The sequence below is a fragment of the Vicugna pacos genome, chromosome 23, assembly GCF_048564905.1.
Source record: "Vicugna pacos chromosome 23, VicPac4, whole genome shotgun sequence".
In the NCBI taxonomy this organism is placed as follows: Eukaryota; Metazoa; Chordata; class Mammalia; order Artiodactyla; family Camelidae; genus Vicugna; species Vicugna pacos.
The window spans coordinates 12,957,077-13,073,329 of record NC_133009.1 but is presented as its reverse complement, the minus strand read 5'-3'; the positions used below and the strand labels follow the sequence as shown (position 1 = coordinate 13,073,329).

The 116,253-nt window shown below is 40.6% G+C and overlaps 3 protein-coding genes and 1 pseudogene across 9 annotated transcripts; 1 reads left to right on the top strand and 3 right to left on the bottom strand.

Moving 5' to 3' along the window:
* Positions 1 to 5,022: 5,022 nt before the first annotated feature.
* On the bottom strand, positions 5,023 to 14,325 carry NENF (neudesin neurotrophic factor). Its single transcript, XM_072948505.1, has 4 exons — positions 13,942 to 14,325; positions 7,326 to 7,386; positions 6,520 to 6,623; positions 5,023 to 5,573 (listed from the first exon to the last, which is right to left on the bottom strand). Exons 1-4 carry the CDS (start codon positions 14,107 to 14,109, stop codon positions 5,397 to 5,399), a joined length of 510 nt encoding a protein of 169 aa, XP_072804606.1. The 5' UTR covers positions 14,110 to 14,325; the 3' UTR covers positions 5,023 to 5,396.
* An 819-nt stretch (positions 14,326 to 15,144) lies between these two features.
* On the top strand, positions 15,145 to 53,862 carry PACC1 (proton activated chloride channel 1). Of its 5 annotated transcripts, none has more exons than XM_015234745.3 (8): positions 15,145 to 15,188; positions 24,458 to 24,554; positions 42,553 to 42,762; positions 44,196 to 44,347; positions 48,573 to 48,715; positions 49,984 to 50,128; positions 52,205 to 52,312; positions 52,920 to 53,862. In XM_015234745.3, exons 3-8 carry the CDS (start codon positions 42,651 to 42,653, stop codon positions 53,079 to 53,081), a joined length of 822 nt encoding a protein of 273 aa, XP_015090231.1. In that variant the 5' UTR covers positions 15,145 to 15,188; positions 24,458 to 24,554; positions 42,553 to 42,650; the 3' UTR covers positions 53,082 to 53,862. The 5 variants fall into 5 exon arrangements, with proteins under 5 accessions (XP_015090231.1, XP_006198814.1, XP_072804603.1 ...); XM_006198752.3 differs by lacking the exon at positions 15,145 to 15,188 and adding an exon at positions 20,547 to 20,720; XM_072948502.1 differs by lacking the exon at positions 15,145 to 15,188 and adding an exon at positions 20,565 to 20,720 and having other exon boundaries at positions 48,594 to 48,715.
* Positions 53,863 to 55,575: 1,713 nt separating this feature from the next.
* Positions 55,576 to 115,519, bottom strand: PPP2R5A (protein phosphatase 2 regulatory subunit B'alpha). 3 transcript variants are annotated; one of them, XM_006198751.2, is made up of 13 exons: positions 114,211 to 115,519; positions 84,318 to 84,514; positions 81,588 to 81,689; positions 71,829 to 71,921; positions 68,210 to 68,340; positions 67,036 to 67,095; positions 66,025 to 66,133; positions 65,167 to 65,220; positions 59,771 to 59,821; positions 59,344 to 59,463; positions 59,135 to 59,262; positions 58,299 to 58,400; positions 55,576 to 56,783 (listed from the first exon to the last, which is right to left on the bottom strand). In XM_006198751.2, the coding sequence occupies exons 1-13, from the start codon at positions 114,389 to 114,391 to the stop codon at positions 56,651 to 56,653; spliced, it is 1,461 nt and encodes a 486-aa protein (XP_006198813.1). In that variant the 5' UTR covers positions 114,392 to 115,519; the 3' UTR covers positions 55,576 to 56,650. The 3 variants fall into 3 exon arrangements, with proteins under 3 accessions (XP_006198813.1, XP_072804602.1, XP_072804601.1); XM_072948501.1 differs by lacking the exon at positions 114,211 to 115,519 and adding an exon at positions 108,865 to 108,885; XM_072948500.1 differs by lacking the exon at positions 114,211 to 115,519 and adding an exon at positions 101,384 to 101,606.
* Positions 108,562 to 108,660, bottom strand: LOC116285271 (U6 spliceosomal RNA; annotated as a pseudogene).
* Positions 115,520 to 116,253: the final 734 nt, after the last annotated feature.

The window sequence follows — 116,253 nt, the reverse complement described above, 5'->3', positions numbered from 1 at the left end:
GACCTACATCCCTGAGTATAGGGTGGGTGGGGGCTGCCAAGAAGAGGGGTGCCCTGCGTGTCAGAGCACCAATCCATCATCATTCATTCATTTCATCAAATACAGAGGGCACTGGGCACTGTGTGAGGTGGTGGAGAGACAGCTGGGAACAGGCAAGTGCAGCTTAGTGGAGAGACAGATAAATTAAGACACAGTTGCTTCTACAGAGCTATGCTGGATATTATCTTGGCAGGGAGGGATCCAGGTAAACTTCCTTGATGAGATGGTGCATAAGCCAGGATAAGATTTTGCAGGTGATGTGATTGGGGGAAGAGCATTCCAAGTAGAGGGAACAGCATGGGCAAGGGGCCAGGGGAGATGGTGAGTGAGGCACCTTCTAGAATGAAGTCACTTAACTTCTGGAATGTGGGGTAGGGTCCAGCCCCAGCGGCAGTGAAAGCTGGGCAGGGACCCCAACTATCAGGTAGGGTTGGGGGTGGGACAAGCTGCCCACAGAGGGTACCCCCAAGGACACCTGATGTTAGACACCTGATGGCAGCAGTCCAGGCAATGCCCTAGGGGAGGAGGGGCAGGGTTCTCCACCGCTCCTGGGACAATCTCCAGAGTTTCTGGGGAACCAGACAGTCTGAGCTTGTAGTTCTGGGCTGAGCAGCTGAGTCCAATGAGGGGGAAGAGAGAGAAAGCGCTGTAGCCAGTCACCCTGACTTCTTCAACCCTAGCCTGTGGCTGAGACCCTGGACACACAACTAAAGGTGGTGTCTTACCTCAGTCCATGAAGTCCTGCTAGGAAGTTTAAGAAGCCACCAGACCTTGAGTTGGGGTGGAATGGAATGGAAGAGGGAAATGAGAAGCTGACACAGCCCGGTGCCGGGAGGCTGATCGCACTTCACGTTCGCATGACATGCACATCACACACACAACCGAGCGTAGCCCTCGTGCCAGCCTTGAGGAAGGGGTATTTTGGCTCCCATTTTAAAGGTTAGGAAACTGAGGCTCAGAGAAGCTAAATAACATCTCGAGGATCGTACAGTAGAAAGTCATGAAACCAGGATTCAAATCAGGTCAGTCTGACTCAAAACCCTGTCCGTCTCCACAAGACAAATGGGATTTATTGCACACCTGCTACGTGCCAGGCACTGAGCTAAGCCCTGCAAACCCAAAGACATGATGCTGTCTCTTCTGGGAGAATCAAATGAGATCATGTGGGAGGAGCTGTGGCAGATTGTTTTTCCCCAAAATGGGCCCTGCCCCTTGACGCTGGGCGGACTCTGGGCAAGTAGAAGTGAGGCTGTCTGATCCCGGAGGCTGGGTCATAAGAAGAGGCACAGCCTGGCCACTGTGCTGTGAGGAATTCCACTTGGAGAGGACTGGAGCTCCTGCCACCGGCCCGTCACCCTTGGGACATGTGGGCGAGCCTCCCTCATTCCGGCTGGGGCCCCGCACATCAGGGACCGACAGGCATTCCCACTGCGCCCTCCCAGAGTCACTGACACGCACAATCTCTGAGCACGAAGAGTCGCTGTTTCGGGCCACTAAGTTCTGGGGGTGGTCTGTGAGCCAGAGTCACTGGAAGGAGAGCTTTGTAAACTGTAAAGTGCTATACATGTGTGAGGTGTTGTTAGTAAGCCTGAGTTTGGCATAAGGGATTGTGTTAGCGTCTTAGGAAGTAAACTTTGTCTTAACCTGAGTTCTCCCCCAAAGCAGAGACTGAGTAGGGGCCTTTGTGCAAGGACCCACGTTTGGCAAGTGATCCATGGGGCTGGCCAGTTCAAGGGTGTGTTACTGAGCTGATTCCTACTGTGCACAGCTGGGGCCCTGTCAGGAATCTGCAGAATGGGCCCCAGGGTGTGGGACTGATCTGCTCGCTCCAGCCCTGTTGGCGGAGGATTGCTCCCAGGATGTTAAGTTCCTTGCCCTTGACGGCTGGGAACACCCCAGGATGGCCCAGGGCAGCTAGCTTGGCAGGGGAGCCCCGGGAAGAAAGCTGAGTCTGGCACTGAGAGGTGACACCATGTGGACTGGGCTGACAGACTGTGAAATGGAGCATTGAACATGAGCGACACATCATGGTATCAAGGCAAGGATTACATTTGATGTCCTGGACAGAGGCCTGCAGGGCCAACCTCTGCCTGGTCAACTTCCCCACCGGCTGGGAGCAGCCTGCCCGCCTCTCCGGAGAAGCCCGTGCAGTTCCAGGCCCGCTTGAGCGAGGCCCTTGTGCCCCAGAAACATCCCAGGAGCTGACCCCGCTGGCAACGCTTACGGGAGCCTGGGGCTTTGAGAAGTGCCTTTTGAAGGAAGCCAGTTTAGAGGGTGAGGTTGCTTTATTCAGACCCTTAGTTTGTCTCCTGGAAGCTAATGATGTGAGCAGATCCCGCCGGAGCAGATGCCTGAACGAAGTGAGATATCTGAGTCTGGAGGTCATCTGTCCAGGATCAGGCTGGGATCTGGGCAGGATGCCCTCTGCCTCACCTCTAGGAGCTGGCTTGCTGGTCAGGCCCCTCTGCCTACTCTTCTGCAGGCCAGTCCACTCCATTGCTCTCCCTCTGGGGACATCAGTACTTAAGGGTCTTATCTTCCAAGTGGAGAATGAGGCTCCCTGCTCCAGAGCCTTATGTCCTGCCTTTAACCCTAAGCCTCTTCATCCTTATTGTGGCCAGGGAGCCGGTTCCCTGCCACCTGCGGGGGATGCCCTGGGCAGTGCCTCCAGCAGCACAGAGAGGGCAGGACGAGCACTCCAGGAACAGGAAACATGAAGCAGGAGTTGGCTGTGCTTCCCCCAGGAGACGATGGAGGGGCTGCACCTCACAGGAAGAACTTAGATTTGGGGAAGGATTTCACGAATTACACCAATGTCAACAACACTTCAATGCACTGGGCACCTGCTGTATACGAGAAATTGAGCGTACCCTCTGGGAAGTTGGACTCGAAACTGTGTGGTTAAGAACCCAGCCCCACTCCACTCTCCCATCGCCTTTCCTTCAGCCTTTGCTTCTCCTAGGTGAAGAATCATGTCTCCTTTCTTCCTTCTTCATTCCAAAGTGGCACACGGCCTCCCTGCCATGCCTGGGGCCTTCGGCTAGGAGGAGGCCTTGCCTCAGCGGCTGGTGTGGCTGGCACGGCTTGGTCCCTCGGGGCTGCCCAGGACCGAGGGGTTTCCTGGGGTGCAGGGCTTTCAGTATAAAACCCAGAAAGCCCAAAAAAGTTGGCCACCCTAGATGAATGTCTGTGCTGGGCCCTCACGGCTCTCCTGTTTTGGGGAGACAAGCGCATTAATGGGTAATTACAACAAAGCAGGTGAGTGCTAAGCTATGGGGACCCCAGAAGGGAAGGCTTCCAGGCAGAGGTGTGTCCAGGCTGAATCTTGTAAGGAGGATTAAATCTTTAAGGCAAAGAAGACATGACAAGCAAATGTGGGAGAAGGGCTAATCAGGGCAGCAGGCTTTGGGGTCCAGGGATCTGTGTGTTTCTTTCTTTGGGTCCTGCAGGCACCAATGATACAAACCCCAGGCCAGCCTGCGTCCCCCACCCCTGAGCTGCACCCACCCTGAGTGGAGCCTGTTTGGAGTGCCCAGACTTTTGTGTGCTCTGTCCTGGCAAAGGCTGACCTGGAATCTCTAAATGAGAGACATTTTTATTCAGAGAAGACCCTTGCTGGGTGTAGGAGTTGGCCCTGAAAGTGCAGGACAGGGAGCTAGGCTGCACTGCCCCAGGAGGGAGGGAGGAGCCTGAGGTCCTGAGGGAAAACTATACTGTGATGGGGGCCTGAGTCTGGAGGACTTGCCCACCCTGCAGAGATGGGGCTCTAAGGGTGGAATCCTAGCCCTTCCATTGCTTGGTGGCGTGGGACGTGGGGGGTGAGGTGGGGCATAAAAGTAAAAGAAATCATCCCTTGGGGGTTCCCAAGGACTCATAACCATTAGTATTCATTCACACATCATCTGTTTTGGGGCAAAATGTCCTAGTACAGACTACCTTGGCCACATGAACAACTTCTGAATTCTAGGCCAAAGAGTCCTGTCTGATAAGTTCTAGACTCTTCGAAGGCCAGCAAGCTCCCCTCTTCTTGAGGGGTACCCAGAAGTTCACTATTAGTCTGGACACACCAAAGAGTAAAGCAACGGTCAAACCTCATCCTCAGAGAGGATCTGGATGAATCCTTCCTGAAGTGACTGCTAAGGCACAGGTGGTGGTTCTCAAAGTGTATCTGGGCCCAAGTGTATCACAGTCTCCTGGGGTGCTCATTACAAATGCAGTTCCTGGGCCTCATTCTAGAAATACTAAATCATAAGCCCTGGGTGGGGCACAGGAATTGGCATTTTGAACAGTCACCCTAGGAGATTCTTCTGCTTAACGCACACATTCTCTCTTGAGGGTAATTGTATTCATTTTAATAAAAGACAAAGTTTTGTCAAAGAAATTCATCTCGATGGTAAAATTTCCAGGATGAATCTAAAGCAGAATTTCTCAACTTTGGCATAACAGACATTTTGGATCAGACAGTTCTGTGTTGTGGGGCTGTCCTGTGCATTGTAGGGTATTTAACAACTCCTGGATACTGGATGCCAGTAGCATCCTACAGTTGTGACAAATCAAAACTTTAAAAATAGCTGCAGACATTGCCAAATGTCCTTGAGAGAAAAAAATCCCGCCCTCAAAAGGGATTTCCTTATGAAATCCGACCTGAGTCCAGCGTGCTGCATGGGCCTCACCATCCTTCGAACGACCTCCAGGCCAGGCTCTGCCCACACTGGACCCGGGGCCTCCTTACCACTTCCCAGCTGCAGATGGGGCTGAAGCCGGTTCACACCATCACTCTCCCGGCTGTGGGGTAAAGCCAGCCCTTTAATAGCTCCCTTTCCCGTTGTCCACCCCCCACCTAATCCACCCATTTCTGCCACATCTTTCAGATGCCCCTGCTGCCCAGCCCCCTTATAGGGCAGCAGAGGGGCAGCACGGGGCTGTCCCTGACGAATGGTGCTGATGAGGCTACAAGGAGAGGGCGTGTGTGAAGAATTCACCTTTTGTGAAAATAGGAAGTTTATTTTGGTGCTTATTCTAGAGTAAACATGGTCACAGTAGAAATCTTGCCAAGTACAGAACAATATAAAGAAGAACTAAAGGTCACTCGTAATTCCACTGCCCACACAGCCCACGCTGACACCCAGGAGGCGCCCCCTCGGCTACTGTTACCACCCTGGCTGGTGCGGGCAGGATACCTGGGTGGGACAGAGCACCTGTCCACGGGCAACAAAGGGCATCCCGCATTCCAGGTAAATGCCTGCTTTATTCAGAGCCGGTGACCAGAGGCCCAGGCAGCCTGTTTTGCGGGAGATTCCACCCCTGAGTGTCTCCCTGCCTCACCCTCTCAGCAATGAGCTCCTCCAGGTGGGATGTCAGAACTCGTCTTTTATGTCAAAATGGGGCTGGTCTTCAGGCTTGAAGTCCAGGTTGGGGCTACCGTCCTCGTTGAGAATTCTTCGGGCCGTGTAGCCGACGATGGGGTATTTGGCTTTGTACACTCTGGTGAAGACATCATCCAGGGATTCCAGCTCCTCGGCCGTCAGGCCGGTCTTGGGGAGAAAAGCCCGAGAAATACAGGGATGGGAATGAGTGGCTGGTGCCTGGCACTGGCTCCACCATCCCCTCCCCTGCTGCCTTACTCTCCCCGCGCCCCTAATGCAAGAGAAAAAATATCTCAAAAACCAAATCATGGACAAGTGACTTTTTATGAGACAACCCTGTGTGCGTATGTGTGTGTTAGGGGGGTGATGTTGTGGGGAGCAATGGCTTCATCATGTTTTGTGGTTTGACTGATGTAGGAATTAATGATTCCAGAGAACAGGGGCCAGCACGGGGTGCACTGTGTGTGTCTGCAGCCATCCCCTCTGCCCAATTAATCCCTCTGCTCTCTACCATCCTCTCTTTATAGATTTACACACCCTTCCCCTCCTTCATTCCTTAATTTGTTTCTGTAACTTTGCGGCTTGACAGTTTGACTCATCTGAGCACAATTGGGGTGAATGCCAGCCTTTCTGTTGGGATTATTCAGACCCTGGAATGGTTTTTGTTAATGCTATTTTCTCCTTCACAGAAATACAAGCGTGGGGGGAGACTCTGCTTCTCAGACCTGTCCCTCCTCTGAGCTACCAAAGGTGGCCTGGAAAGTGGGTCTCGGAGATTAATAGCAAATGTCTAAGAGACTGGGGGTGGCGGGTGCAGACTGTAAGGGGGATGGGGCTGCCAGGGCAGGTTGGAGGCAAACTGTGAAGAGCACTGAGCTTGATCCCAGGTTCATACGAGTTTGAACTTGACTCTGTAGGCCATGGGGAGCTACGGAAAGTTTCTGGGTGGGAGTGGCACTGTAAGATATCTATTTCAAGAAAACAATTGGCTGCCACACTGAGTGGACAGGAACATAAACGGGCTAGTCAGGAAGCTTTGCTACAGCCCAGAGGAGGAAAAAAGCCATGGCCAAGGAGGTGGGCCATTTTGACAGAGGCTCAGAATCTGGCTCACAGTGTCATGGGTGAGGTCTGCAGGATCCAGGGACATCTTGGCCACACCTCTGGTGGAGTCCTTCCCAGTCAGGGCATTGTAGGGGGCTCCTCGGCCATAAAACTCTGTAGTGGGGAGGAAGGAAGAGGCTGTGAGTGGAAGCTGTACACAGTAGGGGCTTCCAGACCTAACCCAGTCCTGGAAAGGCTCTGGCCCAAGGAAAGGGGCAGCAGTGAGGACCGAAGTCCAATAAGCTGCCCTCAGCCATCCATTTGGATTCTGCTAATTCAGAATATGCTGGGCTGAGATGTGACCTTTTAAAAACACAGAATGAAAATAATCTCTTAAAAATATTTAAAATGTAAAGAAGAAAAATGTTCTTTCTTCTTAAATGTTCATGGAAGCCAAGTCTATTTCCACACATCTTTTGTTTGGTATCAAATAAACAATGAACTATCACAAAACCACTTCCATGATATCAGTTGTAGTTTCCGTCAGGGAAACCATGAAATGGCATTAGAGTGTTTTATAATGTTCTATGATCTCAATGCTTTGCTAAGTGATACTTTTCCTCTCACTGCTTTAACTAAGGCAAGCCATCCAGTTTGACTCTGATTCTATAGGCAGCAGGGAGCCATGGAAGACTTTTGAGCAGGAGCATGATATTATTAGGAAAAAACTGTTGAAGTGTAACACTGATAAACACTGCTAACTCCATCCAGAGAAAAGGACTTGCTCAGCGTTCCCTCCCTTTCCTCCCACCTCCAGCACCCACTCTGGCTGCCATGCTCCCCAGACGTAAGGATTCATAAAGCCAAGCCACTTACCCTTTCCAGAAGTGACATCAAACACCACCCCCTTCACTGCCATGTAGATGGGCTGATCTTCCTAGAAAGCAGAAGAAAAGTCGTGAGGAGGAGGCAAAGAGCCCAGCTCTTCCAGCTCAAGGGCTGTGCAGAGGACGGTGGGTGAAGTTACAAAGCAGCCTTCTGCAAGCCTCCTCTCGGCCAGCCGGCCCTACCTGCGCTCACACAAACTTGGAAGAGTTACAAATTATCATGACAAGCCCAAGGCAATACATTTCTCTCTAAAAAAAGAATCAGGAACTGAAGAAACTCTACACAGATTAAAAAATCAAAAGAAAATTAAATGATGAATTACCTAAATCAGCCCAAATTTCCTTTCATCTTCATCTACATAAATGGATGTAATCAGTGTAAATGATCTATTTTATATTTTGCTCCTTATAGGTAAATTTTAGTTCATACAAGCATTTTCATGCATTGATATAACCAAAACGGCTGTCACTTAAACAGCTCTATCTTATATTAGTGATGCTGGGCACTGTTTAGCTATCCTTCTATTTTGGGCACTTGGATTGTTTCCAATTCCTTAGAACTATAAATGGCAACTTTACGAATGTCTTTCTATAAGTTACTTTATAATTTACTGAGTTATTTCCTTGAGGCCTATTTCAGTACATGGAGTTCCCGGGCCAAAGTAGATGAACAAAGTAATCACTTTTTATATTTTACTGGTTTGTCCTTCAAAAAACCATTTACAGTGCTAGAAATATACAAGCAATGCTGTTTCTTTGCAGTTCTAACAATGAGTTTTACACTTTATTGTTTGCTATATTCATGAGTACACTAAAGGAAGGACAGGAAAAAATGCAATTCCCAAGGGACAGGTAAGAACTCTGGAGGAATTTTTAGTTAAAACTAGAAGGGGCTTTGAAGGCAATCTAACACTTTCATTTGACAGATGTGACGATCCAGGCCTGGGGAGATTATGAGACTTGCCTGGAGTCACAGAGCGTATTAGAGGGAAAGCGGGGTCTGGAACCTGGAGCCGTGGAATCCCAGGCTCGGTCCCCTCTCTGGCCTGCCCCACCGGAAAGCACACAGCACAAGGACCCTGCACTTGCCTGGGACCAGGAGATGGTGAGTGTGTCCTGGGAGATTCATCCAAAAGACTCAAGACCTCAAGGCAAGACACAGGTCAGAGGTACCCAGAGGTTCGGGAACCAGGGAGCCACCTGCATGAACCAGGCTGGGCCTTTATCTTTCATCTGGCCTTCCTCCCCGCCCGCGGCCAAGCAGGGCCTGGAGAGAGTGCCTGCTGTGGGTGCGAGCTACCATGACCAGGGGCTACCCAAGCTGTGGGGTGGGGGAGGGGGGCCGGCTGTGGGCTGGAGGCTCCTGAGCCTCCAAGGCCCTCAGACCCTGCACCAGAGGCCGGGGGCGGGGCAGAAGTTCCTCACCGGGGACTCTTCTTGAGAAAGAGAGAAACTGCTACCGACGTTCTCTCCTGCAGAAGCACCCGGGGCCTCCACTAATAGTCTATAAGGCCGTGTTTTCCTAACTGCAGTTGGCATTGATAACATATTAGTGGTCAACAGAATCAATTTAGTGATTTATCAATAGAGTTTTTTAAAAAAATGAAATAGGAACAAAAAGTTCAAAGAAGAACATAAACTAGAAAACATTAGAGTGCATCACATATAGTAAGAAAGACTGTTTAGAAAACATTAGAGTGCATCACATATAGTAAGAAAGACTGTTTCATGGCACTTTTGTTTCAGGTGTGTGTGTGTGTGTGTGTGTGCACTTTTGTTTCAGGTGTGTGTGTGTGTGTGTGTGTGTACGTACGTACGTACGTACGTACGTACTGGGGTAGGATGCAAAATACATTCCTTAACACAGCCAAATGGCTACAAGCCATCGTTCTATTGTGTAATTAGAGAGGGTGGTTTCACATCTTTACTCACCCGCCTCTATCCAACAGCCTTCACTGTCTAGAAATGCTTTGCTGTCTGTCCAAACTGACTCTTCCACAGAAAGCACAGCGCTGCTTTTCACTACTGTTAAGTTTTAGAAAAGCAGAAAATACCTGTAGCCCCCCTCCCTGCTTAGTGCAGATTCCAAGGAGAGCTGGTGACTGAGCACAGACATATTTTATTTACAAAGAATAACCCTAATGGCCGGAAGGGCCCTGGGCAAGTTCAGGGTCCAGGGTTGTTCTACATAAACTCCAAAGCTAAACCACATTTCTGGTCATGTTTGCCCTCTCTCTTCTTAGACCGAATTAATATATCCCAGAACAGGTTGCTGCCTGAAAGGGAGGCTCTTGGTGGCTCATTTAATTTGCACAAGCCGGAGAAAGCACAGCCTGGTCCACTTCTATTACTCACTAGCTGTGTAACCTTGGGCAAGTTACTTAACCTCCCTGTGCCTCCTTCCTCACCTGAAAAATGAGATGATAATAGCACTTTCCTCAGGGGGCTGTGGTCATCATTAAATGAGTCAATGAGTCAATGACAGTGCCTGGCAGAGTTGGCTCTTTAATAACAAACACTTAATATGTGTTTGTTAAATTCAAACATCTGGTCCCAGGCCCAGATGTTGTGCTGAGCGCGCGCGGGGGTGGGGGGGGGGGCAGGCGGGGAAGAGGGGGCGGCCCTCCCTGCTCTTGGTCTCCTACTACAATGCAATTAAGGCAGAAATGTCTTCTGAGGATGGCAAAAATCAGTGTTGCACTTGGAGGGTTAAGGATGACGCTTCCTCTGGATCAAAGAGAATCCTCGAAGTCACTCCAGCCTCCCTGCCCCAACTAACTGCTTCATGACATCTGTTTCCCTTAATAAACCAAGCCTTCCCCCACCGTTTCCCTCCATTGCCGCGATGGAGGAAAATATACTTCTTGGGCCACTGACGCGTCTCCGTCAGGGAAAATTCTTAAGACTCCAGTGTCTGACATACAGGGTGGAACACCAGCAGCAAAGACAGTACACCCCCCTCACCCCTAGTCCCGGCACACGTTCATCTCCCAAGGAAGAACGAACACCAAACTCACGAAAGGCTTGTGATTTATGCTGTTATTTAATTCTAAAAGTGCAATGTGAGGGTAAGTCATGCAAGAATATACTTTGATCACATTGCCTGGGCTGGGCCCTCAGCCATGCATGCTGGCTACTAGAGGCCTGCAATTCAGGACAATTAATATATTTCAGGTGTAATCAAAGGAAGAGCAGGGAAATTCGCATTTACTGAGAATCTGTTGTGCTAAGCGCTCTCCATATGTTACACACGTTTATTTACGTATGTCACTTAGGTCAATTTTTATATTGACCTTAGAGGGAGGTATTACTATGCCTGTTTTGTAGATGAAGAAACTGAGGCTTCGAGTTTAAATAACTTGCCAGCCATTTTTCAGCTGGAAAATGAATGAACAGCCAGAATTCAGACTCAGACCTGTTCGACTCTAAAGCCCTGGCCCTTCCCATGGCATCCTTCCTTGCTGAAAACTTGAACGCCAGTCTTTGACCTGTAACTTGTAAACAGTGGAACCCGGCTATGAGAACAGCTGCTGTGACATGGAAAAATTGCTGGTGAAAGTGTGCGATCAATGCGTCTGCGTATAAGGGCAGCGGAAGAACTCAAGGAGCACTGGAAGGCCCTCTGGAAACATGTGACCTTCCTTGACATTCATTTTTGCTCAACATGCTTACTCCATGACCTATGTGTTATCTACAGGACAGGTCCTTAAAAATGGCCTCCTTGATGCAAGCCTTACTAGAATTACTGGGAAAATGGCCTTCGAAGAGGCATCAAGGAGGCCGGATTTCGGCAGGTATTCTGAGAGGACTAATTCATGCTGGAAGCACGCATGTAGCTGTCTTCATCCTCCCACATGTGAATGATTCAGGGAGCCTTGCTGTGCATCACTCTGAGAACGTAACCTGCCCCAAAGGAGTAAAGAAGCATAGGGCCTCATGCAGTATGTCTAGAACGCTGTAGGTTCTGTGAAAGACACCAGCAGCCAGGACCCCTGTCTTTTGTGATTTCCAATCTCTCTCCTCTTTTTTAATGGAGGTATTGGGGACTGAACCTCACGCATGCTAAATACACACACGTCCACTGAGCTATACCCACCACCCCCACCTCGTGATTTCCAATCTAAAGCATCCACTGAAGATCCTATGCAGCTCCCTGCACGGTGCCCAAACTTTGACCACAAACCACCAACAGGTGGGTCTGCCTTGACTCTCATTCAAATGATTATAGGAGAAATGAGACATTCACAGCTAGATGTTTCGGAAAGATTTCTTACACAAGGCCCACAATCCCCTAGCAGAAACTCTTGGGGGTCAGATGAGTTTTTGAATTCAGAATTTGTCAGATTGTAGAAAGGTGTTACGGGGTGCACGCTGCAACACCTACAGGGGGTCTGAGGCAGCACCCCATAACCAACCATATTACTGGTTCCACAGTAAAGCATAAACGTGAATACTCACACTAAGTAGGGTAAATAAAGACTATAAATAGTCCCGTGGAGCTCCAACAAGGTTCCATCACCGAAGGAGGTCAGATCAGGTCGGGTTGTGCTGTCAAATGACTTTTAAAAAAAAACCTTCTGGTTTTCAGAGCTTATTTGATTTCTGAATTGCCTAAGAGGATTATGGGCTTGTTATACTGCCTCTTGTTTGTATCTGTAATGATAAGCTAATAAAAACAATAGCAGCTAAGATTGATTAAGGCTCACTATGCTGAGACCACGCCAGGCCTATGCTCAGCAGTTTGTATATCACCGTCTCATTTCATCCTCACAGACTCCTGTGTAGAGTAGGGATTCTTACTACATGTCAGTTTGGATAGGTTACAGTACCAAGTTATTCAATACTTATCTAGATATCGCTGTGAAGGTATTTTGTAGAGTGATTAACATCTACATCAGTTGACTCTTTGTAAAGGAGATTATCCTGGATAATCTAGGTGAGCCTGATCACGTCACTTGAAAGGCTTTAAGAACAGAATTGAGGTTTCCCTGGGGAAGAAGAAATTCCACCAGTGGGCTGCAGCATCTACTTCTGCCCAAGGGTTTCTAGCCTGCCCTTCCTGACAGCCTGCTCTACAGACCTTAGGCTTGCCTAGCCAGTCTGCATGCCCACATAAACCAATTCTTGCAATTAAAAAAAAATATTTTTTTATTGGTTCTGTTTCTAGTGGATCTGACGAGTACCACAGATTAAAAAAAAAAAATGGAGACTCCAAGAGGTTTAGCTATTTGCCCAAAGGGACTCAACCCAGATATGATTCAAAGGTATAATGCTCTAACTAGGGTCACCATATAATGTATTGCACAAATAGTAACATGAGAGTGAAAGGCGGTACTATTAATAACTATCTCAGGACAAGAGGCATAAACCAGAACCATCCAGGGCAAACCTCTAACTAACTGCTCTCAACTGCCCCCTCCCCTCTTACTCTCTCTGCCTGCAGACATCCTCTGGGCTCCACACCAAAAACAATTCTTCCTGTAACCTGTTTCCATCTCAAGCTTCCCTCTCTCTTTCCCTCAGCTGAGTATCAATCATAATAGTATCAGCATAAAAAACTAAGGGTCTTTTCTCAGTCCTCATCCTGCAGCATGGGCATGGTGGCTGCAAGAAATCCCCACTTAGAGCTCTCTCTTCCTTTGGGATCTGTGTTGGGGGTGGGGGCCAAGATTACCCCCACCTTGGAGATTCACTAGAGGGACTCACAGAACTCAGAGGTAGGATTTATTACAGCGATGCAGTTAGGACACAGAACTGGATCATAAGGGGAGAAGACACAGGTGGAGTCTAGAGGAATCCACCTGTGCACTTATGCTCTCTCCTTCCCATGAGGGTCACACGGAGCACATTCTTTCCTTGGCAACCAAATGCAGCAACACATGTGCAATGATTCTGCCCAGGAAAGCCCATGAGAGACTCAGAACCCAAGGATTTTCCTGGGGGCTGGCCGTGCAGGCCCTCTCTGCCCAGCAGTGTTCAACATAAACACAGTTTGTACAAAGAGCCCAAACTGAGCCACTCTTAAGTGCGGAACACCTTGGAAATCCAGACACCAGCCCAGAGCCACTCTTGCAAGCAGGCCTTTCTAAGGAGAGCAGGCCTGCTCTGTTAACTCTTTCCTGCACAGAATCCCTGATCCTGTAGCATCTAGTTCCCTAGGCCAGGGAGCAGGCCTTGCTTCACACTCCCCCTCCTCCCCGCCACTCCTCCAAGGAGCAGGAAGAAGTGTCTGCCGCCAGCTGATACCTATACTGAAAACAAAAAGTTCTGAGGTTCCCGTACAGACCGCCAAAATGCGCCTCAGGGAAACAACTCGCGGGAAGAGAGGGAATGTTCAGGAAGGGTGCTCCGGCTAGGAGAGGGGGAAGCAGGGCGCCCCGACTGCTGGGGACTCCCCCGTGACCCCCGGCGTTGATCGGGCCTGGAGGGAGGAGCCCGGCAGGCCTCGCGCCCGGCTCCGAGCCGGGGCTCCGGGAGGGGGCGCCTGCGACGGCCCGCGCCTTCCCCCGGGCCTCGCCTCGGCGCCACGGCCTCCCGGGGTCCCCGCCTCCCTCTCCGCGAGGCCCTACCTGGCCCGGCCCCTGAGCCCGCGCTCGCCCGCTCACCTCTTCCCCGCCGTAGCGGGCCAGCTCCTCCTCCGTGAAGAGCCGCACCGGGGGCCCCCGCTCGGCGGGGCGTGCCGCCTGCCCGGTCCCGGTTGCGGGTAGCCCCGCGGCCAGCGCCAGGACCAGGGCCAGCTCGGCCAGCCGCCGCCGGGGCGCGGGGCCCGCCATGGTGAGCGCGCCGAGCCGGGCCTGGGGCGGCCTGAGCGCTGGAGCCCGAGCGCGTCCGCCCCGCGGCCCCGGAACCCCGCCCCGCGCGCGCCCGCCCCTCGGCCGGGTGAGGGTGGCCGCGAGCCGGACTCTGCGCCGTCCGCGCGCACCGGGGCGCTCGGCCGCCGGGACCCGAAGCCGCAAGCCTGGAGCTTGGACCTTAACCCCAGGCTCCCGACTCCAAACTGCGGAAAGTTGCGCCAGAGAGCGGCGTGTGTTACAGCAGTTCCTTGATTAGGTATAGAGTTGGCCTAGCCAACATTCCAACATCTAGGAAAGTATATTTATAAACTGGGCCCCCAACTTTATTAATTCACTTTTCCTTTTGGCCAATTTTTCTTCTTCCCAGTTGTGTTTAAATTTTGGGTCCCCAAAGGATTTTTGCGAAGGGTAGGGCACGTCAAAGATGCGCACTGAAATAATAATAGGTCACATTTCTTCAAGGATTTCTTCATTGATTTATTCAGCAGATGCTTTTTGAGGGCCTCCATGTACCAGGTCACTGGAACATTGCTGCACAAGACAGATCCACGCCCGCGTGGAGCTTACATTCTATGGCTGAAATAGCTAAGAGGTAAGATACACGAGAAGTATGTTAGATAGTGGTGAATGCTAGGGAGAAAAATAAAAACACGAAAAGGGAGAGGGAACACTGAGAGTTACAATTTTAAACAGGCTGACCACGAAGGCCCCACTGAGAAGGTGCTGCCGGTATAAATATCTACAGGCGGTGAGGAAGGTAGCCTGGGGCAGTCCCCGCAAAGGGAAAGACTGATCCATACATAAATACTGAGGAAGTAAAGTGCCCAGCTAGTTGGAGGAACAGCAGGTAGGGAAGGGGGTGGGAAGCGAGGCCAGTGAGGTAAGGCGGTGAGGAGGATGGAAGAGGGGGGAGATCTTGTGGGGCCTCACAGCTTATTTTTGAAAGATCTTGGCTTTTAGGCTGAGTGACTGGAACAGAGGAGTTAAAATGTTAACGGAATGACTCTGGCTGCTGTGTTGAGAAGAGACTGAAGCAGGGAGCTACTGCAATAATCCAGGTGAGACAGTGGTGGTTTGGACCAGGATGGTAGCAAGGGACGTGGTGAGAAGTGGGTGGATGGTGCATATATCTTGAAGGTGTGGCTGACGGGATTTGCTAACAGATGAGCCATGGGATCTGAGAGACAGAGAGGAGTCAAAGATGACCCTGCAGGCTGGGCAACTGGAAGGATGGAGTTGCCACTTACTGAGATAAGGAGAGATGGTAGGAGGAGCAGGTTTGGGGGAAGATCAAAATCAGGCTTGGTCAGTTTGAGAACACTTAGATAGCTAAGTGGACATATCAAGCTGACAGTTGGCTGTATGAGTCTGGACTTGGAGGAAGAGTTCCAGGCTAGAGACATAAATTTTAGAATCCTTGGCATATAGGTTGTACTTAAAGCCGCAGGATGGATGAGATCGTCAAGGAAGTGCATGCGGATAGGAAGGAGGGAGGTCCAAGGACTGAGTTCCCGGTGCTCGCCAACATTCTGTGGTTGGGAGAACCGGCCACCAAAGATGGGCTTGCTGTGTCCCAAGCACTGGTTCAGCACTTTTATGTGTATTAACTCATTTAATCCTCACTGTAACTCAATTATTGCCCATTTTACAGATGATAAAACTGAGTACCTTGCTCAAGGTCATATAGGTGGTGGCACAGCCGAAACCCTGTGTCCTGGAGTCTGCCCTTGAGGTAGGTCTGCCACTGAGAGGAGGTATATGGCCCTGACCACAGGGCTATACCTCCCCTCAGTGACTGCACCAAGTTCTCATCCACGTTCTTCAACAGAATGGGCTCCTAGTGCAGAGCAACCTAAACAAGATCTGTCCACAAATTGTCTGAATCTCAATTTCTACTTTAGTAACATACCAGCCTAACTGATCGATAGGATTGTGTTGAAACTAAAAATGACATGGACATGAAAAGCCGTGTAAGCTGTGTATATCCACGTTACACTGTCACAGCATCTCCAGGTTAGAAGAGGCCCTTCTAAACCCTCAGAATATCACCCCCGCCCTGATGCATCATGTTCCTTGGCATACAGGGTGCTGCTTCTCTGCTTGAGCCCTTTCTCTCCCTACAGTTCTATTTGTTAGGAACTGCTTTGAGCAAAAAGAAACTCCCTATAATTTATTTTTTTAACATTTTTTATTGATTTATAATCATTTTACAATGTTGTGTCAAATTCCAGTGTCCAGCACAATTTTTCAGTCCTTCATGGACATATACACACTCATTAACACATTTTTTTCTCTGTGAGTCATCATAACATTTTGTGTATATTTCCCTGTGCTATACAGTGTAATCTTGTTTATCTATTCTACAATTTTGAAATCCCAGTCTATCCCTTCCCACCCTCCACCCCCCTGGCAACCACAAGTCTGTATTCTCTGTCTATGAGTCTATTTCTGTCCTGTATTTATGCTTTGTTTTTGTTTGTTTGTTTTTGTTTTTGTTTTTTAGATTCCACATATGAGCGATCTCATATGGTATTTTTCTTTCTCTTTCTGGCTTACTTCACTTAGAATGACATTCTCCAGGAGCAACCATGTTGCTGCAAATGGCATTATGTTGTCGGTTTTTACGGCTGAGTAGTATTCCATTGTATAAATATACCACATCTTCTTTATCCAGTCACCTGTTGATGGACATTTAGGCTGAGAAACTCCCTATAATTTCTGCTGATCAGATCTAGCTTCCCCGCCCCTGAGATGCTGTGTGTAAGCCTGTGATTTAATAGCATGCTTATATGCCCTTGGATTTCTCCAGGCATCCTAGTGGCTGCCCTTCTCTACCTGATACCAGATTATTTTTCCAAATGAATCAGTCACCTGCAAGGAAAACAAATGACTCTTTAAAGAAATTTTTTTTTCTGGTCTTTTTTTAAAACATATATTTATTTTTATTTTTTTTTCTTTCTTTCTTTCCCTCTTCCTTCCTTTCTTTTTCCCTTTAATGGAGGCACTGGGGATTGAACCCAGGATCTAGGACCTTGTGACATGCCAAGCACGCACTCTACCCCTGAGCTATACCCCCAACTGCCCGAAGCAATTTTAAGTAAAACAAAATGGCTGTAATGCTGGAAGTTGGTTACACAGGTGATGGAAGAGGCTGAAAAGCAACCCTGAGGGAACCCAGAGATTAGTAACAGCAGAATGATTAGGAATATCCTGGTGTTTTTAGAGTTTAGGGCCTAGGTCACCTGGCTAAAGCTAGGACCACAGAAAAACCTTTGCATCAGGGGCTGGACCTATGGAAGGAAAGCTGCTGGGGGCAGAGAGTGAGGGAAAGAAAAACCCTGGCTTCTCCCTTGCCCTGATCCCCTCCAGTCTCCCAGCAGTGCTTCCTCTTGACTGAACCCAGTGGAAACTCAGCCCTTAGGGCCAGTCCTTATAACCCAGAGCTGAGGAGAGGCGAGGACAGGATCTGAGAGCAAATGAGCCAGGATTAGCCCACCCCACCTCCACGATCTGGCCTCTGCCTGCCCCTCTGTCTTCTAAGTGCTCCTTCATTGGTCCTCTCCAGCCACACTGCCTTCTGCTTGGGTCCCAGCCAGGACCTCTTTCTGGGGTGCAGGTCGTCATGACCTTCTTATCACTCAGGTCTCAACTCACAAGTAACTACCATCTTGAGGCCTCTCTTGACTCCCTGCGATCAGCACCTCCGCCCACAGCTGCCCTAGCACTTGCTATCACATATCCTCGTTTCCCTTCTTTGGAGTCCTTGTCAGTAGGTGAAACTGTTTTGTTTGTTTATTTATTCAGTGACTCTTTGAGTACCAGTAACTGCTGGGTGCTGTTGGAGGCACTGGGATAGAGCAATGAACAAAACACAGAAGAACCCTGCCTTCATGGATCTTACATTCTAGTGCAATAAATGAAAGTCAGAAGGTGGTACACGCAAGGGAGAAAAATAAAGCAGCGTATGGGGATGTGCTAGCAATGAGGTTTCCTGGCTTAACAAGGTGCTCAGAGGAGGCAGCGCTGATAAGGTGATATAGGGAGGTGGTGAGGAAGTGAGTCATAGAGATACCCAGGTTAAGAGCAGTCCCAGAACAGGGAACGGGCAATGCAAAGGTTCTTAGGCTCAGCATGTTAAAGCTGAGAGAGCAAGGGGAGGAGTAACAGGAAAGGTAGGGGCTGCAGGACAGATCCCATAGCACCTTCTAAGTCATTAGGAGGACTTTGGCTTTGGAGGGATCAGAGCAGAGGGCTGACATGATCTGACTTCGTTTAGCAGGCTCTCCCTGGCTGCTGTGTTGGAAGTTGACCACAGTTGTGGCAAGGGTGGAAGGAAAGAGGACCAGCTAGAAGGCAGCTGAAAATAATCCATGAGAAATGCTGGTGGTTTGTACCAGGGTGCTGATGATGGAGTTTATGAAAAGTGGTTAGATTCTGAATAAAGTAGAGCCAGCAGGATTTGCTGATTTAGATGTGGGGCATAAGAGGAAGGGAGGAACTGAGGATGACTCCAGAGTTTTTGGCTAGAGCAAATGGGAGGATGGAGTTTATTACAGTGAGAAAGCCTGGGCTGGGAGCAGATTTGGGATAGGAAGATCAATAGTTCCATTTTGCAATAATCACTAATACTTTTATACTACACCCTCACAATATGCCGGACTTTGTGTATCCTAGTACTTTACATTTGAGGACTCAGTTAATCTTCTCAGAACTCTTCTTATTGTACATGTAAGGTAACTGACACACAGAGAAATTAAAGAAAGTTCCTAGAATCATAAAGCTGGTAAGTGGCAACTAAGAGGTCATTTGTAACCTTGACAAACATCCTTTCAATGGAGTGGAGAACATAAAGGCTGACTGGTGTGTGCTCATGAGGAAATGGGACTTGGAGACAGCAAGTACAGAAAATTCTTCTTACATGTTCCTGGTCTGTCTCTCAACTCTAGCATGGAAGAGCCACAGAGCAAAGACCTCAAAGTACCCCATTCATGTCTATATCCCAGTGCCCAGCACATTGTATTTGTTAAACCACATCAAATATTGTATTATTATCTCCTTCAAACGTGGAGCCCACAATTTTCCAGCTTGGTCATACCGACAAAAAGTAGAAAGGAATGATAGGGCTGGACTAGATTTCTCTGGTTCCTTCCAGCTCTAAACTTCTATGATTGTGTGACTTGTCCTATCAGCCCCCTTGTATTCATGCAGTAAGTTGTTCATTTTGACAAGCAACTGTCAAATGAAATGGCTGGAGTAAGTGTTTCATTCATAAAATTAAAACACATTTGTTGATGTTAGGTGCTATATATATATTGTCCCATTTAATAGATGTGAGAGCAGAGGGCCTGGGCTGGGCTAGGGTGGACAGAAGAGGTGGTGAAGGCCTCCCACTACTGACAGTCTGGAGGTCCAGGGTGCTCTGATGTGCTTGGTGCTACTGTGGTTGCCACCGAGAAAGGAAGAGGCCCTGAGTGGCCTGAGTGCAGGGATTTGCAGAGCTGCAGCTGCCGGGGACACAGAGCAGCATTCACCAAGGCATAAGCAACCTCTATCTGCTTCACTACTCAGCAGCCCAGGGCGGCTACACAGAACAGCTGTTTCAGGCAGTGGGAGGAGGGGGAGATGTGGTCCTCAGGCCCACCCTGCCACAGGGCAAACACCTAATTTTCCACCATATTCAGGGCAGGGGTTCTCTGCTGCCATGAACAGCACCTTTGGGTTTTGCTGCATGACCTATTTTGGCTCTGGTGAGGACCTGCGAAGCAGGGCAGGGTTTAGTGGTTGCATTCTAAGGCCAACAGAGGAGGGCTGAGTATTACAAGATCTGTGGGAGAGGGGCAGGGCCAGGATAAAAACCTAGAGGTCCTGACTCCTAGAGTCTGCTCCAGGAATAATGGAAAGAACTTGGATTCTGTCATCTGTTCCTGAATTAAATAATCTTCACTTGGTCACAGCCCCCATGCTTTCTGAAACAAAGTACCTCAGTTTCCTCATCTGTAAAGCAGTGGGAAAATGCCCTTCGTACAGGGTTCCTTGCCGGATCAAGGGCATAAAGCGCGTGAAAGTGCTTTGTAACATACAGAGTGCTCTCCAGACATTTATTACGGTTATAAATCACCAGGGCAAGCTTCCTCTCACAATTACAGATTAGGATCTCCTACCGGCCTGACCTGGCTCCCTTGTTCCATTTTCCATTCACTTTTTCCGTCCTTCTCCACCAATAAAGAGAGGAAGTAATATATGTGAAGAGCACGTGCATCTAACGCGCGGGTTAAGCCCGGCAATAGGGAACGCGCGGGCTTCGCTGCCCCAGGGAAGCCGAGAGGCGCCCACCTGCGCAGAACTACATTTCCCAGCAACCCTTTCGCGGTTCCTGCGGCGTCGGGAGCGAGGCGCATGCGCCAAGTGCGGCCCCGCCTAGTCTTGAAGCCGCTCCTCCGAACCGGTTTTGCCCCGGGGAGCGGGCAGGTCTCGGCGCTGCAACTGCTGTGCTCGCTTCGCTGTTCCCCGCGGACCGCAGCGGGCTCAGGTGTGCGTTAGCTCGGGTCAGTGCCATGATCCGCCAGGAGCTCTCCACATCCTACCAGGAGGTATAAGGCAGTAGGGGGGTCGGAAGCAAAGTTTCCCGTGAGGCGGAGCGGGTCCCGAGGGTCCGGGCGGCTGGGCTACTGGGGGTGTCCGGGCGGGCTGAGCGCGCTTCCGAGGAGCGGTGAGTGTGTCGGGGGAGGGGTCCCCGCGTGCTGAGCAGCAGCGGAGCAGGAAGGAAGCGGGGCGCGGAGCCGCCTCCGGATGCACCCGTCGCTTGGCCAAAGGATGGAGCCGGGGCCCCGAAGCCGCGACCCGTAAACAGCAGGTGAATGATTAAAGCTTCGTCGGACCCAGGCAGCAGGGCAGCAGGCCCGGCAGGATCCCGGGTCGCCCCGAAGACTCCAGCGTTCTTTGCAACAAGTGGAAGCACCCGCGCTTTCCTTCCAGCTGGCGCGGAGTCGCGCTGGGGCATCAGCCCCCTCCACGCCCAAGGCCTCGTGGCTCTTGCAGCTGTTAACGAGAGGGATAATTACAATTTGTTTTGATGGGTAACTAACGTTGAAAATGTGCTTTCACAGGCAGAGCTGCTTCTCGCTCCGCTTCGTTTCTCTCTTGAGTCTCACCTCTTCCCACAACTTTGAACTATCACTTTGCAGTTCTTTGTCTTTTTCTTGTCTGTCCTGAGCCATGGGCTGCGCTTCTAGCTTTTCCCTCAGACCAGCTCCTCCTCCTGACTCTTGCTGACAGCATTGAACTGCTCTCCTCCTCCTTCTCTACAGCCCCAAACCTTGGTCATCTCTGGTTACCTCCCCGGTGCCCCTCACCGTGCCCCCCTTCCTTGGCAAGTTCAGGCAGTTCCACATCCTCAGTCCTCAGGTTAGTGTGTGTTCTAACCAGCTCTCCCTTGGGTGTCTCCCGTGCTCTGCAGATTTGTTTGGGGGCCCTACCTTGATCTCAGGGCATTCCTTTTTAGATACATTTTATGCTGCCATTGGTCTCCTCAGAACAGCTCGAACTTCTTAGGAAGCTTTCCCAGTTCTGCAGCCATCGCTTCTATCTCACCCACCTAGGTTCTGGCCACACTGGAAACTCACCTTTTAAAAATGTGCTCCTGCTAAGCCTATACTCGCACTATTCCTTCTTTAACCTCTTTCAAGCTCCGTTGGTTGAAATTCCTCCCATTATTCAAGGAGAGATCTCAAATCCCACATGCACCGTAAAGACTGACTTCCCAGACGAGTCTAACATTCTTCCAGTCCTCATATGAACTGCTGCTGTCTTGATCGGCACTGATACTGTGTGGAGTATATAAAGCAGGTGGCTTAGCCACATAGTAGAAGGGGAAGCTAAGCTGAAGACAGATGAGATTTGCAGAGGCTTGCCATTTTCTAGTGTAGGACCTGGGCTGGAATCTGACTTTGGGAGATTTCTATATTTCTTTTATCATTTCCTTTATCCAAGAGGAGCCTTATGGGTTTTATCCAGTTCTGTGGATTCTGTGACCCCTAGATCCTTAACCCTAGGCAGTAGAGGAATCCTGGGGAATGAGCTGTGTCTTTCCCTGACTGAAAATTTTCAGGTTTATAAGGAACAAAGCATAGTGGGTAAATACGGGACTTTGAAGTCCAAAAGCCCACGTTCCTATCCTGGCTCTGCTTCTTGCCGTTTGTGTGACTTTTGTCAAGTCGCAGCTCCTCTGAGCCTCAAGTTGATTCATCTGCACAATGAAGGTAATGATAGTCCACATCTCACAGGGCTGAGGATTAGAGGAGCTGGAATGTGGAAGGTGCTTAGCTCAGTGCCTGGCAGTAGTGACCCCTCTGAATGCTGGCTCGTGTTGACAGGGTGTGGGCAGCTTTTGCTCCTAGGGAGCTTGGGGTCCTGGTTCACAGGACCAGCCTCTCATCATCTACCTGTAACCTACAGTACTCCTTACCTAGCAGGGCTCCTAAAATGTTTAGTAAAATATAAGCAGTTTTCCTGTTTGCAGAAGCAAGGCCAGGGCTAGAGCCAGTTTCTGTTTGGGGGCACCCCCAGGGGGAAGCACTGGAAGGAGCCTGCCCCTGGCCTTCTTCAGTGCCCCTTTCTGAAGTCTACATCTCTCACCTTCAGAAGAAGGAGGCCTCCTGAATCTCTCTTATGTGGAACTTTCTGAGAGTAGATTTAGATGTGAGTTCAGCTTTACTGAGGGAGATTTTGACTCTGCGGGATGGGGCATTTGAGAACTTGGCCAGGGTCAGACAAGGAGATGGCCTCGTTATGGCTTTTGGTAGGCAGGAGGGGAACTGGGTTAAGAGCATGTTGGAGTGAGGCTGAATCTGTGTGAGGCTTTGATCAGAGAACTTTGGGCCTTCTCAGGACTGATATCCTCCTTTCCCTTTGGCCAGCGAGAGCCTGGGACGTCTTGATCTGTGTTCCCGCGGGAGGCCTGGATCTCATGGGGCCTTGTCCAGCCTCCCAGCCCTCTCCACTCGTTGACTTTTCTTTTGGGCTTGGAGGGCTTTGAAGGTTTTACCTGATTGTAAGGGGCAGAAGCGGAGGCATGGAGAGGGAGGTGGAAGCGTCTTAGATACAGAAGAGATTTATTTAACTCAAGTTTCTTAGAAGTAAATTTTTTTTGTTTTTTGTTTTAGCGGGAGGTAATTAGGTTTATTTGTTTATTATTTTAATGGAGGTACTGGGGATTGAACGCAGGACTTTGCACATGCTAAGCACGCACTTTACCGCTGAGATATACCCTCCCCACTCAGAGATGAATTCTTAATGGAAGTGTCTTGAGAGCTTAGGCGTTAACACTGTGAGCCTGAGAAAATACTTGGGAAATCTGTCCTCTCCCCTACTCTCCTAATCCAGTGAAACGTCCTCCTCGAAACTCTGGTCTTGATCTCTCTTGCTCTCCTTAACACTAAGGAGCCTGGTTATCATTGTATCATTGCCCCCATTCCACAGGTGAGAACACTGATGAAGTGGAGGTTGCTGCCAGGCTACTTATTAGCACCTGTCCCTGGGTGGGTTGCCCTCCCCACTTTGTCTGCCGTTTGCAGCCTGAGTCCAGGGACTTTAGCTCTGACACCAACTTCACTGTTCCCTCTTCTCTCTCAGCCATGTTTCTCCCTTCTTTGGGAAGTGGTTAAGACGGTGGCCTTTGGAACTAGACCAACTTGGATGTGACTCCTGGCCCTGTGGCCGTGGAAAATGTTGTGGGTTGAATTGTGTTTCCCAAAAAGATATGTTGAAGTCCTAACCCCCAGTACATCAGAAAGCGACCTTATTTGGCAGTAGGGTCTGTTTAGTTAAGATGAGGACGTACTGGAGTAGGATGGGCCCTAATCCAGTATGAATTGTGTCCTTATGAGACGATGACCACGTGGAGACAGAGACTCCAGGTGAAGATGGAGGCAGAGATTGGAGATTAGATGCATCTGCAAACCAAAGATTGCTGGCCATTACCTGGAGCTAGAAGAGGGGCATGGAAAGGATTCTCCCTCACAGTCCCCAGAAGTAACCCTGACAATACCTTGATTTCAGATTTCTAGCCTCCATTACTGAGGGAATAAATTTCTGTTGTTTTAAGCCACCTGGCTTGTGGTGCTTTGTTATGGCAGCCCTAGGAAGTTGCTTGTTTTCTGAGCTTCAGTGGGCTCATCCGTAGAATTGGTGTAACTTACTCTACATCATGTGATTTGTGTGTGTGTGTGTGTGACCATTAAGTGAGAAGCAGCTTCTGCTTTCTAATTCTAGTCTAGAAAAGCAAAGCTGATGTTGCTGACTTCTCTGCTCTCTGTGTTTCTCCCTGTAGCTGAGTGAGGAGTTGGATCAGGTGGTTGAGAACTCAGAGCAGGCGGACGAGCGGGAAAAGGAGACAGTCAAAGTCCAGGGTCCGGGGATCTTACCAGGTAAGTGGGTTCAGCTCGGGGAGGTGGAACTGCTGGAAAACGGGGTGTGCCGTTGCTGCAACTGGAGGCCCCAGTCCAGGCACCTCGCCAGCTGGGTACCGTGTCAGAGGAGCTACCATCTTGCCTGGTGTCGAATCCCAAGTATTGCCCTCGTTTTAAAGCTATACATATTTAACCTGCCTTAGGACAGAGGTTGGGTCCGAGCTGGCGTCTGCTCTTTTTTGTCCTCTGGTTTGAGCCGGCGGCCAGGCCATTAGATACGATGGCAGGGGCTTTAGGTTTCCACTCTTATGTTCCCTCTTCTCTAGGAAGCTGTGAGCAATTGAGCCTCTAATATCTGGGTCACTTCCCAGGGCCCCCTGGGAGATTATCTGGTAGACCTCACCCCTGGACATTAGGTTTCTCCAGTTCCGTTGCCCAGCCAGGTGACCAGGGTCTCAGCAGTGAGGTGGCGTCTGTAGAGCCTTGTGGGAATTTTTGATGCTGTCGACCATGTCTTCCTCCTGGATACACTCTGCCCCCTCAGCTACCATTATGACGCTCAACTTCTCAGACCACTTCTTCCAGCCTCCTTTGCCATCACCTCCAGCTCTTGGGTGTCACGTGTTTGTCAGAGGCCCCCTTCTCTCAGTCTCTGGTGGGTGACCTCACCCAGGCCCCCTCCCCTTCAGTCACTACTTGCTTACACATGACTGCCATGGTTATATCTCTGGCCCTAACCTTCAGATTTACATATCCTGTGGATCCAAATTCTTGAGTAGTGGCTCTGCTTGGATGTCCCAGAGGTCCCCTAAATTCCACACGTCCAAAATTGACCTCATGGTCTCCCCATCGCCAGCTTGGCCTCTTCCAATGTTTCCTGTTTCCAGGAATGGTACCATCCCTATCCAGGTGAACTTGAGAGTCATTCTTTTTTGTTTCTTTCCCTAATTCCCCCTTTTCCATGCTGGCCTTCTTTTACTTTGGGCCTCACTCCCTCCCACCATCAGGCCTTTTTGTTGTTTTTTTCCTCTGCCTGGGCTTCTCTTCTTCCCTCTATCACCTAGTTAATGTGTAATCCATCTTCAGCTCACTCAGTTTTCCCCTGCAGCACCGTCTCTGGCTTCCTTGCCTGATCACCCCCACCCTCCAGCGCTGTCACTTGTAGCCTAGGCACCTCTCCCTGGCAGCTGTCGCTGATGGATGGTGTATGCATTTGTCTGTTTGATCAATGTCTGTTCTACTAAACTGTAAACTCCACCAAGTTAGAGACCAGTGTGTTTTGCTCCCCACCTCAGCCCTGGCCATGCGATAAGGATTTGTTGAATGAATACATAAGTGAATGGTGCCCCAGCCTGACTCCATCTTCTTGGGTGGATTGAGGGAGGTGGGATTCTGTTCCACTTGATTCCCGTATTCGTGGAGGAGAGAACGGGATAGGAAATTCTGTGATTGTGCTTAATCCTTAGAGAAGACTTTGTAAAAGGAAGGAAGCTGGAAGGGCAGCTAATGCTTCCTGACTGCTTCCTCTGGGCCAGGCTCTGTCATACCCATTGCCCATTGAATTCTCATAACAACCCTGTGAGGTGGTCATCCTCTTGTTTATAGATGAGGCCCTGAGGCTCAGGGAGGCTAAATGAAGTGCGGCAAGGTTACATAGCTGGCCAACAGACAGACTGGATCAGGCTCTCTGACCCCAGACTCTTTTTACTGCACTTGTGATTTTTTAAAAATATTTTAAGCATCCTTCTATTAAAGCCCATGTCTGCCCCAACTCTGACTCTAGGCGTTGCCTCCAAAGCCCTGAGTTCCCAGGGAAAGCTGTTTAAAAGCCCTGTATATTAGTTTCTATTGTTTCTTTAGCAAGTTACCGCAAACTTAGTGACTTAGAACAGTTCAGATTTATTATCTGACAGTCCTGGAGGTCAGAAGTCCAAAACGGGTCTCCGTGGGCTAAAATTAAGGTGTTGGCAAACTTTCTTTCTGGAGGCTCCAGGGAAAAGTCCATTTTATTACCTTTTCCAGCTTCTCGAAGCTGCCTGCATTCCTTGGCTTATGGCCCTTCTTCCATCTTCAACTCTTTCTCACACCTCATTCTGACTCTGACTTATGCCTCCCTCTTCCATGTTTAAAGGGCCCTTGTGATTACACTGGGCCCACCCGCATAATCCAGGGTAGTCTCCCTATTTTAAGGTCAGATGATTAGCAACTTTAATCCCATCTGCTGCCTTAATTTCTCTTTCCCATGTATGTAATTTGGCATATTTACAGGTTCCAAGATTTGGGATGTGGACATCTTTGGTGGGCCATTATTTTGCCTACCGTACCCTGCACTGCCCTCTGGCCCCCAGTCAGAAGAGGATAGAGGGAGGAAAGAGGAAGGCCAGACTTGAAAAGATGAAGCTTCCTCTTGTGTTTCCTTGTATATGTAAGTGCCAGGCATGTTAGAAAGTGGCCATGATGACCTTTGACCTTATCCTCTCTTTTGCCTCAGATTTTTGGGGCCTCAAAGCCTGGGATAAGTCAGAGCAGGAAGCCAGACTCAGGCAGAGCAGATTTGGGGTAGTTCCACTGGCTGGCAAGAGCCACCTTGCTTTTGGGGAAACTCCCCTGGGCTCATGTCCTGTTTAGACTATAGACAGTCTGGTGCTCAGAAGGCCATGTGGCTGATCTCAGTAGTGACTTGGCCTAAATTTGATGACCTGGTATACAATTTTCAGAGCTCATTTCCTGTCTTTGAATCTTCTAACAATAATAAAAATGATGACTGATGACAGCAGCCACCATTGAGTAGGTGAGTAGGTGCTTCCCTGTACTAGGCCTGAGGGCTTTTTATGTGTACTTGATCGCATAACCTTCCTGGTCACGCTGTGAGGGAGGCGGTTAGCCTGGTTTATAGACGAGGAAGCTGAGGCACAGAGAGGCTGAGTACTGTGCTCAGTTAATGAGTGGCAGGGCTCAAACTGAGCCCAGGCCTGTCTTTGATGGTGTTCTGACTCTGGCCCAGTTGTTCCTAGATGAGATGCTTTCTTGTTCCAAAATCCTCCCCTTCCTGCACCAGAGTCACTCATGGACTTCTTCACCTATTGTGCCAAATGCTAAAACCACAGAGAGGGTGAGTGGAGCGTGGCCTGCTTCCAGGAACTCAGGCCATGTGGGGAGAGAAGGCAGGTTCCCGAAGAAGAACTTACCCTTCGACAGAGCCTGTCCTGAATAACCTAATGGGGTCCTTTTCTCCCAGTTACCTGCTTTCCTCGCTTTCAGTACTTTCCCTTTGTAGCATTTGGCACAGCTGAGAGGTCACATTTATTGACTATAATTCTTCAGTTGATTGTTGTCAGCCCCTTGGCCCTGCTCCTGAGTTCTTTGAGACACAAAGTTTGCGCCTCTTCCAACCGTTGTAACTCCAGTGCCTTTACAGTGCCTGGTCCGCTGTGGGTGCTCAGCGTATACTTGTACCCTAGGAGAGGGAGGTGTGGGGATTTGGAGCATGCATGCATCTCACCTGAGCCAATTTGAATGAAGAAATGAGGGCCAAAGAGAGGCTAGAGATAGATGCCTGAGGAATGAACGAAGGAGGGCTTGTTGATGAAGGAAGTGGGATTAATCCGAAGGAAGGGTGATACAGAAGTGCGAAGGAAGGGCTGGCCAGGGAGGAGGGGTGGTGCGCACAGACACGTGGAAGTGGGAATAGAAACGGGATGCTTCAGAATCAGCGGGTGGCACGGTGTGTTTGGAGCAGAGGGTTGGTAAGAGAAGCAGAAGGAGATGAGGTAGGAAAGCTAGGCTGGGTCAGATTGTGGAGGGTTTCAAGTGTCGGGGTTTGGACTTTATCTAAAGCAGGGAGTTTTTAAAGGGGTTAGAGCAGAGCGTCAGAGGGGTGAAGTGGGCATTTCAGGAAGATCTGTATGACAGGGCGTGGGGCTGGATTAGGGGGAAGCAGGGCAGCTGGGCCACGTCAAAGCCTGAAGGCTGATGTGATAGGCTGCTTTGGTGTGGGGGAGGGGAGAAGGAAGAATCAAAGAGTCTGAGGTTTGAAGCCGGGTGAGTGGGAGAATAGTAACATACAGAGAGAGAGTCCAGAGGGGCAGGTGCTGGAAGAGGAGATGCTTGTCTGCTGTGGACACACCAGGCTTCAGCTGACAGGGCAGGTCTGGGTGGAGATGCCCAAAGGCAGTGAGAGGTGTAGGGGAGACAGGAGAGAGGTGAGGACTGGAGTTGTGAAAGTGGGAGAGGTCCCAGAGCGGGAGGGTTAGGAGCCTGGAAGAAAGCCAGGGACACAATGTGCAAGGAGCAGGAGAGGGCCATGAAGACTGAGTCCCAGATGATGCCCACATCTGGGGACCAGGAGAGGAGGTGGAGCTGGAGTTGAACGGGAGGGCCTGGAGGTGGGAGAGCAAGACAGGAGGACAGTACGAGCAGGCTGAGCACTTAGCAGCTGAGGTTCAGGTTAAACACCCAGCATTCAGGGTTATATTCCCAACTTCACTCTGAGATAAATAATTCCATACCATAATGTGGGAAAAGCCTCAGTACATTCATGTCCTCTCTACCAAGGGAAGCACAACCACCTATTCTTTCCGAAGGGAAGAGTGAGACCAGGCGTGCTAATTGAATAAGCTGTTTACGACATCAGAGATGTAATCAAATTGAGGAAAACACTTGGTTACTGAGTCATTACAGTCAGTTCTCCATGGAAACAACTGTATATTAATAGAATAGAAAAAGATAAGCAACCAAGAAAAAAATTAGGTAAATTGGACTTCATCAAAATGAAAAACTTTTGTGCATGAAAGGATACTGTCAAAAAAGTGAAAAGATAGTCCACAGGATGGGAGAAATTTTCATATCATATATTTGATAATGGACTTGTATTTAAAAAGTGTGAAGAACTCTTACAACTTAATAATAAAAAGACACATAACCCAGTTTAAAAATGGGCAAAGAATGTGAATAACGTTTCTCCAAAGAAGTTATAAAAATGATAAGCACATGAAAAGATGCTCAGTATTATTATTCACCAGGGAAATGCAAATCTAAACCACAATGAGATGCCACTTCACACCTGCAAGGAGAGCTGCAGTCATTAAGATGATTATAAGCAAGTTTTGGTGAGGATATAGAGAAATTACACATTGCTGATGGGGATGTAAAATGGTGCAGCTACTGCGGAAAATAGTCTGGCAGTTCCTCAAAAGGTCAAATATAGAGTTATCATATGACCCAGTAATGCCACTTCTAGATATACACCCAAGAGAAATGAAAACATATTCACACACTAACTTAGTAATGAACGTTCATAGCAGCTTATTCAGACAACAAGCAGAAACAACCACATGTATATCAACTGATGAATGGATAAATAAAATGGTGTATCCACACAGTGGAATATTATTTTGCAGTAAAAAGGAATGAAGAAAACATGCTACAACATGGATGAATCTTGAAAACATTAAGTGAAAGAAGTCAGACATAAAAGATCATGCATTGTATGATTCCATTCGTGTGACTTGTCTGGAATAGGTAAATCCATAGAAACAGAAAGTAGATTATTGGTTCCCAGGGACTAGGAGGTAAGAGGAGTGACTGCTAATGGATGTGGAATTTCTTTTGGGGTAATGACAGTGTTCTGTAATTAAATAGTGGTGATGGTTATATACTATGTGAATGTAAAAAACTACCAAATATATTCACTTTAGGAGGGTTAATTTTATGGTATGTAAATTATATCTCAAAATAGAACAAAACAAAAACAGCAAGCCCACTACATCACTAAAAAGAAAAAAAGGATAAACAAAAAACTCATTTTATTCTTCACATTCAGAATGCATCTTAGCCCAGTGCTCTCTGCAAGGTAGAGTTTTGCAGGGTTATGTAGTCAACTAGTTTCCCTTCCTGTGAATGTAGTTTCCATGATGTTTTCAGAAATTGAATTGCTCATCACATACCCTCTTAATGGCCTGACTTACATTCTAGGGCAAGTTTGGGTTTTTGAAGCAATTCCGTCGTCAGTTTTACAAAACTCATGAATTAAATCCTTCCCAGGGAAATCTTATGCATTATTTCTTTCTGCTACCATGAGTTTACAAATATATAAAGGAGGTATACTTTTAAAACATTCATCCAGCTTGCCACATAAAGAGCCAGTGTTTGCTTTTTCTGACTCCAGAGGACATGGGACATTATGTCAAATATTCAGCATCTTTTTTTTTTTTCCAGTGGTAAAATGTAACGGTGTCTAGTTTCAGAATCGAAGTGTCACTTAACCAGCACATGTGAATGATAATTATACGGTTTTTTGTTTACATTATATGCCAGCTTGTGGATCAAGAAAAGGCTTGTGAAGAAGCTAAGCTTGGCGTCTGAGTGAAACAACACTCTCTGGGCCAGTGTTCCCACTAGAAAGATTTGTCCAGTTACCTCTACCAAACAAATCCAGGTGGTGCAATTGTCGTGTGACCTTTTTGTCCTTTAAATTTAAGTTCTTTCAGAATTTTCAGTAACGTGTAGGGAGTCTTCTCTTTCCTAAACCAAAGGCATCACGAAGGCAGAACCTTTCAAATCATGTTGATCTGGCTGTGATAGAGTAGGTGCCTGCCCACAGGTGCCCATCATTCTTCATCTTCACTACGTGGTGCAGCCTAGGTGTAATATGCAGGTTACCTTAAAAAGGTCCTGAACTTCTGCTTGTTTTGAAGTTAAATTTTTTCAGTAAGATCATCTTTTGTCATCATTAGTGTCTGGAATCTTCAGTACTAACATCCACTTTTGTGGAGGGAAAGATCGTGGACCGAGAGTCAGGACACTAGGACTCCGTGGGACCAGTTATTGACTGTGGGACCAGGATCACTGCACAAGAAATGGGGTTGGGCCAGATGGCCTTTTAGGTCCCTACTGAGTCTTAAAAATCCTATTCAGATGTTATGCACCAAATCAGTCATTCAGAGTTCCTTTATTTTTTTACCTTGTGGTCTTCCCACACCGCTTGAGAATGTAGCAACCTTGTACCTGTTGCCAGTGCAGTTGTCAGCAGCTCATGACAGTGAATGTGCTTTTTGCCTGCCCTGTTTTGTTTCTTTTTTTTAACACCTTTATTGTGGTATGGTTCCTGTACAGTAAACTATACATATTACAAGTGTACAATTTGATGAAGTTTGGTACATGTATACACCAATGAAACCACTACCACAAATCAAGATAGCTAACATTTCTATATTCCCCAAGAGGTGCAATTTTTGAATTCTCAATTTATCCCTTCCCACCCCCTTTACCTCCTGGTAACCTTAAGTTTGTTTTCTATGTCTGTGAGTCAGTTTCTGTTTTGTAAATAAGTTCACTTGTGTCCTTTTTAAAAAGATACCAATATATAAGCAGTATATGGCATTTTTCTTTTTCTGGCTTACTTCATTTAGAATGACAATCTCCAGGTCCATCCATGTTGATTTTTTATGGATGAGTAGTATTCCATTTTATACACACACGCACACACACACACACACACACACACACACACACAGATCTTCTTTATCCAGTCATCTGTTGATGGACATTTGGGTTGTTTCCATGTCTTGGCTGTTGTAAATAGTGCTGCTGTGCACATTGGAGTGCATGTATCTTTTTGAATTGTATTTTTCTCTGGGTATATGCCCAGGAGTGGGATTGCTGGATCATATATGGTATGTCTATTTTCAGTTTTTTTAGGAACTTCTGTACTGTCCTCCATAGTGGCTGCACCAATTTACATTCCCACCAACAGTGTAGGAGTGTTCCTTTTTATCCACATCCTCTCCAGCGTTTATCATTTGTAGACTTTTTAATGATGGCCATTTTGACTGGCATGAGGTGATACCTGATTGTAGTTTTGATTTGCATTTCTCTAAAATTAGTAATGTTGAGCATCTTTTCATGTGCTTGTTGGCCATTTATGTGGCTTTGGAGAGATGTCTGTTTAGGTCTTCTGCCCATTTTTGGATTGGGTTGTTTGTTCTTTTGGTATTAAGGTGTATGAGCTGTTTGTATATGTTGGAAATTAGTCCCTTGTTGTCTTTTCATTTTGTTGATGGTATCCTTAGCTGTGCAAAAGCTTTTAAGTTTAATTAGATCCCATTTGTTTATTTTTGCTTTTATTTTCATTATTCCAGAAGCTGGTTCAAAAATGTATTGCTGTGATTTATGTCTGCGAGTGTTCTGCCTATGTTTTGCTCTGGAGATTTATAGTATCTGGTCTTATATTTAAGTCTTTAATCCATTTTGAGTTTATTTTTGTATACGGTGTTAGAGAATGTTCTCATTTCAGTCTTCTACAGGTAGCTGTCCAGTTTTCCCAGCACCACTTACTGAAGAGACTGTCTTTTCCCTATTATATATTCTTGCCTCCTTTGTCATAGACTAATTGACCACAAGTGTGTGGGTTTATTTCTGGACTTCTATCTTGTTTCATTGATCTGTGTGTCTGTTTTTGTGCCAGTACCATACTGTTTTGATTACTGTAGCTTGTAGTATAGTCTGAAGCCAGGGAGCATAATTCCCCCAGCTTTTTTCTTCTTTCTCAAGATTGTTTTGGCTATTTGGGGTCTTTTGTGTTTCCATACAAACTTTAACATTTTTTGTTCCAGCTCTGTGAAAAATGTCATTGGTAATTTGATAGGGATTGCACTGAATCTGTAGATTGCCTTGGGTAGTATGGCCATTTTAACCATATTGATTCTTCCAATCTAAGAACATGGTATATCTTTTCATTTGTTATGTCATCTTCAGTTTCTTTCATCAGTGTCTTATAGTTTTTGGAGCACAAGTCTTTTGCCTCCATGGGTTGGTTTATTCCTAGGTATTGTATTCTTTTGGTGTGATAGTAAATGGTATTGTTTCCTTAATTTCTTTTTCTGCTATTTCATTGTTAGCATATAGAAATGCAACTGATTTCTATACATTAATTTTGTATCCTGCAAGTTTACCAAATTTATTGATGAGATCTAGTAGTTTTCTGGTCACTTCTTTCGGGATTTCTATGTATAGTGTCATGTCATCTGCAAACAGTGACAGTTTTACTTCTTTGTTTCCAATTTGGATTCCTTTTATTTCTTTCTCTTCTCTGATTGCTATGGCTAGGACTTCTAAAACTATGTTGAGTAAAAGTGGCTAGAGTGGGTATCATTGTCTTGTTCCTAATCTTAGAGGACATGCTTTCAGTTTTTTACTGTTGAGTATGATGTTAGCTGTGGGTTTGTCATATACGGCCTTTATTATGTTGAGGTATACCTATATGCCTGTCTATGCCCACTTTCTGGAGAGTTTTTTTTTTAATCATAAATGGATGTTGAATTTTATCAAAAGCTTTTTCTACATCTATTGAGATGATCATATGGTTTTTATTCTTCAGTTTGTTAATGTGGTATGTCAATCAATCATTGATTGATTTGCAAATATTGAAACATCCTTGCATCCCTGGATAAATCCCACTTGATTATGGTGTATGGTCCTTTTAATGCATTTTTGGAGTTAATTTGCTAGTATTTTGTTGAGGATTTTTCATCTATATTCATAAGTGATGTTGGCTTGTAATTTTCTTTTTTTTTGTGATGTCTTTATCTGGTTTTGGTATAGGGGTGATGATGGCCTCATGGAATGAGTTTGGAAGTGGTCCTTCCTCTGCAGTTTTTTGGAGTAGTTTCAGAAGGATAGGTGTTAACTGTTTTCTAAATGTTTGGTAGAATTTATCTGTGAAGCTGTCTGGTCCTGGACTTCTGTTTGTTGAGAATTTTTAAATTACCGATTCAATTTCCGTACAGGTAGTTGGTCTATTCATATTGTCTGTTCTTCCTGTTTCAGTCTTGGCAAATTGTACCTTTCCAAGAAATTGTCCATTTCTTCTACATTGTTGTTTTTTGGGGCATATAGTTGCTCATAGTAGCCTCTTAATGATCCCTTGTATTTCTGTGGTGTCTGTTGTAACTTTTCCTTTTTCCTTTTTGATTTTATCAATTTGTCCCTTTTTTCTTGAGTCTGACTAAAGGTTTATCAATTTTGTTTATCTTTTTGGAGAACCAGCTTTTAGTTTCATTGATTTTTTTTCTTTGTTGAGTCTCTTTTATTTATTTCTGCTCTAATCTTTATGATTTCTTTTCTTCTACTCTGGGTTTTGTTTGTTCTTTCTCTAGCTGCTTTAGGTGTAGGGTTAGGTTGTTTACTTGAGATTTTTTTCTTGTTTCCTGAGGTAGGCTTGTATCACTATCAACCTCCCTCTTAGAACTACTTTTGCAGCATCCCAGAGGTTTTGGATTGTTGTGTTTTCATTTGTCTCAAGGTATTTTTTGATTTCCTCTTTGACTTCTTCAGTGACCATTGGTTGTTTAGTAGCATATTGTTTAGCCTCCATGTGTTTGCAGTTTTTGCAGTTTTTTCCTTGTAGTTGATTTCCAGCCTTTTGGCATTGTGGTCAGAAAGATGCTTGGTACGATTTCAGTTTTCTTAAATTTACTGAGGCTAGCTTTGTGGGCCAGCATGTGGTCGATTCTGGAGGATGTTCCATGTGTGCTTGAGAAGAATGTGTATTCTGTTGCTTTTGGATGAAATGCTTCATAGATATCAATTAAGTCCATCTGGTCTAGTGTGTTATTTAGGGCCTGTATTTCCTTTTTAATTTTCTGTCTGGATGATCTGTTCATTGATGTAAGTGGGGTATTAAGGCCCCCCACTATTACTGTGTTATTGTCGATAATTCCTTTTATGTCTGTTAACATTTGCCTTATATATTGAGGTGCTCCTATGTTGGTTGCATATGTATTTACAATTGTTATATCCTTTTCTTGGATTGATCTCTTGAGCATTATGTAGTGTCCTTCTTTGCTTCTTATAACAGTCTTTATTTTAAAATCTATTTTGTCTAAAATAAGTATTGCTGCTCCAGCTTTCTTTTGGATTTCATTTGCATGGAGTATATTTTTCCATCTCCTTACTTACAGCCTGCATGTGTCTCTAGCTCTGAAGTAGGTCTCTTGGAGACAGCATATATTTGGATCTAGTTTTTGTATACATTCAGCCAGTCTGTGTCTTTTGGTTGGAGCATTTAATCCATTTACATTGAAGGTAATTATTGATATGTATGTTCTTATTGTCATTTTGTTAATTGTATTGGGTTTGTTTTTTTGGTAGGTCTCTTTTTTCTCTTTTCTTGTGGTTTAATGACTAAAGAAGTTCCTTTAACATTTGTTGTAAAACTGGTTTGGTGGTGCTTGATTCTTTTAGCTTTTGTTTATCTGTGAAGCTTTTGATTTCTCCATCAAATCTGAACAAGAGCCTTGTTGGGTAGAGTATTCCTGTATATATATTTATTTATTGAAGTATAGTCAGTTTACAATGTTGTGTCAATTTCTGGTGTGCAGTGTAGTGCTTCAGTCCTACATGAACATACATATATTTATTTTCACCATAGGTTACCACAAGGTATTGAGTATAGCTCCCTGTGCTATGCAGTATGAACTTGTTGTTTATCTAATTTATTTATATTAGTTAGTATCTGCAAATCACGAACTCCTAATTTATCCCTTCCCACCCCTTCCCTGTAACCATAAATTTGTTTTCTATGTCTGTGTGTCTGTTTCTGTTTTGTAAATAAGTCTGTTTGTCTTTTTTTTTCTTTAAATTTCACATATTAATGGTATCATACGGTATTTTTCTTTCTCTTTCTGGCTTACCTCACTTAGAATGACAATCTCTAGGTCCATCCATGTTGCTGCAAATGGCATTGTTTTATTTATGGCTGAGTAGTATTCCATTGTATAAACATACCACAACTTCTTCATCCAGTCATCTGTTGATGGACAGTTAGGTTGTTTCCATGCCTGAACTATTGTATATGGTGCTGTTGTGAACATTGGGGTGCAGGTATCTTTTTGAATTAAAGTTCCCTCCAGATATATGCCCAGGAGTGGGGTTGCTGGATCATATGGTAAGTCTATTTTTAGTCTTTTGAGGAATCTCCATACTATTTTCCATAACACCTGCACCAAACTACATTCCCACCAGCAGTGTAGGAGGGTTCCGTTTTCTCCACATCCTCTCCAACATTTGTTGTTTGTGGACATTTTAATAACGGCCATTCTGACTGGTGTGAGGTGATATCTCATTGAAGTTTTGATTTGCATTTCTCTGATAATTACTGATATTGAGCATTTTTTCATGTGTTTATTGGCCATTTGTATATCTTCATTGGAGAATTGCTTGTTTAGGTTCTGCCCAATTTTTGATTGGGTTGTTTTTTTTCTTATTAAGTTGTATGAGCTGTTTTTTTTCTTATTAAGTTGTGTGAGCTGTTTATATATTCTGGAGGTTAAACCTTTGTCAGTCACATCATTTGCAAGTATTTTCTCCTATTCTGTAAGTTGTCTTTTGGTTTCCTTTGCTGTGCAAAAGCTTATAAGTTTAATTAGATCCCATTTGTTTATTTTTGCTTTTATTTCTGTTGCCTGAGTAGACTGCCCTAGAAGAACATTGCTAAGATTTATGTCAGATAATGTTTTGCCTATATTTTATTCTAAAGAGGTTTATAGTGTCTTATGTTTAAGTCTTTAAGCCGTTTTGAGTTTATTTTTGTGTGTGGTGTGAGGGAGTATTCTAACTTCATTGATTTACATGCAGCTATCCAGTTACCCCAATACCATTTTCTGAAGAGACTGCCTTTACTGCACTGTATGTCCTTGCCTGCTTTGTCAAAGATTAATTGACCAAAATTTTGGGGGTTTATTTCCTGGCTCTGTATTCTGTTCCATTGACCCATATTTCTGTTTTTGTACCAATAGCATACTGTTTTGATTACTGTAGCTCTGTAGTATTGTCTGAAGTCTAGGAGGGGTATTCCTTCAGCTTCATTCTTTTTCTTCAGTAATGCTTTGGCAGTTCTGGGTCTTTTGTGATTCCATATACATTTTAGAATTGTTTGTTTAAGTTCTGTGAAAAATGTCCTGGGTAGTTTGATAGGGATCACATTAACTCTGTAGATTGCTTTGGGTAGTATGGCCATTTTAACAATATTGATTCTTCTAATCCAAGAACATGGGATATCTATCCATTTCTTTAAGTCATCTTTAATTTTCTTAGTTAATGTTTTCTAATTCTCTGTATATAATTTCTTTCACTTCTTTGGTCAGATTTATTCCTAAGTTTTGGGGTTTTTTTGGATGCAATTTTGAAAGGGATTGTTTCTTTACTTTCCTTTTCTGATATTTCATTGTTAGCGTAAGGAAATGGAACTGATTTCTGTATGTTAATCTTGTATCCTGCTACCTTGCAGAATACTTTTATCAGGTCTAGTAGTTTTTGTGTAGAGCTTTTAGGGTTTTCTATACGTAGTATCATGTCATCCACATATAATGACAGTTTTTCCTCTTCTCTTCCAATTTGGATCCCTTTTATTTCTTTTTCTTGTCTAATTGCTATGGCTAGGATTTCCAATACTATATTGAATAGAAGTGGTGAGAGTGGGTATCCTTGTCTTGTTCCAGATTTTAGTAGGAACGCTTTCAACTATTCACTGTTGAATATTATTCTGGCTTGTGGTGTGCCTGACAGGGCACCCTGTATAGGACACTCTCTGGGAGAGGATCTTAGTGCAGGACTCACAGAGAGGGACTTAGTAAAGCAGAGCAGGGTAATGAGAGAAACACAGAGGGAGGGCAAATGGCAAAGCTGTGAGGGAGTGGACATTGACACAGCCCCTAATAACAGTAAGAAGCAGCAAAAGGAGAATCAAGGACAAAGGAAGTTGACAGGTGAATTGCTTTAATTCCTTTTGGAGAACTAGAGCTGCTTTGTACCTTGGCTTCACTTGCAGCTGCTCAGGGGATTTCCTTTGGGCTTCCTGGTTCCTCACTTTTTGTAGCTGTAGAGTAAATGTCCATTGTCTCGGAACCTGTTCTTCATGGCCTGAGGGAACCCCCCAGACACTTCTCGGAATTGGTATTCCCATGTAAAGTAAGAATTTTCTAAAGTATTTTGCCAAAAATAATAAGGTGCACCAGTTGGCTTATAGTTTTATATGCCTGAAACACACTAGTATTTTCTGACAAATTGAGAGAAGATAGTTAACAGCAAGACTTAGTTCACCTGTTCTTTAGGTTATTCATTCATTTAACAGAGATGGAAACATTGTGCCTACCATGTGAAAGACATTGTATTCTGCCCCACCTCCATTTTTATCTTTAGCATATATATTTTTTCTAATTCATTATTGCGAGATTGTAGTTCCATAATCTTCATCTTTGCTATATCTTCATCACTGAGGGCTTCATTTTTGGAGGGGTAGAGCCTACATTCATTTTTTCCAATAACAGTCATTCATTGAGCAGGCCCTCTGCATTGCATTCTGCAACAATCTCTCATTTACTTCTCTCAGAAATCCTGGAAAACTGAAATGATTATTTTTCACATGAAGAATGTGAGCCTTAAGAGCATTAAGTTTCTAGTTGTATAGTAGTTCGTAGTAGAGCTGGGGCTGGAACCCAGATCTTTCTGGGTCTAAAGCTCCTACTCTTTACCCCTGGGCTAGATATCTGATCTTTCAGTTCACAAAACAAGTGAGTAATGAACACTGAATTATTTTTTTCCTTAAAATCCTCCTGGTGCTTTAGGCACAGGGCTGATGTGACCTCCTCCACAAAGCCTTTGGTAATCTCAGTCCTTATCCCTGCACTCTTCATTAATCATGCTGAACAAAGGAAATCTCATATTTTACATCCTCACATCATTCTGAATTCTGTAGCACTTGTAGCACAAACCAGTTCTCTCTTGCTATCGCCCCGAAGCACCCAGCAGAGAGTGTTGCACATGGAGTTGATGCCAGATGCACGTTTGTAGAAGTAAAGAATGAATGGTTTCCTTCTATCAACCTAGGACACTTTGGTATTTCTCTGCTGCTCTTGTTTTTGTGCTTTTAGAAAAAAGAAATTGAAATAATTTTGAGCAAATGCTCTTGTGTCTTTGCATTTAAAGTGCATCTTTTATAGATAGCATTTGGTTGGGTCTTGTTAATCCACGCTGACAGTCTCTGCTTTAATTGGAGTGTTTAGTCCATTTGCATTTAATTTAATTATTGATATGGTTGCATTGGTTCTGCCATTTTACTGTTTTCTATTTGTCTCATGTCTGTTGTTTCTGTTCCCTCTTTTCTGAAAGTTATAAACTTTACAATATTGTTGATAATTTTTGCTTAAGATCACCTTAAATTTTAAAAATATATAAATAGCTTTTTACATTTACCCAGCTATTTAATATTTCCAGTGATCTTTATTCCTTTTTATACATCTGAGAATTACCATTTAGAATGCAGAATTTTCTTTAGCATATGTTATAGTGCAGGTCTGTTGGTGATGAATTCTCTCAGCTTTTGTGTTTGAAAATATCTTTATTTTCCCTTCATTTTTGATGGTTAGTTTTGTTGGAATTTTACAATTCGGGGTTGTTAGAAAATTTTTTCAGTACTTTAAAGATGTTCCATTGTCATTTGACCTTCATTATTTCTGATCAAAAGTTAACCTATTGTTAAATACGATTTCCTGTATGTGATAGGATTTTTTTTTTTTCTGACTGCTTTCAAGATTTTTCTCTTATCTTTGCATTGGCAATTTGTGATTTGCCTGGATTAGTTTTCTTATTTATCCTGCTTGGTGTATATTAAGCTTGTTGGATCTATAAATTGTTTTATCCTCCAGTTTTGGGAAGTTTGGGCCATTATTTTTTCATATTTTTTTTGTCATCCATTTTCTCTTTCTGGTTACATGTTAGAGTTCTACATACTGTCCCACAGTTACCCAGGCTCTGTTAGTTTTTCTTTGCAATTTTTTTTTCAGATTGAATAATTTCTGTTTAACTTCTGTGACACTGACATTTTTTTCATTCCATCTTTCGCTGTTAAGACTATGCAGTGAATTTTTAGTTTTATTTATTTTTCTTTTCAGCTCTAGAATTCTCATTGGTTCTTTTTTTGTAGTTTTAATTTCTCTATTTCCCCTCAGTTCATCCCCTATCCATACAGTTTCTTTTTTATCCTTTAAGTGATGTAAAATTCTTTTCTGCTAGTTACAACATTGGGGTAATTTTTGGTGTTAGTGTCTATACTGCTTTTTCCCTTGAGTATGGGTGGCATTTTCTAGTATTTTTGAATGCCTAGTTTTTTGGTTTTTTTTTTTTACTGAACACTAGACATTACCAATGACACATTATGGAGGTTCTGGATTCTCCTGTGATCCCATGAAGAATTTTTGTCTTGGCAGGTAGTTAAAATGGCAAGACTCAGGTTCTGAACTGCTGTGTCCCCTGCATTAGCATCTGAAATCTTTGCTCAGTTCTTTCAGTTTCCAGATGCTACTGTTCTGCTGGAGCTCCCTGGGGTCTCCAGCCAAGTATTTGAGCTTATTTTATTTGCATATTTGAAGGTTTATTCCCCTGTGTGGCTCCCTCCCTTTCAGGGTTTTCCCTCTGACTTTCTGCCAGCCCTGCCAGCCCTGAGCTCTGGCCACTGTCACCTGCACTATGCCTTTTAGAGACTGTTGAGTGCCCTCAGGCAAAAAGTGGCAGATTGGCAAATCTCACCAAATGTAGTTATTTTCTTTCAAGGGTAAACTCTCTTCAGTTTCTGCCTGCTTTGGATCATTTCCGAGTGCCTTCAAATAATGTTTTGTCCAAATTTTATCATTACCTGTAAAAGGGCAGCGTGACCAAGCAGCTTCATCACTGTTGGAAGCCAGAGGCCAAGCTAATTCGTTTCTGGGCTTACATTCATAGCCCTCCTCACCCTCAGCCTGTGCTCAGCTGCCGTGGAGGAGCCTGGGCTTTTCCGCAGGAAGCTGCAGTTCCAGCTGAGCAGCAGAGATGGTCCAGGAGCGCTGTGAGAGTGTCTCTGTTAGCTCGGACTATCGCAACGAAGAACCGCAGGCTGGGTGGCTTAAGCAACAGAAATGTTTTTCTCGTTTCTGGAGGCTGGAAGTCTCAGGTCAAAGTGTTGGCAAGTTTGAGAGTCTCTTGAGGCCCCTCTCCTGGGCCTGCAGATGGTCACCTTCTCCGTATGTCCTTATGGGGCTTTTTCTGTGTGTGTGCGTGTGTGCACCCCTGGGGTCTCCCCTGCTTCGGGTAAGGACACTAGTCTATTGGAGTAGGGCCCCACCCTTATGACCTCGTTTAACCTAAATTACCTCCTTAAATGCCTTTTCTCCAGGTATGGTCACATTGGATGGAGGTTGGGGCTTCAGCATATGGCTTTTGGGGAGGGGAGACACAATTCAGTCCTTAACAGAGAGGAATGGAGGCTGGGGATGGTTTGAGAGCAGGCAGGACACAGTCATTCATTGTGTGAATGCAGAGTGCCTGCTCTGTTCCAGCACAGCGTGAAGGGCCAGAGACTCAGGATGGACAAGACCTGCCCTGTCCCTGCCCTCAGGGAGCTCACACCTAGGGGGATAAAAAGACCTGTAGACAGTGACATTGCAGAGTGATGCCAGGGACACAGGGTGCCCTGGGAGCACTGAGGGGGGAATGCCCACATCAAGTTACGGGGTCAGGGAAGGCTTCCTCGAGAAAGTGCCTTTCGAAAGTGAAACCTGAGGGATGAGTTAGGAGTCAGCTGTGGAAGAAAAGTGTTTCAGGCCAGGCTTGGGGAATGGCAGGTGTGAGGGGCCCCAGAGCTGAGCAGGGCACGCTAGGGGACAGTCCTTTAGTACGTCTGGAGCTGGGGAGCTTGGGGGAGTGAATGATCGGGAGGTAAGGCCGGGAGGCTGGCTGGGGGCACCCCCTTGCTGGAATGTAACTATCTGTCCCTCTAGAGAGGAGTCGTCTTCAGCTCGGGATCTCTTTCCCAGCAGAGCACATGCATGGGGATGTTGACAGGTGCTGTGTGTGATGATTTGGGGCTGGGGACTGAGGCGGGGAGGCTGGGCGTGCAGGTGACCTCACCTCCTTGGTGAAGCAGGTAGGGGACCTGGAAGTTGCCCACCTCTGCTGGGTCACATGTGTGTCACTCACTGTTGTTCAGCCCTGGACAGCGAGTCCGCCTCGAGCAGCATCCGCTTCAGCAAGGCCTGCCTGAAAAACGTCTTCTCAGTCCTGCTCATCTTCATTTATCTGCTCCTCATGGCCGTGGCCGTCTTCCTAGTCTACCAGACCATCACAGACTTCCGTGAGAAACTCAAGCACCCAGTCATGTCGGTGTCATACAAGGAGGTGGACCGCTACGACGCCCCAGGTAGAGCCTTCCCTGGATGGGCACCTGGCCCAGGTCTGGGGCATCAGCTTGCAAATACTCCGAGCCACTGTTGTGCTCCTGGTGCCATGCCGGGCACCACGGGCAGGGTGAGGAGTCCCAGCGCAGTCCAGGTGTAGGTTACACATCCCAAGAGCTGCCTTCAGTGCCCAGCCCAGTGTTGTGTGCTGAAGAGGGAGGCGGGCTGAGTCTGTAGTGGTTGCTGCAGAAGTTGGGTGGGCAAGGAGCACTGCACACAGGCAGGATCTGAGCTGGGCTTTGGTAGGTAGGAAGAGAATTTCTCCGGAAGGAGGATCCACAGAAGCAAAGGTGGGTGTGGGGAGGTGGAGGCCTCTTTGGAGAGGATGAGTCTAGCCTGGCTGGAGCCAGAGGCCAGGGATGAGGAGAAGTGGGAGTTAAGGGTGGCAGGGAGGCCAGGCCATCCAGAAGTAGGTGGGGCCCTGCCTGGAGAGGGGCTCCTCGGCCACATGCCTCTCCTGTCCCTGCGGGGAGTCCAGTCCCCGAATGAGGAGTCCTCTCTGCTGTAGAGTAGACTGTCTGCTCCGGGGCAGTGGCGCTGGCACTGAACTCTGTGTGGAGTGAACAGGGAGGCATGAACTCTGTGGGCTCAGGCTCTGCCCACCCAGCTTGTGTCACCTGCTCTGCCTGCAGGATGACCCCGAGGGACCCTCTGGACAGCTGCTCACAGGGCAGAGCTGGAGTCTCGAGTCCACTCTGCCTGGGGCTTCTTGATAACTGCTGGTCCTGGGGCCTCGCCCATCTGTCTGTCTAGTGATTGTCTCCTTTCTCTGTGTGTCTGCTTCAGTCTCTTTGTCTAGGGGTTTTACTCTCTATTTCTGGTCTCTTGGTCTCTCTGACTCTGCCTGTGTCCGGAGCCACATGCTGTTCTCCGTGTTTTCACCACTGAGGTTAGAACAGCTACCATCTGTAAAGCCTTGAACGAGGTGCTTTGATCTGGGGAGAGGGAGGGACTTTGGGGATGCACATTGTGCACTTGGAGCTCGCAGCTGGAGCGGGAGGTGAGAGGCGGACTGAGACCCGGGGACACGCACAGCCGAGGGCGCCTGGTGAGCACAGGTGGTGGTGGTGCCGGGGAGCTGGCACTGCCAGGCTCAGTCTGGGAGGCCCCCTCGGAGGGTGTGGAGCAGGGTTCTGAAGTGGGGCGGGTTTTGGGGCGGGTGCTGGGGAGGCCGCGTCCCAGCCGGGAGAGGGCTTACTGAGGAGGCAGTTGCCTCCTCCCTCAGCGCAGGGCTTTCGCAGGCAGGGTGTGTGGCTCGCCCTCTCTGTAACCCTGTTCTTCTTGCTCCTCTGTAGTTAGGTGGTTGTTGGGTGTGAAAAAACCTATATAATGTGATTTTCGGGGGGTGGTCAGGGACTGTGACTCCTGAATTCACTTTTCCTGGTTTGCCCTCCAGGCATTGCCCTATACCCCGGTCAGGCCCAGCTGCTCAGCTGTAAGCACCATTACGAGGTCATTCCACCTCTGAGGAGCCCCGGCCAGCCAGGAGACTTGAACTGCACCACCCAGAGGATCAACTACACGGACCCTTTCTCCAATCAGACTCTGGTAACTCTTGTCAGCCCGGGCTGGGGCTGGGCTGTGTGCTCTGTCAGCCCCCAGCACATATGGGGCGGGCTGTGGCGGGCTCGCTTGCATTCAGGGAGGGCATAGGGGTCCTCAGCCTTCTCTGAGTGACCATCAGGGATTCCCAACATTGTGATAAAATCCCTTTCTTTGATGGAAGGATGAAGTGCTCCAGGGTGGGGCTGGCGTGACCTAGTAAAGTGGGTCCCACACCTGACTGCTGGACCAAGTTGCCAGGATTCTTTTTGAAAATACAGATTTCAGGCAGGTTCCCCATGGGGCCAGCTGGATCATCATTCCTGGGGATGGGGCCCAGGAATCCATATTTTGAAATAACTGCCAGCATAAAGAAGGAGTGCTGTGCTGGGGACGAGGACCCCAGCCCTGCTGTCCCCCAGGGCTCAGCTCAGCGGGGAGTGGACGGTGAGGGAGCGGCACCTGCACAGAGTTCCAAAGGCAGGGAAGGAATTTTTTATTTATTTACATCTTCTCCGTTTCATCCCATATCCTTGTTTCCAGAAGGATTGAACAGGGCTGAGTAAGCTTTCCAACTCAAAGAGAGGAAGGAAAGGTTTCTAGGCAGAGGAACTCTGCACCTGGACATAAAGGGGGGAAACAGCATGTTTGTGCCATAGCAGAATTCCAGCGGTGGGTGTTTCTGGAGGCTCAGGTGTCCCTGATGAGCAGTGGGAGGCAGAGCTGTGGACAGAAGTAACGGTCAGTGAGGAAAGCACACATGTCGTGCTGGGGAGCCGGGCCTGCCCCTCCGGCTGATAGGGAGCTACTGGTGGGTCTGAAGATGAGAGAATCATACAGGACTTTTTGTTTATTCTAAGCTTCCTCCTAAAATCCTGCTCCTTCCCACTCCTTCAAAAAGAGAGTAAGATAAAATATCAGTCTTAGTCCTGTAAACCAAAAAAGGGTACCATAGGTAGACCAGAAATTTTGAGGAACTGGTCCAAAACATGAATAGCAAATTGGGTCAGATTGGTGGAGCAAGATCAGAGAAAAGGAGAGGACTGCTGTTGAAGTGAAAGCTTTCCTTCCAGCCCCCAGCTCTGCGTCAGCACGTTCAAAGAGCAGGGTAATAATTACAGGATCTCGTGCTGGCTGTGCCGTTCACCCTCCCAGGGCACACAGAGCTGGGGGGACCGTGTTTGCTCTGGGGAAAAGGCCCCCAGGCCGTTCTCTGCATAAGCGAAAGGGAGAGTCCCTGCTTGGGCTTTGGGCCAGCAGAGAAAAACAGCAGAACTTGAGACTGGACCTCCACCACGGCGGGAGGAGAGAACCACCAGGAAGGAATGAGCAGTGCAGGGGGTGCCCGGCCTGCTGGCATCCGCCTGCTGCCTCGGAGCCCGGGACGAGGGTGAGCCTGGCAGAGGACCAATTATGAAGAAACCCGCACTGCAGACCCGTACTAGTCCGTCTAGCCCTTCACTCAGAAATAAGAATGGAGAATTAAGGGCCACTAGACATTTACATGAAACCAATGACGTAAAAGAAAAGGACGGAGGGGAACACACAGAATGGACTCCAGGGAAGTGGAAGCTAACTTAAATGAAAAGGAAAATAACTTCTAAACATTTTAATGAAGAGCTGGAAAATACAGTAGAACGCTATCTCCCTGGATTCCCGGGTCTGTCCGTCCCCTCTGTACTGACCGGATGCGCGGGCACAGGCTCTCTGGCCGCCCCTCCTCTTGGCTCCCAGTTGAGTAGTACCCGTCCTAGGAGTCCTTGTGTTTATTCCCAGCCCTGCTCATGCCAGCTGTACTTGCTGTCAGAGTTATGTAATGTAGCTAAGTATTAGAGAAACCCATGAAGGAAGGGCACAGGAGGAGATTTGTTTCCATGAAAACTTAAGTTGAAAGAGGTTACTCCTCCAACCCGGGGTGACGGTCAGTGTTCCCTGCCATGGTGGCCCCTTGCAGTCCACGGCTGTAAACTAAGAAGTGTCCTGCTCCCTGGGCACCAGGTCCCCTCCCTGAACCAGTGCAGAGCAGAGGAGCGCAGTGAACTCCATATGGGAAAGAGAAGAGCGGGAAGCACACTGCCCCAGGCTGTGATGAACCCTGCGGGTGGGACCTGCAAGGTGTCCTGCCTTGGCCCCAGGTTGGTGGCGGGTGGAGTGGGGTTGGGACTGCACCTTGGTAGAGACTCTGTGTCCTCAGTTCCCCCCGGCCTCGGCTGGGAGAGCCTGACTTGGCGGGGATCCTCCGGGGTCGAATCTGCAATGGCCACTAGAAAACCCTCCCCGGGCCGTGTGGCTGTCGGCTGTATAGACTGGGGGGCTGAACAGCCCGCATCCCCCCATCCCCAGTCCCTTCATTTGCAGTGAGATGTCTTCAGAAACGTGGGCTTCTGTTGAGTCCAGGGGAAAGGGAGGGTCTCATCTGGTCCTCCTTTGTCCATCTTCAGATTCTCATTTATCTTCTAGTTTCTCTAGTGCCATCGACTCAACCTTGTTAACTTTTACCAAATGCTCTGTTTGCTCTGGCGCAGTTAGGGTCACTGCCTTTCCAGCCTGCAGGACCCGCGTCTGTTCCCTCACTGCCTGCCATATTCCCAGCGTCCACATGTTAGGCCGATGCCTCATGTTTCAGTGGTGGGTGCTACGGCACTCCAGTTCTGGAGAACAGCTTATGTTGGTCAGAGTGCAGGCTAAGCTAGTGGACACACACTCTGGACAAAGACAGTGGCTGAGATACAGAAGAAGTCTGTTTCTTTCTCTGGGGACGGCCGGGTGTGCTGGCAGTGCCGCTGCCTTGTAGGATGGTCAGCCTGCTGTCCCCGGGCGTTGTCTTGGTCCTTGTGGTCAGCGCTGGCCTGCCAGCATGCACACTGCCTGCACCCGGAAAGGTGAGGGGTGGAGGGCAAGCAGTCCCCCTCTAAGGGCCTGGCACGGAGCTGCGTGAGTCAACCTCTGTGCCCGTTCCGGGAACTTCATCCCGTGGCCACATCTGAGGCCAGAAATGAGGTTCCAGCAGGCAACTATATTCTGCGAAAATCTGGGATTAGGGAAATGGTGCTAGTTCTGTGGAAGGAAGTGGATGATGGAAACTGGGGACAGTTAGCCTTCTCTCCTGCCACTTAACCTGTCATGGAAAGATTGAGAAATAAAGAGACGAAGATCTCTTGGGAAAATGCACTAATAACTAGGAGTGGAGTGGCAGTGTTAGAGCAGTTAAAATGAAATCCCAGGTACAGGGAGTTCAAGGAGGGGTGTCTATATTGATAAGAGGGTCAAACTCCACTTCTGTCCACTAAGATTTAACAGGCATAAATCTTCATGTGCAAAACAGCACGTCCTTTGTATACCTGAGGCAAAACCTGTTAGAAGTAAATACCAGCACCTTAGAGTGTGACTAACACCTCTCTCCAGAAATTCGCAGATCAAACGGACAAAGTATAGTAAGGATAAGAGTGGAGAGTTGAATTGCGCAGTTAATAAATTGAGTCAGTTCATGTTGTAAGACAGTGCAAACTCTTTTTGAATATCTGTGGAGCACTTGTAAAAGTAAAGGTATTTTTCCCCAGTTAATCTATAAATTCAGTATCATCACAGTTAAAAGTCCCAGTTGATTTTTTCACGAAACTTAAGCTAGTTTTAAAGTACATTTAGAAGAGCATGTGCACAAAATAACCCTGCCAGGCTTGGGGATGGGAGGCACTGACTGCTCAGTCAAGAACAAGTAAACGTTTGCTCAGGGGTCAACCCTCCATCTGCTGTGGGAGTTAGATCGCTGTTTCACACCATGTGTACAAACCTGAAAGGCAGACATACTGTGTATCTAAATGTAAACAGGTTAAAAAAAGTTCTATGAAGAAATACAGGAAAATATTGATGTAATTTTGGAATTGCTTAGCAAGCAAAACCTAGAAACCTAAAGAAGATCTGCAAATTTTAGTACATCACATTTCGAGCTTCATAGAACAAATGACATTAGAAACAGTTAACAGAAAAGTGACAGACTGGGGAGAAAAACACTTGTTTTTGTCCTTTCTAAATAAAGAGCTTCGGCGGCACAGCCAGTCAGTGAGGCAAGCTGATGAGGATGGTTGCGCCCAGCCCTGGTCCAGGCGCTGCTCCCAGGGGGCTGAGGAGGATGGGCTTCCCAGTCAGTGCGCAGACTCTGAAGTCTCTGTGCGCCTGGGGCTCAGAGTCTCCACACAGCCCTCCAGGCTGGCTGTGGCCTTTGCCTCTGCAGAAATCTGCCCTGATTGTGCAGGGGCCCCGGGAAGTGAAGAAGCGGGAGCTGGTCTTCCTCCAGTTTCGCCTGAACCAGAGCCGCGAGGACTTCAGTGCCATCGATTACCTCCTCTTCTCGTCCTTCCAGGAGTTCCTGCAAAGGTGGCCTTTCAGAGCTCAGGGCGGGCTTGCTAGACACTTATCTTACTCCAGCTGTGCATGTCCCTGGGCTGGGGTGAGGGTTGGGGAGGCGAGACTGCAGATGACCCACTGGCCCCGAAAAAGACCAGCCAGGAGGGCCTCTTCACAAAGTCAGGCCTGGTGTGGGGTGTTCTGACTGCACACGCCCAGTTAGCTGTTTCCTGGAGGGAGGCTTGGTCTGGGCCACTGCTCCCTACTGGGGCTGCTGAAGACAGGAGGAGGCCGCCTGGGTTTTGTGAGCCCCTTGAGAGCAGTTCTTTCCCAGGCCATGTCCCCCGCGGTGGCAGGGAACTGGGTCCAGCCCTGAGTGAAGGCTCAGTGCAAGTTTGCCACATGTTTCTAAAAGGAGGATGACAGTTCCTGTCCCGGTGGTGCCATCCCGGGGGCCCAGGGTGCTTGTGGGGGGTAGGAGCATTTTCTGCACATGCTGAGCTGAGGGTGACTCACTCAGTCCTTCCAGGTCCCGTAAGGCCCTGGGGCTCCATTTCAAGGAAGTAGGCCGGCAGCCCCAGCGGAGGGGAGGCTGTTCCCCCAGCTGACAAGGCCATGAGCTGTCTCCACTGTTTACACCCCACTGCCCCATCCTTCCCATTCTGGAGCTCGGGGCCTCTGCCTTGGTATCTTCTGGCTTTTTTGCCACTTGGAACTCACTGTCCCGTCCCTGCATGGAGCTGGCCGTGTGGCCTCCCTGCCGAGCCCTGTCTGGGCCGCTCTCCTGAGCTGCTTCAGCACCACGCTGCCGTTTCCACCTACCCTTGTGCACTCTGCTCTTGCTGCATCTGCACCATCCTGGGCAGATGCTGTGGGTGTCCTGTCTGGCTGAGAGCTCCTCGAGGAATGCTCTTCCCCTCCCCGGGCCTTCCAGAGGGCAGTGAGGGCACCTTGGGCCACTGAAGGCTGGAGTTCTCTGAGGATTTGGGGTGGGGTGGGGCACCGTACTGTGGGCACATCTGCAGACCTGAGTGCCGGCTTCTCTGGGAGCAGGGGGTGGGGAGGACAGGGTGGGAGGGAGGAGGGCTTCTCCCCATGCTCCTGCCTTAAGTGACAGCTTCCTCTCCAGCAGCTCCCTCTCCATTTGGAAGCCAAAAGGCAGAACTGAGGACGTGGGGAGTGGGCAGCATCCTGGTGGTACCAGCAGAGAAACTGGCTTGAAGTAGGGGCTGGAGTTTGAGTCTGGCATGTTCAAATCTTGCCTGATTATTTTGGACCTTTCTTCTCTGTCCTCCAAGCCCAGACAGGGTAGGCTTCATGCAGGCCTGCGAGAGTGCCTATTCCAGCTGGAAGTTCTCGGGGGGCTTTCGCACCTGGGTCAAGATGTCCCTGGTGAAGACCAAGGAGGAGGATGGGCGGGAGGCGGTGGAGTTCCGGCAGGAGGTAGGTGGTGCTGGGCTCCCTTCCCTCTGCCACTGACTCCACCCTGAGTCCAGCTGCAGGGAAGCTCACAGAGGGGGTGACCTTGCACAGGGTCTTCAGGGCGGGTCGACCTTCACCAAGATGAAAGGGGAATCCCTGCCACGGAGTCAAGGGTTCTTCTCTGGGCAGTGCCCTTTGCCTCCATCACAGCAGCCCTCACAGAGCACACAGGTGGAGCGTTTCATAGAGTGGGTACCTTGACCTGCTGTGTCTGACACCAGAGCCTGGGTTCTTACCTCTGCACCCCTGGTGCCCTGAGAGGCTGGTGGCTACATAGAAATTTGATTATTTACAGGGAAGAGACTAGATACAGTAGCCTGTAAGTGCTGGGTGTGTGGTGATCCATTGGGATGTAAGAAGAAAATAGTTTTCTTTTGATCAATTTTTTAAATTTCATTCTTTTACTATTTTTAAAATGCATGTAACATTAGAACAGTAATAGTAAGTTGCATCACTTGCAAGACAGTTACGTGTTGGGCGCATGCTCAAAATTTTTTATTGGTGGGGAAGTGCGATTAGAAAGCTTTCAGCCCAGTGGTCTGGAGCTAGGAGACACGCTGGGAGTTTCTAGCTGTGATCCCGGCAAGAGATGGACGAGACCTTGCGAAAAGGCATGGCGGTGGGGATGGAGGGATAGGACATTTTGTGGCCTCAGCAGGGCTCACGGTCATTCACCACCAAAAGCCAGGCCGCACCCCTGCCTGTGGGGCAGTGGCTCTGCCTTCTTGCCCGCATCCACACCCAGAGCCAGACCATCCCTGTGGGTTGGTGGCTGGGAGCCTGCAGAGGTGGCGAGGACACAGCTCTGTTCTTGCAGCCTCTGCTCCTCCTTCGAGGTGTTCCGTTTGGGCTGGACTCTGAGAGGCAGTATTAGGAAGGGACTGAGTAGAAGGATTCACTCCATCCGGCGGTGCCATCGTCTGCCGGAAGCCATGCTCTCTTCCAGGTGTACCCCTTCCCGCACCATGGCTCCTGACCATTCCAGATTGGAGGCCTTCGGGAAAGGCTTGAAGCCACTCTTCTTCAAGGAGGCAGACTCTTTTCTTGCATTAGGCAGTGACAATCCCCCGGCAATAGATTCTTAAAATATTCCTATTTTGTAAAATAACTGTCTTCTCCTGGATTTTTACTCCACACTCTTCTCCGAAAACTCCCAGGTTCTTTCTCATCTGGTCCCCAGATCAGCTGAGGAAGGAGACTCGATGCGTGCACCATACAGGCAGGTCTCCCCAGTACCCCCAGGCTTTCCTGGTCACTCCAGCCGTGATCTGAGACCGGGGGGCCACACCTCCAGGAGCCTGTATCCTGCAGAATGTTCTGTGTGCCTTTCATCACTGTCCACATTGGGAGTCTTTTGGTGGGGGATGTGAAAATTTCTGAACAAAATTTTAAATGCTTCTATATTGTGTTTTATTTGAAGTTTAAAATTCTTTCCTATGTGTTGTTTCATTGGAGCTTCACAGCAGCTCAGTGAGGTGGGCGTTTTGTCCCGTTTTATGAGTGCAAAGTGGAGGCTCAGACCAGGTGACGGCCCAGCCCCGCCTCTGGAACCCGTCTACTCGCAGCCTCTGTAGTAACCAGTAACAGGTCTCACCAAGCACGCCTGCTGTTTACAGGGAGTGCTGCGCTGGGCAGATCTGTGAGGCTGTGCTTTGTCCTTGCAGACTGGAAGGGCTGACATACTCAGTAATTCAGGTCAAGAATTTTCAAATTTGGGGTTTTTATGGCTTTTATCTGTGAGTCGTACACAGTACTCTGAAATGGTTTAATCATGGCAGATTTCGGTGACAATCCAAAACACCTGTAGTACACACCAGGTCACATCCATTTCCTCAAAGAGCCATGGAAACCATGGTAAGGCCTTGGCCCTGGGACCAGTCTCAGGATGTTCTGTAGAGATTTTTGGCTCTCTTCCTCCAAAAAGTGGTGTGAGGAGAGCCAGGGTCTCAGATCCCCTAACTGCCCCCTCTTTCCCCATGGCCCAGGTCAGGGAAGGACCCAGAAGTGGTAACACTGCTTTCTCTCCTCTGTGCCTAGACCAGCGTGGTTAACTACATTGACCAGAGGCCAGCAGCTGAAAAAAGTGCTCAGTTGTTCTTTGTGGTCTTTGAATGGAAAGACCCTTTTATCCAGAAGGTTCAAGACGTGAGTATCACCTAAGACTCCGAGGAACTGCCAAAGGAGTTTGTAGGATAAATCTCTGCTGAAGTCGAGAGGGTTTTGGCTTAGTGGTCAGAGAAAGGTGAGGGGCCTAGACGGGTTGGGAACTCTAGGTGGGAGGAAAGTGTCACAGGCAGTGGAAATCAGAGGGGCTAGCCTGGAGGCGGGAGTCCACGAGGTGAGTCACTGGGCCAGATGGGAGGGAGGTATGAGTAACTGAGATGGGAAGAAAACAGGAGGAACAGACCATGTGGACTGGGTGTATAGTTGGGGGGAAATTTGTCTCAAAGCAAGGTCATCTTGTGGATGAGGCCAAAAATTTAAAGCTCACTACTGAATATCTTGTTTGTGCAGAGCTTTTTGGAAAAAATAATTTTCTTCTTTCAGGATCACTTTATTCTAGGGAGGGATTAGATTTTTCTCCTCAAACTGAGCTATGGACAAAGTATAGAGTTATGGCTGTTTTAGTACCCAGTTGTTTTTCTTGTCACCCGCAATAATATTTTTGTGTGTCGGGGGAGGGCTCTGATAATAACGCTAGGAATCAAAATTGAAGCCAACTGGTAAAGTTGTGTTTGTTTCTGTTTTACAGATCATCACCGCCAATCCTTGGAACACAATCGCTCTTCTCTGTGGAGCTTTCTTGGCGTTATTTAAAGCCGCAGAGTTTGCCAAACTGAGTGTGAAATGGATGATCAAGATTAGGAAGAGATACCTTAAAAAAAGAGGTCAGGCAACAAACCACATAAGCTGAAGTCGGCTGTGTTGTTCATCAAACTGTCTGAATTAATGGAAGTTCTCATCGCTTCCATTTTGGTAAACCCGGCTGCCAGCAATCCTGTCCTCTACTTGAAGAAATGGGCCTTGCTGGGAGACTGGCCTGTGACATTGCAGCTTCTAACCTGGCCCCAAAAGAGACTGTTGGAACAGATCCAATGGATAACCTAAACGTTATTTAAGTATTTAAATTATTAATGAACGTTTTAAGACATATGACATGAATAGGGTTTGTGGAAGATGGAATTAGATATACATCAAGTCTTCTGAAGGTTTGTGGAAGATGCCTTTCTTCTTCCTTGGTTTGGTGTATAGTTAAGGTCTAACAGGATAATTAAGACCCTCACCTTAGGTTTTTCTCTTGAGGTTTTTAAAATGGACAGAAGAGAATGTGATTTTCACCCCCTGCCCTGCCCCGTGCTGACGCTCCAGACGTGGAGGTAACGCTGTGAAACGGGTGCACTGTGCACAAGGAAGGCAAGCCCCTCGTGTCTCCGGTGCCATCTGCTAGCCTCTGACATGCTCTTTTGTTCATTAAATATGAAATGGGACTTTTTTTTTAAACCTAGTTAATTAGGTTTCTCGTAGACTGACTAGCCGCCTGCATGTCTGGCTAGAATATGTGTTGATACAGGTATGAGTGTGGGGTGATTAGCATGCAAAAGCCCTAGGATGTATGTACATAGTAGGTGCCTACTCAGTGTATTTTGACTATTTCATTTAACAGGTAAATAAAAGTTAGATTCATACAAAAGGAATCAGTGTGCATATCTGCTCAGTAGGCACCAGTATGCTTTCACTCTGGAACCTCCAAATAAAAGGGAGTGTGAGCCTGGACACCCAAGATGGACGGGCCTGGACTCCTGAGGTATGTCATGACTACGTTCCAGGGAGGGCAGGGTGGGCAGGCGATGGGTGGCAGGTGGTCAGGAAGCGACGATGAAGCCCCAAGAATGAGCTTTGTTGTCCTGCCAACCCATCCATCTGAGAAAGGGGCACCCAGTAAGACCTTGAGAGCTTCCAGCCTAGCCTATGGCCCAGATGAGTACCATCTGGGTATTTTTCACATGGTAGCCACTGGCTGATTTAAGGTTATGAAAATTATTTCCAGAGTTTTAAATTATTTATTTGCCCTTTGCATCCAAAGAGGACTTGGTAGCATTTCTTGAATTTTGGAACCTGACTTTAGATAATTCAGAGAGAAAAACTCAAATGGTATGAGTGGGGCATTTTTACTCTCATGTCTAATTTAGCAACAAGAAACTATTTTTTTCAGTTGAATTACTAAAAGTGAACTTGTGTAAGGAGCTATTCCCTGCTATTTTCTATGCCACAGAAGCATGCAGATTCAAACTTAAGCCTAAGTCTTATCTCTGTAAAATCTTCTTGTAAGGCAAATGCGAAGCCAGGCATAAAAGTTTACATTAACAGTATTGAGAAACAAGTATGTGTGTTTTTAAAGCATCTCGAAAGATGACATACCACTTTAATATTAAATATCTAATAAAATTTACTCCAGTGAACATACTAAAACTACTTCCTGTACTGTAGAAAGTTGAAAGACCTCTTGAATGTGCTTTAGCGTAAGTAGCTAATTAGGAAGTGAGCATTTCTAGTTCTTCAGAGAAAACATCTTTCACAACTGTTAGCTTCAGCCTGCCCAGATGCACTCTGGCTGCTCTTCAATGAAATAAATATATGCCTAAAACTTCCACAAAATAGACATTTAGACCCAACCTTCACTGCTGGGGAGGCCAGGGCTTGCCTTTTCTGTGTTTGGATCGCCCTTGTCGTCTACGTGCGCTGCCCCCAGCTGTCAGTAATCCCAGCCGGCCTGGGGCTGCTGTGGAGATCTGGCAAGAACACTTCATGGGGATGGCCGAGGTAAGGCGGCCACTTGCAAATGGTGTAAAATGTGAGCCAGGCACTGTAAGAGAGTCTCTCCTGAGGCCACAGTGAGCGGAAGGAGTTGCTCTTACAGTGACCTCAGAATAGTGCGTAGAAGCCAAGCTAGAGGAGTTTTTCATGAGTATGAAAGAGTAGAAGCAGACCTCAGTACTGAAAGCTGTATAACAACTCTGAACTCTGCCACAGTCTCCCTGCCCCCACAAAAACGTGCTATTACAGATTTTTGAGATTTATCCTCCTGGGTCTATTTAATTAAAACTATGTACCTACGTACATACATTTAAGGTAAGTTAAACCCACCCTCTGAACATAATAAAGGGACATGAAGGAAGATGGGAGCATATCCTAGAACTTAGAATTTTATGTGACTATTCTATAAAATAGACTTCGGTAAACAGCTGGAACACTCGGGCACACAATCTTCCTTTTCGTTAAGGCAAATTGTGGAATATATTCTATTTAAACCTTTCTGTATATACATGTATGTACGTACGTATGAACAAAGGGGGCAGGCTTCTTCTGGATGCCTAAACTTAGTGCTGAAAAAAAGCAAAAACATAAGGCAAAATACAAACATAGACTTTATTAAATGCTGCTCAATCCCTAATGAAGAGCTTTCATTACAAAACAGTTCTCCACACAACTGCAAGGTAAGAGACTGGAATGGTACTCTGATAACAAAATGTGAGAAATACCTCACCAAGTGAAAACATACACGGCCTCTCTATAGGCAGCTTTTTCAGAGCCCTACAGAAGAAGCCTACTGCACTTCCTTTAAATAAAGCCAGGCAGTGACAAGGAGCGCTCCGCATCACCACGCTGTGGGTCTCGACGCCTGCCTGCATCCCTGCGTCAGGAGGGACTGGAGAGGGCAGCGTGCTCTGTGAGGACTGGAAAGGCCCTGCCTTCAGCCTTTGGGAGGAAGAGGAGGAATGAACTGAGAGGCCAAGTGTTCACTGCACTGCCTCCACTCATCTGTGCTCATCACTCTGGGGAGTTGCAGGTGGATATTCATGAGGGTCAATCTAAAGAATCTGGTTTACTTTCCCAGCTTTTACTTGTAATTTGTGCTTTAAAAAGCCTGGAGATTTAAGTTTTTGCTCAAATTCCAGAGTAGAGTAGTATCTCTAATGAAGGAAGGCTTAGGGCAGGTAATTCCCTCCATCATACGTCTGGGAGAGGTGAAGGGAAGGGTAAGAATTACACCTTAGTTTTATTTTTAGGAAACAGTCTTTTCCCTAGGATGTAACTAAGGTCTGCAGCAATGTGAAAAGCACATTATAAAAGGGGAAATATACAGAGCAGATTACTATATCTATGTGCAACACAATCAAAACAAGAATTCAAGTCATAATTCTTACCACTCCCATAATTATTTCACTCAGTATCAGATGATAAAGTTCAATTCATTTCTGTGAAACTTTAGAAGTGACACAAATCAATGATTAGACAAAAGCTACAATATACTGTGGCCACGATATAGCACAGGGCTATGTTTAGTCCATATATTTTTTTCATTTACAGTTGCCAGAAAAAAATTGGCCTTTTATATTATACTGATGAGGTTTGTTTCATAATTTTTACATATTTCAAGAAAGTGTACAAAGCCACCTATCCAGCAGAAGTGGCAGGCTTTTTTTATTCATCATTTGTATTGCTGAGAATACTGTGCATGTTGTAAGCACTGTTCTGCTTTTCTAGAGCTTTCTTTAGCTTTAGCTCCTCTAATTTTTTCCATAATTCTTCACGTTCCAATTCCTTCTTTTTCTCTCTGTAAATCAAACATCTTGTAATTAGAAATTTTTATTTCAGAGCTTGAAGAAACATGCTGTTTGGCAGTTTGCTGGAGAATACACTGCTCACTCACATTTCACTTAAATCCCTCTACTAAAGCATTTGAGGTCAATTACCTAGAGCACCTAATTACTCCCTGACACTCTCCTATGTCCACGCATCTCCTGTACCCACTGCAAGTTACTACTTGCCTTCTCTCTCCTACGTATTATCACCACTACTGTACCACTGGTGCTGTATGGCTGACAGAGTACTTTCACATTAACTTTCTCATGTAAACCCCTTGCAGTGGCTGTAGTGGTCGTGATCACCCTTCTGCAGACAGACGGAAGGGCTGGCCCCCAGGTCAGTCTGGACCCATTTCCAGGTGGAAGCACCACATCCCTAGCTACTAACCAGTGTGTCTATCTCGTCTCTTACATGTCAAATGATAACTTTCAAGTTTGAATAATCTCTAAAAAACAAAACTTAAAATATGTTGTTTCACATACTTAATTTCAGTTCTATGGAAAACATTTCTGAATAACTTGGACTAAACTATTCTGAAGGGCTACATGAACATGGGAAAAGAACCAATGGGCCTACCATTGTGCAGTTATGTATGCCTTAAGGGCACAAAAGTGGTAAGATATGATTATTCTGAGTCCCATGAAAGAAGCATTTTTCAAATGTAAGTAACATATAGGATCCTAGTCATCTTTTCCTTCTTCCCAGTGCTTCCTGGGGCTCAAACTATGTACCTAATTTCTATTCCTGCCTGAAAGGTGTTTAAAAGAAATAACGCATTGAGTTAGTTTTTAACGGACCAGGCTGGCCTTGGAGAAGACCTATCCTTTCTATACTTGCCACTAGAAAACCAGGGCTAGGAACTTCTAGTCAAAATAGATCAGCTTTTCCAAACAGAATAGGTAGTACACTTATGAGAAGTAAAAGGGATCAGATACAACAGTTACTGCCCACCTTAAGTTTGAAATAAATGTGTGAGAGGAAAGTGATTTTTAGAAGATTATAAATATCCGTTATTGCAAGGAACAAAATATCAATAACACTAAGCCCACAGACATATCATTATGTGAGTTTCCTCTTCTGAAAAGGGAGCTATACTAAAATGTACAGTTTAAAAACTATCAAATTATTGTGCAAGGAACAGTTGGAGAATAAGCTCACTATGGAAACCCATGTGGCCAGAAACGATTCTCATAAATGTAAACGAAATAAAATTGTGTAAAGTAGGATTTAAAATTCAGCATAAATTATATTTCACAATGCAGATGCTACCAGGCTGCTGCAGTCTAAGATCATAATCTAACCACTAGGAGAAACTTATCTAGAAATGACTTGAAAGTATTTACCAGAGACATTCAAATTCTATGCTTAAAGTAACTGACTTCTTAAACATTATTTTAACTTAGAGAAGATACCTTATTAGACTGACTCACCTTCAACTAATCTAAAATGTACAAGTAACTTTGTAATTTAAAATGTCAAATACCTTTGTCTCTCAGCTTTGTATGAGCTAGTAAGGTCATCGAAAAGCTTGCCATTCATCTCCATGAGGGTTTTCAGCACATTGTATACCAGTGCTACAATGGTCCTAAAATCAAAATAAGCCAGTGCTGTGTTACTGATGCTAACAACAGACAGGAAACGTAACACTGTCGTCTCCGAAACGAGCTACATGCTGGCTGACTCACTTAATCCATTTTAGAGATGATAAACTGAAGTTCAGGAGGTTTAGTAATTTGCTCAAGGTCACAGCCAGTGGTGGTAGAGATGGTATGGTTTCAAAACTCAAATCTTTTCCACTGTATCATGCTTAGATTAAATCCTAAAAATGTGGTTAGCTTCATGCCCGCTCTAGAGTCTACCGTTACAAACCCCAAGTAAGAGCATTAGAAGAAGTTGAAAAAGATTCAATTATCATAACTTAGAAGAAAACAGGATGTTACAGAATTTACAGAAAACGGATGCAGTCAGCATCACTGCTACGATCTTAAGCACTGCAGTCTCTCCCTGGGGCTGGCCTTCTGTGGAGGGGAGACTGGATACTGGCAGCACAAAGCTGTCTGTGCATGCCCTGCAGATGTTGGGTTGGTCTCCCCAACAGGGTTTAACCATACACCGCTGCAGGATGTCACACAGAGTCCCTAGATTTGCAATTCTAGTTGAAATTAAGAACATACAGACACATACATTTACAACTTCGTAAAGCTCTGTATATCAGGTGCAGAATAACAGAATGAAACTAATATTTGTATGAGTTATGAGATCAAATGACAAAAAGGTTAAACACCCAAGAATAACACAAACAACAAAAAAGACACTTACGGATTCCAGTGTTCTTTGGAGATTTTATACAAACTGCCAAACATAATTGGCAGAATTTTATCAATATTCTCCTCAATCAAACTAAGAATATATTCATTATTCCAGAAGTACAATGCCCTTTCTGCAACCTAAAAAAGACATTTAGAAATGTGAAAACTAAAAGAAAAGAATAGTATAAAATAAAAATGGCTTTACTGAAATCATCATACCTGAAAATGAGAACTGGATACACACTTGGATATTTGCTTAAAAAGGGGCTCTTCAATTTTTTTGAATTGTGTTGGTTCAATGACATCTAAGATTTCTTCAATTTCTCCTAAAAACATCACCTAGGTTAAAAGAATTTTCTTTTAAGAAACATAATATGACAAATTATATGATGTTAATATAGGAAACACAAATGAGAATCTGTGAGATTATGAGACTATAATCTACAAATTAAACAGTGGACAAAAAAATCTTGATGGTATATGCAATTTACTATAATGTACAGCTGTTCTACCAAGTCTCTAATCCCCATGGAATATCTCCCACTTGGTAGCAGTTAACAATACACCCGGTCCCTAGGGGCATGGTTTACCGACCTGAGATTCAGAAAGTTCCAATAAAATGAACTTTTTGTTAAACAAAACCCACCTCTTTCTGACTGCATGTTTTTGGCCAAAATTTTAGCAATCCTCTGATCACCTGCAAAAAAGGGAAAAAGTCCAGCATGAATTAAGCAATGAAGCTGGTTAATCCCAGGACATTTTTAATAACTATGATAATATCAATACCCATTCTCAAGTAGATCAATATTATTTAACATCTAAGTGTATCTCTGACTCTGCTCAGCTTTAGACTTTTACCAATTCAACAAATATTTGCTGAATGCCTTTATACCAGATGGTGTTCTAGATGCTAGGGACACACTGATGAACAAGACAGAAGAGGTCCCTGATTTTCATGAAGCAGGACAACCAACATAAGTTACCAATTAAACTTATAAATAAAATAGTTGTAGTAAAAGTAAGTGCTACTTTCTACTAAGAAAGGAAAATGAGATAATAACTTGGTGGGGTGAGGGAGGGAGCTTATTTTAGGGGGAAATTAAGGAACAGATAATTCCTATTATTAAATCACTATGAAACACCAAAAAAGCCAGAAAGTTTCCCATTTATTTCATGGCTGGCACAGTCTTGATAACCCAAATATGACAAAACAAGGGATCATGAATTTTAAGTAAATATAGTTGCAAAAATTTGTATTAAACTAAATAGTAACAGAACAATCCTAGTTACCCAATAACTATTCCAGAAATTCCAGATGGTGGTTCAACTCATTATAGTTGCAGGTTAAAAGGGGAAAAGAAAATTATATGATCATCTCAAAAGATTCTAAACAGTTATTTGATTTCTTAATTGACTATATTCTGATAAATTCTTAGTTCTAGCTTACTAAATTTTTATCAGAAACCATCAGCAATCAACTTACATAATGGTTTCTTGGAAACAGGTAGTACAACCATCTGAGCCTGGTGCTTTTGTGGAAATAAATCTTTGACAGCCTTTTTAGGTCATTTTACAGTTATTGGTCTTGTCCAGTAATGAAGAATACTCATCCAAATTAAAATTGGGAAGAACATTGTTCTGGAGCCCATCCAGTAAGATAAAAAGGATTTGATGAATAATGTTGGAAAGGAATACCAGAATTATACTTACTTGTCTAAGTGTATAATAATAGTAATATAATAAAATGAGTGTGAAAATTCAGTTATGTGGCTATATACAAGATAAATATATAAAAATCAATATCCTCTAAAACAAAGTATCAATAACAAAAATAAGATTCCTTTCATAACAAAATTAATGTGCATAGAGAATAAAATTTGCAAGAAATTTTACATGAAGAAAACTATAGAACTTTCCTGAATATCATGAAAGATTACAAGTAGATGAGATGATTCAATACTGTACAGATATTTCTCCTACACTTAATCTATATATTTAATATAATTTCAATCAAATACCAATTGAATTATTTTCTGAAACTAGAAACATTTATTCTAAAATCCATAAATGTATACAAATCGCCAAAAATTATTTTAAGGAGAGGAGGGGGAGAATTAATGGAATGGAACCTGCACTAGATATCAGTAAGTAAAACAATAAGGTATTAGTATGGAAACTAACAGAAAAGATACATGACATAGAGGAGTATTCACAGAGATGCAAGTATATATAAGGTTTAATATATGACAAAGGTGGCATTTCAGTTCCATGGGAAACAGCTGAATTAGTTAATTAGGTGGTGGTACTTGAACTGGTAGCTCACCAGTTAGAAAGAAAAAATGTAGCTCCTTGTTAGGCAGATTCCTAAAATGATCATCTATGATCCTTACTTCCTGAATTCCCACTCCCGTGTAGTTGAGCCCAACCCTTAAGTGTGGACTGGCCTAGTGACTTGCTTCTAACCAACAGAATGTGACAAAAGGGACAAAATGTCACTACCATGAGAAAGTTATAGAAGACTGTGACTTCTGTCTTACCAGCAGGCTCTCTAGAACCTTCTCATCTTGCAAGCTTTCATAAAACAAAGCTGCTGTGTTGGAGAAGCCCAAGTAACAAGGAATTGAGGATGGCCTCTAGCTAAGGGCAGGCTAGCAAGAGCAGTCCAACAGCACTTGAGGAACTGAATTCTACCAACCACCACGTGAACTCAGAAGTAGATCCTTCCTCATCTGAACCTTTATATGCAACCCCTGCCCTGGCCACCACCTCAGCTGCAGCCTTGTGAGAGACCCTAAGGCAGAGAACCCAGCTAAGTCATTCCTGGATTCCTGATTCACAGATAATAAATGTTTGTTTTAAACCGCTGAATTTTGTGATAATTTTTTAGAAAACTAATATAGTTCTCTACCCTTGTCACACAAAAATTTCAATTTCAAATGAAGCAGTGGGTTGAATGGTGACTCTCAAACAGATATGTTCATGTCCTCATCTCTGAAATCCATGAATGTGACTTATTTGGAAAATGAGTCTTTATAGATATAATAATTAAGGATCTTAAGATGACTTCATCCTGGATTATCTGGGTAGGCCCTAAAAACAATGACAAATGTCCTAATAAGAGACAACACAGAAGAGAGGCAGAAGAAGAGGCAGCAATGTGAGACTGGAGCGATGCAGCCATAAGCCAAGAACACCTGGAGACACCAGAAACTGGAAGAGGCAAGGAACGGAATCTCCCCTAGAGCATCTGGAGGAGTGCAGCCCTGCTGACACCTTGATTTTGGACTTCTGGCCTTCAGAACTGTGAGAGAATAAATTTCTGTTATTTTAAGCCACCAAGTTTGTGGTAATTTGTAATGGCAGCCCTAGGAAACTATTATAGATGGAATAAAGTTTTTACATGTGAAAACCAAATCCATAAAATAACTAGAATATGATACTGGAGAATTCTTTTTATAATCTCAAAGGGTGGAAGGATTTACTTAGCATGACATCAAGGCCAGAAGCCATAATGATGAATAGAACCATCACACACAAAAAATTTTTTAGTGCTTTAAAAGATTCAAAACAGTATACTCAAAATTAAAAGAAACACTCCAAATGGATAAAAAATATTTGCAAAATATAATAGGGAAAGGCTTAAAAGGAAGCAAAGGACACAAATATAAATGACCAATAACCATATAAAAGGATGGCTGTAATAATTTTTAAAAAGCCAGTTAAAATAATATTTCATACCTATTAGACTAGCAAAATTTTAACACACTATTCAGCACTGGCTAATAAGGGAAAATAGACCCTTGTGTTCAAATTTTAATGACTTTTTTTGGGGGGGGTAATTAGCTTCATTCATTCATTCACTCAAATGGAGCTACTGGGGATTGAACCTAAGACCTCATGCACGCTAAGCACATACTGTACCACTGAGCTATACCCTCCCAACTGTTCAAACTTTTTGAAAGGCAACTTGGAATATGTTAAAATTTCCATGTAGTCTGTCTCAGCAACATGGTTTTAATTTCAATAATTTGGTTTTTAAAACATTTTAATACAGTAAACTTTCTTCTTCTTTTTTTTAGTATACAATTCTGAGGGTTTTTTTATACACACATATGTATTTTTTGTAACCACACCACAGGACACAGAATAATTCCAACACCCTAAAACATCCCCACACCCAGCAACATGTTTATAACAATGAAAACTCAAATAACTCAAGTGTCCATCAACTGAGGATTGATTAAATATGGCAATCCATGTAATGGAATTTGATGCTACCAGTGGAAAAAATGAAGCAGATTAATATGGAAAGATACCTACATTATATTGAGAGGCGAAAAAAACCTGGTCAGCACTGTCCGGCTGCTTAACCTATACATAAATATACATATAGAAAGATTTCTACAAATACATTCACCAACCTATATAATTATCTCTAAGGGACCAAATTTCAAGGAATTTCCTTCACATTGTGCTTTATGATTTTGTCTTGTGTGAACCATATTAAACACATTACTTTCATAAACTGAATTAACAAGTCATTTCCATTTTGGAAAATAAAAATTTCAGTAAAAGATTTAGGAACATGAAGAATGTAATAAACTGACTTACTTATAATTTGTAGGAAGCTTTGTTATGGATGCTAGGCTTCTAGAAAATGAGTATTAGGGCTCCAACCCAAGTAATATGGTCATAATTTTGGTGCTAGAATGGCCTACAGTAGAAATTGCAAGATCTCTGTATCTACAGATCTTTACAAATACAAAAATATTTTCCTTTGTCACCTTGGACACTTTACCTACTCACCATGCTCCTACTTCCATTAACCCGACTCACCTAAGTCATATGTCTGGCCCACATCCCTCTCCCTAACCTTTTATTCTTTAAAAAGGAATCACCTATCTCCCCTGTCCACTCTATGTTAACTGTGTATAAATTATATCTGTTTACTGTTCACCAAGCATGAACCATGACTTACTGTGTTACGGTTTTTTTTGGTCTCAATCCTAATGAGCGTTATGGATTTATATTAAGTCTTAATCCATTTTAGAGGTTTATATGGTTTCATGTGAATACTGGGCTTCTAATTCTCCTGATTTGTCTTTAAAAACTGGTTTTAGCTTTTCCCAGAAAGAACTGCAAGTCTAAAAAGTCTGAAACTCCAAATATCAGGGAGTGGAAAATATCTTTTGTTCCTTCACACAAAGCTCAATCAAAGGGAGAATACTAAGTACATACTTTTTAGAAGTACCTCCTAGCCTCAGAAGGTTCTAATATAAAGAAAATCTTATAATTTAAATCCTTTAAACCTTCTGCTATCCTTCAAGAACTCTTAAAATATGTAGATTTAGGATACCTAGAAAACACTCTCTCAAAATAGTTGTTTCACCAAGGTTAAAATGTTTTTTTCTATGCTTTCATCCTTTTCTGTGTTTCCCTAACTTTATCTTTTGTTTTTCTTAAATCTTCAATTTCCATGATAACATTTTAATTTTCTCCTAAATTTGATTATAGACAAATAGTAAGCAGTAGAATTCAAAGACTGAATTGCTATGCTGATTAACTAAGTAAATAACCTTATTCTAAGATTTTATCTTAATCACTGAAGGAAGGAAATGTTTTCAATCCCTATCATGTGGTTTATCATTAATAAGAGGTAAAATCCTATTTCTAAAACAAAACTCAAGGGAATAGTCTTGGAACTCTTACAGTATGTTTTAATTTTAAAAGGTGAATGAAGATTAAAAAGACTATCAGTGAAGATACTATGTAAGTAATAAATTTCACTGTAGTCATTTGACCCTGTCATCACACATCTTAACTATTATATGTTATTAATCTATATTTAAATTATTCAAGACACATAACTCATGAGAACTCCCCTGCAACCCAGTTCTGTGGCTAGATTAACCTCACTTTCCTTCTTCTAAATGATTTTAATTTAGAGTGTATTACTACTATGTTTGATAACTCTATAAGGGTATAAAGAAAGCTACAATGAAATGCTACAGTGTAGACCAAAAACATAAGTAGAACACTTACTGGTTCTGTTAGTGTTGTATCTTTCTCCAGGAACTGTACAACACAGTAGGCTAGCTGAAATGTAAGGAACAGTTTATAAATATTATGGAGGGAAATAACATTTAGTAATACAGGATTTTTATATTTAGCTAACAAAACTACCTCATTTTGACAAACTTTAGTTTATCAATATATAAAAATGAATATACTCATAATTGTGTTATGTCTGCTTCAACAAAGATGTTCGTTTTTCAGTAATATCTTCTGAATATAAAGTTAACTGAAATATTAAAACGTAGCTGGGCATATCAGTCTTTTTATATAATTTAGGTGGCAAACCATTTCTTTGGGGAATTAAAAGCAACTGTCTTTGTCCTGCAAATCTCTACAAATCAGAAATGTAACTATAGCCCACTAAATACATACATAAATAGATAGAGTTAACTGAAATAAGACTAGAGCTAACTTTCATTTTTCAGCATGTTTCTAACATGTATGTCTATACTGATATGATACTATTCTCTGAGTATTAATAGAGGAAACTAAAACCATTCTCTAACTAGGTTATGTGGCTAGATGGAACATTCTGTAAATATGTGGGATTTATTTAAATTCACATAGCTAATTAGGTCAGGGCCTGGACTAGAAGAGAACTTAATATTATCTTATTATTATCTGTACTTAAAGTGCATTGAGCTTATTTAAGAATACTAAATATCATAATGTTTTAAATGATAATAAAAATTTGCTTTGGGCAACTTACAAAGCAAACTGCTTAATTATACTTAAAATTGCCACCTCAATATTTCTCAATTTCTCTGCCTTTATATAAGTCTTTGAAACAACATTCATTTCACTTGAAATGTTTCTGAAACTTACCTGAGCATGAAACAAAGCCAATCCTTTCGCAGTATGCATAGGAATAAGAACCTTCATTAGAAACTGTTTATGTTCTGCTTTCAGTGGCAATGCAAAGCCATTGATAATACTGGAGGGAAAAAAAGGCAGGGGAAGAGTTAAGTAGTTACTACTTCTAAAAGTTATTATATCCACGAGTACATAAGCAACTGCATTACTTCAGTCCTGGTGTTGAGTGATTTACTCATCTGCAAACTTACTTTAGACAAACTATCACTATGAAGACTGTTCCTCTAAGTCGTTCAATGATTCCCAAAAGAGAACTAGGACTACCAAGTTAATAATGTCCCAGTAACCAATTTTATGTTTTCTGTATAGCCTATCATTCATTTATTTATGCATTGTTGCCTTTTTCTTCTCTAAAGCACGGGAGAGTCAGTATCACAATGTTATAATTTTCAGTATTTTCTGTAGTAAATGGGTAGTTTCTCTTACTTTATTGAAAGATCTGATATTAAGTAGTTCTCGCCATAATCATTCTCTAAATAATTAACAAAGGAAACTAAAACCATTCTCTAAATCAACAGAGGGTCTAAACTCTCAAGTTAATACTGCTATGTGGTGAATAAGGAAGGCAAAATGTTCATATAAAGTAAAATAAAAGAACAGATGGATTAAAATGATCTATCAACATCTGAACAAGAATTCTTGTAATTTCATCAAAGATTCACTATGGCTTATTTCATCTCTTTCCAATCAGATCCTATAAATTTCTGAGGCAATCTGGCAAGATCAGGCATAAAACATGCCACAGATTCAAAAGCAGGAAGCCTACTCTGAAACAGATGTCTTGCATGGCAGTATTTAATATAAGCTGACCCCCTAAAAAGCTGTAGTAAGAATTCCTTTGAGAAACTATGTCTTATATTCTATTTTAAACTCAAAAATATGAAATAATTTCTCTAATCCCAGCTAATATTTTAAGACGTAAAAATGCAGATACTTTTCTAAAAGAACAAAAAACTGACCTACCTTCCTAATATTTCAAGGAGTTCAGCAACACCATTGAAATGTTCTGTTTCATATATAAACCTGAATTTAAAATAAAGATAGATGTAATGAAAAATCAAACACGAGAAAACTAAACTGAGAAAGAGGCAGGAAGGTATAAAGAAATCAAAGTATAAGAAATGTACAAACACATTTTAGGAAAGTCTTTGTAAGCTATTTTGCCCCAAATCAGTTACTTCTTAGCAGTTTTATTTAAAAAAAAGTCTATTTCCTATTAAACTATATATACTTTTGCTCAATATTAAGATAACAATATAATTTCACCTGAAATATTTTGTTTTACTTTAAAATTTATGAGATGTGTTTTCTCAAAAATTCTTTTCAAAATAGGAAACCTCTACTCATAGAAAACTCCGAGAGAAAAGGACCCATATGTAATAAAGCCACTTTATTCAGAATTTCTCTAAGCCTAAACTACACAGGCTGCTTGGCTTTCTGGGATTAGGGTTTGCCTTCAAAGCAGAGAGTCATAAACTCAAATGACTACAGGACAGGCAGGGACGATACCACAAATGATGGAAGAGGACTCAGGAGAGAATGACAGAACTGGAGAAAGATGCTCTCTCTAGAGGAAGCAGCTGTTACTTACTCATCTCTGACTGTTACAATGTGAAAACACTAGCCTAATTTTGCCAGATCTTCAATTAAAACAAGCAAACCAAACCTGAAATGATTAAAGTGAAATTCCCTAATCTGAAGCAACTACTTAATAGATTATCATCTATAAAGTAGTCAAAAGATAGGCCTCATGTAAATTTAATTCACTTTGTCAGAAAATCAAATGAAAGTGCTTCCAAGAACTACTGATTTAAATAGTATTTATACATAACTTTTTAAACAAATGCTCAAGTAGATAACTAGATAAATTCTCCCCTCAATAAATTTTAAACATGAATAACATTGGTATTATGTATTAAAAACTGTCTTCATTACTTTTATCCACTTAGATGAAGAGGTTTACTAGTTTCTAAAAAGTTAGATGCAATCAAATGATACCCACAGAACAGGCTAAAAATGATTCAAATACTATCAGTTAAGTTTTCAGGTTTCAGAAAAATTAACCTAAAGGAACTGGAATAAAAAGAAAATACGGAGGGGAAAAGAAGTGCTATATATGAATATACAACTAATTTACCTGAGGAAAATGTTGTTAATTTGTTTTCTGATGAATGCTCTTAATCCAAGAAATTTCCCATAAATTCGATGCAGAACAGTCTTCAGGAAGTCACGTTCTCTGGGATCTTCACTATCAAAAAGCTCCAGGAGCTTTAAAAAAAATCTGAGAAATTACTTTTTAAAAATAATCGAGCTAAAACTTCACTCTATTCTAATTTTGGTTTTAAGATAACCCACAAAATCTTTAAACATTTTTGAAAGATTCTTTCTTATCAGATTGGTTTTATTCTTGCTAAATAATGAAGCTAAAGAAAAGCTTAGGGAGTATTTCTTTTATTTCATTTTGAAAAATGACACAATATAAATAATGTAAACACTTCCAAAAGTGGGTTTTTTTTTTGTCTTACCACTCATTTTAAAATTCTGTCCTACTCTTGACTACTAAACATGGCTCATAATTTTAAAGTGTTGAAATATGAGATTTTTGATGCTTTTTGATAGTAAGTCAAAACTACATACAAAACTTAAGCTTGTAGACTGCAAATTGTTATATGAAGTTTAAAAAAATACATGCACAAATGCGTATTTCTAGTTTACTAGAAAAGTTTATACATCCTTTTTTTAAATTGAGGTACTGGAGCTTGAACCCAGGACCTTGTGCATGCTAAGTGTGTGCTCTACCACTTAGCCCTACCCTCCCCCTTCAGAAAAATTTATACAAACCAAGTCTTCTTTTTTTGTGATATTACACTAAAAAAAATTCAAGTCAGCAAGCCAACAACTCAAAAATTAATAATTAGTAGACAAAATATTGGTATATACATGATAACAGAGTAAAAATCATTCATGAAATAACATTGAAATAAAAGATGAGACTACAGATCTTTATTTAAAGTCAGCTTAGGAAATGGTTGAAAAATTTTAAACCAGTTCAAACTGGCCAAATCAGCATTTTCCTACACCTCTACACAATTCTTCAGCAAAGGCAGAATAAAGAGATCTTTGAAAAATTTAAAGTCAAAAGCTCAAACTTCCATTTTAAAATGGTAAAGAATTTCTGCTGTCAAAAAAAAAGTATTACTATATTTTAAATGAAACACTGGATTTTCTTAGGAAAAAATATAAAATAATCTCTCTCTACAGAATATAACCACCTAGGAAGTCATCAAGGAATTTTCTGTTCTGTACTTTGGGATTTATAATCACTGTCATGATGGCAAGCTCTGAACCTTAAGTTCTTTTTCCATTCTGTTTTCAATTATATGAATTGTTTACATGTGTATCTCTTCCACTAGAGTGGGTATTTTTTGAGAGTAGTGGGGATTTTAGTTACATTTATATAACCCTAAAGTGTCTTCTTGCTAGGTTATTAAAGTACTGCATGAGGCTCCAGCAAAAAATATCCAGACTATGAGATTTATGTTACTATACCTAATTAGTTCACTTCAAATTATTCTAATTAAAATAGCTAAACTACTCATTTACTCTAATCCAAGTTTCCAATGTTGAGTTTACTTGGAAGAAATGCTTTCAAATTAATAAAAGAGACCTTTAATTGTTAAGGTCGTTGTATCTAATTCATGAACACATATAATTTAATACAAGTTGATCCTCAGGGGTAAAATATTAGATAGTTATTAGCTAATTGTCAAATCTACTAAAATAAATCTATTTTGAATTATAATCTAAATAGGACAATCTATTTTATATAATTATTTATATAGTCAAATAGTTACTTATATAAAATCAAATCCTGATTGTGCCATCTTCTAGCTGTGTGAATGTGGACATGGTTGAGCTCTTTATATAAAAGCATAAAAATAGAATGGTGCCTGGCACATAAAAAGCACTCAATAATAGCTTTCTTCTTCTGAAATCCTGTGACTTGAACACAACCTTGAATTACACCTTTGTTTTCTTCTCTCGAAATAATGAATGCTCTAATTTATACTTTAGATTTTTCTCCTGTGCTTCTAAGTCTTAAAACTTACCACCTAATCAAATAATTTCAAAATACAAAAGCTGAGAATTCCCATAGTACTATTTATTGAAGCAACACACTAAGAATACCTTAGAGAAGTCATCTGTGAAAGCACAGTGATATAAACTGCTAGAAACAAACTACTGGGTCTTGGCTTCTCAGATAATTCAGACATTTAGAATAGAAGGTAGAAAATGGGTCCCACCCTACCGGTTTTCTTCTTGCTTTCCCTCAAACCCACTGAACAATCCAGCAGCCAAAATACTTCAAGGTCCACAGTGAGGAAGCACTAAGGCAACTGTTCCATTCAACCTGCTATTATCTTAAATACAATTTAATATGGCATTACTGGAGTTCCTTAATGTACTGTGTTCCTTTTGTGGCACACAAGAGCAACAGAAGGAAATAAATAAGCATTCATTTGCAGTTACCAAAATAACATACCTGCATTTAATCTGACTTACTTTTACTTGTGACTGAAATGAAATTAACATTTTATTTTTAACACACACCTAATACTTCATAGTTTATGAGGAACTACTTGAATGGTTGAAGGACATATTCTTAACAATGGTCTTCATTTATCAATACTTCACAGCAACTAGTCAGAATACTTCGTATGAAATCAAGGGTACTTAAAACAAATGACTAAAAATGAACTCCAAACATGTGGAACTCATAATTTTTCTATGTTTGTATAATCTTTATCATAGGGGACACACAATGGTGGGAAGAGGGTAGCAAAGTTCCTTGTAATGATCTTTAATCTTGGTCTCAACACTTACTACCCTTCCATTCATCTTCTACCTTTCTTTAAAGTGCTAGTATCTCTAGCAGAGGAGAGTATCAAATTCCTAATGAGACCTAAGTATTTCAGAAGAGAAAATGGATCCAGAAAGGTTTGATCTACTTCGCAATTCTGTCGAGGACTAGCAAATTCCACATAGTTAAAAAGAGATTTTTTAACTGTTGAAAGATTTTGAAAATTAAAAAAAAAAACATATTCTGAGAAATTAATTTTGAGACTTGGTTCAAAAAATAGCTAATAACCAATTTATAAGAAGAAGGTATTACATATGTTTAATCCTAGCTCCTTTTCTTCGTAAAGATCCCATTTTATCTGTGGTTTAGGAATTAGGTGGCTAGAATGCCTGAGGTGTAAGCGGTGGAGGGAGGGGATGAGGAAGGTAAGTGATACCTGATGACAGGAAAGGGGCATAAAGCTCAAACTTCTCACAATGATTCCATTTCTGTTTTTCCCCTCTCTGTCATTTCAAAGTCATAATGCTTTTACCATATGTCAAGTTCAAAGACTTAAACATTTTGGAAAAGGTTTGCTCTTAGATTGCATGGTTAAATCCAATTTTCTCCGTTAGGTATTTCAGAAAGGCTTGCCTTTCCAGTCTTTATAAAATAACTATGAGAATTTAGGATTGGATAGAATAATTTGATTGACTTTAACACAAGCTCACCATTGATTAAAAAATACTCATATTCTCAAAGCTACTTCATTTTTATTGTCATTGTCTGGCAAGAATACTGAATGCTGTTAAACTGAAATCATTAAAGTTTTGAAAGACTACCCTATTTTAATCACAAGCTAATAAATCATTGCTAAGATGAATATAAGAAAATTTAAGACATAAGGATTTCTTACCTGTTGTACAAATTTCTGATCAATGTATCTTTTTGCAATGCTTGGCTGGAAGTCAGGACTCTCTAAAAATCTTAAGAAGAATTCATACACCAACTATAAAAGAAAGCAAAATAAAAGCTAAGATGATGCCTATATAATTTCACCCTAAGTCATCACTTCATACCAAAAACATACCTCCCTTACCAACTTAGTAAGGAGATTTCAGATCCCATCATAAAATGTAGTAAGTAACAGTTTTTTGAAAACTAAATACATATTCACAATTTGGTATCCTAAGATGGTAAATTTTGGGATTTATTTATCGCTCTGAATCACTCATTGAAAATGTTAATTTACAGGAGCCAGAAAACAAAGGACAATACTTATAAAATATTTAATTTAGAAGACTATTTTGCACTCTATAGTCCCTGAGAACATGTTCTTTCTCCAGTGGACTACTGACCTACCTCAACTTAATCTCCAGAGTTCCTTAAATGCAGGATCAGAAACCTCCAGATAAAACCAAATTGCGTTGTTAAGGGGTAGTGTATAAAAGCCAATTAAAAAAGAGAAAAAATTCAAGAATTTCTATAAAACTACAGTGGGAAAGAATTAAATGAAAATCAGAATACCTTACCCACACTTGGGAAATTAGAAACCAAATCATACAAGTAAAGGGCTCAGGAAGGTATGTCTATGCACCACAGTGAATAAATTAGAAGTGATAACAAGCCTTCTCCTAAAAAGTGCCAAGCATCTTAAAAATACAATAGTCCCCCCTTAGCCATGGGGGATAAGTTCTAAGACCCGCACTGGATGCCTGAAACCTCAGATGGCACCGGACCCTGTTTTCTGTTCATGTCTTAAATCCACAAATTTAATGCCTTTTCCATCTTAGCTAATAAGCACTTATCACGCACCGTGGCATAACTTTTGCAGTCTGAAGGGTGGCAGCATAACTAGCATGTTTTTTTCTCCTTCTTCACGATTTCACTGATAGAAGATTCATTCTTACCATAGATCTTAGAATCTCAACATATGATTTTTTTCTTTCCTTGTTGAGAATTTTCACCTTTTCACTTAAAGGAAGCGTTTTACAGTTTTTCTGTGGTGTATCTAAATTGCCAGCATCACTACTTTTGCACTTTGGGGCTGTTATTCAGTAAAATAAGGGTTACTTGAATGCAAGCACTGTGACATGACAGTCGATTTGACATAACAGAGACAGCTACTAAGTGACTAATGGGTGGGTTATGCTGAACAAAGGGATAATTCACATCTTGGGCAGGACAGTGAGAGATTTCAACATGCTACTCAGAATGGCAAGCAATTTAAAGCTAACGAATTGTTTATTTCCGTAATTTTCCACTTAGTATTTTTGAACTATGGTTGACCCTGGATAACAAACTGGGGAAAGCGAAACCGTGAACGGGGGGGTGGGGGGGGGGACTATTGTAATAGCAAACGTCCACTTGCAACCACAAATCAGAATTAAAAGTAACATTTAGTTCAACTTATGTACATCATACCTACATCTGTCTTCCCAGAAGAAAGGCAAAAACACAAAAGTTTGGTGTTTTTTTATGGTAAACTAACAACTACAAAAGGCAGGAGTATAACCCAAAATGTGCCTTAATTTATCAGCTACTAAATAACATGTCAAGCTGGTGCCCTAAAAATAATAAAGATTGGATCCCAAAGTAAAAATAGTCATTCAAAAAATATTTAGGTAGCCAGTTAGGCCATAATACAGGGGTTGGGGGAAAATGGCTACACTAAATTTACAGACTTCACAACATACAAAAAGCATTACCAGATCTGGAATCTATCATTCAGTACAGAATGGCAAATTTTTACTATTATGAATTCAATAATATGCTAAAGTTAACAACAGTTTTGAGAACCGAGTAAATATTGTTTCATTTGATACATCTTTGCCCAACTATGCAAAAAGTAATGTATATCTGGTTTATTATCTAACTTAACATTTAATGTTAAGCAAGAGTTAACAACATAACAACAAAAAATAGACGTTGATATCAATTTTTTATTTCTAATCCAATAATTTTCTAATCACATAGATAATTTTGCTTTGGGGCAATACATGCAAAAAGATATACAAAATTATCACAAGAGTCCCGTGAAGAGTTAGTACATTCTCATGGACTGTTACGCAGTTTCACTGGCACGACTTGCTCAGTGCCTATTTTCATCTCTGATACTGGGCTACTGTGATAAAATTAGAAATATATATTTGGTCTTCACCCCTGGTTATTGGCACAGAGCTCCTAAACCTTTGGAATTCCTTGAGTGATAAAGTGAGAGGAGCATCTTTTGTTATTCATAACAAGCCCCTTCTAACCATATCTGAGTTTATGCTAATGAGGTGACTCTGGAGGATGAAGTCTGATTATCAGAGGAACCAACTATGATTAGAGAGTTGGAACTTTTAGCCCCAACCCTCCATCCACCAGGAGGAGGAGAGAGGCTGAAAATCGAGCTTAATTACCAGTGGCCAATGATTTAATTAATCATGCCCACCGAATGGACCACCAAAAAAAAAAAAAAACAAAAAAAGCCTAAACAAGGGGGTTTAGAGAACTTCCGGGTTGGTGAACACATCAAGGTACTGGGAGGGTGGCACACGGAAAATATGGGCCCCTTCTCCATACCTTACCCTATGCATCTCTTCTATTTGGCTGTTCCTGAGTTGTATCCTTTATAATAAACTGGTAACAGTAAATAAGATGTTTCCCTAAGTTCTGTGAGCTGTTATAGTAAATTATTGAACCTGAAGAGTGAGTCACAATAACCTTAGATTTACAGCCAATTAGTCAGAAGTATGGGAGGCCCAGACTCATGAGTGCCATAGAAATGAGGAGCAGTCTTGTTGGACTGAGCCCTTAAGCCATGGGGTCCTTGCTAAGTCAGGTAGTTAGTGTCCGAAATGAATACATTGTAGGACACCCAGCTGGTGTTCACAGAGAACTGGAGAGTTTATTGGTGTGGAAAATCTATATATTTGGTGTCAGAAATGTTAAGCGTAAAAGAAACAAGTTTTTCTTTAGCAATCAATATTGTGAACAGATAGCCATTGTAAAGCTCCAAAAAGCTCATTCACTTGTTAGGGGGGTAAGACAAAAATATAAACATTAAAAATGGTATAGACAGAAAAGTCACATGGCACAAACTGAGTGCAGGAGACATTTAGAAAAGGGCTATATCACTGTGAAAGATCAATAGGAAAAGTTTGAAGGAGGACATATAACTTGAGCCCAGCATTCGATTTGATTTTGGACAAGTCAAGAAGAGGAGGGTTTTTATTAAGAAAGGTAGAACTTATCTCAAGAAGATGGTGTAGGGTATAGGTTAGTGGGAATGAAATCAGAGACTTGGAATCTTTACGTGGATCCCAAGTTTAAAGCTGTGATAAGGTGGGGCCAAGTTAAACCTGAGTCAAATATGGCATGAATTATTATATTCATGTCTATATATATATTATATTCATGTCTATATATTCTACTACTGAAGATCTGCATCAGAGATACTGGCCTAAAGGCTTATTTGTTTTAACAGTGATAGCATGTCTTTTGGTGGACTTATATATCAAGCTCCAAATCAAAATGAATCCTCTAAATCACATATACAGTTGAAACTTGTGCTTATCACAGATATGACATATTATTTCTTACGGTTTTCATCTGCATCATTTACCTGACACAGTGAACATTAATTATGTGACCAGTCAAGATTAGCCGCAAATTGCTTTCAATGCAACCAGCTTAGCGCCACTGAAGAGATGGTGACAAAAGGTTATCTAAATACATGTTGAGTAATGTCAAACAGAGGTAGAAACAGCAGTAGTCACTGTCACTCTCTTGTTTTTATCCTGTATTGCTTTTTGCTTGTATTTAGGACACTCTGATATAGTATTATTTTATTCTTTTCCCCTAGAATGTAAGAGAGTTTGCTTATTAGTTCAATACTTTACCCCCAATATTTAGAATGCCTGGAACATAACAGATGCTCAATAAATATTTGCTGAATGAAAATCATAGTTATTGAGAGACTGTATTTAAGTATTAAAGTTCTCTATGTTCTTCCATGTGAAGAAATAATTTGCTCCAATAACCTAAGAAAGAAACAGTGCTGCAAGAAACGATAGATATTTTCAGCAATGGGTTTCCTTCTCTAGTAAAATGGCACACTTCACATATGTTCAATGTATGGCTGGTCCTTGTACTTTTTTAAACCAAGAAAAAAAAAATACCCTAAAAGATGAAAGATAACTAAAAAGTGTAAGGAATGGAAGGTAATCTTACCATTCTACTCAGTACTGACAGTGTCTTTCCTAAGGTAGTTAAAATAAAAAACATAATATTCTGGTCTTCACCCATAAAAGATTTTAGAAGAAAGTACAACACAAACTAGCATAGATCTTTAAACTCTTTGAACCCTATAATTTTTGATTCGTAGAACATGCAAATATTTAAAATGTAGCATCTGGCCAAGAGCTATTTGAATGTGAAGGTGTATATTATAAAACATGTACATCACCAGTCTAAATTTTTAATTATACAGATCATAAAGAAGAGCCTCTAGTCCCTAAGATCAGGTTATTCCTAAAAAGGTCTATGTTCTATTCAGTCTCCTACATAATTACATCTTTAGTTCCTTTAAAGAAACTAACTGATAAAAGAAAATAAAAATACTACATAATCTGGCTGTATTTAAGGCTAGTAAACCAGCCATATCTCTAATTATCTGAAAGTAGGTATACAGATAATTACTATTTTGTTGGTCTTTAATAAATATAAGCAATAATACTTAGCAAAGAAAATTTAAAAATAACTTATAACTGTTGTACACTAATTATCATCATATAATACTTAGTAAATTAAAAGATATGACCAATTCCTTAGTACTGAAATGGCCTTCTTAAAAAAATTTTTTAAAATTCTTTTTGGTGGGGAAGGAGGAGGTAATTAGGTTTACTGATTTATTTTTTTTAGTTTTATTTTTAATGGAGGTACTGGGGCTTGAACCCAGGACTTCATGCGTGCTCAACATGCACTTACCACTGAACTATATCCTTCTCCCATGAAATGGTCTTTCTTTTTGAAGAAATAAAAATATGAAAGGTTTTGAAATTACTTGTAATTATTCCCCTTTCATTAACTAAATTTAATGTTTATTTTTCATCCTATCAAATTAATTTCTAGTATCAAAGATCTGATAAGCTAAATGTAAAATATAAACTTTGGGTACAAAACAAAAAAATTCCAGGTTAATTGATTCAAAATATGTTAGCAAGTAAAGAAATATTCATGGAGCACATTTTCTCAGTGCTTCACTCTCTAATTTCATTCATCAGAATAGCTTTAACATTCCACTCCAAAAAAAAGTATGACTAAATAATGATGTAGCTAAAATATACCGATGAATCTTATCAATTAGTTCAGTATTTAGTAGACCACTTGACTGCCAAATTTAACACATTTTAGTTTCTAGAAAGATTTTTAACTATAAATGTATATATCCAGAGCACAGCCTTTTAATCAGGGGACCACGGATGTATAAATATTTCTTGTATGTCTCTGTGAATTTGTCTTGAGAGAAAACCCACTTAAAAAAATTGTATTTTGAAAGCAACTCAACATCTAAAATATTAAGAGACACTGGTTTCAGTGAATATAAGTAAAACTTCAAATCACACCAGTGAAAAATATAAAGAATATTGTTTATAGACTGAATTTTCACTGTTAATTTCCATAGGCATATAAAAATATCTTAATGGCAAAACAATTTTTTAAAAATTCAAAGACTGAGCAGATTTTTTTCAGGTTATCCAACTACATGTGATTAAAAAATATATAACTTACCAGCTAATGAGAATTTCATGTTTTCAAAACCTTTTGATTATCAAACATAGTATCACTAATTTTATACCAACTATGACATGAAATTTCAGATGAACTGTGTACAGTGCTATTAAAAAATAATTTACAACTTCAGATTTTCTAATTCTATAAGCACTAATGTGCTGATAAATTTTTAAATTTTTACTGTGAAAATTTTACACTAATCCTAGGATTCCTCTTCCATTTTATTTGAATGTATAGGTGCTAGACAGAGTGAATAATGAGACAAAAGTGTCTCAAATAGTTTAGAATATAAATTTCTTTCTCTTGTCTTTTATAATAAAGATAAAATAGCCACCAAAAAATATAAGTTTAGGCAAAATAAAAAATCAACAATATAATCTGAAGTAATGCTGAGCACCCATACATAAAGCAGGGTTCATCTTTACCTCCCAGGAACTATGTAGAAAATAGCTGATGTTATCCAGTCTACTGTCATTACAAAATCTATCATTTTTTATTTTATTCAGGACACTCTTGCTTCCCATGGTTCAAGCTTGTGGCAGGCATTGGTTGGCTAACCTAACACCCATTCCCTTCGTTTTGCGTGTCTGAAGCTGGGAAACTAAACATTCTGTCAGTCTGCCTTTCAACTAGAGTAATGGAAAAATGAAAAAAGAGAATGTAAAAAAGAAAAATTAAAAATAATTCAAAATAGAATGAAGAAAGAGATAAGAAAAATAAAGAAATCAGAAGTATGACTATATAGACAGAAGCAAAGGAGAGCCAACACATGAACAGCAGGTATTCCCAAAGAAGAAAAACAAAGTGGTGGAACAAAAGAAATACTAAAAAATATTACTGAAGAAAACTTTTCAGAAATAAAACTGGGCTTTTATAGTGAAAGAACACTATTCAACTGGGAAAACTGACCCAGAGAAATCAACACTTATGTATAGAACAGTAAAAGCAATTGGCCGCTAGAGGGAAAACATCCTTTGGCATCCAGGCAGAAAGACAAAAAACCAAAGGGGAAAAAAAATCAGACTGAAATTAGAAGATGATGGAATAACATATTTAAGGCACTTCAGAAAATTAAGGAAAGAAGTCAAGGATTTTATATAATCAAATCAAGTGGATCTTTAAACATAAAGGCTAGAGACAAACTGCTATGAAACACACAAGAACTCAGGAAATAATGTTCCCATAAACCCTTCTACTAAAGTGAGAGCTTCAAATTAGCCAAGAAATGATCAGAGAAACTTTGACATAAGGATTGATGGTAAATATAAAATGTATTACCTGCAGAACTAATGACAAATGATGGGCATAAAGGTGACAGAATAGTATGAAGTCAGTTACATATTCTAACTACATAAATATTATATAGCTATCAAAAACATGGAGCTGCAGGAGGAGGAGAAAAGTGTAAGGGAGGTAGAAGAAGCCTCAAATTGCCATATAGGTATTTATTGTGAGAGTAAATGGATATTACTTTACATTAGATGCTAGGGAAGAAAAGTGGGGGAAGAAAAGACTACTTATTCATTTCAATATTGTTCATTCTAGAGAATCAATAAACTAGCTACGAAAGAGGGTATTATCATAAAGGTAACCATAAGAAAAATAAGCACTTCTTCTGAAATATCAAAAGTAGTATCTTTTAAGAAAAAAAGGAGGAAAGCAAACAGGATAGTTTAAAAAGTTGTGTGAGGTTCTGTGCATACATTATCCCATTCAATTCTTACACAACCCTCTCATCCCAGTTTCATAAAAGAGGATGCAGAGAAATTAAGTAGCTTAACTAAGATTCCATCAGTGAAAAAGTATCAAAACTGGGATTTGAGGCCTGTGACCAGAATCGTTTCCATTTCACCATACTTTGTAATGATAATAATTCTCTTGTTAGAATATTTTTATATAAACTTTTGTTCCATTTAACTAAGGCATATCTGTAGCTGTATAATTATACCTTTAAAAACTCATTCATGAGGGCTAATAAAGAAAAAGCGACAGCTAGTTGAATTATTTGGGAGATATTATTTATTGGTGTTTAACGAAGCTAAAAAGGTATGAATTAAACTGCATGAGAATTTGTGATGCTGAATATAGCTCCCTGTGTATACAGAAAAAATCTGTTTATCTATTTTTATATATAGTGTTTAACATTTGCAAATCTCAAACTCCCAAATTTATTCCTTCCTACCCCCTTCGCCTTGGTAACCATAAGATTGTTTACTATGTCTGCGAGTCTGTTTCTCAAACTAGACTGCTGTAACATGTTAATTGTAAACCCTAGGGTAACTACTAAGAAAGCAACTCCAAAACATATAGTTAAAGAAAAAGAGGAATTAAAATGGTATTCTAGAAAATATCTATTTAATACAAAAGGCAGTAATAGAGGAGTAGAGGAACAAAAAAGATATGACATAAAATAGCAAAATGGCAGATGTAACTTCTACCTCATCAGTAATTGTATTAAGTGTAAATGGATTAAACACTCTAGTCAAAAGGCAGAGATTATCAAAACTGATTTTAAAAAAACCCAGGATCCAACTACATGCTGTTGATGAGAGACAATTTAGATACAAAGAAACAGATTAGAAGTAAATGTATGGAAAAGATGTATGATGCAAACAGTAACCAAAAGAGAGCTAGACAGAGGCTATAAAATATAAGACAAAATGAACTTTCACACAGAAACTGTTAGAATTTTAATGATAAGGGAGATATCCCAGAGGAAGATAAAACAACCATAAACATATGTAGCTAACAACAGGGCCCCAAAATACAGAAAGCAAAAGCTGACAAAACTGAAGAAAGAAACAGACAATTCAATAATAATAGTCGGAGGCTTCAATATCTCACTTTCAATAATGGAGAGAACTAGACAGAAGATCAACAAGGAAATAAAAGACTTGAACAACATTATAAACCAACTAGACCTAACAGATTTCAATGGGATACTCCACTCAACAACAACAGTATACACGTTCTTCTCAAGCACACATGAAACATTCTCTGTGATTAACTATATGGTAGGCCATACAAACAGCCTCATTAAAGTTAAAAGTATACTCTCCAACTACAATGGAATAAAACTGTAACTCAATAACAGAAAGAAATCTAGGATTCACAAATACATAGAAAATTAAACACATTCCTAAATAACAAATGGGCCAAAAAAGAAATTACAAGGGAAATTAGAAAGTATTTTGAGATGAATTAAAACAAAAACACAACATATCAAAATTTACGGGAAACAGATGTTTTTATAAAAACTTATAAAGTACTGTTTATAACAGCTCTAGTCACAACAGCCAAAAGGTAGACACCATCCAAATGTCCACCTAGTGATTAACAGATAAACAAATGTACTATGTCCAAAAAATGGAGTATTATTCAGCCATTAAAAAGAATGGCATATTGATAAATGTTATAATATTGATGAACCCTGAAAATATTATGTTAAGTGAAAGAACCCAAACATAAAAGGCCACATATTGTATGATTCCACTTATATTACATATCCAGGACAAGCAAATCCATAGAGAAAGAAAGAAGATTAATAGTTGTCAGGGGTTGTGGAGGTGGAAGAATGGGAAATGACTATTAATGATGAGGGAGTTTCCATTTGAGGTGATGAAAAGGTTGTGGAACTAGATACTGGTGATGGTTGCACAGCATTACAAATGCACTTAATGCCACTGAGTACACTCTGAAACGGTTTAAATGGTAAATGTTAAGTGTACTTTATCACAATAAAGTGAAAAAGAATATTTTGGGAAAAGAAAATGTTAAGAAAATATATTAAAAGTCAAGTATTTTAAACAGACACTCAGATCTAAAAGAGTACTATTTCAGCAAAATATCATAAATGTAAAAATTGTGTTCATAAAGACAAAATTATGTTCCATACTTGTATGTGAGGCCAAGAGGCCTCAAGCGTGGGTTCATCCTCTTCTGGGTCAAAATCTGGATTATCACTTGGAGGAAGAGTTCGGAAGATGTTAGCACTGATCTGCAAAGAAAAATAAATTTAGATTTATGTTCTTTGTTATGTAATTGAATTTAACAATGCAATATGAAATATTTTTCTAATAACTTTAAAAAGTTAAGTTGTGGCTGTAAACTTAGTTCAAAACCTATAAACGTCTTCAAGATATGAAGGCGGCCATTTGTTTCTTTTTTCTGTCCCATAACTCTGACTTCTATAGACACAAAACTTCATACAGATTACCTCTAGATTTCTCTTCCTTAAATCACAAGTTGTTCTTTCCAAGTTTTGCTTGAGAAAAAAATTAGAGGAGGGGAGAGATTTGGGGAGGGGAAACATAAAGTTCCTAACTCTCCCTATCCCTTACTTGATTCCTTTCATCTTTTCACAACTCCCCACATATTCTAACACAGCCATTTATTTACCTGGCATCCCAAAAAACTTTGGTAAAATATCTCTACTCTTATACATACACACCACGCTTAAGAAGAGTAGGGATGAAGGTAGAATAATAGTTCATGATGATTTAATTTACTGTATTTCATTTATTCTGAGCCTTTAAAAAAATTAATCTCCCTGAAATAAGAATGTGATTTGAGATTCTTCATTTAAAGTTTTTCATCTTATATTATAATTTCATCTTTTGTGTTATATGTCTTAGTACCAAAGTAAACTACATATCCTTTTTCTCCAACAAAGGACAGACTGTGAGCCCAACTCACAATTCTTTGACAAATGATGAACAGACTGACAAACCAAATGGTTTAGTAAACATTTAAGGCCATACTACTGAGGGGCTGGTCATTTAAGATAAACTATTTGGGGAGCAGAGGATGAGACAAGTGTTATTTGCTGGTGCAAGCAAATTTCCAACCATTCTTAGGAAGTGGCATCTATGACAGGCCAAATAACTGCTAACAGTCAATTACTATAACCATAAGACTCAGAAAGTAATAATCTAGAATTTGATTTGCTAGAACTCAGAATTTGATTTGCCAGTACATGAGGGCAGAGCCAATAAATAGGTTGATAGACACCAATTTCACAAAGAGTGGCAGAAAGTAACAGATAGAACTTGAAAAGGAAATATATCCCATAAGAGGGTATAATTTGCCTTTGAAATCATATTTATTTTTGGTAGTAAAAGAGAAAGTTAACCTTGTAGCCACCAATAAAATTAACTGTATGTAACAAATACACAGAAGAGATTTAAAGAACTAAGTGGGTGAGCTGGTTTCACTCTTACCTAGAAATTAAGTACCCAGAAGTTAAAAAAAAAAAAGACAAAACACACCCTTTTACTTGGGAAAAGAAATTAAGCCCCAGAATTTATCAGCATTCCAAATTACAGAATAATTTGATTCAAGTATTTGAGTACTTTCAATATCTGAGGTAATATAGAGATAAAAATAAAATATCTTCCCTAGGATTTTCAAAATTCCTGAATATAAACCAGTATTGAAATCAGTAAAGTGGAAATCAGTAAACTGTGTTTTTCTCCTAAATATTTTTAATGATAAACAAAAAACAAAAAAACAAAATACAAAGTCTATCAATATTCAATATTTAAATTACCAAACTGTCACTGACTTTTAACTATCTAGGAGATTTAGGAAGCCATTTTCATTTTGATTAATGTTCTCTCTAGAGTTAGCCTTTAAAAAATTTTAAGGCTTTTATTTTCCTTTTAAAAACAAACAAACAAAAACAACTAAAATGTCCTAAGTCCTTTTAATTGCTCTTCTAGTACAATGTGATAAAAGAAAACTCAACTAGTATATCAGGGCCAAATTTAACTTTCCTACACATTTGGCTCTTCCCCCAGAACATATTATTAGGCCAGGGGAAAGAAATTAAGGAACTAATTAAATACAGGTTATACTTACTATAATCTTCCATATCCTGGTAACATTTAAGCTTAAATTGTGTATCAGTGACTCTAATTACTCCAAATGAACTTTTTGTATGTGTTTTGTTAGTATAAACCAAAATACAAAAATCTCAAATCCTAAACAAATTTGACTCTCCTACTGTTTGATGGAGAATATGGCTGAATAATTAAAATAGTTACCTCGACAACCTTACTTCAGTGCAGTTGGCAGTCATTTTTTTTCACATCAGATATTTCAAATGTTTGTCTTATATTATTTAATTTCTTAAAGGTCCTGAGTTTCTATTAAAATTCAGTGTTACAGAATCTACAAATATGATATGAAAATGTTATAAATAAGAATTTTTTTAGACCTGACTCCCTTATCCACTGCTGAGATGCAGAGTGCTCTATAGTTTTTCACTGGTCTTTTATTCCCCTTGTAGATGTTCTTTCTCTGTAACTATTCAGCTACATGACATTAATTATCTATCAATCTGTGTAATCTTGAACTTTCATCTTTCTCCTAAGCTCAAGATCTCATTATCCAATATGGTAGTCACCAGCCGTTGTGGCTACTGAATTCACAAGCTACTGTAAAGCAATAACAGCATCATTAGAATAGACGAATAATCTTTCAAATAGACTTTTTGAAAAAAAAATTCTTCTGAATACATTAATTACTGTAGATTTATTAAAAATCAGTCTCAGTAGTTCATAATTACACCTCAGATCTTACTTGAATTTATAGAAATCTGAGGAACTTAAGTCTAGAGGCTTACCATTTTTACTATATCAGAATACGCTGATTCAACAATTACACCACGATTAGTTGAAACATACTCAACCAGTTCATTCAATGTTGCTCTTTTAATTTCTTTGCTCTTCAAGTCTGAAACAGAGTCCATGAAATCAAACAGTATGCAACACTGCTGCAACTTCTGACAGAAAAGCTCTTGTTGTTCATTTGAAGTGGCATCTATAAATAAAAATAAAGAGAAACTTAGAAACAACCTACTCAGAAGTAACTGTTTATGTTTTATTTTGTAGAAGCTATTCACATACATAAAGTAAAACTTTTCTCAAAAATCTAGTGAGAAATTGACCCATCTAATCCCATCATTCATTCCAGACATGAATTTCTACCTTTGTCTTCTCTCACTACCTACAATCAATTATTAAACGTTATTGATTCTGTTTCTTTAACTTACCTGGAATCTATCCTTTTCTTGTCATTCCCACTGCCATTTTAATGACCCTCCTCATCCATCATCTAGACTACAGCAATGACATTCTAACCGCTCCTCTTGCCTGTGTCCAGAAGCACTTCCTGATTTATCCTCTGAACTACCTCAAAAGGTAAAATCTTGCTAAAATGAGAATCATTCTGATCATACGCAATACTTTTCAATGATCATCCAATTTATTACAGAACAAAGTTCAAACTCCTCAGGATTGTACATAAAGTGGAGGTGCCTACTGCCAAGTCATCTTTCAGCACTATCTAGCATGCACCTTCACTCTGGTTAAACCATACTCCTTGCAATCTACTGAAGATTTTTACTGTTTCCTCTGCCTGGAATGCCCGTTTTCCCACCCTGGGAACTCTCCATTTATTAAGTTTCAGCAGAAGCCTATTCCACTCTCAGAAGCTTTCTCTATGCACTGAAGCTAAGCTGGCTGGTTAATCCATCTTTACCCAAATGTATCTTAAATGCTATCTCTATTATAGTATGTACTGTGCTTTATGGCAGTTATATTTTATACATTGTACACTCTTAGATTACAAGGCCCCCCAAACAGGAAACAAGTGTTCTCTCCCTCTCTCTCATTACCTAACACAGTGCCTATGACACAACATGCATTCAATAAATGTTTGTTATTTTACCTTCTACTTAGTACAAAAATATGGGCACATTTGATTCTAACAAATATATTAATTCCTTCTGTTGCTAACATTCAAAAAATAACAAAACTTCAATTCTGAACTTTCAAATCCATAAACAAGGACCTTCAATTAGCTCATTTAAGTTTCTTAAACTATTGAGATTAAATTTTTTCAACCATGTATTTCAATACTGATATTGAGCTCACAGTATATAAAAGTATTCCTTCACTGAAAACCATTGCCTTCTAGGGAGAAGGCCTAGTTTACTCCAGCTAGAAAAGATCATTGCTTAATCCACCTATACTCATTCTGTGAGGAGGACAATCTCTAATAATATCACTGAACTGTGAGTATTTTGTTTTCTCACAAAATATAAGAAATAAGAAAAAATAAGAAGAGTGTATTTATGCTACCTTAATTATGAATGTTAATTTTGTTGACAACTTAAACTATTATTAAACTGTAAGATATTAATTTAAAAAACAAATGTCTACTTCATATAAAGATAGAGGTAGAAATCTTCATAAAGATAATCTAATCAAGGATACCTATGCTTTTTAAATTTCTCTGGGGCAGGAAGCCAAGTGAATTTACTTTGCAACTATATTCAAGTTGCTGTCCTCAAAAAGCTAAGTTAAAAAGGTAATACTAAAATGCAGCAGCTCAGATATCTTAAGCCCACTCACAAAAAATAAGACAAATACAGTATACCTTTTTGATTGGTAAGCTTTACTCAAATGATAATTTAAAACATACTATTTTCAATAAAATAGTTGTGGATATATTATAAAGAATGACAAAATTCACATGACTTCTGAAGTAAAAATACAAAGATTCTAAAAAAATTTGAAGTTGCTGCTGTCCACTTATGGCTATGCCAGCAGAAACTTCTATAGCAGCTCCACTTACAAAGAAGTTGTATGACGCCAAGTCCCATAATCAATAATGACTCTGCTATATGAAAGCTAAAGTCAACAATCCTAAGATTGGCATCAGAGTCCATGTAGTATTGACAGAGTACATAACATTTTTAATAATCACTTCCATAAAGTTTTTGATTCAAGATGACCTTTATTGGAACTATTCTGAAGTGGAAACATTTTTAGGAATCCTTAAAGAAAAAGACTATTAAACTTGCAGCTATTTTTAATACCAAGTAATATTTTAAACAGTTATCTCTAACCTAGAATTAAACCTCAGCCTACTGGGGGTTGAGAGTGAAGCACCCTCTGGCATACACAATGCACATAATCTTACTAGTCATATATTCACTATCCTTATTCATCTGAAAATGACCATTAGTCATTCTCAATATAATCTGCTCATTCTCTAAGAAGTCAGTTGTATCCTGAATGGCCTTTTTCTTAAATTCTCTAGGGTTTGTCTCCCTTAAAGTTAAAATGATGTCTACTTAATACTGATAACTGTTTATTTCAGTTACTAAATATATGCCTGCTTAATACAGACAATTAGCTTGAAAAACTGGAAGATGGATGCCTCTGCTTTTTGTAAGCTTCCTAATCATGCTTATTAGATTGGGTATGTATTATATACTGAGAAGGGGTGATAATTTGAACTATATAAATCCTTCTCAAATAACACTGTACAGGAAATTCCCAGAGTTCTCTCACTCAGTGATATCTTTATTTATAAATACATCTATATCCTTATTATATAGCTTTATACTACACTTTTATTTTAATTATATCTTTATATATAATTAAATTCCATTATAATGATGGTTTGGAGAAATTAGGTGCCATATTTTTAGAAGGTAGCTCAGTTCTAACAGAGTTTTAAAATATTTTTAGCTTTTTCCCTTAAGCTAAAAAAAAAAATACAAACTCATACAATACCTCATTTCAATATGTGATTACCTTATGTAGCCTGTCCTATTCTTTCCTTCCTCCTCCTAACCACCTTCTACCACCTTCTCAATGTGAAATCAGTCCTCTCCCTGTTCTCCAAAGGCCGCATCTTTTTTCAAACTCTTTTCCCTGCCTAAAATACCTTACCAGATTTCCTCCCCTATGTTTCCATATCCCATAAACTTAAATCTCACATTCGCCACCAAATTTCCCTTAAGGTATGTCAGGATACAGTGATCCTTCCCTTCTCTGAACATCTATAATACTCACAATCTCAATCATACACTTGAGTATGCACTAACTTTGGGCCTGTATTTAATGAATATTTCTTTTGTTACCCACTAAAAGCATTCAGGTTCCTCAAGGGCAAGGATCATTCACTGAGCAGGGTTTCCTTTTTATTTCTTTTATATCTAGCATAGGGTGTATTTGGAGCCAATAAATATGTATTAATGCTTGACAAAACTATAAATTTGAATAATAATTACATAATGAAAAACAGGCTATAGAAAAAGAAAAAGGTCAACACTGGTGCTGGACTTCAAAAGTGGCATAGTGAATTATTATATATCATGTCTATGGTTAAGAATTTATAACAATGACCACTTTTTATCAATAACCTACCTTGATGTAGATTTAGAAGGATTAAATGAGATAATGATCATGAAGGTGAGTGTATATATTTGAAACTAGAATACAAATGGAAAGCATTTTTCTCTTATACCACAGTCTAGTTGCCTACAGCTAACATGTGAGGAGACACACAACAATTTTCAGGACTGGTATATAGCAGATTCAGAAATATGTTACATATAAAATGGAAGTTTCTTTTTCTGGGCATCTAATTCTTGAGTCTCCTTCGGGAAGAAATTAATATTTTCATACCTTCTCCATTCAGTAATCCACTTCTTAGCCTTAAGATTTCTTTGAATTTGATTTCTCCTCCAGAATTACCTCCCAGCATTACCTAATATTTGGATTGGGATAGGTCACATCTGGATTTTCCCAAACATTAGAATATTTAGAAAGCAGTTAACATTTCAACTCCTTTGGCTCTGAGTGAAAACAGAAATGTCCAATCCTCAATTACTTTTAGGTATTAGGGAACAGAAAAATCCTTCCCTACCTAGCCCTGTCAGTACATGTTCTATTGAGCAGTCTGCTGTGCTACATAATAAAACATAATGCTGCTAACATTAGTACTTCCTTCATGCCAAATACAATTCTAAGTGTTTCATATGTCTAACTTATTTAGCTTTCAAAACAATCCTCTGAGGTTAGTTTTGAAAGTCAGAGATGATTTCCTGCCTTCTAGAGCTTAGAAGCAGGTTGGGAAGGCAAGATAAAAAACATAAAGAAATAATGCTATCAGGCAACAAATGTAAAAGGTACTGTCATTTACCACATGTATACGTGACCTATTCTCTACGTAATCTGGAGTCAAAAAGAACTTGAGAGCGCTTACAATATAAAATATAAACAGAACAATTAAAAATAAAATCAGAATTAATAAAAAAGCAGTAAAGTCATAGATATTACATGGTAATTGCTATATTTAAACACTTTGTGTTGACTTTCTTGGCAGCTAAGGTAAAACAGCTATGGAATAGTAGATCAGATTGTAAAGGTTAAATGAGAGAAGAGAAGCTCCTGTCATCTCCTATCGGTTGGCCTACTTCTAGCTTCAAGACATGCAACCTTTTTACATAGGTCAAAAATATTTTTATAATGGTTATCCTAGTAAGAAAAAATAGTGATCATAGTTTTTTATCATTAAAAAATTATGAAACATTTTGCACCTGTAGATATTTAATACATCCCAATTTGTAGGTACCTTTTTGAAACATCAATTTTCAGAATTTTCTCATAAGAAAGACACAAAAGCAGAAAATATATTTCAGTAAGTTGAAAAAAGATCAGACGATATTCTGGCTATATTTAATAAATATGAATAACAAATAATTTGTGAGAAAAAGAATATATAATAATTCTGTTCACTAAATGTAAAAAGCACTAACAGTATCTATACCGACTACTTTATAATTCAGCTTCCCCATTACAAGAATGCTTGCAAATAAAGTCTATCATATTCAGTGGTGTTTCAGTCTGGCAATGTCTTACTTTTAGGCAGTAACGTCACATACTGTTTTTACTTGTCTATTTTTACTGGGCTAATGTTGATTATCCATTTGCCATTCTCAATGTGGATGATAATGTCCACTCTGATTCCTATGGTGAAAGCTTCTTCACCTGGGATTCTCCCTGCAATAATAACTGATATTTTCCATCAGAATTCGACTTAGAGGTTTAAAAATGAAAATACCTCTTGAAACATACAAATTTACAAGAAAAATTCAGAACATCTTATAGTGCTGTATCATACAGCAATTGAAATGGTGGATGCTGATGATGTAACTGTTTTTCGCATCATGCCCAGAGTATAACACAGTACCTGCTCAGTCACCTTGAAATTAATTGCAAGAGATCCCAAATTTGTGTTCAAGTAGTTTAACCCAGGACTTCTTGAAAAGAAGACTGTATCTATTTCAAATGAATATTAATTTCTTCTAAAATGTGTATATCAATCATGAGCAAATAAGGGATGAGTATTAAAGATCCTAGTGATTGACATTTAAACGAAGAGAAAAACCCAGTCCTACACATAAATTTAGATAGTACATCTTGACCTAAGTATTAATCTGGGAGCAATTCAGACCAGTATAGCATATTCAACAATTTTAAATGTCTTAAGTCTTCATGTTGCCTCAATGAAACTTAATCACAACTTAAGAAAATAATGTAATAGACCTGAAATACCAATTTATATTCATCTCTTCAATAACAATATCAGAGTTAAGGATTTATTAAAAGTGTTCTTCTAGAAAAAATTACTAAATCCCCAGGATAAAAAGCTCTTCATGAAAATTATTAAAGATGCAAGAAAAGCTGCACAATCAAGGAATTATCTAAAAAACAGATATTCCTTCCCTTGCAAAACATAATTTAAATTTGACTGGAAGATGAATTTTTTAAGGCATCTTAACTGTCTCCTATTTTAGGATTATCACTTAAGTTTCATCTCACCAAAAATTCTCACTACTGTTGACATCCCTACTTGGCCTCACGTAGAAGGAGAATCAGGACAACTCTAAGCAAGTGAGGCATTTCATCTTTGGAAAACTCTTAATACAACTTTTAAAACTCGCAAAAGCCCTATGAGGTTTTCCCCACTTACCTCTAAACTATTTTCTTTAACACCCAATTTGAAGATGTATCTGGCTCACACTGTAAAAAAAAAAAACCTGCTCTAAACGACCGTTTTTCAAGGTCTGGGTTGTAACCCATTAGTGGGTAGAGTAAGATAATTTTAGTGGGTCACAACCAAAATTTAAAAATATAAAATATCAGTTTATTGCATGTAAGAGTATTTATTTTATATAACTTTATATGTGAACTAAGTTGTAAAGTAAGATGTGTTTCTTATTACAGTTTACATGAAAAAAAATCTGAAAACCACATGTTCTACAACATGTAAAGTACCGTACACACTTCATAGCATGTCCAAGATCACAAGAACATCTGCAATGAAGCCAGGATTCAGATCACCAAGAATGCAAGGAGAACAAGTATGACTACACTGTCTTTGAAACATTAACTGATCCTTTAATAGATGTATTTTAAATCTTCACCTGCTTAAAAATTACAATGTATATTCCTTAAAAATGGCAAACTTGTTTATCTCTTCTCCCTCACCCTAAAAGATTAGATCAAAAAAAAAAGGAAAAGAAAAGAGATAAATCCACAATATCAAAGAAAATAAAAGAATGAGCCCTTAGGCAATATACTTCAACAAGTTTCTGGAAAACTTAAAGTACATGAAGTGGTAACTGATAAAACCAAAAGAGAGGAAGTCGTATCCTAGAATAAACAGAAAGGGGATCACAGACAAGATTCCCATAGAACTCCATATTAGAAATGCCAGCTGAAATAGAGGATGGGATTAAGACAAGAGCTGAAAATAGGGGGGATTATATAAATCTGTATGTGCTGAAGTTTGCCAAAGCTCTCCAAAAGATAGTGAAGCATTTATGCTCAATGCCAAAAAAGGAGAAAAAAAAAGACACGTCTTTTCCTAAAGAAACTGAATAGTCCCAGATAAAGATTCATACGTTCTAGCTTTTAACTAGTTGCCTGCCCAATTAGTCTCTGCAAAACCAGATAGTCAACAAATCCCATCCAACTTCTAAAGTCATTTTTTGCTTACTTATACATATTAATAGACTATTAAGGATCCCCAGATACTACAGGAAAGTCTGTATGTAATATGAAAGAAAACTAAACAAACAGGGGGAAAAATCTCCCAAACAAATAAGATAATTTAGCTAACACTGAAATTTCAGATGCCCAGGAAAAAAGACTAAAAGCTTTCAGACTAAAAAATTCACTCACAAAAGAACCAGAGGCAGATAGCCAACAGATTTCTTAGCAGCAAGAGTGATGCCAAAATAACAGGGCTCTGCCATTAGAACTCTTATGCTAGTCGGGAACTCTACAACTAGCCAAGTATCAATAAAGTATAAGGGTATTATCAGACACGCAAACACTCAGAAAACTTAGCACCCTCATAACCTTTCTCAGGAAATTACCTGAGAATACGATGCAGCAATAGGGAGAAAGAGAAAGGAACGTAATCCAGGAATTGGAGAATCAACCTGGGAAAGCAATAAAGGCCTAGAGAACAACTGGATCAGTTTAGAGCAGGAGGAGAGATGGCCCCAGAAGCCTGGTCTCTAGAGAAGGATCAATAGGATATCTTATTACATGGAGATCTGGAGGAAAAAAATTAAGAGTATGTTAAAGGTACAAGGAAAAAAAGACACAATTAGAAACTCCAGGAAATACTAAAAAAAAAACAAAACAAAACAAAAAAAACTATGTAAGAATGGAAATGTAATTATATTATGTGGCTCCGAAGCCTAGACAGTTACACAATATAAACCTTATTCACTGACTTTCAACTTTTAGAATTAAATTACAATTTACAGAAAACTTAGTTATGGCTATAGAAAATGTTACCAGCCTTAAAAATGAAGAGATAACTAAAGTTATAAACGAGAGGAGGAGAAACTGAGGGGCACTACCTTTCCAACCCATTTCCCATTACTCCCCCATTTATATCCCATATTCCATTTACACTGATAACTAAAGTTCCCCAAATAGCCTGTTTGCACATGCACTGGTTGGAATGCACGCTCCCATCATTATTCTTCATTCTCTTCAAAGGCAATAAAAACAGTGCCCAAACACTAATCAATGAGTAAAAAACTTTAGCCAAAGAATTTCAAGTCTACCAGGATCACTAAATATGACTATATCTCCTGTTGTGAGACAGAGTATCAGGATATTTTAGCTTAATACCATTAAATATTTACAAAACTTCTCTTGTTCTAAATCCATGCTTATCAAGTGTAAGCAGTTCTAAAATTTGCCCAAAAATTATTTGACACTGCCTCTCCTCAAAAGGTGGAGGCTGCTTCTCTTCCTGTGAATGTGGGCTGGACTAAGTGACTTGCTTCTAGGAAACAGAAGGAGTATTGTGGAAGGGATGCTATATAACTTCCAAGTCTGGGTCATAAAGATGAGGCTACATGACTTCCAAAGTGGATTCTTCCCAGAAAGATCTGGAGTTACAAGAAACCTCAAGGTTCACAGAATAAACTGTTTGAGAAAAATACTACCTATGTGAATGAGAGTATAGCCTTGCTGATGACACTAACTCATTTGATATTAACAAACTTTGTAAGAATTTTAAGTAAATTAGAATCTTTAGGAAAATGCTGTAAGGAAGTTTTACATTGTACTCTCTGGTGTCAGTTTATGAAACCTATATAGAAAGACTGTACCACTAAATCAAGAGGTCTTTAAGACAAGTTTAGTTTTAACATTGTACAAGTGTATCTAACTATATACACACAGATACATGGTTTCTTATCATGTACAATACAAATATAAACTAACCAAGCTCATGACACAGTCATAAATGCAATTTATTAATTTAGGATGAGAAATTATTCCATGTACTATGTTAGAATGTTCTAATTAGAATATAATTAAGACCTTAGACAGACCTACAGGATAAACCAAATCAGAATCAGAATGATGTTTGGGGTATTAATTTTCTATTGCTTAGTAACAAATTATCCCCCAATTTAGTGGCTTAAGACAACAATAATTATTATCTATCAATTTCTTTGGGTCAGAAATTCAGACAGGGTATAGCAGAGGCAACTTATCTCTGTCCCATGATGTCTAAGGCCTCAGCCAGAAAACTAAAAAGCTAGAGACTGGAATCCTGTGGAAGGCTAAGTCACTCATATATCCGAAGGATTAGCTGGGGCTAGTGCCAGAACCCCTACATGTGACCTTTCCATGTGGCCTGGACCTACTCATAATATGGTGACTGAGTTCTAGGGGCAAGTAATTTGAGAGGTCTAACAAAGGACAAACATAACTTTTAGGAAAAAAATTATAAAACTTTTATGAAATATATCAAAGACATAAATAACAAAGATACATCATATTCATGGGTGGGAAGACTCAACTAACCATTCGACGCAGAGAATATAATTTGGATTGCAATAGGGTATTTTGTTGTAACTTGGAGTTGCTCTTAAAATTCATCTGGAAAAATAAAGAGCCAGGAACAGCAAAGATAATTAAAAATCATCTTTTTAAAAAGAAGAAGAAGGGATCAGTCATCTTAACACATACAGTAATTAAAAGTACATGGTGGTGTACAGGAATACACATAAACACTGTTGGAGGAGAATAAAGCACTTAGAAACATGCCAGTGTACATACATAGAAGGTTAATATATAGTATAGTTGGTGTTTTTAAAAAAAAAAGTCAGCGGGAAATTTTTGAAATTCAGTAAATTATGCTAGGACCATCATATTAAAAAATCAGATCCCTCCCATATACTGTTTATAAAAATTGCAAGAAAACTAAAAAATTAAATGTCAATAGGAAAGTTGTAAAACATTTAGAATTTTATAAGCCAACTCTGGATAGTATCCAAAATGCACACACACAAAAAAACCTATAAATCAATAAGAAAAAGGCAAATAAATCTATAGAAGAGCACATGAAACATAAATGACCAGTAAGCATATGAAAGATCATTTAATCACACTGGTAGGCAGAAAAATGTAAATATGTATAAACTCTCTCTATATATGAATTTATGTATGAAATGCCATATATCATTTCATAACCATTGCATAAGGATGACAAAAAGTATGGGCAAGACTTCTGCTTCTGGCAGACTAATCGTCCTATAGTAAACTACTAAAAACTGGACGAAATACATGAAATAATTTTCAGATGTTAGAAAACAGGCAATATAGGACTGTGATCCCTGAGAGAAGGGGGAAAGGGCGAACCCCACAATTGTACCAGCTCTCTATTAGCTCTTTACAGATTGCAGCATAGGGAGAAGCAATATAGCTTCAAAATAGCAAGCACCTTTACTGAGCTAAACAGTGCAGCTCAGGGTTGACAACGTGGCTGGAATCTGCATGGAAAAGAACTAAAGAAAAGGAAACTATATAGAAAAGGGATTTTCTACTTTTCTACTTATAATGAAGTGATGATACGACTTTTGCCTTTTATTCTATTTACTCAATAAATTATTTTTGAATGTAAAACCAGCCTTGAATATCTGGCATAAATCCCACATGATCATGCTGTATCATCCTATTTATATGTTGCTAAATTCAATTTGCTAATCTTTGAAGATTTCTGCATGTATGTTCATAAGGGATATTGGTCTATAATTATCTTTTCTCGTAATGTCCTCCACAGGGTTTTTAATTAGGATTTAATTAAATAGATGTAATAGACTTATTCAGACTTTTGTTTCTTCTTGGGTCAGTTTGAGAAAGCTATTTATTTCAAGGGATTTTCCCAATTCCTCTAAGCTTATTGGCATTATTATATACCTGAAAGCTATGAATTCCTAAGTAATAGTAAGGTACTAATTATTACTATAAAAAGCTAAAATTTTAGTCAACAGCGAGATCAACTTTTAGCAAGAGAAGGTTAGGAGCTCCACAGACCTGCTCTCCAGTGAAGCTGACAAAAATCATTTTTAAAACAACCTTTTAAAACCTCTGGAAATGATCCTAAGGTAAAAAAGCCAATAAGGAAACATCTAAGAATATCTATGAAAATTTGGTAAGAAAAGCCAGAGTCTTGGTATCTGAACCAAGATAGCTTCCTTCCTTCCTCCTCTCAGCTCAACTAGGCAGAACCTCCACTCCAGAGAGGTGCAGCTAAGGACACAGGGACCCCTCTACTTCCAGCTCCCAGGCAGACTGTTTCCTTCAGATGAGGAGCAGAATGCTGGCATTTCTCATTCTGCCCACAGCTACCTTTTTTTGAGGCTAAGTTCCAGGCCGGTGCAGTTGAGAAAAGGGGCTCCCTTCTTCTGTCCAATCTCTATTCGTGCGACAGAGGCTCTACTTTTGGTGTAGAACCACTGAGAACACTGATGTCCTGATTACCTTAGTCCTGCTTCCACATTTGAAGAGGCAAGCCAAAAAGATCTCAGGCTACTGCCCCCTTTCCGCCTCATGTTCAGTTCCTAAATCAGGCTGTCCCTCAGAGAGAAGCATGTCATTTTCCCTACCTCCAGCTCCAGAGCCCTGGCTCAGAGATCTTGCCTGAGGGGAGAAGCAAGCCATAAAACACTTGCTATGTCCCTTCCTAAAAGAACTTATTTCATTTGCAGTGGAGCACAGAAAAGTTCAAGCTTAAATTCAAGCTTAACCCCTCAAATAGTGGGGGTTGTGGCAAAAGGCAATGGAGAGATTTATAGATTCAATGAGGATATAAGGCTAAACTCTAGGCTGGCTAGTTTACAGGACAACACTAGGGGAAGAAACAGCTTGGAGAAGCCCTCCTGGTGTCAGAACTAATATCAAACACTAATTTCTGGAACTATTTCTTCCAAGGACCTAAATTTGATTGGACCGCTCTGTAGAACAATTATGCCCCAGAGTACTATTGAAAACAATTAAGCAATCAGCTGAAAGTCACTGGAATTTAAAGTTGGGGGTGTGGTCAAATAAAGACAAAGAGAACTCTGTCAAAACTACTGTCATCTTAGAGTGACTATTGGCATACCCAAAGCTACACCTGGCTGAAGAACAGAGGAGGCTTAACACTGTGGTGAGGGAAAACTTCACTCAGTCACTTAACAGTTAAACAAACAAATAACAACAAGCCCCAAAGGGTGGGAGCAGTACCCAGAGTCGCTAGAATATATTACCTAAAATGTCCAGTTAACAACAAAAAAATTACAAGATATGCAAAGAAACAGGAAAGTATGACCTTTACACTGACAAAAAAAAAAAGAGGCAACAGAAACTACCTGTGAAAGTAACCAGATGTTGGATTTAACAGAAAATGACTTCAAAGTAGCCATTATAAATATGTTCAGGAAAATAAAGGTTATGATCAAAGAAGTAGAGATGATGTGACAATGTCAAATCAGATAGAGGATATCAGTAAAAAGAATTTACAAAAAGAGAGAAGCAAATGGAAATTCTGTATTGAAAAGTATAGTAACAAAATGGAAACTCACCAGAGGGACTCAACAGTAGATGTGACTGGCAGAAAAAAGATTCACAGAATTTTGAAGATAGAATGATAGGAATTAGGAAATGTGAAGAACAGAAGAATAAAAAAAAGATGAAGAAAAATGTACAGAGCTTCATGGGACATCATCAAGTTTACCAAACACACAAAACGGTAGTATCATAGGAGAGGAAAGAAAGTAGCAAAACGAAAACATTTTGAAGAAATAATGACTGAAAACTTTCCAAATTTACTGAATAACAATAACCTACACATCTAGGAAGCTTAACAAGCTCCAAAAAGAAAAAATTCAAGGAGATCCACAATCAGACTTATGACAGTAAAACTGCTGAAAGTCAAAGACAAGGAGAAAATCCTGAAAGCAGCAAGAGAAAAACTAGACTCTTAAAAGGGATAAGATTAACAGCTGACTTCTCAGCAGAAACAAGAGGCCAGAAAACAGCAGAACAACATATTTAAACTGCTCAAAGGAAAAAAAAAAACAAAAACTGTCAACTCAAAGTCTTGTAAAGCTCTTTTAAAAATGAAGACAAAATAAAGCCATTCTCAGATAAACAAAAATTAAAAGAATTTATTGCTAGCTAGCCTTCCTTACAAGAAACATTAAAGAAATTCCTTCAGGCTGAAAGCAAATGACCACAAAGAGTAATTTAAATAATCACATTTACAAAAAAACAAAACAAAGCAAAAAAAAAAAAATCCTAAAAGCAAAGAGCAATAGTAAAGGTAATATTGTAATTATACAAGACAGTATAGGGGGAGAGTATAGCTCAGTGGTAGAGCATTTGCTTAGCATGCATGAGGTCCTGGGTTCAATCCCCAGTACCATCATTAAAAAAAAAAAATGAAATTACCACCCCCCAACTTAAAAAAAAAAACTCTCAAAATGAACATCATTTTATATAATAAATATTTCTATGTCCCCCCCAAAAAAGACAGTATAAATGCATACTTATTTCTTTCTCTCAATAAATTTTTTAAATTCTACAAAATAATATGTATATAATGTATTGTTGAGTCATTAACATATAGAAATGTAATATATTTGCCAATAACAGCACAAAGGAGGTAGGTAGGAACAAAGCTCTACTGGGCTAAAGAAATAACTACTTATGGTAAAACAATACTTATAACAATGTATGGTTGGGTTTGTAACATTAATAAATTTAACTGCATAACAATAATACCAGAAAAAGGAAGAAAAGGAAATAGAGGAATATAAGAATAATAGTTCTATTATTTCACTGAAACTAAACTCATATAAATCTGAAGTTGATTCCAGTAAGTTAACATGTATATGGTCAGCCCAAGAGAAATCACTAAAAATAAGCTAAAAAGGATATAGTAAAAAAAAAAAAAAATTAAACAAACTTAAAAGGTGCATTGGGAAATATTAACTTAATACTAAATTAAGCAGTAAAGATAAAACACAGAACAAAAAAGACATGAGGCATATGTGAAACAAAAAGTAAAACAGCATACATAAATTCAACTATATCAATAATATTAATTATGAATGGATTAAGCAATCCAATCAAAAGGCAGATATTGTCAGACTCGAATTTTTAGAAAAATGACCTAACTATATGCTGTCTCCAAAAGATATACTTTAGCTTCAAAGATACAAATAGACTGAAAGTAAAAGGATATAAAGTGACATATCATGCACACAAATCAAACAAAAGCTGGAGTGATTATCCTAATATCATTTGAAGCAAACAAAAAAGTTTACTAGAGATAAAGTTTACTAGAGGTCATTTTATAATGATAAAATGGTCAATTTATCAGGAAGACGAAACAATTGTAAAGATAGTTGCAACTAATAACACTTTGCTAAAACACATGAAGCAAAAACTGACAAAAAATGAGGACAGAAATAGGCAACAGGACAATAATAGTTGGAGACTTCAACATCTCACTTTTCATAATGGACAGAACAATGAGGCAGAAGATCAAGAAGATAGAAAACTTGATCAACACTATAAACCAACTAGACCTAATAGACTTCTAAAACACTGTAGAATTTATATTTACTGTAGAACACTCTACCCAAAAACAGCAGAATTTTAATTGCACATGAAATTCTCCAGGACCGATCATACGTCACGTCACAAAACAAACCTCAAAACATTTAAAAAATAGAAATAATACAAAGTATATTCTCTGATCACAATAGAGTAAGATTATAATGGGATAAAAGACAAAAATATTTGGAAACTCAGAAACATGTGGAAGTAATCAACACACTCCCAAATAATAGATCAAATAAGAAATCAAAAGGAAAATTAGAAGATACTTTGAGACAAATGAAAATGAAGACATAAAACATATGTGATGTAGCTAAGCAGTATTTAGAGGGTAATCTACACCTATAAATGCCTATATAAGAGAGACTAAAGATCTCAAATCAATAATCTCACCCCTGCAATTATAAGTGACCTAGGATATCCAAAACAATTCTGAAAACCAATCCTTTGAAGTTAGTTCCAAAAATTAGAAATAATTTCTTCCCGTCAAGAGATTAAGAAGCAGGTTGGGAAGGCAAGATACAAACCATAAAAAGAATAAAGTCGGAAAACTCATACTTTCCCATTTCAAAACATACTACCAAGCAGTAGAAGTTAAGACAGTGTGGTACTGATCGAAAAAAAAAAAAACAAAAACAGACATATACAGGTCAATGGAATAGAATTAAGGGTCCAGAAGTAAAACCATGTGTCAACTGATTTTCAACAAGGGAACTGAGACCATTCAATGGGGAAATTATAATCTTTTCAACAAATAGTGCTAGGACAACTGAACAGCCAAATGCAAAAGAATGAATTTGAACATACACATCACACCCCACACAGAAATGAACTCAAAATGGGTCAAAGACCTAAATGTGAGAACTAAAACCATAAAATTCTTAAAAGAAAACATAAGCGTAACTCTTTATAACCTTGGATTTAGAAATGATGCCTAGATATGACACCAAAAGCATAAGCAATAATTAAAAAAAAGTTAACTTGGACTTTTTTTTATCAAATTAAAAACATTTGTGCTTCTAAAGACACGAGTAAGAAAGTGAATAAACAAAGAAACTTCATATATCAAGAATATATAAAAAATCTTACAACTCAGTGATAAAAAGACAACTCAATTTCAAAATGGGCAAAGAATCTGAAGAGCCATTTTTCCAAGAAGGATATACCAAATGGCCAATAAGCACATTAAAAGACGCTTGCCATCATGATGACTGTAATCGAAAGGTCAGAATACAAAGTGTTGGTGAAAATGTGAAAGATTAGAACCCTCACACACTGCTAGTAGAAATGGAAGATGGTGGGGCTACTTAGAAAACAATGTAGCAGTTCCTGAAGTGATAAAACACAAAATTACCATTTGACCCAGCAATTCCACTCCTAGGTATATACCCTAGAGAAATGAAAACATATGTCCACCCAAAAACGTGTTTATAACAGCATTATTCATAATAACCAAAAGGTGGAAAAAACTCCAAATGTTCATCAATTGATAAACGGACAAATGAAATGTGGTGCTAAAGATATACTATGAAATATAATTCGGTCATAAAAGGAGTGCAGTACTGGTCTGTGCTACAACACAGGCAAACTTTGAAAATATTATGCTAAGTGGAAAGAAGCCAGTCACAAAAAAGCATATATTATATGCTTCCATTCATGTAAAATGTCCAGAATGGGGAAATCTATAGAAACAGAAAGCAGATTAGTGATTGCTTAGGGTAGGGTGTGGGAGGGATAAGGGGCTAGTGGGGGTTAACAGAGTACAGTATTTCATTTTGAGATAGTGAAAATGTTCTAAAATTTACTGCAGTGATGGTTGCACATATCTGTGAACACACTAAAAGCCACCACTGTATACTTTAAATGGTGAATTGTATGGTTCATTATATCTCAATAAAGGTGTTTAAAAATTTTAGTACAGTCCTGGTCTCTAAAATACTTTCATATCAAATACCCAAGACATTATTGAAAGACAGCAGAAGTTTAAAGATCAAATGCAGTTTAATGATCAAGTGCCACATAACAATCACATAAACTTCATCTAAACAACACATGCTTAGAATACTCTTATTTTGTCTTCATGTTGCTTATACTAATTTACAATACTAAATTAGATTGATAGAATTTTCATGGAATATGTAAATGAAAATTCAAAAATCACCACATAAAATAAAAGGTAATAACAATAGTTTGTTAATATGGCTAATGTAGGGTTGGTTTTAAGAATAGTTAATTGAATAAAAAAAAGATTAAATTCAGTACAGTAACATAGTTTGCATTTTTCCCTCATAATGTAGTTTTGCTGGTACTGTCTCAAATGAATCTTATCAGAAAATCTAGTTTATATTCATTTCTCTCAAGACTTCAAATACCAAGAACACTGAAATTTTAAAATATTCATTACCATAAAGTCTTCCTATTCTTGCCCATTTCCATAAAAGTCAATGTGATAAACTAAACTTCTTAAGGATAACCAAATTATTTCAAGTTGCTCATTGTTAATCCTCTACTTAACACCTAAGAATAAACAGTTTGAAGTACTAGGTATTATAATTTATAACAGAAATAATAGTTTTATAGGTATAATTTTCCTTAAAGGAAAAAGGTAACATTCTCAATTACTGCTGCTGGCATATTTGAAATCTAAAGTAGGATCTCATATAGGATTCATGCTACAAATTATAGAACAAGCACCGTATCATAGCAACCCAGCAATACCACTACAGTGACACGCTGAGGATGCAATCCAAGATTCTAATTTAAGAAACTGGCACAGAATATAGGACATGTAGCTTTTTTTGGCAATACCCCTAGAACATTAATAACTAAGAGTCTAAAATCAGCTTTTATTTGAAACTTTAGAGGATCAAGCTATTATAAAGTAACAATAGAAACATTTATTAACAAATGATTCACAGCACTGTAACTAAATATGACTTAGTTAAGGCTCTATGATTTCATTAAAATTAGAAATGGTAGAAAAAATTGTAGATGCAACATTTCAGAAATTTGAATACATGCACCTACTAGTTTATGATAAAGTATTTTAATATATAAATGCATATCATTTTAAGAAAACCCCTAGAATACTATCTAAAACTTTAAAAAGCATAGTTACATGCTTTACTCAATTACAATTCGAACGTGAGTATATCCACAATGACTGCATTATAGAAGGGTTAAAATATACTGTTCAATTTTTATTTTAAAAAATTGACTATGTTATCTTTCCCATTCAAAAATCACTTCTGATAAAGTAGAAAAGAACAAGGAATGAAGATGAGCTAGTGGGATATCTTACATAGTCTCCCTGGAATGAAGAACCTTAAGAAGCAGAATACTAAAAAACAGTCAACTAGGAGAATAAATGGAATATTTATGTCATGCCTGCTTAATTCAATTTTAATATAGAATCTGCTATTCATCAAATAAAACAGGTTTTTAGAAGTACCTTTGTTCACCATTTGGGACTTTGAGGGAACAAGAAATATTAAACAGATCTTTATAGATGAGATGGTTTTGATGGCTGTGATGAGGTTCCATCCTGCAGCTACTCCTACCTGCACCTCCTGAGAAATACCTACTACTGTGTTAAGGAAAAGGATTACCTACTGTAACAAGGTTGTTCAAGTCTCTAGAGCAGGGCCTAAAGTCCATAAACACCCTACCCACTTCCCTCCTCTACCTGACCTCAGATGGGCTTCAGGGTAGTGTTGGTGGTGCAAATCCAAGAACTCTGAAATTATATACAAAATATTGTATATGATGTTTTCTGAAAAGATGATCAATTCCTTTAATCAGACTTTCTAAGACACCCATGTATAACTTCTGTAAAATTAAATACTAATACTCTTAGAAATTATTTCCTCTTCTTTTAACATAAGGAATGTTTATAATCAAGATTTAAAATCATTTGATTCTGTATTCCCAAAAATAAAGTTTATTCCAAAACAATTCTAACTAGATTTTAATTTTTTCTTTCATAAAAATGTTATTTATAATATTCTATTAAAGTAAAAGCAATAGGTTACAGAATGGCATACATCATATGATCTCACTAACAGGAAAACATAGGAAGATGCTCAAAATTTTAGAAGTTTCCTTCAGCTGGGGATTTTTATTTTCTATTTTCGTAAGATTCTCTTTTGACTTGTTTTTAACACTGAGTCTGTAAGTTTTTACAAAAATAATAAAGCCATTATACAAGAAACAGGATACTTAAGAATATGACATTTCTCATTTCATAGTCTTTAAATGAGTTTATTTTAGAAAACCATGAAAACTGAGACTCACTCATGACTCACAGCAAATATTGTATCCTAAAATAGTCATTCCTATTCCACAGGAGAAGCTACTTTCTAGACTTAAAAAAAAGCAGTTCTCAAAATATCAAAATATGTTATGGGTAAGGTCATTCAGGTGGTCCCTATTAAAAATGGAATAATCAAAGTATAAAGTACCAAAATCTGTGCTTGGGTATTGGGTAGCTAGGTAAAATCTAGGTTATTTTTATCTTTTCTACATGAATGATAGAAATTTCCTATGAAGAATATATGACTGAAAATTAAATGCAACTTAAAAGCATTTCATTGTTATATCTGCTACTTTATTTTCATTTTGGATTCAAATTTAGTCTGGTTCATTCACTGGAAGCACAAATGTACGCAGAAAACTACTCAAAGAGATGACATATTGTCTAATTTAAGTTTTTCTGGGGTTTTAGCAGGAGAATAAAATCAGTAAAGTGATAGATGGATTAGCCCAACTGACTTCTATATCCAAGTCTCAGTTATCTGGCTCCAATTTATTTTCCTTCCTCGAATTGGGAAATAATTATCAGAAAGACAGTGCTATGTTAATGTGGTCATAGTTAAAAAAATTTTTTTCAAAAATTGTGTGTACATAGCTAGTGTAGAGGGAACAGAGAAGCAAAAATAAGCAGAGTCTAATCAGTTTTTGATATTCCATAATAATTCCATAATTCATCAAAGCTGCTGATTATAGATTATTATAACTTTAAATGAGTAGACTCTAAGTTATAAATCTAGCTCTGACACAAATGTGCTGAGTGATTAAAAGTTCACTTCATCTTGTTTCTCAGTACTCATTCATAAAACAAATATTCTCCAATCTCTTCTTCAGAAAAGCTTTACATTACTTAAAAAAGGGAAGAACAGTGCTAAAAGGGAGATCCCCAAAGAAGATCAATGAAGCATTTTTATATCAGAAGAATTTAAGAAAAAAAGATCCTCTGCTTTAAAAGGTCTTAGAAAAACCTATGTTCAGTACTGGCCTACTTGCCCAGGATCTTAAAAAAAAAAATCAGTATTTCTCTTAAAAGGCTCTCAACAACAAATATTTCTCCTTTGCACTGTCAGAAAATAAGACGCTAATTTTGCTTTAGTGCAGGCAATACATATCTTCAGTTTAATACTAAAGAGGAAGAATCAATTAAGAAGATCAAGCTATAAATGACTTGGCACAAGAATATAACCTACCTGTTTTGGCTTCTTCACCAACAAAATGCTAAATTGGGGGCTGTAGGTAAACTATTAATCACAAATCATTATAAAATTGTGAATTACTGCATGACACAAAATGGTACCTTTCTTTAAATCAATATAATAGCATTTGCTTCATTATTTCATTCAATAAATACTAAAACCAAGCACTGACCACCTAACTGTTGGGAAGGAAGATAAGGATCTCAGGTCTCAGAACACTTAACTTACAGTCTAAAACAGAAAATAGCCAATTAAGTAACTAACCTACTCATGCACCTGTCCCAACATATTTTGTGATCTACCGCACACATTTGTCAAGGACATTTTGCCATGTGGTGTACACAGACATTCCACTGAATGGGGAATAGATACTCCCATTTTGGCCAGAAGACCAAGTGGCTGGCACCCATAACTATGAACACTTTCTAATTTAAAAAAAACCCTGAAAATCTTTTAATTAATATTTAGAAGTTATAGAAATTGCCAGTGGGCACTCTGTGATTCACATATACAAGTCTTTGATATTTATACTGAAGTTTTCAAAAGACATCTTAAAATCTCTAAACTATTACTCTGGATTTTCCCTCTTTATCTGGTTCCTTTCCTAATATATTCCTTCTCAGCAGCGGCAGACCTATCTACTCAGCTGGAAAGCAAGCCAGATCACCTGGGAATCATTCTTGATTCTTACCTTTAGGGAGAAGTGTCCATCTCCCCCAAACAATTCATTAACAAGTTCTAGCTGAGCTATATTTTGAATACATCTCTTTCTCTCCATCTTTACTGTTACCATCTTAGCCCAAGCCATATCACGCCTCATCTAGCCTACTAAAACAACCTCCTAACTGGTCCTCTTTCTAAAATTCTTGTTCTGCTACAATCCATTCTCTACCCAGCAGCTAGAGTGATACTTTATTTAAAAATTATTAAGCTTCCTCAAAGAGATATTCATACTTACTGACTTGGGCTTTCTCAACTTCCATTTCACTTCTCACCTTACAGAAGTCTGGTGTCAAGTCTACCAATCCTCTGAAAGGCCTTACAAGTCACAATGTTGCCTGAAGACTACTAAACCCATGGAAACTTCATTTCTAATCTGTCAACAGCTCCTCTCACTGTTACTAGCTCCACCCCACCCCCCATTTAAAAAAATACTCTCTTCCCCTGACTGCCTTGTCTCTACTTTCTTTCTTTGCCTCCACCCAAGCTGCTGCTCTTGCCTCATGGTTGCTCCTTTTCCTTTCATCATCAGCTAAATGATGGTACTCTTTGCCTTTTCTCGTTCTATACATTTTCAGTGGGCAGCTGCTTCTACTTGCATCTCTTCGAACGCCACTTTTACTCTAAAGCTCCTAAATTCTTATTACTCGCACAGATCTTTTTACTTAGCTCCATACCCAAATATCTAACTTTCTACTTCTATTTCCCACAGGCACTTCAACCTGTCCCACATGTACAACCGTTACCTAGTTTTTCAAATTAGAAATGTACCATTATTGATTCTTCCTTCTCACCAAGTCCTGCCTATGATATCACTCCATCCCCATTTAGACAAGACCAACATCATCTCTTGTCTGAATTACTATGCTAACATCACCTTATTCCTCACTCCCCTCTCCCAATACACTCTTCACACTAACGTCAGGAATAAATGCAGGACACAGTATCAAGACTACGACTTAGACTCTTAATTGTTACTCTAGTATCTTCTTTAGCCAGTTCCCTACTATAATATTCTTTATCACAGCCACATATACTGCTGGCAGTTACTGAAAAATGCTATGCTCACTCACCTCTGGAGCAACCCATATTGTCCTTCAGGTAGACCTCTTAGACCCCATCTAACATGTCTGGCCTTTTAGGTCTCAGTTTACCTGTCACTTTCTCCAGGAAGCTTTTCCTGATCCTTCTCCCTCACATACCAAAACTAAGTTGGGACCCTCACATACCCTCCTGGCCTTTTACTGCTTGCTTTTATCACAACATTTACCAGTAATTGAAACTGCTGTCTTACATGTCTATATTTACCCTACCAGACCATAAGCTCCTAGAGACATTTAATTTCAAAAGAAAAAGCATTCATCATTTTATTCACTTTGTTAAATAAAGTTTTAATCTCTACAATGGTTCACCTAAAATTTAAGTATTCTGAACATCAAAAGGGGGAATATTTCTGCACTAGATTTTGTAAGCAAAGTATGTATCTAGTTTCACAGCAGACAAACAAAATCTTTTTCCTCTGGCTAATTAAAAGAAGAATGGCAGTGCAAGGTAAAAAAAAATTCATCATGTCAGTAGAAATTATATCTTATTTTACTTATGACTTCAACAGATGTTTATCTTTAGAAAAGTTTGTCTGAAAATTATGTTTTAAAAAAACCTTTGCTAAATCAAAATTCAGAGCTTATAACAAAAACTGTCTCATCTTTTTTACTTTATCAATTCTGAGGCATAGGATTAACAATGAATTCAAATTATCATTTTCTGGTAACAGTTATAGTTCTAGAATAGTTATCAATGAGTGTGACTCAAAGGCAAAATCAATTAAACAGAGAAAATGCATCATTTTTGAAATTATATTTAATATTTATACTTCTGAACTACAAGTTCTAAGCCCAGCTATAAGCAAAATCTGAGAGAGTATCTAAGAGTTTAAAAGCCCTATATCTTTTCTCCTTAACTTAAAGAAAGCTTTTCTGATGAAATGACAAGCTAGATACTTACTTAAAACAAGAGTGAAACCCTTCCCAATGAAGGGAGATTTCTGAGGTCCCATTCAGCACTGGAAGGCTCAATTTGACATAACAATACAGTAAGGTTACAGTATATGCAATTAACAACACCATTCCAGCAGGAGGAGTGTGTCCCCAAGAAATTCCTTGCCTTCAGTATCCAAGCTAGAAATAGGTTCTCTGAATTATGTGAACCTATCATATTCAGCAAACTTCAAAAAAAAACATCTTAATAGGTTACTTTAGGAAATCTGATCAAAACTGCAGGATTTCTAAAATTCATCATTACTTACTCAAAACACCCAAACAAATTCCTTCAGGGAAGAGTTCAAAAAGACACACATAAAAAGTGGTTTGAAACTGCTTATTAGTTAATATCCTGCTTAGACAAGTAGAATTTATTTCGCATAAACCTAGCCTGTCATGTAAAACTCTTCCAGCAAGGCATTTAGGTTCCTTGTTATATAATAATGTACTAAAAGTAATTATATATTTAAAATTTGTTCATCTCCTTCAAGGACCTCCTTATAAATAAAGGTTGTATCTCAAATTTAGAAATGACTGTTAACTAGTAATTTCAGTTTATCCAACGTTTATATAAAGATGTCCATGTCTCAGAGTCAACCCAGTATTACTTTTTCACACAGGCCTTACACAATACCTTTCCTAGCAATAAATCTATCAATGTTACATGTCACTTATACCACTCACTGGCAAAGCAAAAAATACAGGAGCAAACAATCTTTTGTTTTAAACCTACAGTTGTTATTTACTATCATGGTATTAGAAACCCAGGATTCATTTACTTTAAAAAACTTTGAATCAGATTTATTAAATATATTAAAACAAAAAAAGGAAACAGAAGAGAACCAATCTGTTGGTAGATAACATAGAACATCACTGAAAAAAAGCATGATCAATAACTGGGGATGTGTGTAAAGAGGGGAGGGCCAACAGACAACCAACAGGTAATTTCTTAATCAAAACAGTGACTCTCAACATGACCATACTTGTTATGCACAGAATACTGTATTTGGTACTATAATAGGATATGAAAACACAGACGACTTCTGCTTTCACAAAAATTTTACCATCTCATTCTGGAGGGAGAATATCAACACGTAACAACTAACACTGACTCAAAACAACAAATCAACAAATGCAGGTATAATTCAAAGTGGTTAGCAGAAAGGCCAAAGACAAAAGAGGGGGATATGGAATATGAATGTTCCCAGTTCCTTGCTGCCCTACCTTCAGTAAAAAGCTGTGATTAAGATTAAGATGATAGATGTGAAAATATTCTGAAGAAAAACATTTTTTTCCCTAAAATGCCCTGTTTATTATGCAAAAATATGGAATGCATCATAAATCTGTGTGTCATCCTTTGTCAGGGGCAAAGCTAATATTCTATCATTCCAGTTTTAGTACATGTGCTGCTAAAGCAGCCACCAGAAAAATATTACTTGATGCTAAATTAATATAAGGTATGACCAAAAACAGTTAAGGAATGCCTCATTTGTTCAATACCTAATAGTCAACATAATACAGCAGTAATATTAGTTCTAAATCTTCAAAAGGCAGAACAATGCTGTGAACATACAGCAAATATCAGTTTTACATTCCAAATTGGTTAGGATTATCATACTAACCTGAATGATGGGATTGAAACTAGGCAAACTGCTATCGTATGTTCTCACTTCTACTTGACAGCTCAACCACAGCTCCAGAAATCAGGGTAGGGGGGGAAACCTGACCACCTTGTATCAAAGGAGAATAGTTGAGTTTTAATTACAACTACAGCAAAATCCAACAGAATCAAAGCATCACAAAACTACAGAATCCAACAGCACGGTCCCTCTTCAGGAAAGCAGCTGATTAGCCATAGGGGGCAGCAAAGTTAAAAGAGTGAAAAGTAAATAGCAGGAGGTGAAGCGAGGGCAGGAAATGTTAATAGGCTGAGTAATGAGCCATGAGTATTGAGAGAAAAGGACAAAGTCTCAATTAATGAATTAAATCAATAGACAGATAATGCCAAGCCACTGATTCTCAACCCTGGCTGTACATTAGAATCATCCTGGGAGCTTTCAAAAATGCAAATACCTGCATACTACCTTAGGCATTGATGTTGTTTAAAAGCTCTCCAAGTGCACAGCCAGGGCTGAGAACCAGAATGCTAAAACACATAAAAACAAAAATAAGCTAGTCTCTATCCCCAGCTTTTAACAATTTAAAAAGTTAAAAAAATTTTAAATGCATAAAAATCTTATTTTTGTTAATAAACCTGTCTTTGTCATCCAGAGAGCGGCAATAATTCATTAAAGACTAATTCATCTTTGTGATTTTATCAAGGGAAAATGTTATTCTGATATGCAAAAATGATTAAACTGAAGTTCAAAGGGGTTAAACAACTAGTCCAAAGCAACTGACTCATTAATGATGCAGGAAGACAATTTAAGTCTACTATTTACTGGATGGTACTCTATCCCAATGATCACACTATTTTACTTAAATACATTTTACTGGATTCTTAAGTTTATAGGCACTTCATAAAAGGATCCAAAATTCAATTAAGAATCAGGAGAGGTAATAAAATTGGGGGAAAAGAAATCTGACCTTAAATAGGAATTCTGAAGATATTACATTAGACTTGAATAGAAAAGTTTTTCTTTCATGTGAGGGCCAGCAATGGACACCACATCAATTTCTCTAGAAGTATATCCTAAATAAGTTTTTAAAAATTTAAAAATAAGTCTACTGGAAGAAATATATAACTTTCAGAAGACAGTCCTAAAATGACTAAAATGTTACATCTCTTTGCAAGCAAATATTTTTAACATATTGAGATGAATTTCAACTCTCCTTTAGTGCCATTCCAATTACAAAAGTGGGTTTTGGGTTCAGAAAGAATGATACTAACTTTGAAAAAAATTTATCAGCCTTAAAGTTGAGTGAGTAGTGTCCCCCACTAGCACAAAAAAGTTAAGTTAGTTATGAAATTTCAGATGGTGTGTTTTTGTTCCAGTTATCCTGGAAGACCACACACACTGAGAAAAACAAATTTTCCCTAAAGGTAAGCAAGACTCTTCAAATGAGCACCACTGTTACTGGCCTCAATATCTCCAGCTTCTAAGAATATGCCAACCAAGAAACTGAGGAAATTTGGGTAGTTCTTTACCTCATCTGAATGGGACTTTAACCTCAAAACCAGTTTCATTCTGTTCTTTGCTATTTACTAGCTGTCTCTTAAAGAGAAATGCACATTATACAATTCTACCAGTTGATTTCTCTGCTTGGTAAAAAAAAAAACTGAATCACTCTACCTTATTTCCACTTCCATGCTTATGCTGATGTTACAGCTTCACCTCACTTCATATGAATCAGATCTGAAAACTGATTATAAATATATATACTCAGCACACTAGGAACATTTACTATTTATGTAAATCCTTCATTTAAAAATAATTTTAATCTGGATTTTCAAATATCAAAGAGAATGGGAACTAACATTCTTTGACTACCTATTTTTAGGCACTAATTACATTATTTCACTTAATCCCCACAATCCTGGGGAGATCGAAGGTATTATCCCCATTTTACAGATAAGGAGACAACTCAGTAAGATTAAAATCTTACCTTTGACCCAGGACTGACCTCAGTGGCCCAACTCTATCACACTGCTTCAAATGTTCATAAAGCAGATTAACAGCAAAAATACTGAAATCATTTGACCTGGGTACCAGTGTCAGTTGCAACACCATCCAAATAAATAATCACAGGCCTGAAATCAAGCTGTTTAAGCCTCAATTTTCTCATCAATAAAATGGGAATAATACTGGTCTTGCATAGAGTTTCTGGGATAACCCAACGAAAGATGTTTGTAAAAATACAATGAGCTGTGGATTGTCACACAATATTATCTCAGCAGGTGTGAAAAAAACAGTGATTAGGGGTTACACATTTTTTAACTGTTTCAATTATGAATAATCCTGTTTTTATAATTTAAAAATAGAAAGAAAAGTGTAAAGTAATTTGCAAATGCTAAATGTTATCTAACTGTAAGGCATCTACTGTTTTACCAACCCAATCAATTTAGAGACTCACACAAAATAAGTTAGATAGACTGAAAAACTTCCTATTAATAGGTTTTTTAAAAGCTCAAGGTTTCCTAACTGTTGGCTACCAAAGGAAAAGTTTAAGGTACAAAAATTAAGGCCTATACTACTGTAAATTTAAATACAGAAAAAAATGACAGAATATTTCTTTTATTTTCTAATACCTAGTTCTCAGAGGAGCTTGGAGAATTAACATAAAAAAAACTTCAAGTATTTTGAAAAAAATATTTTTTAAGCTGTAAAATATAAGGCAGTTTAATTTTTCAAGGCCCACATAAAAGTTTCTCATAAAAAAATCCTTTTAACAAGGTTTGTTTTTTAAATACTTTGTATAACAGAACAAAATTTTCTCTGAACATTTTCACCATTAAAATCCTGCAACCCACTTACTAAATTATTTTGCACAAATAAACATCTTATAGATGAAAAAGTGGGATTATTTTGTTAATCCTTACTCATAGCATGCTTTGAGGAAAACAGCTGGCACCTTTCCAGTTTATATCCACGTGGACAAAGTGTAACATAAGTAGATTGGTATAAACACTTAACAGATCTTGGATGCCCACAGATACCACAGGAAGATAATATTTCAGAGCAGGAAGAAAAATTCTCTTTCATGCACATACTACAGGGCTTTCCACTGGTTTTTGTTAAGGCCACAAATGGAAAAAACTACTACTGACAGAAAAAGCACACAACACTGTGGTATCAAGTCCACTGCCAAAGTACCAAATGAAGGAACTGAATTTTAAAAATCACCTTTCAAGTATTTCGGCATCTGGAGTAAAAGTAGTTTTTCCCATCAGTGGGTAATCCAAGTAAAGATCTTATTTTCTCAATAAAATTTACTTCAATTTATCCTAAAAATGTAACTTTCCTTACAAAGAATACTATATTTTTATGCAAAATATACAGAATAAATCTAAAGTTCCAATTTTACTTTTTTCTCTATTAGTGAAGAAATACTATAAAACATCCAATGGCACCTTCAACTTGTTGAACTATACACCAAGTAACTTAGATGATTACTGACTCTGCCAGTATTTTTGCCAGGCTTTTAAAAACAAAATATAGTAAAGCTGAAACTCCTGGTATGAACCAACCATATGTTTAATATTCAATTATTTTTACTAAATATAAAGAAATTTATATTAAAAAGGACAACACAAGGAATCACAATATCTTACTAAAAAGCAAATTTTAATAAAAGAAAGAAAAACACTGGCACCAAACCTTCCAACTGCAAAAATAATTCGACAATTTCATGAAAAAAAAATGTAAAAATAACTATGATGTTTTAGTTAAGTTTAAAATTTAAAATTCAGGAAGAGCAATTCAATGTCTTAATAGATAAGATGATATTCTTGTACAGCTATGGTGTCACTCAAGTATTAGAAGTCTTAGCAATACCAACCATTGTGGTCTATCATTGACTATGATATGTAAATTTTAACAATTTTTTAATGCTGAAGAGTAAGTGATAAATGCAATATCACAGGCTACACATATTTTAAATAAAACCTTTCAATAGTCAGTTTGATTCTGGCTGTGGGATGTCCTTAATTTACAAGCACCCCAAGAGTCAGGGCAGCGTAGGATCTGAATGGGGTTCCAGAGCTATTGCAGGTCAATTTGATCTGGGGTTTTCTTTAGACTCCTAGCCAAACTAAAGTTGAATTCGTAGGCCCAAAGATAAACCAAAACCAGACTGGCCTTGAAGGGGAAGCTGGAGCTTTTCAAAAAAAAATTGATCTCAAAATCTGCTGAACATTTATCTAGTTTAGTATGAACTTTTCATTTCCTGGCTTTGCAAAACAGATGATCTAGATTTCTATCAGTTTTCTTTTGTCAAAAAAAAAATTTAAATGCTTAGGAGCATTATCTACGTGTTCCATGATGATTTCTATCTCAAAAAAAAAACAACAGACATTAAAATCACAAAAGTAAAAGGTAGTACTTCACAAAGAATAAACTAGAACACCAGGAACTAATTTCTTCTTTTTTTTAATCCTCTAAACCTAGTGGGAAAAGTAAGTGAGCCAAAAGGAGTGCCAAGTTCTCCTGCAAGGCATTAGGCACGGATACCAATTTGAATTACTGTACAAACTTACAAAGTCCCTGGAATCACTGCTTGGCGAACTAAGTTTCCATTCCATTGCAAAGCAACACTATCGACTCTTTAATACTTGCCCAAATTTACCGTGTGTATCTTCTCAGACAATAAGATTTTAAGTCTTTCTATTCTTTGGGCTAAAGGGTAACATTTAAATCTTAAAAGAAAAAAAAAGGAAACAAAACCCCTAATGACCCAGTAAGACACTATACTGGTCAGGTGTTTAGGCTTTTTCTTTATAAACAAATCTAAAGGCCAGGTAACTCAACCGGTGCTTGCATTAGGATTCCTGGTCTGTAAAACTCTTAGGAACGATCAATGGGAAGGGGAGTTAGGGAGAAGGTGGGCACAGGCGCTTTATAATTGGAAAAGTAAAGGACTAGCTAAGAGGGGCCGAAAAGAACAGGTCGGCAGGTGAGACAAGTTGTTAAAGCAAGATGGGGAAGGGTAAGACTCGGGGAAGAGTGAAGAACTCTACCACGCGGGACGCAAGGGGAGAGTTCCAATCGCCAGGGCAGGTAAGCGAGCGCACAGGTGTGGGCCTCCTTCAAGATGGGAATAGTTAAGGTGAATCCAGGAGGAGCAAGAAGCCAGTCTCTTAACGTCGAACCTGTTTGAATCAAAGGGGGAGGACGCCAAGACACCGCGGGGAAGTCGACTCGCACGCTATGAGCCTCAGCTGGGCAGAAGGAACCCCCGGGAAAAAATGGCTCTGCGGGCGCGGAGGCGAGCCCCCGCGCTCGCTCTCGGGCTGCGCCCTGGGAGGTTACCTTTGAGCTGGGGCAGAGGGTGCAGCTCCGGCTGGCTGCCCTGGCTGCGGAACTGCGACGAGCCCTGCGAGCGCTTCTGCCTCTGCGCCTTGCGCACCGATTTCCGGGTGAAGCCGTCCACTTTCTCCGCCGCCGAGATGGCGGCGCTGGCAGCCCCCGGCGGCGGCGACGACGACGACATCTCCGTGGCCCTGGGGCTTGGCAGCTCCGGCTGCTGCTTGCACGGAACGGGCAGCGGCAGGAGGAGGAGGCGGGGGAGAGGCGCCCCTCCACCCCGTTCCCCCGGCCGCACCGCCCTCCCGCTCCCGGGCGCCGCCGAGCTTCTCCTCGCCGCCCGCCGACGCCTCACGGCCACATCTCACTGCGGGAGGTTCCTGGTCCCCGCCGCGCGGCGAGCTCCCGGGGCTGACGGAGGTGAGGGCGGGGACGGAGCGGGGTGAAGAAGTTGTTGACTCCGGGCGCGGAGGGCGGGTGGACGGGAGCCCGAAGTTTAGACGACTGAGGCGAGGGCGCCGGGGTGCGGACGCCGAATACGTTTCTCGTCCCTGCAGCCCGGGTCGCCAGCCGACCAGCCCGCCAGTACCTCAGTGGCCGCTGCCAGCGCAGCCCGCCCTGCCCGGAGCCTCCTCCTGAGGCGCTGCCATAGCGGGTCCCCTCCAAGCCGCCGCTGCCACTACCGCCGCGGTGCCCGCTCTTCCCTGTCAGCGTCGGCCCCTCATCTCCCGGGGCGGTAACCCGCCGCCCCGGCCCTGGGCGAGCACACACACTGGCTCCTGAGAGCGCCGAGCCGTCCGAACCCCCTCCCCCACGCGCCCTTCCGCCGCCCACAGAGAACCCCCGGCGAGCGACCGCTACAACTTGAGAAGGTGCTGGCTAGAGGCAAGGGGGGGAGTGTTGTGTGCGTGTGCGCGCCCGCGCGCCAGGGAGCGCGGCCCGGGGGCGGGGCCTCGCGAGGGATGGGGAGGGAGGAGTTTGACTGACAACTTCCGCGGGGTCCTGCCAGCCTCTGGGATGCTCGGGAAGGAGTAGGGGGTGGGAAAGCATGCCAGCTCCCTCAGCCAATCGCAGGGCTAAGCGGCAGGAACGGGGTGAGGCGTGGCCTCCTGCGAGGTCTATCAAGCGGGGAGGTTAGGCAGAGGGATGGGGCGTGGTTGTGTGACGGACGTCGGCCACAGCCAATCGTAAGTGAAGGCGGCGAGCGGAGTACCACTCGCGTCACAACCGTATAACTAATTCTCTAAGGGTTGAGGGGAGGTGCCCCTCCACCAGCGAGTACCTTTGCACTCCTGCGCGACAGCTCCCGGCTATAATTGCTGTCCTGGCAGCCTAAGAGAAGACCGGAAAACTAGAGGAGGGAGTTTAGAAAGCGATATAGAATCCCTTTCCCTTCCGTCTCCTCTCCGCTGGCCAATAAGGAACTGAAGCGACTGGTGGGGAGCTTGAAGGATGGGGCGCGAAAGAGCGCCAGGTGTTGCGTCACTAAAAGGGGCGGAGCGAAGGTGGGGTCGGGGAACAAGCAGTGTGATTGATAGGCGAAGGAGCCCCGCGGAAGGCGAGAAAATGAGCTTGTCCAATTGGAGCGAGGTTCTGGACTCTTGGGCGGACCTTGGAGTCTCACTGGCCGTAAGCCGCGTTCTTGCTAGAGTAAATTTGTGGCTCACAGGTGGTTCTGCCGCCGCATCCCGAGAGTTATTCTAGCGCGGGTTTTAGGCAGTCTAGCATCTACTACTTCAAAGAGTTTCCCAAGTCCACACCCTCCAGGCAGATGTTTCTCATTCCCAATTGAGTATCCTGCTAATTTTCACCCCTTCTTTAGCCAGAGAGACCTTCAACTGCTCCAACAGGACGAGTACAGATTCGCTGATGGGTGGTTTGTGGATTCGGAGGCTTGCCATTTAGTCTTACTGGAATCTCTTGTAGATTCCACTCAGATTTTAAACTTTTTAAGGTCAGGGGCTGATCATCTTAGTTTTCGATGCAGTACTTTGTGTATAATGATGCTTAATAAAAAATAAGTGAGCTGAACAGTCTGCCTTCTCTTTT

Excerpts from the sequence above, each read along its gene's own strand:
- NENF (XM_072948505.1), bottom strand. The coding sequence starts at position 14,109 with ATGGCGGGCCCCGCGCCCCGGCGGCGGCTGGCCGAGCTGGCCCTGGTC. Across the intron at positions 6,624-7,325 it reads TGATGTCACTTCTGGAAAGG|AGTTTTATGGCCGAGGAGCC; the intron begins GTAAGTGGCTTG and ends TCCCCACTACAG. Across the intron at positions 5,574-6,519 it reads CAGACCTCACCCATGACACT|ACCGGCCTGACGGCCGAGGA; the intron begins GTGAGCCAGATT and ends TTTCTCCCCAAG.
- PACC1 (XM_006198752.3), top strand. The coding sequence starts at position 20,685 with ATGATCCGCCAGGAGCTCTCCACATCCTACCAGGAG. Across the intron at positions 24,555-42,552 it reads GGGTCCGGGGATCTTACCAG|CCCTGGACAGCGAGTCCGCC; the intron begins GTAAGTGGGTTC and ends ACTGTTGTTCAG. Across the intron at positions 48,716-49,983 it reads TTCCAGGAGTTCCTGCAAAG|CCCAGACAGGGTAGGCTTCA; the intron begins GTGGCCTTTCAG and ends CTGTCCTCCAAG.
- PPP2R5A (XM_006198751.2), bottom strand. The coding sequence starts at position 114,391 with ATGTCGTCGTCGTCGCCGCCGCCGGGGGCTGCCAGCGCCGCCATCTCG. Across the intron at positions 84,515-114,210 it reads CCCTCTGCCCCAGCTCAAAG|ATGCCACTTCAAATGAACAA; the intron begins GTAACCTCCCAG and ends TTTTATTTATAG. Across the intron at positions 58,401-59,134 it reads TCCAAAGAACACTGGAATCC|GACCATTGTAGCACTGGTAT; the intron begins GTAAGTGTCTTT and ends TTTTGATTTTAG.